Consider the following 144,179-nt stretch of genomic DNA (forward strand, 5'->3'; position numbering starts at 1 on the left):
GAGATGGGCTTTGTATCAGAAAACTGGTGACGGAGTTGGAAATTGCATGTAATGGTGCATTAATTTGTTACATATATATATATATATATATATATATATATATATATATATATATATATATATATATATATATATATATAAGAGAAATTGATTTGTTTCTTAATACAGGGACGGTAAAACATGACTGACGTGTATCTGAGTGTCGTATATCCGAGTGCTGACTAGTATATACACCTACCATTATCAAAATCTGCGGCATAAAAGAATCGTTAAAAGAATAGTCAACATTTTTTTTAGTTTAAGGATCTGTATTTATATACAACCTATACAATTATATAAATTATGCTCTTAGGGTGATAGATAGCAATCAGAATAACAATATCATTAAAATAGTCATGTATAAAAGAAGTTCTGAAGTTAATAGGCTATTAAAGTTAAAAGGGCAGAACAGAAGAGGGTTACATATTTCAAAATACAGGACAACCAGCACCTGCTTCATTTGGAATTAGTTTATAGTGTGAATTATTATGTTTAGCTGTTAAATGTCATGTTGTTTGGAGTCACACACCCCTAATCAAACAACATCAAATCATGTACTTTGGGCTAGTTCTCAAAACCTTATCATCTGAGGAGACCAGCAGTATTGAAAAAAAAAAAAAAGTATATATTTACAAACAAGACACATCAGAAGCCATTGCATGTTTGAACTTTCCTTGTAATTTCCCTTGTCTTTGTTCTTCTATGAGACAGCAGAAATGAATATACTGTGAACAGCTGCAGTCTGTCAAAAAGAGAATATGTATTAATTAAGCTGTTTGACTCAAAATTATAAGGTGATGTGGCAATGCGCCCCGCCCCTGTGTGCATTTGTGTGTTGTGTTGTATGTTGCGTGTGTTAATGTTGGTGTATAGATTGGTACACGGGATATAAACGGGTCTGTGTTTCACGTGTATTTAAAAAGTGTATATTTGTATTTAGGCACGGGATTGCACATCACGCACGTGCATTTAAAATGTAATATGTGAGCACGGGGTTGCACAGAATTAATTCACGTGCTGGGATTCAAGTGAATAATTAATTAGTAATTGAATCCCAGCACAACAGTATATATAGAGACACGTAGCACTCAGTCAGGGTTGGTGTTCGGTGAGTGGAGAACGGGAGAGAGAGAAGGAGAAAGTAAAAGAAAGCAAAAGCAAGCAAAAGCGTAAAGATAAGTGTTTTCACTCACCGTGTTTGTTCGTCCTTGTTTGTTAGTGTCTGTCCGTTTTGTTTGTCTTTTTATTTTGGCGTGTAGTGCCGTGTCCCGTGTTTTTGTGTTTCAAACCTTTTATTTTCTGTGCTGTTTTATTAAATGCTGAGCGAAACCATTCGCTCAGCTCCACCAAACTCCAAGTCTCTGTCTGTTTACTCCCTGCTTCTGGTCTGACGCCACCCACTCCGGCCGTCTTTGTGACACGTGGTGTCCTGCGTGGGATCGACAGCGCCTCCAGGACTCAGGCCAGAGCAGGAACCGCAGTTTGGATTTAAAAAAGAAAAAAAAAAAAAAAAAAAAAGGCAGAAGACGCCATCAAAGTGCGGGACTGGATGCTGGAAAATGCTGGGCTGGAGGCCCAGTCTATACCAGTAGTCGTCCAGTTCCTGCAGTTTATGGACAGGGAACGATGGGAGGCTTATGCGAGGGAACAGACCGTAAGCACCTGGGAGGAAGGTGTGGGGTTGGTCCTCAGCTACCTGGAAGCAGTTATAAGTGGAACAGCAGCCCAGGTAGCAGGTCCACCAGCAGAGGAAGAATGCCTGCTGTCCCCGTCTCCACCAGCAGAGGAAGAATGCCTGCTGGTTTTGCCTCCACAGCCCAAGCGGGAGGAGCCTGAGCGTCCACAGCCCAAGCGGGAGGAGCCCGAACGTCCTACGCCTGAGTGGGAGGAGCCCGAACGTCCTACGCCTGAGTGGGAGGAGCCCGAACGTCCTACGCCTGAGTGGGAGGAGCCCGAACGTCCTACGCCTGAGTGGGAGGAGCCCGAACGTCCTACGCCTGAGTGGGAGGAGCCCGAACGTCCTACGCCTGAGTGGGAGGAGCCCGAACGTCCTACGCCTGAGTGGGAGGAGCCCGAACGTCCTACGCCTGAGTGGGAGGAGCCCGAACGTCCTACGCCTGAGTGGGAGGAGCCCGAACGTCCTACGCCTGAGTGGGGGGAGCCCGAACGTCCTACGCCTGAGTGGGGGGAGCCCGAACGTCCACAGCCCAACAGGGAGGAGTCGGTGCGTCCACAGCCCAACAGGGAGGAGTCGGTGCGTCCACAGCCCAACAGGGAGGAGTCGGGGCGTCCACAGCCCAACAGGGAGGAGTCGGGGCGTCCACAGCCCAAAAGGGAGGAGTCGGTGCGTCCACAGCCCGAAGAGAGGGAAGTCGGGGCTTCCACAGCCCTAGGACCCAAGCTGCCAGCAGAGGGTGAATACCTGCTGGTCCCACCTCCACCAGCAGAGGGTGAATGCCTGCTGGTTCCACCTCCACCGCAGTGGGAGGACTGCTGGCCCCTCCCACCTCCACCAGCAGAGGGTGAATACCTGCTGGTTCCACCACCGCCAGGAGCAGAGGAGCTGGAGCTGCCTCTGCCTCCACCACCGCCAGGAGCAGAGGAGCTGGAGCTGCCTCTGTCTCCACCACCGCCAGGAGCAGAGGAGCTGGAGCTACCTCTGCCTCCACCACCGCCAGGAGCAGAGGAGCTGGAGCTGCCTCTGCCTCCGCCACCGCCCGGAGCAGAGGAGCAGGAGCTGCCTCTGCTGCCCGTACCTCTGCAGGGAGTACGGTGGCCGGAGCCCCAGAAAGGGGAGCTGCTGGCCACAAAGGGGGAGGAGGTCTGGAGACCACCAACCCCAGCAGCAGTTTCGCTGCCGGAGATCGTGGGGGAGGTCCGGAGACCTGCTCCCACTGCAGCTTCTTCGCTGCCGGCAGTACTGTGGTCGGAGCCCCACCAAAGGGAGCTACCGGCTACAAAGAAGGGGGACGAGGTCTGGAGACCACTTTCCCCAGCAGCAGTTTCGCTGCAGGAGTTCTTGTGGCCGGAGCCCCACAGGAGGGAGCTGCCGGCTACGAAGAAGGGGGAGGTCGGGGGACCACCTGCCCCCGCAGCTTTTTCGCTGCAGGACGGGACCAACAGGCTGTCAGCCGTGCCACTACCGGCAGGAGTGCTGACAGCATGGCCAGCCATGGGCCCACTGAAGCCTCCCTTCCCAGCCCGAGACTTTGTCCTGGACTGCTGGGTTTTTAAGGGGGGAGGTGGCCGTTGAGGCCATGTGTGCTGCGCACAAGGGGGGGTATATGTGGCAATGCGCCCCGCCCCTGTGTGCATTTGTGTGTTGTGTTGTATGTTGCGTGTGTTAATGTTGGTGTATAGATTGGTACACGGGATATAAACGGGTCTGTGTTTCACGTGTATTTAAAAAGTGTATATTTGTATTTAGGCACGGGATTGCACATCACGCACGTGCATTTAAAATGTAATATGTGAGCACGGGGTTGCACAGAATTAATTCACGTGCTGGGATTCAAGTGAATAATTAATTAGTAATTGAATCCCAGCACAACAGTATATATAGAGACACATAGCACTCAGTCAGGGTTGGTGTTCGGTGAGTGGAGAACGGGAGAGAGAGAAGGAGAAAGTAAAAGAAAGCAAAAGCAAGCAAAAGCGTAAAGATAAGTGTTTTCACTCACCGTGTTTGTTCGTCCTTGTTTGTTAGTGTCTGTCCGTTTTGTTTGTCTTTTTATTTTGGCGTGTAGTGCCGTGTCCCGTGTTTTTGTGTTTCAAACCTTTTATTTTCTGTGCTGTTTTATTAAATGCTGAGCGAAACCATTCGCTCAGCTCCACCAAACTCCAAGTCTCTGTCTGTTTACTCCCTGCTTCTGGTCTGACGCCACCCACTCCGGCCGTCTTTGTGACAGGTGATTTCAGAATTCAATGAAATATGCAGATGTGCGTGTGTGTGTGTGTTTTGTGTAGAATTATTATACTAAATAAAACCACCCTTGTTAAGAGAATTTACATAATGAAAAGCAGCAATCAAGAACACATGTAAAAAGGCACACTGTACAGAAATGTTTCATGATGCCTTTAGTTGTGTCTGTGAATCATGCCTGGAAAAGGGGTGGCCTCCTAATAAATGTATTGTAGCATTCAAGACCACTTTTTAGCTTTCAAGCTTCTGTTGCTGCGCTCCAAATGTTGTTATGTGGCATTATTTGCAATCTTTGCAAACTTACTCCGTGTCTCTACAGCTGCCTGAAATTGTCACTTTCCTTGGTTTCCAACAGGTGTTTGTGCCAACAGAGCCTCAGAGCTCCCAGCAATTCTCCTGTGTCTAGATATAAAAAGCAGTTACAAAAACATACTGTGATAATATAATGCAGTTTCTGTGTCTCTTTTTGAAAACAGCACTGAGGTTTTTATAGTAATTACTATTATAATGTTTTCCTATGGTGCACTGTTTACAAATCACCCTGTAGATGTAAAAGTCTTCTTTATCTCTACTTAATCAATTGCTGAGCGTCAGTAACCTTTCCACAGTCACCAACTCACTATTTCAAAATAAGGAAAAAACTGTCGGATTTGACATGAATCTGACAGGTTTGGTATGTTTCTTTGGTTGTTGTTGCGAAGAACAGATGTGTTTAAAGGGACTCTGCATTAAAACGGCATGGATACATATTCCTGCTAGAAATTCTAGCAACTGTGGCCGTGATTGGATTGGAACTAGATTTTACTGTCTTTTTATGGTTACATTCCTGTTAAAAAACCACTTGATTACTTTGACAGCACTGTCGGTAAGGTGTATTTGTGTAACACTACTCTGTTGCAAGAGAGGGTATCAAGCATGCACAGAATTTGTAATGGGATTATTTTGTCCTTGCAGGAAGCAATTTTTGGAACTTCGCAATTTAATAAAAGCTTGTTTGTGCATCACCGTTTTAAACACAGGGATGTATCAATTAGGACGTTCCACTGGCTCTAAAATTGTAACTGCAGCTGCCTGAAATACCCCTTCCTTGTTTTTCCACAAGGTGCAAAAAGAGCCTCAGTTCTCTGGCTTCCTTACAATTCTCCTGTGTCTAGATATAAAATGTATGATTAGAAAAACATGGCCAATTTAAAAGAAAGGCATCCCAAAAAGTTAGCGGCATACTGTGACAGTACAATGCGGCTCCCTGTCTCTCTTTGAGTAGAGCTTTTATCTAAATCCTGCTTAGTTGCTTGTCATGTCTTTATTTCTAACTCCCCTCAGTTGACGTCTCTTTTTTTTCGTAAAGGCAGCAGATTCTGAGTCATGCCTATATTTGAAGCATTTGCTGCCTAACTTGCAACTTTATTCCCTAAACCCCCAGCAGATGTGTCAGATGATCGATGCAATCTAATTATATATATACACTATATATATTAGTGTTATAAAATGGTGCGGCTTTAATTTGAAAGAAACTGCATTCTTTTTTAAATGTTTTATTTTTCTGGGGAAGCAACCACCAACTCTCTTAAGTACAGTTCTGTTTTCATGTCAACTTCATTTATTAAAGACTTAACATTCACTTTTTAATTCCCAGATATGAATATTTAGATTGTAAATGAGTGCAATGATATAGTAATTAACTGTTTATTTAACTGTTGTCTTAAGCTTTATAATAGTGGTACAATACACATAAATGTAAATACAATGTAGTTACCATTTTCCAACATTTACTACGTGCATTAGAAACATAATTATGTGATTGTGAGAACAGAACCCCATACATTAACAAGACGCATTTAAAGTTATTTTTCTGATCATATAATTTTGTTGTAAGCAAATGTATTAAATAATTTAACAAACATGAAAGTAGAATGTAGTTACAATGCAGCTAATTTACTGGTATATTGCTAAACATGCTTCATTAGAATATGCAGTGTTCACCCTCAATAATGTAATAGCCTTTGCTGGGTTCAGGTTGTTTGAAAATGTGTTAATATCTCTGTTATTTTATATATTTGTTTGTGAACAAACAAAGAATACGTTTTGATTTAAACGCACAAACAACATTATTTGATGCTATACATTTTACTTCAAATTCTTTTTTTAACATTCTCAAAGCCAAATCAATCAATTTGCAACACAAAACAAATACGGTCAGAGATGAATGAAAGCTATGTTGGCACAGCCAAAATATTCCTAAAAACTACCCTTGAGGCTAACTCAACAATCCTAATGTGCTGACATGGCCCGTTACTCAAATCATTTAGCTTGGAAGTTATTGTTAAGACAAAGAGACTTTTGAACAACTGGACCTTTTCCAGAACCCCATATTTTGCCATTGTTTATCAGCAATATGGATTGATAGAAATGTTACATGATGCAGAGTATAAGAAAGCACCAGAATATAAAGCAATGTCTTCAATGCATTATTTTAAACATAATTATTGTTATCCAGTCAGTTCAGGTATTTGAGTGTGCCATTGCCCATGCTCATATTACAAGTCCACAATGCCTATTATGTTAATTTTCTGTGAAACTGTGATACGGCATACAGGCAAATTCATTTGAGAGTTTATCCCCGAGCGACTTTAATCTATGCCCCTATATCTTCAAAACCTTTATCAATCCATCATCTTTATATCAGGCCTTAAGGTTTAGCAAACTGACAAGGAAATCAATGGGTTCTGCCTTACATAATGCAATGAACCCCAGAATTATGTTAATGTTAACTTTAGTGAAAGTTCGGGGGGGCGTGAGCCAGGGCTTTGCTCCTTCCTAATTTCACCTGCCTATCATCATTAACTCCCTATTTATACCTAGTCACAGCTCAACTCTTTCTCTTGCGTTTTGCTTTTTCCTCCTCCTTCCTCCTCCTCCTCAGTTCTTTCATATGCCGCTTGCGTCTGTGTCGGTCCCCTCTGGGGGGATAGTGAGTCTCACTTTCCTGACTTAGAGTTCCAATAAATCTGCAGTTTCTTCGTGTGGTCAGAGGGGACCGCCAGCCACACTATTCTTTCGCAGCTCATGTGCTATATCTTGCCTCAAGAAAGAACGCTCTGTCCTACTTCCTCTTTTATCCTCCTGGGACGTGGCCCTCATACTCTTAGTGCTCGAGTCCCATAACTAACAATTATGTGTGTTCTTTCAGATTCTCTTTTCTTCCTTATGTCAAGGCTTCATATGAGCCGTTCAGTCCTCTGAGGGTCGAACCGGGTCGGTAACTGGGACCCAATCGCGAGGCAACGCCTATAACGACTCTCCGAGAAGTCAAAGGACTGTGTTATCAGGGGCCCGGAGGCCAGTAGGGTTAGCCTCGACTCTAAAGGGAAGGCTCTCTCGGTTGGAGTCCGGCCCGTCCTTTTCTCTCTCCCTCGTCTAGAGGCTGAGCTTCCGATTCTAAGTTGCAAAAACACCCCCTTCCTCTCGCAGCCCTGGCTCCCGCCCCCTGAACTAGTGGTTGCCAGAAAACAATAGTTGGCAACTACACATACAACAAGTTTATTGAATGCATTAATCCTTTATAAAAAAAATGGTAATTTCAGTTGCTGACACTGTACAAAGCCAGCAATGCCTGAAGATAGAAACAGCGCCCAGAGAATTGTTTATATTGATATGCAGAACCGTGCAAGTGATGGCAAAGCATTGTAGAAGCTAGAGGGCACTGCTGTTGTTTTGTTCTTTATTTGTATGTTACCCACTGCCATAAATACTTCATTACTCTTTGAGGGTTTTTAAATCATCTTTTTATCACACACCCAAGTCAATTGTCATCCTCAGCACCTTGTGGCATGTTTCCAAACCACAGACAACAGCATCTGCCCTTCTGCCTTCCAGATTTCCAACCATACTGCTCCCTGTTGTAGCTGCTGTTTATCCAGGCTTTCAGATATCATCTTTTGGATGTATCTCCAAAACATAGATGGTTTTGAGAGAAACATACAGCATTATATATATATATATATATATATATATATATATATATATATATATATATATATATATATATATATACGCAACAAGGCCCGACAGGGCGTCCATATATGTCGAATATACGGACGCCTCATAATGTTATGAAGCATGTCTGCTTACTACTTTGGGATTTTTTGCAGGTAATTGGTCACTCAGTATCACAGTTACAGCTGTACATCTGTAACTGTAAAAGCAAGATGGCTACCATCCGATACTAAAATTCTGTGAGGCAGAGCAGTGATTTAGAATATGTGACAAGACTCCAACTGTCCGTATCCATCCAATATACAGACAGCTGGAACCTTGCTCGAATAATCACACTGCTTGTTTCATGTTCCATTACCAGCCCTGGATTTTATATATATATATATATATATATATATATATATATATATATATATATATATATATATCAAGGCTGTAGCCAGATATTAGGCACCCGAGGGATGGGCCTCGGTTAAGATCAGAATAATAATGATTTATTTAGGCTCTTTTACACATTTCCAAATGCATTTCCAAGTCCTGCTGATATCTATAGCCTCTGTGCTCTTCAAAATCTTTTCTGTCTATTTACTTATGACAAATGATTGATGTGAGTAGGCTACTGTCTTTATTTCAATTTAATATCACTATTTAAAATATATGTAGTTTCTGTTTTTTTCTGACGAATGTACCTGTCTTTAAATATGTTTTATGCCGACTCTGTTTTTATTAAAAAGTGAAACTAGCCAATTAACTAAGCCTTCTTTCTACCAGCAAATAATGTGCAGAATAAAGGCAGTGGAATAAAATGAATTGCTCTGCATTTTAAGTAGTGCTCTTATAATGCAAACACATAATTAATCATTGCAATTATTATTAATTTTATTTGACGAGTTTAGCAAGGGGGAAGTCTATGTTTTATGAAACAGTTAGTGTTGTAGCTACAATCTCCAAGCAGAGAGGATAAAGCGATCCTTATTGTGGTTTAAGGAATGCATAGGTAGAAAAATAGTTGAGCTAATTTTGTCATTATCATTTTTCCATGATTAAGAAACTGAGATGGTTTAATGACTAATTACAACATTAAAGACAGGCAGAGCGCTGAGAAATAAAACCAGAAAATATTTAGTATTTAGAAGCATTTTACTTTTGCATCTGAAGTGGGATACTTCAAGGCTTATTTCAGACAGTGTGTGATTGACACTGGTAGTTTAGTTGAGTTGAGGGTTGTGTCGAGTTCATAGGGCTGTGATTTGCAAGGAGCCTTGCAGCTGGCCAATCACATTAATAGAAGTAAAATGCATATTCATGAGTACAAATTAGGACACAGCCAAACAGCCAATCAGATCGACTGGTTAGCTGAAAAGCTCGAGCTGCAACCCTCCGAATTACACATTGGTTATGATGTTCTTACAACTCGCGCAGCTAAGCTCTCCGTCTTGTCAACCCACTTCAGCTCATTGTATTGCTGAATGTGATTTTATAATTAATATCACACACAACTTTATGTAAACCAGCACTCTTGTCTTCTCGGTATTTGGATAATGACATCACTGTTGAAATTCAAACTCAATAGATTAGGATTTAAAACTAAGGTCCGGACCAAATCAAAACTCTGACAACCCGCTAATCACACTTAACATAACTGTATTTAATAGCGTTTTCTTTTTTTTGGAAGTATCTTATTTCTTCTACTCATAAAACGAAAACGCTATTAAATACAGTTTTGTAATTGTGATTAGCGGGTTGTCAAAGTTTTGATTTGGCCCGGGCCTAAGTACAGTGTCTACAACAAATATTCTGGCATTGCTACATTTTTTTATTTTCTTTTATATTGAATTGGAATGTTGCAAAGAAAAAGCTACTTATTTGGTCTGTACAAAACCACACAGGTCCTGCAAATTAGAACCTCAGGTAGTCAAAATCCCATAATGGTATCTTATTCAGTTAACTAAACTTTTCTATTTAAATAAACAACATATAATAATGTCCGAATATCTTTTTTCTTCCATTATAAAAACTTTATATATACACACACACATATAGTAGCATAATTGGAATATAAATATATATATATTTATTTCCAGGACCTCCATGTCAGTGACAACAGCGGTTATTAAGGATAACACAGCAGGTCATTCATTAACGTAGTTTGTTTTTCTTTTTGACAGAATAGCTACTTTATCTTGTCTCACTATATTATTAAGGCAAGAAAAATAACTTTTTAGCCATTTAAGTGAGTTGCAATGAACATATTTAAAACAATAATTACCCAATTTAAATAATTTAGCTTTGGGGTAAAGTAAGCAATATTAATTTATTTAAAAGATTGGTGTTCCTTTAAATCTGCAATTTAGGACAGTTGTTATTATTTAACACAGCCCCTCCTAGAATAATTATTTCATGAAGGTTTGTCATGATAGAATAAGCATGGGGAAAACTACAAAAATGCCATGCAACTTTACTATGGCAAACTCTTGCAAGGTGCAGTGGAACCCCACTGTAAAGACATAGAACAGACCACTGCCCAGAGCCCAGACCTAAACCCACAGGTCAACGTGGCCAGGAATGTCATTTCAGTAGAATATGTCTTGTCATTCTGCAAAGTCTCACAATTTCTGTAACAAGTTTAAATGTGTAACCCGACACCTAGCCCATTACAGATTCTCAAAATTGTGAATTGGTAAGAAATCTTGGTAAATGCACTGTTTGCTTTTTGTCATTAGCACTGTTTGCTCCCATCCCTTTGCTATGAGTTTCCCTGAATCTGAAGCAAATCATTCAGCTATTCATATAATGCACTATTTGCCGTGAATCTCAATACAAAATTGTGTTCGGGCTTAGCTCTGTTTTCTATTGCTCTTTTGGTTTTTATAAAGTTGCTCCTTTTGTTCCACTCAGTTGCCATTGAATTTTGAATTTTGCAAAGATACACTTGATATACTACATGAGCATTTATTTTCTAAGGAGCTCATTTATTTTGGGGATAGAAACGGTTAAACCCAGGCAATGGCCTGTGCTCCTATTCAGCTCTACATTTCACTTGGTGGATGGAGCGCTGCTTGCATATATTTTTTTTCTTCTTTTTTTCCTGAGAAAGTGTAATAAGATGACATATTGCTATCAGCAATGTTCCCCCTGTGATCTGATCAGTTCTGACACAGCAGAGCTCAGCAGCTTTCTCTTTAGCTGTTCAAACCTGTTTTGACATCTGAAACTTGTCAGCGAGGCGGAGAAGAAAGTTTGGCATTCGGCATGCCTGTCTAAACTAGGACTGGGATTAGTTTTCATTACTTTAGTATTCGTGTTTGCTGAAAAACACATGAAAGCTTTAAGGGACATAGTCACAGAATAAAGTCACTTCTGCAGGTCGGAAAATATAAGGCTTTGAAGACTGCTACGACATGGGATTTTCCTGAAATTCCAGAAAATCCCAGAACAGTCCCATGTCGGCATGGAGTGGATGGATCAGAGCTCTGAGCATGTAACTCTGTGTTTCAAAAGCTGCAGATTCCCTGCAAGAAAACGGAAAGATGATCTTGTTATTGGGTTTGTGGCTGGTGAGGCGGGGGCAGGGGAGGGATGAAAGTATAGCTTGCCAAATTGTCCTTACTTCTTTGTATAACAAAGTAGCAGTGTGTGCACTCTGAGAGATTTGGTTTTGATTACCTTGTGTTTGTAGAAATTGTGTTGAGCCTCTGGATTTCGCCAAAAAAACACTGAGCTTTGTGAAAGAGCTTTAGTGTCTGAACCACCTGCCAACATCCAAATCAGAATCCCTCTCTCTCTCTCTCTCTCTCTCTCTCTCTCTCTCTCTCTCTCTCTCTCTCTCTCTCTCTCTTTTCTCCCTGCAAGCAATCACATGGACCTCCTGGCTCTAGAGCATTCATCCCTTACTTGGTGCTTTCGAAAAGTTTTTAACTATCGTCCTGGAGCACTGCTGCAACTCAGGAGCTGATGGGACTAGCAGCAGTACTGCTGCAGGGGGACTTTTCGAGCCCGCCCCACTGTTTCATTTGACTTTTGCCCAGCCTTTAACAGCCTCCTGAGTAACGGGATCCTAGTGATTATGTTCCCCACGGTGAATAGAGGGCATTGTTTGGCTTTTCTCAGTCTTTCCCTGTTTGGCTTGGTCGGGATGCAGTTGGATGTTACCCATGGGAGCCCGACGGAAAATGAGGATTACTATCTGCAGGAAATTATTAACCGGGAGCATTACTATTCCTTATCGGAGGCAGAAGAGCCTTATTCCGAGTCACCTGTAGCGGCACATCCTTTGGAAGAGGAACGCTCCAAACCCAGCAAGAAAGAGGTAAAAGCCAAAAAGGAGAAGGGAAAAGAGACAGATAAGGCAGTCACTAATGCAAAAACAGGTAACTTTTTAAAATTGCACCTTATTTCAATATACTTATGATGAGGCTGAATGTGAATGTTGTCGCTAGGTGACAGACTAGGATGTTTTATGTAGCTGTTTAATGGTTAAGGTTAGGAATAGGTTAATTCTAGGATTAGCCAGGTAATTCAAGGATCAAGTAGAATTAGATTCATATGTCTCTCATTAATCAATTTTGTGCTAGACAACCAATGTCAGACATTAACAGTAACACATATGTTAATATTGAGGGTTGTGATTGGTTATGCTGCTCTGAAGGTCATTGTTAAAGGCCATATTGGCATAAGGGAAAAAAAAATGTCCTCCATATTCCACTGACAATTTTTTACAGGCTTTACAAATTGAACCTCCTCTTTTTTATACAAAAATGTTTTGCTACTCAAAGGATTTTGCACTTCTGAAAGGTAAAGGTTATTCCCAGAGTAGTTCATCTCTATTTAATCATTTTTTGTTGTGTTAAGGGGTATGGATCAGCTGACTGGCTCATTTGTGTAGTGGTTACCATGCTTGCGTGGGCTTAGGTTTGTGTCTCCATCCTGTTACATTAAGGCTTATGGGGGGGGGGGGGGGGGGGGCAAAAAAGAAAACATGGAAGTAAATCCAAGATTACTTCAGCAGCCTAATCAGCCTAATCAATTTTTCCACACAGGTGGTCTTTTTTTGCAGGGAATTTCCATTACGCTTTATGTAAAGGATAAAGTGGTGACATTAGGCAGAGGAGTTCATATATAGGGTGGTCTTAAGAAAAGGATTTACTGCAGTTTAGAATTAGTGACCTTAGATTAGTTCCCAGAACTATACCTTTTTGTAAAATGCAGTCGCTATACTATGCACATTGTTTGCAACTTGCTATATGCGGTTTGCGGTAGATGCACAGGAGATGGACATATATTCAAAGCACAGGCTTCCTTAATAGTGGAGACTAATACCGCTCAGAGTATTAGAACTATGATATCCAGGATGGAGGCAGTTCCTGGAAAGATAATTGAAAACAGCTGAACCCACAGTAACAGGCTCGCTCAGACATCTGTACATACTTTATACATCTTAATGCATGCAGACAATACAGTGGAGAATAATGCCTCCGGAAGGGCTTCCATGCGACAGCTTTTGCTTTACTATGAAAGAAACACTAATCATACAGGTGAAGACTATTACTTAATGTATTCCTCTGTATTACAGCACCTGAATGTCACAAATAGTATTTTAAAATATAACTGCATTTTATAGTATGCCTAATGGTTCTGAGTTTTATAAAATGGCATCAAAGGGTGTATATAAAGTGACAAATTACTTAAAGAGTAGTGGGGTTCTGAAAAGTATAGTGTTATACGTCCCAAAGTGTTGCTACAACTGTTTAAATAAGGTACCTGTAATTTCTCTTTTCATTGTTAACATCCTGACAACTTTTTACACTTATAACTTTAAAGTCCGTTTCAAAGCTCTTATCAAAATGGCCGCTCTACTGCACTGGGATTTGAGATCTGTCCTCTAAATCACTGCAGGAAGAGCGATTAAAAAAAACAAAAAAACATAACAAGTGCTCTTGCTTTTCAGTTCAATACCACATCATGGATCGTTACTGATGTGTTACCTGTTTGACAACGTGGGCAATAATCCTTACACTATCAATGTACTAGAGCGGCCATTTTGAAAAGAGCTTTGAAACACACTTTAAGGTTATAAGTGTAAAAAGTTGTCAAGATGTTAAATGAAAAGAAAAATTACAGGTATGTTATTTAAACAGTTGTAACAACAGCTGGGGACTGTAACGCTATGTTTTTCGGAACCCTGTTACTTACTCTTTAATGAATTTCAAAGCTATTTATTAAGACTTCCATGTGTTTTGCATTGCATTGGATCAAGCTTACCTTTTCTGCTAATGAAAGTACCAGTAATGGTTTATTTTAAGTTGCATTATTAACAACTTAATATTAACTAGTTAGTAATTCATATTTAAACAATTTCCAGCATCATTATGGTAGCAGGTTTGTATAGTTCAATGGCTGCTCCATGTAAGTGTCTCTGGGAAATGGTTAGATAGATTGACTGGGCTGAAGGGTGATCTCAACTAGGTGTTCTGGGACCTCTACAGATACCTCTTACTCAGCTAAAGAAATCCTGTGGAGTTCTACATATGGGATGAAGACTGGATACTGGATTTTTTATATATATAAGAACAAGAGGAGGCTATTTGGCCTATCAATGTTTGTCTGGTTCTAGTAGCTGATTGATTTCAAAACTTTGCGAAGTTGGGTCTTAAAGGTTCCCAGTAATTCAGCATCCATATCATGACTATGTAACCCATTCCAAACCCTCACCACTCTCTGTGTAGAGATATGTCCCCAATCCTCCGTCTAAGGTCTAGTACAAGGTTAAATCTCAGGTCCATTTTGCCACCAGTAACAGGGTCTGTGTAATGACACTGAAGTACAATATTTTTGGAGAACACCAAAAAATATTTTTCCATGAGCCAATTTATATTTGTATGGCAGCAAGTACATTCAGCAATTCCACCACGCTCCACAAGTTAACGTTGCAATCCCCTTAATCTGACAATTGACAGCTGCTGCAATTATAGAACTGAAAAACAATATAAAAATAATGTATTTATTTTCAAAGAAAGACGATCTTATTATGAAGAAAGTGCAACGGAAAAGGCAAATTTGCTGAGAGGAATACAATTTATATATATATATATATATATATATATATATATATATATATATATATATATATATATATATATATATATATATATAAACCAAGCAGGGAACAGCTTGGATGCAGTAAGGGACAGATACATAAATAGTTTCTTGTTAGCTTTAGACACAATAATTGTATTAATCTCTGAAAATGTCCTTTTGCACTTGCTATAATAGTGCCTTGTACAAGACAGTATATATTATACAGCCTACCACAGTGGTTCTCAACCCTGATCCTGGGGACCCACTGTGTCTACTGGTTTTCATTCCAACTGAGCTCTCAATTACTTAACTAGACCCTTAATTGAACCGATCATTTGCTTAATTAGACCTTTTTAATTGTTTTTGGCTCTTCAACAGTTGCAGAGTTCAAGTTACTTATAAAATGTTATAGCTAAGTATTACCCCACTGGAAATGATAGTGGGCTACACAGTAACATATCTAAAATATCTGCATGAACTTATGAGGCAGTTTTTATTTAGTTTACTAGGTAAACGGTCAAAAACAGTGTTGCAAGATTATAAAATGAACAATAAAACAACCATGGTACTGTGATCAGCAATAATGCATTCTGCAAAGGCTTATAATTTCAGAACTATTTTTAAATCCTGTGCAGCAGTACAGCTGAAAGATTTGCAGAGCACGTAGGTCAATTAATTGTTTTACCCTTGGTTACACAGCTGTCTACAATGATTACATTTAGATTCATTTTGTTGTGGACTCGGAACGCTTGTGTGAAGGTCCTGTCAATTGGAGGGTCAATTAAGACACAATAAAATGTATCCAGGATTACACAGGTACACGCTACCTTTCCAGACTAAAGAGACAGAAAGGCCCAAGGCTTATTGCTGAAATTAATTCTAGCTAGTTTCGACTTGTGTGAAATCTGTGTGCTTACAAGTCTGCATGGAATAATTATGGTTCACATGTACATTTACTTCACAGAAGGCCAATTTTCTCTTTTGGTTGGCTTCTATCTCAATTAAAATAAATAAATGAATAAATAAATAAAACCTTTGTGCATGACATAAAGACATACAGGCACAGTAACTCTGTTTGTTTTAATTACAGTTAAAAGTGGAAACAAAAAAAATGAAAAGAACAAAAAGGGCAACTGGAAAAGCCCCAATGGCAGCCAGGAAGGAGAGGTCCACTATGAAGCTGTCAGAGAGGGTGAGTAAAGAGCGACTCTCTGTGTTTGTGAGTACTGTAATTTGGTTCATAATTTAAACATTGTGTGTTGGGTGTCTCCTATTGCTGAAACCTGCTTTGCTCATTACAGTACATGCCAACAGTTTTGTAGGTTCTTTCAGTTGAGATTATACTGCATGTGTCTCTGAGTGTTTAGAGCAATAGGATGACTTGATCTTAAAGCTTTTCTCCATGTTCTTTACTAAAGGCATAACCTTATTCTTCACGTTTGCAATAACACCAGATTCCTGAAGCCTCACCTTAAAATCATAATCATAATGATATCCCTACTCCTGACAGTCTCTAACCCTCAACCTATCCCTAATAAAAAAAATTAAAAAAACACCCTGCCACTAACTGTACTCCAAACCTAAATCTTAACATAACGTTTAGACAAACTTTAGCAACTTGTCTTCACATTCTCATTTGAGAAACCTAATGTTCACCTTAAGGACTACCTCCTTATGCATGAAGTTATTAAATATGATCTCAAATGTAGTGGCAATTGTTATGTCTGTAAAAAAATATATAGTATTATTTATTTTCAGGACTGGTTGTCAGCTTGTACTGTGATTCTTGAAATGTATTTTTTGGATAAGGGCGTCTGCTAAGAAATAAATAATAATAATAATAATAATAATAATAATAATAATAATAATAATAATAATAATAATAATACCGTGTCTTTGGTTTTGCATTTTTAGGCTTTTAGTTGCTAACCGAAGCTGTTGTCATGGAATTAATGACAAATGTTCAGACAGCAGATGTAGTTCTTCCACTCATCTGAGCTAGCTATTTTTGAAGCTCATAATTAATGACTATGTGATTAATGTTTGCAAGCCGAACAAACAAACAAAAAGAAAAAAGTAATAGGTTTTCAAGATGGAAAAGCAAATAGGTCCTCCACGTATATCATTATGTCCTTTCTGGAAGTTATCAGACAAATGGAAAGCAGGGTAATCAAGTGGAGAAAATGTGTACAGCTGCTTCTAATTTGATTAAAAACAATGAAAAGCATTTCCTTGTTTGGGGTTTGCAGTAAAACACTGAATTGAGCGCATTCTAAGACTTTTAAAGTTGCCAAGATGTTTCAAGCCTTACGTCTTCGTTTTAGACAATGGTTGTATCGAGAAGCTTACTCTTTTTGACAGCCGTATGTTCCCAGTGAAAGGTGTTTGCCGTACAAATGGCCCTGCACTGGCCTTGAAAGCATATATGATCCCTGTGAGAGTACAGACATTCGATTTCCAATGCTTTTATTCAATATATGTGTTGTTATTTATTTATTTATTTATTTATGTATTTATTAAAACACTGTGGTTGATCCCTGGAACCAGCATTGCAGCCATTGTGTGTGCCGATGCGCCAGGGAGGCAAAATAGGCTGATCCCTGGAGATAGCATTACACTACAGTCATCAACACCAGGCAGAAGGATAGCTACATCATCAGATGGAAGAAAATACAGATGTATCACATTAGTTTACAGTAAAAGAAGCTATGTCTTAGTTGGTGCTTATTTTGGCGAGAGCTGAGTCCAATATCAGCATGAAGTTTTAACACCTACTCTCATGTAATGGAAATCATGAAGATCTGGATACGTCCAGTGACTGCTGTGAATAGTGCAGCTGGCGACGAAGGAAAGACCTTGTGACAGCCTGGAGAGACAGCTGGCAGGAGGAAATAGACCCCATTGGGGCTGGCAGGGGTTAGTCACCCTAGCTGGCAGTATCCAGCTGTGTGTTCTCAAATGGAACAGGATGCTGGAGACACCCACCCAAGGCTTCTAAGAAACTAAAGAGAAAAATACACCTAGTCTGCGAGAGTGGGGGCGGAAGATGACTCAAGGTTTGACAACAGTTAATGACTTAGGAAAGGAAACGGATATGAGAACGGAGAGTACTTTGCAAAGGACTAGCTCAAGAGCTGCAGTTAGCAAAGACATGGAGCTCCAGGTTTGTGTCTGTGGCTGAAGTAAAGTGACAACGGTTAGGGGTTTGAAGATTCATCAAGGGAGAATGAAATGCTTGAGAGAGAAGTTACAAGGCCCTTGCATTGATCAGTACTTTTTACAAAGTCACTCAAGTTAGTCGAATGTAATCCAGAGACAGGAAGCAAACCACAGTTTGCAGGATATCAGCACTCCTGTCATAGATGAGAAGAGGACTTGCATAAATACAACTAGTGATGAACCTAATGATCCTTGTAAACCCGGTCAGATGAACCAGTGTAAGAGAGAAAAGAACCTCAATGGGCACAAGCCTGGAGTTAAATGGCCAAGAGCTTCTGAGAAAACAACATAGGACACAGTAAACATGGATCTCTGTTTTGCGTTGGAACGGTTAGGTGGAACAGTTGAAAAGAAGCTGGATAAATTTGGGGATACCATCTACGCATATGGAAGCGAGAGGTTTGGAGTTTGGAGTTTGCAGAAAGTACAAACTATTCCTGTAAAGTCTAGACGAGGAGATTGAGCTCTTAGTTAGAGAAAGGAGGCAGCTGAGGAAGCAATGGAGGAGAGCAGAACAAAGTCATAAGGAGGCACTCAATCTATTACAAAGGGTCATAAAAGATGAGCTTGCAACATTGCGCAGAGCTGAGCGCCTACAGAAAGGTCTAAAAAGAAGGAGTGTGCGAGAACTAACTTTTATAAAGACCCATTCAAATTTGCAAAGAAATTATTCACCAAGGAGAAAAATGGCACACTAAAAGCAACTAAGTATGAGCTGGAGAGATATCTCGAGGAAACACACACAGATTAAAAAATTCTGCCAGAATACCAAACGGAGGACTGCAGTACAGTAACTGGAATGATTGTATTGATTGCTTCCCTTGTGCTGAGATATCATGCTGGTGCAATAACAGTGATATTGATATTGATACTCTGTGTCATGTAGCAGTGCTGAATGACAGCCTTTACATAGCTCCTTGCTCTACAACCAGGGAGAATATAGAACAGGAATCTCCTTCATCTCCCAGTTAAATGACCACTGAAAGGACTGGTGTTCTGTTGCTCGTTTAGAGTGCTTCAGATTTCTCTCCGCCTCTGAGATTGTTAATCATAAATCGGTACTTTGCAGACAGATTGCGTAATTGCTGTTTCTGGTTTGGTTTGGTTTAACGTGGCTCGGTCGGGTTTGTTTAATATGAGAAGGATATTCATTGACATACACTAACTGCTCATAATTCATGAAAAACTTTTGTGACCTGATCTATAGCGTGCACTTTGTTCCACTTTCATATCAAGAGAGTTTCTGTGATCACGTTGTCAGTGATTTTTAAAAATCTGTACAGCACAACTGACATTTTTCCAATGCCTGCAATTAGAATCTTCCCCTGTTCTTAATCATGCTCCATTCCTTAAAAACATGTAACAGAGTGGTCATTGATTTTCTTGAGGCAGTCTGGAATACAGATGCTCAAACTTGCTGGGATTAATCTACGACTGGGATCTTTGAAGCTACATTCCAAACCTTGTCTTCTATTCATTTAAGGCCTCCCAACAAACAGCTGCAATATATGAACATCTTTAATCACAACTGTTGGTGACAATTGAAGTTTTTTGTTGTTTCTTTGTTTTGTTCAGGACCTTTGTTTCTTTCTTTTCTATAAATACTAATGATGTGATGTCTACAGTATTTTGGTAGGAGAGAACTTTCAGTGCTAATATTTTCATTGGCAGTGATGGGAAACAACAGACAACCTCCACGTGAGGTTGTGGGGAAAACATTCTGAAGTACCCAAATTAATGAGGCCTTTCTTGAGCATTTGCAATGAAGTCAAGTTTCTTTCTGTCTCAAAGACAAACCGGGGCTGTTCATTTGGAGGACTTTTTAATCAACAGCAAATTAAGAATATGTTTTCGTGGAATTTTGAGCAGCTATCTTTAGTTATTTTTGCACTGATACACGGTCGTTTTTCTAAATCTGAACCACTTTATAGTGCCACGCAAGAATTGTTTTTCTTCTTTGAGATCTGGGATTTTAATTAAAAATGATCTCTCTTACATGATTTATTTATCAAATGAACATACATATATTTAAAAAAAAAAATATATATATATATATATATATATATATATATATATATATAATAAAATATGATAACAATACCCATGTATCTGGTCCAATGATGTATTAAACCACTCCCATGAGTTACAGGATAATTAGCAAGTAATGAATAGGAAAGTATGAAAGTGCATTATTTCCATGATTTCATACAAGCATAGCTGGCAGTAGGTGTATTCAGTGTTAAGGGGAAAATAAGCATTAAAGTCAACTAGATAAAAAAAGAAAATAAAGTAATTCCTCATTGTTAAACTGCTGTCTGCTTACTTACCCAATGGAATGCATTCCACAATAAATGTACTTTGAAAAAAAATCTGTTCTGCTAGAGCACGCTGGAAATGTAGAAAGGGTGCTCAATGCTCAACAAATATGTTAGAGATTTTTTGTCGGATATATAAAATGATCCTGGAATGTTTTCGTTTTTACTCACAGAGATGCCCAGGGTATTGTAAAGGAACAGGTCTAACTCTGCAATCTAATTGGATAGTTTTTTTCTGCAGTTTACACTTCTGTGCCCCTTTATACACCACCACACCAAACCCCACCATACCACACCACACCACACCAAACCCCACCATACCACACCACACCACACCACACCACACCACACCATACCACACCCCACCATACCACACCACACCATACCCCACCACACCACACCACACCATACCATACCCCACCATACCACACCCCACCACACCACACCACATCACACCACACCCCACCATACCACACCACACTACACCACACCACACCCCACCAAACCCCACCACACCACACCACACCACACCCCACCATACCACACCACACCACACCCCACCACACCACACCACACCACACCCCACCACACCACACCACACCACACCATACCATACCCCACCATACCACACCACACCACACCACACCCCACCATACCACAACACACTACACCACACCACACCCCACCAAACCCCACCACACCACACCACACCCCACCACACCACACCACACCATACCACACCACACCACACCATACCACACCACACCACACCACACCACACCACACCACACCACACCACACCATACCACACCACACTACACCACACCACACCACACCCCACCAAACCCCACCACACCATCCTTGATGTACAAGCATCCCAAGGTGCTTTACAAAAATATAATAAACTAAACTGCTCACTAGTAAAAGGCCAAACAATTTGATATATGTTTTAAGCCTATGTTTAAAAATATTGCTCGACTCAGTTTTCTTAATAAAACCAGGAACGCAGAACAAATAAATAGCAAAATGGGATCCACTTGTTTTTCTTAATATTAAACAGATTGGGCAGGTATGCCAAGTCTCACTCATTTGTAATGAGCCTCACTCATTTTAGGAACTTTTCAGCCTCAATTTTAGCAGTCTCACTCATAAAAGAAATGGAAACGATAATGCATTTGAACTGAATATTCACAAATCCTACTCTAGGTTTATTCAAACCTCACTCATTTGAATGATCTGACCTTTGTATCTCATTTTTAACAAGATAAATGGCCTTAAAATTATAATTTATCATTTTTTTTAAACCTCAGAGGGCATCCTAAATAGATTTGTTATTGTTGTTTTTCATTGTAATGCTAATGTTTTGACAGTGTGCCCTCCTATGGGCCTGGAAGCCTTAGGGATTGATGACTTCCAGCTGCACGCCTCAACAGTCAAACGATACGGCTTGGGAGCCCAACGGGGGAGGCTTAATATTCAGGTAAAAAAAACAGAAAACACTTTACTTCCTGCAAAAAAGAAAACACGCTGTTATACACCTTTATTCCATGAGAGCTGAGGGACAAATGCATTCTTCAAACAAGCATACACTTTGTAACACATGTCCCAAATTGTGATGTATTTTACCTCTTATATATTCCTAATGCTGGCTTTTGTTGTCATACTAAATATATTGTAGACTATTATATCTTACTTTTAGTAACTTGTTATCATTTTTATAAAAAAAAAAGTATGATAAAATAAAAATGGCAGCTGAACAGGCCTCTACATCCTTGTTTTGCAGCATTCGGTACTTGAGTTTTTCTTACACCACAACTACAGGTAGAGCAATTATTTAGATATACTGTATAGGAACAGTGCGGGATTTAAGTTCTTAAATGGGCTCTATAACTACAATACCACCTGCTGCCAGTAGACAAAAATGGTATTTAGAACAATTGACAATTAATTAGTTACCTACTATTAAAGAGAAACTTCCAGAATGTAAACTATGCGAAGTTTCAGACAGGAAACCATCACAAAAAGTCAAGCAGACATTGGACCAAAGCAGACATTGGTAAGTCCTACCAACAGTGTTCAAGCCAGGTAAATGTAAACTTCCCTCTCTTTGCAGTCTGTGCCAGGCTATTGACCTACACATTTTGTCTTCACCAGGGGTGTTGGCAGTCAAACTGCCCTCCTGCCTATCTCTCAGTGCAGGTGGAGAGATGTCAATACAAATTTAGAGGCAGCACCGAGTCGACCATAAAAATAAGCAAGAATAAAAAATGATGTAATACATGCTTATGAAATGATGTTCTGACTGAATATACTGCAGTGAGAGTGAGATTGTTAGCACAGAATCTGGGCAACATATTTATTTTACAACAGGGTAATACATTGGTTGACTACATTTTATATTCTGCAGTAAATGCTGTATGTTGTCACCTCCACTTTTCAACCTACATTTCAACCCAACATTGTTTTGGCTAAGAATACATGCAGTTGGGATTTTTCAGTAGAATCTGTACATAAATAGCTGGACACATAAAGTTTTTTTTTCTTTTTTTCTAATTAAAAATACTACCCCTGAAATATGTTTTGTGAGATATGTTGTGGAGCAAAGCTGCACATAAGGAGACCTCTTCAGTGTAAGAGCCTGTTATTCACATGCAGGGTTCTCACCAGCGCTGTTGAGCGTAACGGGTCGTTATGTTGTTACCTGGAAAAATGACACTGTATTCAGGCCCTTACACTGTGTTTTCAGTTTGCGTAACGGCCACAAAATAGTAATAATCCTGTGAAACACGGTTGATTATTCCTTTATGTGAGAAATTGTTTTGCTTAAAATACTTGTTTCAGCTCTCAATACTCTTCGATGGGTTGGTTGTGACAGCATGTGCTTTAGTTTGGTGCGTGTAATGTATGCGACATGGAGACGAGATTGAACTTCACTGAACTTTATTACCACATTCCTGCCTGTTGACGGATGAGACTAGATCCTGGGTGCGCCCCTGATACACAGCTCTGTAACAACCAACACCATTGCAGATCTTTATAATTATACCATAACTACGTGCCCTCTAAGACTTTCATTCAGTTAGCCACTGTGGCTAAAGTAACATAACATTTTTTAGCCACACTGGAAAAACTTAAGCAGCTTTAGTTACACAAGATAGTACTAATGTGATTAATAACATTAGTAGAATTGTACAGCCACTACTGTGTTTAAAAAAACGTTTTTTCTTTTACCGTGTTCTTTCACCTGTGAATACTGACATTAATATTGCACCGATTCTGACATTAAAACTCAATAAATCATAGTGAGATGAATACTTCTTTTTAAATTAATAAATGTGTTTATTATTTTATTAAATTATTCCTCTTTCGAATCCACTCTGTTACTCTTTCCAAAATATATTTCAACACATTTTAAAGAAATAGCAAACAACGCAGAAAAAAATGCCATGTTTGGATGCCATGTGGTTTTTTTGTTTGTTGTTTTTTTCTGTTTTTGTTTTTTACAAGAAGCGCTGTCTGTTGACTGTTTTTAATTAGAGCCTCTGTCCTCCCGCCAACACAACGTTTAAGAACATAAGAACATAAGAAAGTTTACAAACGAGAGGAGGCCAACTTACAGATACAGAAAAGAGTGCTTCTCTGTGTTTAGTGTCTAGTTTGACTACAGTAATGGTTATTTCACCTTTAAAAACATCTTCCAAACAGTAATCTTCTTTTTTTACCCAGAGGTTTCTGTCAGTTTATGATTGCACAGATCTGTTCATTGGTCAATTTCAATGATCACTTCACTGTATTTTTACATAATGTTCATAATAAATCACCCAGGGGGAAAACTAGAGCTTCATTAATATACAAAAAATACAATAGTATTTAGATCCGGCACTGTTTAGATCATTAGAATAGACCCTAAGAAAGTTTACAGATGAGAGGCCATTCAGCCCATCTTGCTCGTTTGGTTGTTAGTAGCTTATTGATCTCAGAATCTCATCAACAGCTTCTTGAAGGATCCCAGGGTGTCAGCTTCAACAACATTACTGGAGAGTTGGTTCCAGACCCTCACAATTCTCTGTGTAAAACGTGCCTCCTATTTTCTGTTCTGAATGCCCCTTTATCTAATCTCCATTTGTGACCCCTGGTGCTTGTTTCTTTTTTCAGGTCGAAATAGTCCCCTGGGTCGACATTGTCAATACCTTTTAGAATTTTGAATGCTTGAATCAGATCACTGCATAGTCTTCTTTGTTCAAGACAGAATAGATTCAATTATTTTAGTCTGTCTGCATACGACATGCCTTTTAAACCCGGGATAATTCTAGTAGCTCTTCTTTGCACTCTTTGTAGAGCAGCAATATCCTTATTGTAACGAGATGACCAGAACTGAACACAGTATTCTAGATGAGGTCTTACTAATGCATTGTGGCATGCATATGTAACATGGTCAAGCTAAAGAGCTTTAATTTGGCAAAATGAAATCAAACTACACAAGTACATTTTTCAAAGCCTTCGCCACCATGTCAAACTTCTGGAAAAATAGTTGAGCCACAAGGGAAAACGTTTCGCTTGTGGCGACTGGATAGCGGGAACGTAGCAGAACAGGCTGGGTTAAAGAAATAAATCGTTCAGACGAAGAACAGTAATGTGTATTCCAAACATTTTTGAGATATTAAATCTTTTTTATTTGAAGGTCTTTAGAAAAAAATCCAAAGTTCCACAATTTTACAATAATCCTGTTGTATGACTTTGGTTTCCCATAGATAGATTTTCATATAGTATGTAAGTTTTAAAATGTAAAATGTGGGACACAATACATGTCCAGATTTACTTGCGAAACGTTTATGTTGTATATTCCTTAACTATGGAACAACAGTGACAAATGGGTTTTCCACTTATTCTTGCAAGCACACGTGTGATCAAGTGTAAGTTATGTCTTTATGGTGCAACAACCATACCAGAACAACGACAACAAAAGCAAAACTCCACAATCACATGATCACAGTAAAGTGTATTAGAATATTTAAAATGTGAGATGATGCACGTTATTAGTATAGCTTTTTTTTTAGTAATCAATAAGTAGTCTATATTATTTTAACTACAAATAGTACAATTCAACTCACATGCAGAAACTACTACTATGCAGTAGGCTACGATTGAAAAAAAAACCGACAGTCCTGAATTTAAAAAAAAAATGTTTAGAAAACCTAATATTGATGCTATTTTTGAAAGAATAAAAAGAGCACTAATTATATTAAACCTTACTGCCATGTGAAATAAACCTGGGCTTGAAATCAGAACATTATAGCCAAAATCACTTTCTCTAAAGATCATTTATACATTTTAATTGTATGTAGAGAATAGCACCATCATTTAAAGGAAATGGTATTAGCTCTCTTAAAGGAAATCTGAAATATGAAAAATCTGTTTCACGGGTTTCAACATTTTAAATTCATCATTAAAACTATAGCATTAATGCAGAGATGTAAAAACAAAACGGAAAAAAATCATTCTCCCTGCAAGGTAATAAAATTGGCCTCTGCAAAAAAGCTACCATTTCCTGTAAAACAGAGACAGTCGAATGAGGATATCAAATAAAATGTTTAGTCTGGAACATGTCTCGGTCACTGAGATAGCATGATCCTGGAACGGATTAAACTAATGATTCCCACATGAAGTGTAATAGATGCAGGCAAGGCAGGTACAGCAGTTAGTGTCTTTACATTGTTAACAAATAATGTGTGACTAATGTGCTTTTTTATTTTAATTAGCGTGTGATTAGCTGTTATAGGATGTGTTTTTTTCACATTTTTCTTGATAACAATTTATTTTAAGTGCCTAATATCATAAAACACAATAAATACAAAAACATTAAAAGTTTAAGAACAAGTCCACAGGATCACTGTAAAAAAGCTGCCGAGAACAAGTGTGTCTAAAGAGTGGATTTCAAATTCAACACTGATGTGGAGTCCTGAATGCAGCCGGGCAGGGAGTTCCAGAGAGAAGGGGCAACACAGCTAAAACTACACCCACCAAGAGAAACACATCTTGGAACCAAAGGCTTTAGAAGTCCAGAGTTTGACGATCTGAGCTGTCTTCCAGGGATGTGTGTTGAAAGACATGGAAACAAAACCTTTGCTAAGCGTGGATAATTGTACCATCTTCTTCAAACAAGAGAGATACATGTTTTCTATCAGAACATTTCATTACCGTGCAGGGAATATGTAGGCTTAGTTCTGTGAAAAAGGGTCTATTTTGAAAATACATTATGGAACAGTAAATTGCAGATTAGTATCTATTTTTCCCGATTTATATATTTACAGTGACAGTCGTTATTATAAAAAAAAAACAATTTAAGAAGGATTCCTTGGGGCCTGGAAGTAAGAATTTAATTTGTCAAGTGCAAATTGTATTTTTTATTACATGACAAGTCAGTGTGGAATATAATAGCTGTAGGTGTTATTTTACAGAGTATGAATTTAAATTTCACATGCCCCCACGTCTTATTCACTGTCACTGGCTGCTTACCTAACTGAAGGTCAGGCTTCAAAGACTGGAAGTTTCTTGCAACTTAACTGTTGCTTGTGGGGTCTTGACACCATCTTAAATCATGTAATTTGGTGCCAGTATTATCCCCCAAATTAAGTTAAGTTGAATTCTGCACTAACATTTTAATTAAAAACTACTTTCTACCACTTTTGGAACAGAGTTTACCCTACTGCTGACACAGAGGTCGTCGTCCAGGCCTTTGTGTGAATGTTTTGGATTATGTTCCTGCTGCTAGTATTTTGACTGGCGCCAGGTGGCTCTAACTCATAACTCCAGGTCTGACTCAGTGTGGCAATGTGGTTTTTGCAGTGTGCAGGTGTATTGGTGATGTGATTACGAAACAGAAGACAGACAACAAAGTTCACGGTCCAAACAATACGTTTATTTATAACCCCAGTCTGGCGACCGCAAAGAATAATCCCAGGCAATACACAGCAATGTGTATTGCACTGTTCTAAACGATGGGTTTCCAGTCCCAAATAATAAACACAGTTTGAAAGAATAAACACAACAGAACACACACACGTCCAGAGTAAGTGCTAAAGTGCTCGTGGTGAAATGCAATTTATTCGTGCACAGTTGTGAAGTGTTGTCGGAGTTTAGTGCTGGCCTGTAGCGACAACTCTGGATAGTGTTAGCCATCTAATAATAACAACCAATACAATTAGACTCAACAAACAAATCACAGTTTTCCTTTCTCAGTTTCAGCTTAACTATAACACAAGGAACAGATCATCTAGCCACGTCCCTTTTTGTACTGTCAGTCATGCCCCCTGGTTAGCGAGTGCAACCATTTCTACTCCAATCCGTGGTTGCCACATCACTTTCCCTCTGGAGCGATGACTTGGTGTACTGTAGCTCCCCCTCCTTTCTAGATGGCCGACATCCACTTAACCCTTGGAATGAATTGTCTGACCATCCAGTCCGGGGCACTCTGTTCCCTTTACACAGCGCCCTCACAGGTCAGGAGGGAGATTTATAACCAAGATTCATTCTTTCTGTCACACTTACATTGGCTGAGTCAGTTTTTTGTAATATGAACTAAGCCCCTCAGAATAAGATGTGTTCATTTTAGAAGTCTTTGTGTTTATATGACAGAAAGTCTCATAGTGCCCTAAATTAGACCTCAACTTGAGTGTCCCCAGAGAAGTAACCAGACTCAGACAGGGAAGCTGCAACAAACAGTTACCCTTAAAAGCAAAATCATGCCAGTTCTGCTTAAGGAGAAATGTCAAATACATTAGTTTTAGCTTTACCTGAAACGTGGTGGTGTGCTAATCTGGCCACTAGGGGGCTTATAGCCATCAAAAGCTATCAGTCCCCAAACCTCCCGATTGCTATGGCAGTCATGTTTAATTATCTCAGGTAAATAATGCACTACAGCTTCAGGGTTCCTCTCTGCTTTTGATGTCTATAACCACCAACTCTCTTTCAGGCTGGTATCTATGAGGATGACTTCTATGATGGGGCCTGGTGTGCAGGGAGGAATGACCCGCTGCAGTGGTTTGAGGTGGATGCCAGAAGACTAACCAAGTTCACTGGAGTCATCACACAAGGCAGGAATTCCCTGTGGTCGTGAGTACCTTAAAAAAAACCCAGAAAACAGCCAAAACAGTTGCAAGAGTTTAACTTATTACTTTTAGAAGTTAGGTAATCATGGTTGATTCCATGTATATATATTAGGGCTGCTCAGATTAACAGATTAATCGGACCAATTAATCAACTAAAGAGTTGATCGCGGCTAAAACAATTTTTACAATTTAATCGTGCAGATTATAAGTGAGCAGAGGCGGGACATAAACAGTTGAATGTCTTTAGTGGTTTAACCCATGGGAGAGTCAAAGATCTGCCCCTTGTTATGCAGGTGCCCAATCATTAGTGAGCAGAGGCGGGACATAAATATGCTAGCTAGGGTAAGGGTGTACGTATAGCTGAATATTGCGCCATATTGCTTATTCTAGAGACGTTATAGAGAATTCTATTGAATTTTGAAGTAATATTTTGAATGCTTTTTACAAATAATAAAAAAAGTCATAAGACAACAGTTATGAATCAATTTTCAAAAACTTTCTCAGAAGAAATGCAGGCACACACCACAAATACCCAAACTGACACAGGCAGAGAAGGGATATACTCGGGCACTTCCAAAATTCAATTCTAGCTGTCAATTAAAAAAAGTATACTGCTGGAACTGTATTTTGTTCAGTACAAAAAAGGAGATATGGAACAGCACTGACTACTGCAATCTAGGATGTATAATGAAGTCAGCACAAAGTCACTTGCGAGCCACTGTTACACTCAAAACTTTTGGACAAACCCAAATAGATGTGTCTATATATATATATCATCCACATACTTTGTGCTAGGGGTAACAATAGAGCCTTAATCCCATTCCCATTTGTATAACAAGAAGTCCCTTATATCTTTTCTTAGCATTTTCCACACTTTATTTTCACTTTTGGACAATTTATCCTGCCATTACATTATAAACTCACTTCCTGTGCATCAGGTATTAGGGTTATTTGGGGGTTCATTTTTTAAAGCTTGGTTATTTTAACTCATGTAATCAGATGATCAGACATTACATATGGAATCATTTACTTTCCCATTATCCATTTACAGAAGATATTGGTATGAGTCTTTGAGTGTCACATTGCAGCAGTCACTGCTGTTGTGTGAACAGAAAAAAAATAGCAGATATAGAACAATGTACACATACTGTAAGCGTGAAGAGAGCAGTGCAAGTCAAATACATTCAATGTGTCCCAGCTGATGAATGACCCAGCACCTGTCATGTGGATATAACTATCAAAGGGAGATGATTGTGTTAAAAAATAAATATCAATATTTGCAGAGAAAGCACAGCAACAGTAAGTGAGAATGTTCTGGGGCAGCACCTCACGCTGTCAACTGATAAAGATCCTCCACATATTCTGTATTCACAATTTCACAGCATGGTACACGTACAAAGCAATCTTTAAACACGAATGATTCGGCACCATGTTAGGTTTTTCAGGTATTCCTTTTAAACAAAATCTTTGGAAATTACAGAGAATTGCAGTCTGCTTTTCTACACATTCTCTACGGCATTTAGGTTATATATATTTTTTTAACTTTAATAGGAGTAAATTGGTCTTGGTAAATGCATGTCATAAGCTATGCTAATTTGGGGTCTTCCGCTTCATGCATTTAGCTGTAAAAATGTTCTTTAAAAGGAGCATCGTAATGCCTCATTGTGAGGGCAGGGCAATATGTGATAGTACCAGCTCTTCATTTTATATTAAAAGAAATATGCAATACTGCCTATTTATTCAGCTTAGCCTGATAAAAGTCACAGTGAGCAGCGTTAGATTATTGATCTACAGATAAGGTTAATTGATTTGGTTGAGCGCAAAACTCCCACAGACTCTCTTTGAGGCTTTGATATGCAAAGGTCATTACATTTCAGAAAGGGACTTGTCGTTCGTCTACCTTGTTAAATTTAGATGAAGATTTGCGTATGTGGCTACTTGAATAGCTTGAAATGAAGAGCACCAGAAGAGGGTACTGACTGATCTCCTGACTTAAAGCCTTGACTTTAATTTATTACCTATTTAAAAATATATTCTGTGCGTTCCTCTATAGCTATTTCTGCTCTTTTAATTAGTTTTTAAACCACCTATAAGCTGATTTTTCTAAGTTAGCAGGTTCATCAAATAATGCACCTGCCTACATTACAATGCCTACAATAATTTTAGGCAGCTTTGAATTAGTGGCACTTACTGGGTTGAATCTCCACCATAAAATATGAATGCCTTAGAAGATCTGATAAGAATGCACCCTGCAACTCAAAATGGCAGCAAGGTGACACCGCATTTACCTTGAATTATTTACGAGGATCTTTGTGTTTTTTGTATTATAAGGTACAGTCTTTGAAAAGGGACAAAGGAGAGCCTGGCCTGAGCCGGCTCAGCACACACTGTGAAATTTTATGGAGTCTTCTATGGGTCAGAGGAAACAGATACAATATCAGTAGCTTTAAAGGCATATTATAGTTTTATTTTAATTGTATGCTGAAGTTCATACATCTTAAATAACTGTTTTCAGTCAGTATAGCCAGGCTTTCTATATGCCATCTGTCTGGGATGTTCATACACCAATGGAGCTGCTATATTATTATGCCTTAAAATAACCTTGCTTACATCTGAATAGGTCTGAATTCACAGCTTCTCTATTCAATGGTAAAAATACCAATCTGGATGAAGCGATGTACTTCACGTTGAAACATGAGTGAAAGTGGCAGACACTAGGTAGCGCTGGCTCTTATGCCTACAAAGACACTTTAGCTGATGTAGTTATAGTTGCATACAGTATGTCTGTGGCAGGCAACTCCAACTGAAGAGAAACTCCAGAACTCAGATGAAAGCATCTTAATATAGACTTATAAAAAAAATAAAAAATACATATACATGTTTTAAAAATTTGACTCAGGAATCTGGTTTTGTTAAACAAACCTAGGTGTTTGTGGATGTACTGTAGGTCTGTATTATTCATGCCATAAGGGGTGCTATGTACTGTATGCTTCTAATGGAAACAAAAGGTGACACAATCATGCACTTTCAGTGCTGCACTGTAAAAAGCTTTGGTTGCATGCCTAATGTTTTTGGCGAGCACACTGTCTGTCTAAATGTACAGCTCTTTGTCTTTGATCATAAGTGTGGGGGTGGAAGTTTACTTCATAATGAGATTATTTTCTCAAACACTTTACTGCTTTCCAGAGGACCAGTTGAACCAAAGTGGGCTCAGATCTGTTGAAATCCTGAATTACACATCAATTACTTATCAATTCCAATGGGCTCCTATGCCACACTTGTCTTTGCCTGTATGAATGACCAAGGGAGAATTCAGTACTTTGTTATCGGGGGTCCCGGAGTGTTTCATCAGCTAAAAGCACAGCCTTGTGGTGTGCAGGGTGAGTCATACAGTAAAGGGGCCCATGGTGAGCTCATCAGACATCTGCAAATCTGACTTTTGTCCTCCAGAGGCCGATAGTTTGCTGACATCCGCTCTCAAGTTTTTTGGTATACAAAAGCAATTGACTTGGTCTTGAGACCACTGAACCTTCAGTTCTCTTGTAGGTGGAGGAAATAGCTGTGGTGAGGGAAGATCATTGTACAAATAATTGGACAAATAACAAAAAAAATAATAATAATAATAATTGACTTGTATCTATGATTTAATTGAAAAACTCCAGTGCAGTGTTAAGGTATAAATTAGAAATGGAAATCAGAAATCTGCAGGAAATGAGTTTATGATCACATGTATTTTCAGTTTCAGAAATAGCGCTGTCAAATACTGCTTATGTGTACTGTACATAACAACATATACCTGATTCACGTTATCCTGTTCATTTGTCTGTAAATAAACAAATGCTTTTTACATAAGACTTTTTAGTCTGCATGTCCATTCTTATAACCCTGGTTCTGGCTAGAATACAAAGATCTCGCCATCCAGAATCTTAACCAGTTGCCCAAACAACCTTCTTGGCTACTATAAATGCATTTAGCAATGCATGCTACTGGGAAATGAATAGTGTACTAATTAAAAAATCAGGCCATTCATTTCAGGCATTTAAACCCTTGATAATAATCCAAAAAATGATATACAAAACAATTACAGCTCTTGCTATTGCACAGCATATGTTTAATTACCCAAACTGAAATATAATCAGCAATATAATTATAATGTCAGCCAATTGAGTCCAGACAGTCAAACAACATTAGTTGCCAACCAACACCATTAAGACATGCTGGAAGTATTCCTGGGTGCTACAGCTATCCTGTCCACGCTAAAAGCCACGCTGAATATGAGAACAGATAGACCAGCTCATGGGCTCAACATCTCTCACACCACAGTGTGATCATCGCTTGAGTCTACAGCAGGTGGAGAAGGGAGAGCTCTGTTAGGCTGAAAGAATATATATTAGTCTTAGCTTTCATTTTCCCAGCCAGGTAGCATTCCTTCATTTAATTTCAGTTTTCTTTTAGAAATTATATTCCAGCAGCACTCTCCCTGAAAGAAGTCGCTAACACATAACCTGCGCGTGTCTATCGACAGTTAGTCATATATCATGCTGGCATTGCCAAGAACGCTAGATAGAAGCATTTAAAATGGTGACTAGCATGGAAATAACATTTTAACAGTGTTACGGTGCGTCATATTGTCAATTATTCAAAATCTCTTTTTTTTGCCCCATATTTTCAAATTGTAATGATTTTTGCTATGTTGGGCTATGTTTTTCAACACTTTCTCATTGTACACAATTATAAAAATAGCCAACCCACATGCTTATGGGACTGAAGTCAATTCTGCTGATTGAGGTAAGGCAGTCACTTTTCAGCCCCCTATTTTGATTATAATACCATTCTCTGGTACTGTGAAAACCTGTTAAAATTGTCATATTTGTGTACCTTTTTGATACAATAAAGCAATCGACTCAATAAAACAGAAGGTTTTGTATTGTTTGAACAGCAAGTGGAAAGCAAGTTTTGATTACAATATGCAGTTGATTCAATTAACCAGTCATTCCATTAAGCGGTCTACGCTGTACTGCTAAGATACATTACTGACAATGTATTGCTCAAGCTACTAAATTTAGCTAGATACAGCTAATGGTTTTAACATGCTAAAAACCCCTGCTAAATGTTATGAACCAGCACTTAAAATCAACTGGACAAATGTATTGGCATTTGTTGTCACTCTGTGACTTCCTTATATCAATCTTAACATAAAAAATATAAAACCGGCCCTTTTCCTATTAATTAATTAACCTTACCCTGACTTGTAGCATCATCCAAAACATACTGTAAATACAAAACATTATATACAGTGCCTTGCGAAAGTATTCGGCCCCCTTGAATTTTGCGACCTTTTGCCACATTTCAGGCTTCAAACATAAAGATATGAAACTGTAATTTTTTGTGAAGAATCAACAACAAGTGGGACACAATCATGAAGTGGAACGAAATTTATTGGATATTTCAAACTTTTTTAACAAATAAAAAACTGAAAAATTGGGCGTGCAAAATTATTCAGCCCCTTTACTTTCAGTGCAGCAAACTCTCTCCAGAAGTTCAGTGAGGATCTCTGAATGATCCAATGTTGACCTAAATGACTAATGATGATAAATAGAATCCACCTGTGTGTAATCAAGTCTCTGTATAAATGCACCTGCACTGTGATAGTCTCAGAGGTCCGTTTAAAGCGCAGAGAGCATCATGAAGAACAAGGAACACACCAGGCAGGCCCGAGATACTGTTGTGGAGAAGTTTAAAGCCGGATTTGGATACAAAAAGATTTCCCAAGCTTTAAACATCCCAAGGAGCACTGTGCAAGCGATAATATTGAAATGGAAGGAGTATCAGACCACTGCAAATCTACCAAGACCTGGCCGTCCCTCTAAACTTTCAGCTCATACAAGGAGAAGACTGATCAGAGATGCAGCCAAGAGGCCCATGATCACTCTGGATGAACTGCAGAGATCTACAGCTGAGGTGGGAGACTCTGTCCATAGGACAACAATCAGTCGTATACTGCACAAATCTGGCCTTTATGGAAGAGTGGCAAGAAGAAAGCCATTTCTTAAAGATATCCATAAAAAGTGTCGTTTACAGTTTGCCACAAGCCACCTGGGAGACACACCAAACATGTGGAAGAAGGTGCTCTGGTCAGATGAAACCAAAATCGAACTTTTTGGCAACAATGCAAAATGTTATGTTTGGCGTAAAAGCAACACAGCTCATCACCCTGAACACACCATCCCCACTGTCAAACATGGTGGTGGCAGCATCATGGTTTGGGCCTGCTTTTCTTCAGCAGGGACAGGGAAGATGGTTAAAATTGATGGGAAGATGGATGGAGCCAAATACAGGACCATTCTGGAAGAAAACCTGATGGAGTCTGCAAAAGACCTGAGACTGGGACGGAGATTTGTCTTCCAACAAGACAATGATCCAAAACATAAAGCAAAATCTACAATGGAATGGTTCACAAATAAACATATCCAGGTGTTAGAATGGCCAAGTCAAAGTCCAGACCTGAATCCAATCGAGAATCTGTGGAAAGAACTGAAAACTGCTGTTCACAAATGCTCTCCATCCAACCTCACTGAGCTCGAGCTATTTTGCAAGGAGGAATGGGCAAAAATTTCAGTCTCTCGATGTGCAAAACTGATAGAGACATACCCCAAGCGACTTACAGCTGTAATCGCAGCAAAAGGTGGCGCTACAAAGTATTAACTTAAGGGGGCTGAATAATTTTGCACGCCCAATTTTTCAGTTTTTTATTTGTTAAAAAAGTTTGAAATATCCAATAAATTTCGTTCCACTTCATGATTGTGTCCCACTTGTTGTTGATTCTTCACAAAAAATTACAGTTTCATATCGTTATGTTTGAAGCCTGAAATGTGGCAAAAGGTCGCAAAGTTCAAGGGGGCCGAATACTTTCGCAAGGCACTGTACATTGCTTTATGTATATGCAATATGCATCTGGAAAAATGAAAGCATCAACTTGGAAATACTGGCTAACAGCTATGTTATATTCTCTTAGTCAGGGAATCAGTACCTCTGCGTTTGATGTGTGTTGCTCTTGCGCAGTATTATTATTATTATTTGTTTATTTAGCAGACACCTTTATCCAAGGCAACTTACAGAGACTAGGGTGTGTGAACTATGCATCAGCTGCAGAGTCACTTACAATTACATCTCACCCGAAAGACAGAGCACAAGGAGGTTAAGTGACTTGCTCAGGGTCACACAATGAGTCAGTGGCTGAGGTGGGATTTGAACCGGGGACCTCCTGGTTACAAGCCTGTTTTTTAACCACTGGACCACACAGCCTCATATTTGCAATATTTTAGTCTGGGGAATGGCCTGAAATGTAATCACTACTTTTACCCCTTTTAAAAAATATATATATATATCTTTTAATGTAAGTCTCATTTATTAAAAGTATTTCTTAAGATCTCCTCACCCCATATAAAGTGTGAATATCAGCTGCTGTGCTCTGGTTTGTTTCAGGAGTGACTGGGTGAAGTCATACCGGGTGATGGTGAGCAATGACAGCCACACGTGGGTAACAATTACAGATGGATTGGAGGACATGGTGAGCAGTAAAGGTTAACTGAGACCCCTTTTCTTGGCACTTCTGTTTTAGAACATCTGACATCAATTAATAATCCCCTTCGCATTAAGGTACTACTGTGCGTCGGACATGCTCTGTGTGCATTTGTAAAGAACCACAGACAGTTAATTAGGTATATCTGATGGAAACTGAACTGTGAAAGGGCATTCATCTCAGCAAAGTAAGCAAGTGGCTGCTAGGTCTCCTTGATCGGTTTTCTGTAAAACCACGTTTGTTCTTGCTGCAGCTGCAGCACACAAACAACAACAACAAAAAAACACCACAACACAGATGGCAAATAAATACTAGAGGCTAGGCAGGAGAAGGAACATTAAGATAATACAGCCAAAACACCTGATATGTTAAACAGTAATTTTACATATGGTTTATAAGCAACATTTAAAAGTTTTGTTTGCAAGTGAACCAAAGCCAATTTGGCTGGAGCACTTATGTGTTGCCAGAAAGCTACAGTGTAGAGAGCTACTGTAAATATACATTAATTCTACCAACTGCATTAGAGACAGAACTGTTGCATTATAAGTAAACACTGACTAATGTATTGATTGGTAAGACATATGATGTACTCTGTATAGTATTTCAATGTAGTTATTTCCCCAGTGCATACGATTTCACATTGGTATTTTGGAATTGGTTTGGCTTTTTTTTTTTAATGTTTCACATATGCCTGCAAATGAACCGAATTATACTCCAATTTACAACAAATGTGGAAAGGAACTATATGAAACTGACAATGCAAACAACTGGAATGCTTGATAGAGACAACAAAGTACTGGGATGGTCCTCAATAGCAGTCACAATGCAGAATAACGATGCAAATCCAACTGAAAGTTATTTTGCTTTCGTCCTTCTAAGGGCACTGAACTCCACCAATCACTTTTCTAGTATCATCTTGTTAGCTTCACAGCAGAGCATCAGATCAAGTGCAAATCAGATGTGTTATTCAATAGCAGTGATCACTAGTAAATTGGCCTGCGGAATAATTGTATAATTCTTGATTACCTCAAGACAGTCAGATCACGTGGTACAACTGGGTGTATGTTAATTGCAGGGCCAACAGAATCTGTTTTGCAAGAGGTTTTTAACATACCCTTTATCTGCCTCAGTACCATTCGCTCCTCTATACAGTACCTTTCTCATGCAGCACATTTTGTCTTCACTTTTAAGGATGTACAACACAAATTAGGCACTGCATGTTTTCTTTGCTTGAGTCTCTTTCCAATAATAACTTCACTTAACACTTGCTGTGCCATCCTGCTTTACTGAAATGGTGGAACTGGTGAATGGTGCAATGTAAATATTTCCCCTTTGACATTCTGTCCAGCACAGAGAACATTGGGAATAGCGCGATATCTAGGCATGCTGAATTATGGAATCAAATTGTAGTAATTAACCTGTAAAGCACTAAAGGGAAAAAAATGTTGCCCAGAATTTGACTGTAACCTCTATGCAGATGCAATGAATCAATACTGTTTTAATGTATTTAATTACTTTTAAATATGGTTAAGCAGAACGAATAACAATATTAATAATAACAGTAATAAAGCCATTTAGGTCAAATAATAATAATACTGGCACATTATACCTTAGAGCATATTTTGGGATTAAGTTATGAACTATGGAGGATTCTATTTTTTTCCATCCAGGCTAAAGCAACACTGAGTTTATACTGCTGCAGAACTCAGAGTTCAGAGTTAAGTGATGTTACAGCATCACAGCTCAACAGCCATGGCATCAAGCGTAGACTCAGAAAGCAAGGCTGTGCAGTGATGTGCCAAGAGGAGCAGTGCTGGGTAGAGGGGCATAGGGCAACATAGTAATTTGGTCAGGCATCAAATGGACATGGCTGAGTCAAGTATTCAATTATATTCTGTCCTGCAATAACTACATTCTTAACACTGGAGGTTTAAGAACAAGGGCTTAAAGAAAAGGCAGGCCGCAACAACGCAGTGCTCAATGAAATGAGGTTTTATTACTTATTACTTCTTTATTTGGCTTTATTTTGCATTTAATTGCGTTTACGTTTGCCTCCTCTCTGGACATCTGTTACTTGGCTTGGCTTGATATTTCCGAACTTTTTCTGGACATCAGGTCCTGTCAAAAAACATTCTTTCCTCTTAAAGTTGTCAACTCACGTGGCCAAACTTACTAAACCTAGAACATGATATGAGTATGCGCTGTATTTAACAGTCTCTTCTTGTTTTTTTGTTTTTGTTTAGTTTTTTGTTTCAATTTCCGTTTCATTTATCACATCCTTGTGGAATCAATTGAGTAAGAGAAGAATGGCAAATAGAGCAAATGTACTGTATCTCTGACTTCCACCAGGGACAGTGGTTTGCAGGAATGTCAGGTTAATGGTTACCTGATATACTTAGAACTTAGACATGCTTCTGAGAGCTCTGACAAGGCAAATGGTAACCACAGTTTTAAAGTGATTACTGAAACAGAAAATGACACAACCTGTATATAAACAGCAAAAATACCTTATTTTATATAAACATAAACTTCACAATATATCACCAAGCCATAATGGTAAAGTTTGCATTGAACTGAATTATCCCCACCACTGCTACATCAAATAAGCCTTGAATCTTATTAATCACTGTTTAACTGTATCTCTCGATAGATTTTTCCTGGCAACACAGAGAAGGAAATTCCTGTACTGAATGAGTTCCCGGTTGCAATGGTTGGCCGCTACATTCGCATAAACCCTCAATCCTGGTATGAGGCTGGCAGCATCTGCATGAGAGTGGAGATCCTGGGCTGCCCCATGCCAGGTATTTGTCTTTAAATAAATACAGGGGGAGGCTGAATGCCAGGTAATGAAATCAGCTCACTATAGTGCCTGACTGCTTCAAAAACAATATTATATATCCTTACACTGGGAACGATAAATGGGTTCTACTGTTAATTCCAAGCTTTCCAATGCTCACAGCATTTGAAATGAAACAATTATCCTACTGTGTTTGAAAAATATAATTCCCCAAAGTAAACAAAAATAAATAAAATGGTTTGTTTTTTGACCTGCTTGCTATTAATTATTATACAGCTTTTTTTTTTTTATTTAATATAATTTTAATTTATTGTTATTTAATGCAGCTAAAGTTGCAAAAAGCACCAATGTTCCTCTAATGAAATCTAATTTAATCAAGGAAATCTTAGTGTAATTATTTCAACAGAAGAACTGATGGAAGAGTTTTCGAGACAGCACAACTGATAATACTGTAGCGTGCACGGGGGTAGGCAGCAGCAGGGCGGGTAGGTGACGTAATCACACACAGGGACATAAGCCCGATATACACTCCTTACAAAGGAGCCGGCTCTTTTGTACAGCGGTATTGGCGCTATGCTTCAGTGCGAGAGGTCCCGGGTTTGCGCCCGCCCTCCGACTGTGTGTGGATACCTCGCCCTGTGTGATGGGCCTGCCTGCGGGAACTGAGGTTCGCTACAATACATTCAGATGAAATGCTCTTTAGTAACTCACTTTTATACCCGAATGATTTGATAAGTCATGTTGGGTCAGCTTTAAAGGGATCTTTTATATCTTCTCTAATATTTAATGACCTGTTTAATATCCTGTTCTATGTTTTTTTGTATTGTTCACTGTTGTGGTTTCTGCTTAGATCATTAATTGCCAGCTTACTAATTACTGTATTAAGACTCCTCAATGCTGATTGTGTGGGAGTGAGGTGGAGGTACTCTGCATTGCACTCTACCTATAGGTGAAGCACTGTGCACTGGAGCCTGCGCAACACTCATATGTTTGCCTACTGTGCTTCCTAACAACCAGCTTTAAGGAGCCTTTTCAGAAGCTGGGTGGACACTAGTGTTAAGAAACACACAAAAACCTTGACATGGTTCCAACTGGGTTTAAAGTTTAGAATGCACAGCAAGTCACCCGTTACTTACTGTATAATACTGTGGAACTTTTATTATCAATGATGGAAACTGTGCCGTTCACTTGAATCACACAATACTGGTATTAACACTAGAACCACCAGAGTTATAGGCATACCTAGAACCACCATGAGCCTGACGGCCATATTAAAACAATATAATTACAATAATGAAAGGGCAAACAATCCGATTTAAGTCGGAGTTTTATCCACATAAAGCGTCTGCATAACCGACATAATGTTAGTGGGCATTTCAACAGAAATGAGTTAATATACACACATTTAAACATAAAGCGCAACTGCAAAAAATGATGAAAAACAACAGAAATGAGTGCTTACACAGGTACATTATTTATACACGACACTATACATCCGAAACTCTGTAAGTAACCAAGACAAAATTGAAAATAATTGGGTTTATATACTAAAACGTGCATATACCAGCCAAGTGAATAAAAATAAAAAATAAATAAATAAAACAAATTTTGAACAGAAATGTGTCTATATACAGGTATATTATTATACAAAACTGCACAAACAAAATAAGCAACATAAAATTGAAAATAAATGTGTTTATGGAGCCTATAGACATAAAAAAAATGGACAACTGCGTTCATACAGACATAGCTGAAACACGGTAACAAAAATAAATAAAGGAAATGTGGTTTACAATCACAACAGCACAACATGTTCTCAAAGAAGTCAAAGTGTTCTCCTAATCACTTTTTTCTCCACATGATTTGGGCACAGCTAATGTCTTGTTACTGTTGCATTTGTCAGCTGGCACAGAGGTCGATATCTTACAGTCCTAAAAAGTGCATACAGTATAGGATACAATAGACAGCCAGATGCATAGGGAAAAAAAAAGATCGATCGCACTTCGTTAATTATTTTTATCTCACGTTGTGGGAAAGCATGTTGCAGTGCGCAGGTGTAGAGGTGATGCAGTGCTCCAAACAAAGACAAACAACACAGTTCCGATGAATTTATTTATAATCCAAGGGTCAAAACTGACCAACAGAAATAATGATGAGATACAGGCAATACACGTCAATGTGTAATGTTCTGTATATTTAATTTACGGGGCAGTCCCAAACAATGTACACAGTATTCAAAAACACACACACAATACACATACACAGTCACCAGTCCTCAGTGAGTGCAGTAGTGCTCGTGTTGTAAATACAATTTATCATGCTCCAAGTGCAGTGATTTTCTGGCTGGCCTCTGGCGACAGATCCAGAATGTGTTAGTCGTCTAATAATAACAAGTGACAATTGGACAAAACAAACAAACACTCATGATACAGCACAATACGGATCCTTCCAGTTTCAAAGCTTTAACCACAACAAAGGAACAGACCACGTCGCTTCGTCCTCTATTTGTACCGTCACTCATGACCCCTTGGCAAACAATTGCAGCCGCTCCTCCAATCCGCAGCTGCCACATTGTTTCCCTTCCGGGTCAATGAGTTAGTGTACCGAAGCTCCGCCCCCTTTCTAGATGACCGACTTCCTTTTAACCCTGGGAATTACTTGTCAGGCCAACCAGCCCAGAGTACTCTGTTCACGTTAATTAGCACCCTCACAGGTCGGGAGGGAAATTTACCACCAAGAATCATTCTATTTCTGTCACACACGTCTATATTTCCTTCACACTTTTATGTACAAAATGATTCTTTGACTAGCTGCAATAGGCTATACAGTAGGCTATATACAGTATAGTTACTCCTAGTTATTGACTATGCATTTCTTGCAATTGGTGTCTGCGAGATACACATTGTAAAACACGTGAATGGTATTTCATTGTAAAGAATAAAAGCGTTGATGATGTAATGATTGTAAAACACATGAACTTATGTACCATCCACCTGCAAGACAAAGTATGGAATTTTAGACCAGGTGGCATGGGGTATTTCCATGCCACCTGGTCTAAATGCCAATCCATACTTCATTGTATTCACAGTTTCATTTGTGTAAGGGTTGCAGACTGATAAAATCAATTCAATACATCACCGGCACTGCCCTGACTGATGAATAAAACATTTTTAAAAAATAGAATACTATACTGTATAATCGAAATGCTATTGAGTTCTATATAACCGTCAATATGACAGCGTCAGGCAGTTCCAGGTAGAAGTATTTTTTTTTTTTTTTTTTTTTTGCGATCCTGCCTTTCAAACACCGTCAGGGTATTTAATACATATATTTAGTAAATGTCAAGAACAGACAACCACGCATCTTGCAGACACGCCGAGTAATTTAAATTTTAAAAGTGAAAACCGTCAAATTGACAGCCCTGGCAATTCTAGTGTTAAGAGCCATGTGGATTTAATTTTAACAAAATAGAGCCCATATGTTTTCTCTATTTAACTAGGAGGATTTATTGGAACAGCTAATACAGTCCTTTATCCAAATGCAAATATGCTGCTGTAGCAGCGTCTTAACCACATTTGCTTTGTTTCTGTTTAATTTAATCAGAATGTTTTTCAGTTGATTTAATCTGTTTGGCGCCTGAATGTCAGAATTTATTATTATTATTATTATTATTATTATTATTATTATTATTATTATTATTATTATTATTATTATGTTTTATTCATTGTGGAACTCCCTCAAACACTGCTGTTTGTTATTGTAGCTATAGTGTTCCACTGAAATCACTCTCTGTCAATAAATGCTTCTGGTTGCAAATTTCTTTATTTTCTGGGGCAATCTGGCCTGGTGTTTGGAGCAATGTATAAATAACCATGGGTTTTGTGAGGCTAGTGTTCTTGGGGACTCAGGTCACTCACATCTTGCTGTTGGTTGTTATATATACAGTATACAGCATACATTACAATCCCATGGCAATAGCTGTAGGGCAGACATGTCAGCACAAAGGCATCCTTGTAAATGAGTTGTAAAACCAGACAGACTTTTCATCTGAAACTGCAAGACACCTTTTGGTCAAAATAACAAATAGAGAGATGTGAGTGTGAGAAGAGCATTCAGCCCATCAATGCTTGTGCAATTCTGAGTAGCTGATTGATCCTCGAACTTTGTGTAGTCCTCTCTAAGGGAACCGCAACAAGATGCCATGGTAACCCATTCCATACATGCAACAAATATATAAAATGATTGTGGTTTTCCTTTGGCACCAATTGTAAAAGGCACTTGCAATGATACATACACATTTTACTGCATGTACAGTGTCGGGTGTAGCCAGTTTAAACAACAGAGAAAAGCCAAAGAAAACAGTCAAACTGTCTCGCAGCTTGTTTGTAAAGTATATTTTTAGTGCTGAGTGTTATAATCTACTGTGTAAAATGCTTTTCAATGGAGAGTGAGAAGCACATTGTGTAATATTTTATACCTTTCAACAGTGAAATAATGGGTTTTCTTTGGCAGGGCGTCGCAATCCAGTACACAGGCAATCTCTGCACTGTGCTTTCTAATTCCAGAGGAAGCTGCCATACTGTATGTCTGAAGGGAAAATTAATTACATTGTTTCAATTCGTGACACTATCACCTATGTGGCAGCGTAATCATGCTGGAACAGTTTAGCTCCTCTTAACCCTTTGACTTTACGCCTTGTCAGTGTTTTTTTTTTTTTTACATGAATTGGGAAGTAACCTATATCATCATTTATGACAACCTTCCATATGGACCCAATTATACAGTTATGACTTTCTGGCTCCTTCACGAAGCAGGGAGGCTTCTGTTGGCTCCTTGCTGTTGATAATACTAAAACAGGAAGCCTCACTGTACTGTCAGTTTCCAAAAGGCAATGGGATGAAATAACTAGTAAGTGTGTAAGACTCTGCAGCCATACAGCCCAGGAAAAAATATAGCAGACTTCTGAGAGCTCTGTTGTTGATTTCCATTACATGAGAGTAGGTTTTAAAACTTCATGCTGATATTGGACTCAGCTCTCGCCAAGATAAGCACCAACTAAGACATAGCTTATTTTATTGTAAACTAATGTGATCCATCTGCATTTCCTTCCATCTGATGATGTAGATATCCTTCTGCCTTGTGTTGATGACTGATAGGGATGATCCTATTTTGCCTCCCTGGCGCATCCGCACACACTGCAATGCAACCACAGTGCGGCCTCCCCAGCGCATCAGCATGACAACTGTCTGGACTGAGCTGAGCAGGGTACTTCTCTGGAGTCTTCAAGTGGGCACCTTCCATCCTTGGTGTTTCGTCGACTAGCCCACGACACCTTAAGCATCACCCCCCTCTGTCCCCCACTTAACTAAGCCCACTTTACTTACCTTCGTTTACATCGACATTGCTTTCTTTTTACTGTGCTTGAGGTCCCCAACCAGAATCTTTTCGTCTCAACCAGAGCCAGTTGCTGCTCCTCTCTGCTGCTTCAGATAAGTTCTTCACTATGCATCGCAACTCTTGACCACTGAATTCCATGTCTCTGAAAAACCAGGTTGCAGAGTGTGTCACAAATCCTCGACAACCCACCTCCACTGGGTAAACCTGGACCGTCCATCCTCGCTGTTCCACTTCAGCAGCTAGTTGACCGTACCGAAGTTTCTTCCTTTCATACGCCTCATCCACAGGCACTGGCACTGTTAACTCAACCAGGTGAACAAGGCGTGCTGATCCAGACCACAAGACAATATCAGTCGAAGGTTAGTGGTGGCAATCTCAGGTGGGAAAATAAGCCGTTGTTCTTCGTGTGTCATATATTGTTGGAATTGGTGGCAACCTGTTGGTCATGCTGTACTTGTCTTCCAATGCTAAGGCCAAACATCTCAGGATCTGGTCATGAAGCCAAGTAAACCATCTTTGGCTAAGACCCACCTTATATCCTGTCAAAATGTGTCTAAATGTAGCTGGCGATGAACATCCTACCCATAGATTAAGGTTTTGTGGTGATGGGAGAACATCATATGTTGACCTGATGAGGAAATTGATCCTGCTCTGTTCCATTGTCCATAGATCTCGCCAGCCAATCTTGCATTCTTCCACACTCTTCCATCTCGTCCATTCTCCCTGCTTGGCCTGGGAAACGGCCTTTACACACCTCATCCTCTCCTCCTGCTTTTGCACCTCCTTGACTGATTAACGCTTCCAGCTTCTCTACTGAGGTCAAGGAAACCTCATGCACAGTCAGTGGCCACAGAAGTCTTGGCAGTAGACCAAACTGAAAGCACCAGAGTTTAAGTTTGCCCGGTAAAGCACTGCTGTCTATGCTCTTCAACAACTGCTTGTTGTCTCACTTCTCCCACACAAACTGTCCTTTAGATCCCCATCATACCATCTTCCAAGACTTTTCAAAGGCTTCTCAGACACTGTTGGTATTGCCTTACCATTAATGTAGAACCTCTTATCCACTACTTTACCTTTAATTATAGAGATGCTCCTTGACTTAGTGGGCTTGAATTGCATTCATGCCTATTCAATGTTATTGATTAGTTTGCCCAATAACCAATTAGTGCAGGCTACTGTTGTAGTCATGATTGTCATGTTATCCATGTATGCTCTAATTGGTGGCAGTCGCATTTCAGAAGCCAAGCGTTCTCCTCCCACTACCGATTTTGATGCCCTAATAATTACTTCCATTGCCATGGTAAAAGCCAGTGGAGAAATGGTGCACCCTGCCATTATTCCAATTTCTAGACATTGCCATGTAGTGGTGAATACTGAAGTTGAAAAACAAAATTGTAAATCTCTGAAGTAGGCTTTCACTCAGTTTCTTATTGTCCTTGGTACAATAAAAAAATCAAATGCTGCCCAAAAAGCTCATGTGGTACTGAACCGTATGCATTAGCTAAATCCTAGAATGTCACATGGAGCTCCATCCTCTCCTTTTTAGCTGTTTGAATTTGCTGCCAGATCACACTGATGTGCTCTAAGCATCCTGGGAAACCTGGAATACCAGCTTTCTGTACTGAAGTGTACGTTTAACAGGGAAATAGGGTGAAACTGACCGATACTCATAGAATCTTTGTCTTTCGGTATAAAGACCCCACCTGCTTGGCGCCATGCTCTTGGTAAAACCTGTTTTTCCCATGCTAATTTCATCAATTTCCACAGGATTCATAGAACACCAGGGGCACTCTTATACACTCTGTACGGAACTCCATTAGGCCCAGGAGATGATGACGCCCTTGCCTTTTTCACAGCTTGCTCTACTTTCCACTTAGGTGCGCAGTCCTCCATTTGGTATTCTGGTGGATTGATAGGTGGGATGTCTGAAGGAATCGACATAGTCTCCTGCCTTTTTTAATCTGTGAGTGTTTCCTCGAGATATCTCTCCAGCTCAGACTTCATTGCTTTTAGTGTTCCATTTTTCTCCCTGGTGAATAACATCTTTGCAAATTTGAATGGGTCTTTATAAAAGTTAGTTCTCACACACTCCTTCTTTTTGCAGTGTTTCCGTAGGCGCTCAGCTCTGCGCAGTGTTGCAAACTTATCTTTTATGACCCTTTGTAATAGATTGAGTGCCTCCTTCTGACTTTGTTCTGCTCTCCTCCATTGCTTCCTCAGCTGCCTTCTTTCTCAAACAGCTCAATCTCTTGCTGCCGTCTAGACTTTGCAGGAATAGTTTGTACTTTCTCCTTTCTTTTTTCAACTCCAAACCTCTCGCTTCCATATGCGTAGATGGTATCCCCAAATTTACCCAGCTTCTTTTCGACTGTTCCACCTAACCGTTCCAACGCAAAACAGAGATCTGTGTTTACTGTGTCCCACGCTGTTTTCTCAGAAGCTCTTGGCCATCCAAGCTTGTGCCCATTGAGGTTATTTTTCTATCTTACACTGGTTCATCTGACCGGGTTCACAAGGATTATTAGGTTCATCACTAGCTGTGTTTATGCAAGTCCTCCTCTCATCAATGACAGGGGTGCTGGTATCCTGCGAATTGTGGTTTGGTTCAGTACATAGTGCTGTTGCTGGGGTTAAAAAAAAATGAACATGTTACAAACCATGTCATTTGTTTACTTTGTTCTGTTTTGTTTTTGACAGTTTTTTTAATAATAGTCTTGTTTCTGCAATGTTTTGATGAAGAAAATGAAAAATATGCATGTGAGTTTTAAATGCTAGTATCAGAATAGAGGCCCATTCTCTTGCTTAGCTATGTTGTCTTGGGATGTTGTTAGTCCTTCAATGTCTTCTGTTAATAGCATTCAGATAAAAACAATGTGCTTCAGAATGGAATAGCCGATAAGGATGCCGTTGCATAGCAGTCAGTGCAAATTCAGTACAGTATGAACCAGTTGGGAGATTTACATGCAGCTTAATAAAAAGAAGAAGATGCAAGGACATTTTGTGCTCAAGCAATTTTTTGCAAGAGCAGCCCTGCCAGTGACTGCACACACCACATGTTTCTTCTGCTGGTCTGCCAACAAGTACTGAACCAGTGACCTGTTTTAATTTCTCCCTACTATATTCAAAATATGTATTCTTGTTTTTTTTTTCATTGAAGCGACTTAACCACTAACCTCATCTCGTTTCACCGACAGGGGACAGACTTCTTAACAGCAGTGCATCACACAACAATGCAGTGGTTCTAAACTGATGGGCAATGGTAGCACGGTGCCACTGTGTCATATTTTCATTCTTTGACATACAGCTGGTATCACTATGGTATCGACCAGCCTTTTTACTATGAAGAGCTACTTTCTGATTTGTAAAAACATTAGCGAGCCACTCCTCAAAGAACTCCAAGCTAAAAATAAAGAAAAATGTTATTCTTACCTAGATTTCAATGTGAGACTTTACACTGCATGCTGTCTACCAGCCCAGCAAAATGTGGCTTGTAATTAGAAAGCGCAACCCTGATGGAGTCATTCAGATGCTTGTCACCCAAGCGGGTTTGAAATTTTGATTTGATAAAGTTCATGTCTGAAAAGGCAGATTCACATAGATAAGTGGAACCAAATAAGGATGCCACTTTCATTGCTGCTGTGCAGAGATTTCTCTACTTGTCCTTCTTCACTAAAGTCCAGAAATCAGACATTGGGTATCTTGCTTTCAACTGAATATCGTTTTGAAGATTAAGCATCTCCATTTCCAGTTCAACATAATCCAGATTAAAGAATTAATCCACTTGTTCAGAAATGTCACTTATATCCACATCCATAAAGGATTCCAAGCAAACATTACACAAGGTTACAGCTACTGAAAATCATGGAATTTGTCATTAAATTCTTGCCTAAGTCTGGCCAAGAGATCACAATATTTACTGGTGTCCAAAAGTTCTGCAGCAGCTTCATTTCCCTCCAACGTTTCTTACACAAATCGGAAAATGCAGGATGTTTTTCTTCTGCAGCTGTTGCACCCAATAATCCAACCTTGATTTGAAAGCCTTCGCAGCACTAATCATCATGTCTGCAATTTTTTTTTTTCATTGCAATTCACTATTTAGGCTGTTTCATTTGTCTGTGACATCAGTTAAAAATGCCAAGTCAAGCAGCCAACACACTGACAGTCAACTGTGCACAATTTTTGTTTCTTGACACAAGAGAAAGAAATCAGCTCAGTACTCTCCTTCTGCTAAGCCACCTTATTTCAGAGTGAAGCAAAAAATCGCCATACTCAGCGGAAACTTCATCCAATAGTGTTTGAAACTGACTCAGCGGAAACTTCATCGAGTAGTGTTTGAAATGGGCGGTGTTGTAGGGCTCCAGTCTTTGGGGGGCTCCATCCTTTGTTATTGACACAAGCTTTTCGAGCGGTATGTTCGTTCTAGCAAAATAATTTTTAACCTCATTATAGATATCTACCCCTAGCTTTTAATTGCAATAATGTCAAAAACTATTCTTTCACGCTAAAGTCCTCAAACACCATTCAAACAAATACAGCCAGCTGAGCAGTGTCGCTCGAGTAAACAGATTCATCACACTGTATTGAAAACCACTGACAGCAACATAAATCCCGGTCTAACTGTTCACAGACATCTTCGGATAATGCAGATGCTCTCCTTGCTACAGTGTTAGCTCCCAGCTGCACGACATTATTTCTGACTTGTTTTTTCAATCTTTGAATAACGATTCAGACCAATATACGGATAATATATTCCCCTTTTGTAAGGGAAAGGCTTGGTTACCAAATGGAAACAAACAGCAGGGCTTTATTTCAAAGCTGCAGTATGAGTCAAAAACAAAAATACAGCCACAGTATGAAAAACAATAAGAGCTATTAAACAAGTTCTGCTTTTAATTAAACTTATTTTCTTAGTTCTTCAAACATCTGAAAGCAAAGGCTGAACACGCTACCCCCTTTGACCTTGTTTCCACAGACCCTAATAATTATTACCACAGAAGGAATGAGATCACAACCACAGACAAGTTGGACTTCAAACACCACAGCTACAAAGAAATGAGACAGGTAAGTGCACAGCCCCCAGAGCACATTTGCAGAGGGGAAAGTGAGGAGACCAAACAAGCGGTCACTCTATCACACACTAACGATGTATGAACTCAAACACGCAGGAAGATATAATGTACGTTTGTGCTAGGATATCATGTTCTCAGCATGTTAATAAATACATTGGGGGAGATATGAGCATGTTTTTTTTAGCTTGGTTGCGGAGAGGGTTAAATTGAATACCCTTTTTGTCACAAACATGTTTTTTAACAGTTTCGAAGAAGTGGGCCCTGTATGGTACCAGCACTTGTTAAGGTTTAAGGCTTGATCATGTGTTGCCAGTGGGAAAACCAATACACCTGTACAGCTGTTGAAAAAAACATTGATATTAAGCATACAGTTCTATGTAGATGGACTATCCCTGAAATGATTATTTTTTTGTGCAAATGGAACCCTTTATATGCTTTCTTTCATAAATGTGTCTTCGATCCGTTTCAGCTACAACACGCAAGGCAGCAGATCTGAACGACTTTGGTAGAGCAGGTAGTAAATGCTCAGTTGGCAAGTGCCAGCAAAAGTGCCACGAGCCACTCGAGAGATCAGCAGATTTCTACCCCATCTAACACCTTGTAGATCAGCGCCGCCCTGGCTGCCAGTGGTGGCACTGCTCCCTATTGATAGTGTTATGGCAGATACAACCCATGCATGTATGGGCCATTTTAGTGAGGAACTATTTTTAAATATGTATGTATTATGAAACAAATGAAATATACACAGTAGTGTATGTCACATTTACAAACATGACTAGCTTATGTCAGTTCCGTAAGGGTGAACACAGACGCTGCCGTTACTTGTGAGCTGACGAGTGGCTCTTGCTGTTGCAGCTTGTTCATTTGCTGCTTTCATCTGTTTCTGTGCAACTGCATTTGTACTGTGGATTTACACAGAGATGCAAGTCTGCAAATAATTAGCCCTGCACATTAAATAACAATACGATTTGAAATCCTACAGTGTGCAAAATGCAGCTTCGGCTCATACCCCAAACAGATCAGTTTAGCTATGTTTTCCTTCCTGATTAATTATCCACTTCAGCTGCTGTTGAGATTGTCTTTGTATTAAATGGAAGCAAACGCAGTCACCATCCATGAGTGGCTATCAACTCTGAAATCAGTAATAAATTAGTAAAAAGAAGGAGGAGATTCACAAGCAGACTGCAATGCTTTTTTAATGATCTGCCATCTGTGGAAACCCAGAATTTTGGCATCCCCGAAAAGGATTTGGCTCACATATATTAAATATATATATATATATATATATATATATATATATATATATATATATATATATATATATATATACACACACACACACACATACATAACCATGTGCACATGGCAAAAAAAAAAAATCTCTGCCAAGCTGAAATATTTTGTGATACTTATTACTGCTTTTGAAAATTGATGGATCGCTGGTACTGGCAACTGAGGCTCTCTTTCTTTCTGAAATGTGAAATGTAACCAAAAAATGTCCAACGTGCTTGTGTGCATATGAAAAAGCGTCTCAACATTAATAGCGCCTCACCGAGGAATCCCAGCCGTATGCTGGAGGGACAAGTCGGAAGGTATAATTGAGCTTCTCTTTCATCCCTCTCTTGTTATATTCTGTCTTCTTGAAACTTTTTTCTGCACTGAAAATGCACCTTCACTCCCCACCCCAGCACCCATCCAAACATCAATGCCAGTTGCAATGAAGACCACTGTGTAGTCAGAGGCATGAAAAAACACAAGACTTTCATCACGTCAACAGAAAGCAGACGATATACACATGCCAGCTGACAGTTCATTATACCTAGACACAGCCATACAAAGATCAGGGACTTATCAAAGGGTGATGTGGAGCCTTAATTCCTTAACCTCTGACCGCTGCTAACACAGATGGATGTCCACAACTAAGTAACAACAATTACATACCATCAATTTGCATAACCTTCCTGCGTTACCACATCACGTTTTGTAAAGATTCATGGTGCTACATATTAGTTACAGCGTGTTTTCGCCGAAAGCCAGGGATGTACAATGGATCTATAGAAAAATGATTATTTTGAGTTACAGTGAAATGTTTTGGGGGTTTTTTTTGTAATTTTTTCGTGAAACTCGCTTCTCTGTCGACAGTTACTTTTTCACCGACTCAAAGGCAATTCTGTGTATAAGTGCTGTTTGGTGTTTCCCACAGTTGATGAAGGTCGTAAATGAAATGTGCCCGAACGTCACAAGGATTTACAACATTGGCAAAAGCCACAACGGACAGAAACTGTACACTATTGAGATCTCAGACAACCCTGGAGAGCACGAACTGGGTAAGAGGTATTGTGCTGCCATGAATGCTGATTTAGATGGCTGTGTCTACAGGGCAAACTTAGATGGAGAATAGAGTAATAGTGTAGACAGATTACAGTTTAACCTCACTTATACAGCATGTCAGGGGCACTGGCACTAAGGGATAAGCTCCACAAACTTTCCCTGGGTTTTAGCAATATGCAACAATATGCAATGTCTTCTACATCATTTTGAAGTGTTTCTAAATAATTGCCATTCCTACTCTACGATGCAAAGCTCAGCAACCCTGTCACCAACACACAACAAGGGGGCGTTTAGACACAGCATGGCCAAATATCTTGGTCTGTAATTGTAAAAACACTACAGTGTCATGTTAAAATCATATTACACCTTTTTTGTTTTTCATGAATTATTAATATGGTCAAATGTGATTTACCATCTAATTCTATTCTCTGCTTGATATATGGCACACAGCCAAACCATGTGTGGGATTTCTGTGTCTCTAATTACTGTATATTTACATAGTAGTCACTTAGTAAATACATATGTACTTACACATAATTCTAATGTTAAGCATAGTTACAATGCACTTAATGTGATAATTGTTTTGCATGATATAACCCTAACCCTATCCTTAACCCTCAACCTAACCCTCAACCTAACTCTAAACCTAACACAAACCCGTTGCTAATACAATTGTGTACTTACGTATATTATGCAAAAAGATGCACACGTTAAGTGCATTGTAGCTATGCATCATAACATTGTAATTATGTGTAAGTACACATGTATTTCCTATGTAACTACTATGTAAATACACAGCAATTAGAAACACACTGTAAAGTGTTACCACATGTTTTTCAAAACATCACAGCATGTTTTAACATGAGTGACCATGAAACAGTCATGTTGAACAATGGCATGTTGTAGCCATGTTCACTGAATGACTGGTGCTCTCTTTGTTCATTTTGCAGGTGAGCCTGAGTTCCGCTATTCTGCAGGTGCTCACGGCAATGAGGTCCTGGGTCGGGAGCTGCTGCTGTTGCTGATGCAGTTCATGTGTCAGGAGTACCTGGCTGGAAACCTGCGGATCAAACACCTGGTGGAGGAGACCAGGATCCACCTCCTGCCTTCCATGAACCCAGACGGATATGACAAGGCCTTTGAAGTAGTAGGTCTTCTCTGGGGTGATGTGAAATGTGGCCCAATTTACTAATTTGGTGATATGATTATTGAACTAGAAACTAGAAATAATGTAAGTAACAAAGCTCGTGCCCTTGATTTCTCATCAATGTACTTGTTTGAAAATGTTTAGTACAGTGTTTAGTACATATCAGAACAGTACTCCTGTTATTGCTTTCCCCATGAACTTGAATCAAGTGCAGAAACTGGAAAACATGCAATTATATTTCTCATTGTATAATACTTTGCACATGTTTTTCATCCTTGGAAAATCTCTCATTTACCCAAGTGCTGGTTTCATACCAAGAAAGACAACAACACAAAGACAACAACATGTCGATGACACAAGGTTAATTCAAGAGCCCCTACATATATGAGTACATCTTTGTTGTTTCTTGCTGGTGAATGTGGCTCGTATTGTGTTGCTCTAAAACAAGTAGGGATCAACTTTATTTGCTCTTACTGCACCTTTACATGGGAAACAAATGCTCATCGATGATGTGATCTAATGTGTTTTTTCTTCGTGGCTAGGAGGCAAAACGTTATTGAGATGAGAATAATTTCCATATATGTCTTCTCTCCCCTTTTATTCGAAAATTGTTTTTCATTAATTTATTTTTTCCACTGTCAGGTGGTCACAGCAGGTCTGCTGTATGCACAGATGGCAGCAGAGTGGCTATTGGTGGTAACTGGAAACGTTGACCAGTAATGCAATTCCTCATATTTTAAGGCATTTCATTTCCTGTCTTAATGGTTTAGAACGCACAGCTCAAAACCCATTTCAATGCGGTTTCAGATGGCCATATTGGGTCATTACACCTAGCGGTCCAGTTACACAGGGCACATTTTTCAAGTAATAATAAAAACCTTGATAGCATTGATGACCAAAGACACTGCGAGTTAGCCTATTGGGTCTGTGACACTTGGCAGGGCTCAGAACTAGCAGGATGGTCACTGGGACGCTGGACTCAAGATGGCATCGATATCAACCACAATTTCCCAGACCTCAACTCCATCCTTTGGGAAGCAGAAGCCAAGAAGTTGGTTCCAAGAAAGGTCCCTAATCATCAGATCCCCATTCCGGAATGGTATATGTACGACAACACCACCGTAAGTAAAAACAAGTATGATGCTGCTGGAGCCCAGGGACTTCTATTGTACTAATTCATATTCTGGGTACATCACAAATACATTTTTTTGCCATAAAATTGTATTAGGTTTTTTTGATTAATATATCTGTAAATAAAGAAATAGAGGAAGCAAAAAACAAATTTATTGTAGAGCGAATTCCAGTTCTGTGAACAGGACCACATTGCAAACTACAATAACATAATTACACCATGTCAGTGGCATACAGAGTTGCTGGGCAGGTCTGGTTATACCAGCCTGTATCTATATATATACACTGTGTGTGTGTATATATATATATATATATATATATATATATATATATATATATATATATATATATATATATATATTGTGATGATGTGACCCCAAGGTGTAGTAAACCACAGGTAGAAGACTCGAGTTGCCGTTCAACAACACTCTTGGTGTTCTTTATTTATTTAATTTAATTCACTATAACAAAACAAACAAAACAAAAGCCTAACTCCGGCAAGGAGTGCTAACTTAACTTTTATAATGAAGCCCTGTCTAACCACGGGACAGCTATCTGTTTACCCGTAACAAAAAAAACAAATATTAAACTTAATTTCTTTAACAACGCGTTTTGTTACCTTTTGTTTTTCTTCTCTCCACATCCACACACATGTGCCCTTCTTCCATACACCTCCCCCAGACAGGTTGAACCTCTCCCTTTTTAAAGGGCTTCTCATTAAGTCCAGCTGCCAACAATAAATCAATTAACTGGGCCATCAAGCCAAACCCTGTGGCCTTCTGGGCAATGTAGTTTCTTGTAGTGAGGCCAAGACCTCTAGTGGTTGTACAGTGCATTCACAGGGCATAAAGCTCTTTCCATCCTCAAGCTTATATAGTGCCCTTGAATGATTTTATTACAATTGGCTCTTTGAGCTAATATATATATATATATATATATATATATATATATATATATATATATATATATATATATATATATATATATATATATATATATATATATATGTATGTATATACGTCAGTGATTTTGTTGTTCTCAATTTGTAAAAGGAACATCTATAAATACAATCAATCCCCAGTAAACTATTTTTACACTGAGCTATACTGAAAGCAAGAAGTGACTCATAAAGCCTATTAAAATAGTAATGCAGCTGCAGGTTCTCAGTCCATTTGATTATAATGGGGCGGCATGTTTGAATGGTGTTATAGAACGATTTCTTTATTTTTCTTAAAACATGAATAGATCATTTCACATCTTTCATCATCATCTTTCACATTGGCCAACAAAAAAGAAAGCCACAATGCATAGGCGTGTGCTTACATTGTAATAAATGGCTAACTGCATATGGTTCTTGCTCTTATATAGTAACTATTGTGTAATTACATGGACATTTCCTTGTGAACAACATATTGATACTTGATGTAATCACATGCTACCACCATTGTACAGAATATGTCCATGTTCTTTCATACTTGTTCCACCAGCAGTTACCATTTAAAAGCAGGACACATTGGTTATTACCGTAATATGACATTGTTGTTTATGCTACCAATCTTTTCAATAAAGTACATTAAGAATAGACACTTGATAATGAATGTGGGGGGAAAATATTGATACAAAAAAGAAAAGAAAAAAAGCTCTGAATTAGCTTACAGCCCTTGCTGTGGACACTTCTATTTTAATAGGCAAACCTCAGGTCAAGCCAGAGTCTATAAAACCATATCAAATAGACTGAAATATTAACATGCCCTCTAAGTGTTTAAAAATCCATTAGGCAAAACATAAAAAACGGAAATCAGAAAAGATCAGTAGCAATGCGTGCAAATAACATACTTTTAAGTGATTGCTAAGGGCGCACGTCAAGTACAAGTGAAAAGCAACAATACAGTAATTGACAGTGTGTGGCTGGGTGCCATGTTCGATGCTACTATCCGTAAGTAATATATTTCAAGGATCAATGTCATTCTAATTAACTCCCTAATCAGCATTAAATCATCCAAATAGCAAACAGTTTTGTGCAACCTTTCACATATTTGTCCCTAATTTAATTATGATATATATATATTCTTGCAACCCAATTCAACCCAAATTACAAAGTAATGTGTCCCTTTTATAAATAGATTTAAAAGTATATTTAAATAACAACCCCATCACTCTTTTTCTTCTTGCAGGTGGCAGTGGAGACCCGGGCAGTGATTGCATGGATGGAGAAGATTCCTTTCGTGCTGGGCGGTAATCTGCAGGGGGGGGAGCTGGTGGTGACGTACCCCTATGACATGACCCGCTCCCTGTCAAAGACACAAGAGCAGACTCCCACCCCCGACGACCACGTCTTCAGCTGGCTTGCCTTCTCCTACGCTTCCACACACCGACTCATGACCGATGCCAGCCGGCGGGTCTGCCATACTGAAGACTTCGCCAAGGAGGATGGCACCATCAATGGGGCCTCCTGGCACACAGCAGCTGGAAGTAATACATATAGATTATTGTAATATATTTTTTTGTATTATTTATCAATTCTTATGTTAAGAAGTTCTAGCCGGTTTGATTACAATATATAAACTAAAGATAAATTATTGCACTATAACACTACAGACACGGCTATAGCGCTTATTTTAATGTCGTTCAGTAATATGTCATAAGGACTAGAGCAGTGTTTTTAGTTTAATTCACATTTTGGCAACAATGTAACTTTAATCCACATTCAAATGCTATTATTCTATATTTATATTATACAAAAATATGTGAGAAAAGATCTATCCCTACTGTGTTAGGGCTACTGAATATAGCAAGCTGTACCTTTGTGGCAAATGGACTAGTTAGGTCTCTTATTGTATGAATGCTCGCTCTGTGGGCACAAAGTGACTAAACTAAACTCTTAAAAGTTTAAGCATGTCCCCAATGGATATAATGTTCTGAGCATAGCAGTTATATTTGAGAAGTAGGTCTAGGGTCATTATCCTTCTGCTGTATAATGAGGCATCCAGTGCTGTTAGAAAGGTATACAGTATGCCTCTCATCTTTGATGTCTATATTTTGGTTATAGTAGCCACTAGATAAACCCTTCTCTTTCGACAGGTATGAATGATTTCAGCTACTTGCACACCAACTGCTTTGAACTGTCCATGCATGTGGGCTGTGATAAATTCCCCCATGAGAGCGAGCTTCCGGAAGAGTGGGAGAACAACCGCGAGTCTCTGCTGGTGTTTATGGAGCAGGTACAGAACAGAGCAGCTCAATACCCACGAGGAAGCTCAAAGGAGCAAAAACACACTGAAGCACACAAAGGCTTAGAAACCTTGGAGATCTGTTAAATGTGAGATAAGCTATGACAAAAAAACAAAAAACAAAAAACAAAAAAACATGGCCTTGAATTTAGTATGCATTCAAAGTGGTTCTGAAAGATCACCTGTATGAAGGACCACCTGTTTATCGTGAACACAGCCATATATATATATATATATATATATATATATATATATATATATATATATATATATATATATATATACACACACACACACACACACACACACACACACACACACTATCATGAGTGCTTTAGAACTTGTGGCCTATATTACATTCAGGACTGGCATCCTCTGTAGTCTGAACATTATATAAAATGATACTACGGTAAGTTTAAATACATGTATTCAGCCATTACTGAGTGGTGTGGGGTTGGATTGGAAAAGACTACATAGTAGTACACTGGGCTTCTATTAGGGCTCTTTTGTTGGTAGCCTGAGCTATTAAGAACTTAACGGTATTCATTCTATAAATGGGACACTGGAAAGAGCAGTGATGTTCTAGCTGGACAAGGAACAACACCGTTTGAAAAATCTACCAGAGAGATCATTAAAAATGTTTCCTCCAAATGTAATGTAACTAAGGATAACTGGTTTTACCTTTTTTGAACAGATATGCAAAAAATGTACTTCTACCTCTAAGGCATTACATATTGAATCTGAGGATAAAGAAAAAAAAACAAAAACGAATGACACCATTTAAACAAAATAATGCCAGGCTTGCCCAAAGGAGCCAAATACATTATCTGAACATCATGATAATTCTAGATACAATACAGATATGAGAAACAGAGCAAGATTTGTCTGGTATTTTGCATGTATAATAGTTACTGTATATATCTATAGTTGTAAGCCAAATTTAGGTAACCATGCTACAGACCCAGTTTGAACCAATCAGACCCAGTTTGAACCAATTACAAAAAATAAATAAAAATAAAACTATTGTAGCATATGTAAAACCAGACAGGAAGTTCAACATATCTTGTGAGTACTGTTTTTTTTAGTTTGGTACCATATATATATATACACACACAAATAATTACAAAACAGGAAACCGCTCTAATATCCAATAAGAATCAGGATCCAACAAGATACTCATCAATCACTAGAGATACTTCATGAAGAAGAAAAGTAACTGACTGACTGAACACCCAGTATTTTAATATTTCGCTATCATTGAACCCCCAATCTGTATCATTCAGTGTATTTATAAAATCCACTGCCCTCACATTGTTTATTGCTTTGTATTAAAAATGAATTGAACAACATTTAACTACAGGTGGCCATGGGCTGCACATCCATTGAAGTAGCTTTTCCCTGAATCATTCATTGAGATCTAAAAACTACAGAGGCGACGTGTGAGCAAATAGTGAGCAATTCTAGTTTATTATTGTATTGCTCTGTTGCTAAAATAAAATCAGACATTGCTCTAGGCTAGACAAGTGTATATGCATTCAGTTGATGCAACTACATTCTACTAAACTAATATTTCTGACCAGAAATCTGCAGACTCTGATTGTTTAAAAAAAAGAAAGAAAACATCTCTATATATGAAAAGCACAGTTTGGATTGATAGTTTTATTGCAGTTTGTTGAAATAAAATTCAAGCTGTCATTAAAGATTGCCTAGGAAGATAGAACAGCAATGTGATAAATCGCTACGACAATATTCCCTGCTAGTTGTGCTACAACTGGGGAGAGCACAATTTTGTGGTGTTATAATTGCAATCTTACTTGGCGGATTCAATCAAAGCAATGCAAAACTCACAATATTTCCCTTTGAAGGGTGCTATTCATTTAAACTTAATACAGTCATATCATCTAATAAATATTCAGTCTCCGTTTTGGTATATTTGTAGACTACATGCATTTGGTTATTAGTAGTAGAAGTTGTAATATTCAATTGAAATGAAGGTGTGAATACCTTGAGGTGTATATACTGCATTGCTTTGTGAGCTATATCAGACCAGTATGACTACACAAGAATAGAATTAGGTTATTCTCTAATATGCACTTCCCTAAAATGACATGCAACCAAAAGTCATTCCAGGGGTTAGGTATAATCAGCTTTGGTTTTCTATTGGTGAACAAGTCTCTTTACTTTACAGGTCCATAGGGGTATCAAAGGTATCATCAGAGACCCGCAAGGAAGAGGGATCGCTAACGCCATTGTATCAGTGGAAGGAATCAACCATGATATCCAAACTGGTGAGGGGTTATTTACTGTATCAGTACTGGCCATTGCTGGGACTTCTGACAGAGCTGTATCACTGTGTTCTTTTAGGCTGCTCAAAGAGTGTTTTGACAACAAGTGGAATTGAATGCATGTATTTACTGTAATGGACGTGTTTAGAACATCAGCAATGGGATTGATAACTATGAAATTGACATCAGCGTTTTCATTTCAGTGTGGAAGGGATTAAGTGTTAATCACGTCAGCCCACTTCTACTGCATGTAATGTAGAATAATAAGACAAGCTGCTGTATAATGAGCCTCTGTACAGGCATTCAGAACACACTATGGCAAACTCTACCCACTTGAGCCAAAAAGCTTAATACACACAGCTCGTTGCATATGCAAATACTGGCCAACTGATCCACGCTTTGCCATTGCAAATGTATTGTTCTCAATGATTTAATTGTACTAAATACACCGATCTGCATGTGTGAAGTTTTTTTTTTTTTTTTTTTTTTTTTTTTTATTAAATAGAGTCCTTGGGTTAAAAATCAAATCAAATAAAGAAAGGACATTTTAATTAACAAGACCTTTGCAATGCAGTATATGTAAATGCCAAAAGGAAGAATAGGCCAATCATGCAAATGGGATAATTACTGGTAAATTGTCAGAGACATCATCTTTATTAATAGCCCTGTAATAATAGCTCTTCCTTTTTCATTGGTGTGACAGAAGCATGAAACAGTAGTGCTGCCATTTAACTTTTTCGCTGCCACACTAGCTCTCTTGGAAATGTATTTTTTTTCAATTCAAGTTATTGTTTAATCTTTCTACAGTCACAATCACAAAACATTAAATTGCTGCTATAATCTACGATGAAGATAAATAAACCAGAATCTTAATATTCTGAAATATTTGAAAAGTAATCCTGAGATAATTTATTATTATTGTTTATTTAGCAGATGCCTTTATCCAAGGCGACAGAAATTAGGGTGTTTGAACTATGCATCAGCTGCAGAGTCACTTACAACGATGTCTCACCCGAGCACAAGGAGGTGAAGTGACTTGCTTAGGGTCACACAATGAGTTAGTAACCAGAGACCGTCTGGTTACAAACCCTTTTCTTTAACCACTGGACCACACAACCTAATTTATCTTATGATCTCGAAATAAAAAAAATAAAAAAACCTTAAAGGAGTACTTACCAATGCTTTAGAATCAATTGTATTACCTCTTATTAGCTTTATTAATATTGTAACTAGTCCCAACAGAAGAAGAGTGGGACCAGTGGCAGTATTGCTATTGCTAATAAGAGACAAGAAAATAGTATTCAAAACCTTGGTGAACGCTAGTAGACTTGTGTTGGATTTGTTTTAATCGGCTGGGTAGCCTGTATGAATTGGTAAGAAGCATTGTTCATTTCTATGGTAGCCTCCTGCACACCAGTTCTCCCTGGGGTTTGTAGCTGGGTATTGTCTGTTGCTGACAGATTTACTGCTGGCAGTGAAATTTAAGATTCTGAAGCTCTGGCAACGTTCCCAATCTTCTTACACACAATTATCATGCATGATCACAATGTTCAGGATGTCGCCCAAAGGTTGTCTTGAAAGCTGCCCACGCAATCGTTTATTTGCAGTCCAGCAAGCAGGAAGATATCGTCATAACTCTGTTTCATGCTGTTGTTGAAAATTTAAAAAATGGTCTAAAAACACAGAGAGCTCAATGATGATTCAAGTTTCTTAGAAAGATTGCTTATATCTCCTCTACCCCCAGGCCAGATCACCACATATTCAGTTATATTTGTGATGGTGCGGTGTTTTTATTTTTTTGTTGTTTGTTTGTGTTGTTTTTTCAAGACTTTTTGTGTGTTTTTTTTATATCCCTTTTTTTATGTCCCTTTTTCAGGCTAAAATTGAAAAAAACATTGACATTGAAATAAAAAGCAAAGTAAAACTACAACAACACATGCACCCATGACAACATTAATATGTGTAACCTTAATATAATTTTACATTTCAAAGCAAGCATTTAATATTAGTGCCAGCAATGTTGTTCTTTTTTTAATTGTTTAATTAATAGTGAATAAAAAGGCTTACAAACAATTTTAGATTTATATAATTCAAGCCACACCTGATGTGAAGTTTAACATTGGCTTTGGATTTATAGATTTATAATAGGGGATCTATATCTCCAATTATTTGTGCATATAACGTCCCCCTTAAATATGTGTGGACCATAAAAAAGCCCCCCAAAAAAAAGTTTTCGTGTGATTTATTTTATTTTAATTTAATTTTTTGGTGATAAAAAAGCATCTTTCAAGCAAACACAAAAAGGTTACCCAATTGCACTGTAACACTATGACCTCCCCATTTTGTGTTTCAACAGCTGCCGATGGTGACTACTGGCGTCTCCTAAACCCAGGCGAGTACAAGGTGACTGCCAGGGCAGAGGGCTACTCCTCTTCCACCAAGGTCTGCGAGGTGGGTTACGACATGGGCGCCACGCAGTGTGACTTTGTCATGAGCAGAACCAACCTATCACGCATCAAAGAGATCATGGAGAAGTTCGGAAAGCAGCCCATTAACCTCCCCGTCAGGCACCCCAGGCGGAGAGCACAGCAAAGGCGTCGACAGACATAGGCAAGCCTTTCCCTGGAGACAGACTTCAAGTGCACCATTGCGGCAAAAGGCTAATTTTGTGTAGGAATCAAAAAAGAAACAAAATGGGCAGAACTGAACGGTAATCTAATCATATACAGTACAGGTTATCGTAATCAGATTTGCTATGGCCCCAAATCCATAAGAATTATAATTCTGAATGTATAACTAGAAAATTGACAAGACAATAACTAGAACATATAAGCTATTCATATTTTATTCCACTGCCAGGGATGGTTTTTTGTTGTTATTGGGAGTCTTAAGAATTTGTCGCCATTGTCGTTTGTGGAACCCATTCGTGTGGAATTTCATGCTTATTTTGATCTTTCTTAAACAGCGCTGCAATTTGTTGCATGATGTTTCTGCTTTGCTTCGTTCTTCAACAGAAATAACTGCTTCTTCCTAAATTCAATTCTATAACACTGGTGGTTTTGAAAGCTGGGTTTAAAGATGTGCCCTTTCAAAAGTAGTTTCTTGACAAACTAATTGCAGCACGTCAAGGTGAATGTCTTTTTTAAAAACAAATAAAATCCTTGTGTTCTTTTAAATAATCTTGGCAGCATTTAATATTAGCGATGTGAGTTTTGGGAGGCTTGGAAACCCTTAACATTGTGGCTTGAAACTACAACAAGTGAGTGATGTACTGTACAAACCATGGTTGAAAATGATTTCTAATACATGTGTGACTAGTGTGTACCTTGTACTCTATATTTTCTATAAGTTCCAAGAACAAAAACTCAATGATTTAATACTTGGAGAAGTTACATTAAGTCACAGGTGGTGCAGCACTACCAGATAATGTCTACAATGGGGCTTGATTGAAATTGTCAACAGCACTTTTATAGCTGAGAGAGGGTCTAAATTGACAGAGCAGAATTAGTAGCTAAGTAACCATAATGCCAAGTAAAACAGTGCAACATTATTTTCCGTAATGGGCACATACAGTAAATCCCATCTGAGATAAAGCTATGTGTTATTTCTTCTTCTTTGAATGAGAAACTGCATTGCAACCAGCTGGGTTCTGGAGATCTGTTCATTAGAAAGTGAACTGCAATATAATTAAATAGGAAGGAAATCAACAGAGGGCAGCTTAAACATCAATGAGACTTAATATAAAACACACTTACCCATCTAACTGTCCTAATTACTAAAGGGTTTTCACGCAGTTCATTTCAAATAATTACAATGTAATTGAATGGCTGTTGTTAGTTTCAATGAATGCTTCTTGTATCAGTTCTGGAGTGTTTGCTATATATTGCAAAAGTAACTGTATTTACTTTCAAGTCCACATATGGCTGTCAAGCTGTTAGTGACACTTTATGTACATGCATGGGTATACTATTTATACAGTTTTTAGAGAGGAATATTTTGATCTAAACTGCTTTTTATATTTCTGTTCCAAGCCCTGCCTTTTTTATTTAGTAATTTTATTCTTCACTGTGTTCTTGCACTTTAATAAAAGCAATAGAACACTACTGTGTGTAGCTGTGTCCATCTGCATTATGAAATACATTATTCTAAGAGCCTTAAGTTCATTGTATTTCTGAAACATGGAATACACTAGTTCAGGGCTTCTCAATCTCGGTCCTGGGGACCCCCTGTGTCTGCTGGCTTTCATTCAAACTGAGCTCTCAATCACTTACCTATGCCCTTAATTGAACCGATCATTTGCTTAATTAGACCTTTTTACCTGTGTTCAGCTCTTCAGTTGCAAATTTCAAGTTAGCTATAACATTTTATAAGTAACTTGAACTCTGCAACTGTTTAAGAGCTGAAAACAAATAAAAAGGTCTAATTAAGCAAATTATTAAGTGATTGAGAGCTCATTTAATAGGGGGAGACAAAACGGTTTGTAGTCCCATAAAACAAACATTTCCATGAAAATGAAATTTTGAATGAAAAATATGTTTTTATGACTTGTTATTGTTAATTTTACTGTGAACAGTATTACACAAATTCCAGTGCTGACACAAATAAACCCTTAGCCAACTTAGGGGATTTGTGGGGAAATTAAAATAATCTAACAAGATAATTGGCTGGTATATTCTTGAAATGTATTTTTGTTTACGACTGTAAGTCGCCCTGGATAAGGGCGTCTGCTTAGAAATAAATAATAATAATAATAATAATAATAATAATAATAATAATAATAATAATACTGTACAGAGCCACTATATTCCACCTTATTTTAATTCTTTCTTTTTACAGTATTGGTTCCAACCACAAGCCCCTAATTACTCTGCATCCCACTCACTCCTGTTACTCCCACCCACCATCCCCCAGTACAGCAGCTACAGGAAACTACAGCTGAGGAACCTACAATTATACAGCAGCACCTTATCAGACAAGCAGTTAGTGTAACCTTTCTAGGGGCTGGAAATCGTGTCACACTTGCTTCTGACAAACAGTGGGCGTAAAGTAATATAAAGAGCTCTTAAACTAATATTGATCTGTCCTGGAGTTTGGTTTTATTACACTTCAGTTGACTGCTAATTTAATCAATATTACATCAGCTGCTTTGGAGATCTACCCAGTATTGCAAGTGACTTGGAATCAAATATTATTATTCAGTATACATTTATATATTGCTTTTGTTATGAAGAATAAAGATTATGATTTGAATTAGCCAGTCAATAATAATAATAATAATAATAATAATAATAATAATAATAATAATTATTATTATTATTATTATTATTATTATTATTATTATTATTATTATTATAAGGACAAGAGAAATGTTCACTTATTTTTAAACAAACAGTATGCTATTAATATATTCCTTGAGCGTTTTATATTTGTGTTCATGCGTATTTACTTTCACATGTAAATGATTATTCTCAATAAAGGTAAAGCCAAACTCACGTCAATATTTGGATGACCTTTGGGTCCTTTTGGTGCGTCGGAGTGTACCTGATTCATAATAACATTGAACAATAACCTGTGGGCTTACATTCAACCTTTAATGCCACAGTAATTGAAGCTTAATAAAGGACCTGAAACCATGAATAATAACCACAAATTAATCCCATCTGGTGAGCTGCATACACTGCTCACTGCACTGCTATTTTACAACACTGGACATCCGTTATCAACAGTGCTGGTGGGTTGACTTGCGGCTCAGACTGGCACAGTTTTCAAAGACTTAAAGAGAAAAGTTAAACTAGCTCTGTCTGTCAACACTGTGAGGAACTGGCTGAAGAGTTCTGCTATCGAAGTTGTGTAGAGGGACCATCTGCTTTTCAGGTGTTAAAGAACATTAGATTACTTACCGTAACCCTGGTTCCCTGAAAGAGAAGACGTCCACCAACAACATTACGTATGGGATATGCCTGTCTATTGGTAGGTATTTTCTGACCTCTCTATACCAGAGCTGCCGATAGGCCCCTTCCTGGGATGACGCCTTGGTCCCGCCTACTGAGGGATTAAAACCGTCATACTGAGGAGGCCATTTCTCTTTTTACATCGAACCCAGTAAACAGGTTGCTAAAAATTGCTCAACCGGAGATACCAAATCTACTGGGGCATGGCACGCAGAGATATGCTGCTAAATACAACTTCAATGTGGAAGGTGACCTACCAACATCAAGCAGTTCTTAATCGGCATGGGGCAAGAAACTGGGTCATGACATCAATTCTGGAAATACTTCCACTTATAGGCGTACAGCGACCTAGTGGAGTCTGCCCTAGTGCTCTACAGAGTACCCACAACCGCGTCTGATAGCCCTAGGGCTGTCCAGCGGTCCCTTTCAGGGGCCAGACCCATAATTGGAACCTGCCTGGTTCCAGATGCCAGAGAATGCCTCTCGCCTGACTGAGGAGATCCAGGCAAAGCGGGATCTCCCAGGGCTGGCCTTGTATTAGCTGGCATAGGGTTGAGAACCAGATTCTACTGGACCACCGAGGGTCCACTAGGAAAACTGTCACTTTCTTTAACTGATCCTTCTCCAGGAAGGCCGGAAGCAAGGGTACTGGCGGGAACGCGTAAAGGAGCGTCCTGGGCCACTCGTGGGCTAGGACGTCAACACCGAGTGGACCGCTGGAGGAAATACCACAGGGGGCAATGTGTCATCTCCGCCAAGGTGAAGAGATCGATTTGTCATCTCCGCCAAGGTGAAGAGATCGATTTGCACCTTCCCAAACCGTTTGCGCTCCACCACCTGCGGGTGGAGTCGCCACTCAGATGGATGCGCACCCTCCCTCAACAGGAGGTCTGCTGCCCAGTTCGCCACTCCGGGAAGATGCGTCGCCCATAGGGACAGCAGGTTCTCTTGGGCCCAAGTCAGGAACCGGAAGACGATGCGATGCAACCCCGGGGACCAGAGGCCGCCCTGGTGGTTGACAAACGCCACCACTGATGTGTTGTCCGTTCGGCCAGCAGATGTTTTCCGTTTAACACTGGAAGAAAGTGCTAGCAACCAGGAAAACATCCTGCAGCTCCAGCATATTTATGTGCAGGGCTATCCAACGACCCGATCAGGTGCTGCGGACTCCCCTGCTTCCCAGACCGCCCCCCAACCCAAGTTGGAGCCGTCCGTCATCACCACTTGGCGAGTTAATACCACTCCCATCCGCACGCCCTCGCGCAGGTGAGAGGGCCTCCTCCACCATCGCAGGGCCGCGGAGCACATGTGAGAAACTTCTAAAAGCAGTAGTAGACAGCTAGAGCCATTTTAGACCAGATATTTGCCACAACCATTCCCCTAACTGAACCAATTGCACCCCTATTACACCAATTACACCTCTATTCAGATATTATTTAATTGCTAAATTCTAAAACCTGATGTGGACTATTCCCCATGCAGCTCTGCTCTATGACAATCTTTCATCTAGAAGTATTTCTCAATATCTTCAAGAAACGTGTACGATATAAATATGTTAGAATTTTTGCATGAGATGGAAAAATACATCTTCGATGTGATAAGGGTTAGGATTAGGATTATGGTTGGATGTGATAAGGGTTAGGGTAAGGGTAAGGGTTGGATGTGATAAGGTGACACATATAGGAAATTCCATCTGGGTTTCGCTTACGCTTTGCATACTACAGTAAGTGAAGAAAATGTGTGTGATATTGGCAGGTGCCAGGCAGTGACTGATGTATTTAGAGATTTAAAAAAAAAACAACTGCATGGCTACATAATAGGGTGATTGATATCAATTCCATATGGCAGAGTTTTCCCCTAGCAATGCGTCATTAAAATGGTATTGTTATTCTCTGTTAATATTGTTGAAACCTTTAGTAACTTATCTACATGTACAGTAACATGGTTATATATATATATATATATATATATATATATATATATATATATATAGTGGTAACGTGACTGGCGGTCAAGGCTGGCCAGTGGCAGAAATAGCAACCCAGACACATAAACTGTAGTTCAGCGCTTTCTGCGCACTTTTAATAACCACAAAACAAACAAAACACAGGAACAAAATAACAGTTTGAACACAAACACTCCTAAACACACACAGCACAAGTACAACACCAAAGCACAGCTATCACGGTGTTCACAGCACGCTCCTAACTCTCCTACACAACCCACACCAAACATTCATTCATTTGTTATTTTATAGAGCGTGACAATGGGTAATTGTCAACCAATCAATCCATTACCACGTGGCCACATTCCATACTTTTCCAAAAACACCTCGATCACTCAATAAAACACAATTTCCATCACCAGATACCCACTCACATGTGCACACAGCAGAGGCTTTGCATACATCCTCCCCATACTCTGTCAATATATATATATATATATATATATATATATATATATATATGTATATATATATATATATATATAGACTGTAGTTTAAGGATCCTTAAACATAGGTGTGAATAATGTTTTACAGCACACAGCTTCATTAGCAAATCAGTATTCTGACACCCTCATTTCCCATCTGGAACCAATCAAATTATCTAAAAACACATGAGCGGGCTGCCAGCTCTTCTCCCTGTAATACCATGCAGATGTGTGGTAGGACTGGGTTACCATATGATCTTAATTGTGTTTCAAAGGCCATTCCTTCCTCTGAAGCTGTTCCAACCTTTGATGTAAGGGATGTAAGTGTCTCCATGAATATTCTGCAGATGGGCATGCTTTACCTTTGATAAATGGTTCATCACTCATGGACTTAATAGGCTTCCATATTCATCACTGTGGTATAATTTATATGATCTGAGTTTTTGTGCCAATGAATTTTTGAGGTTTTGAGGTGGGTGGCTGCCATTGTTTCTCTTACTGTGTATCATACAGTGCTTATGCCCAACCTTGACTGAGCACAATAGGAGCAGTCATTCTCTCTTGAATGATTCGGCCGTGCAAAGATAATTCGTTTCTGCAGAATCTCATCTGAAGCCTGTTGTGTTCACTGCAACCAGGGACTGTCTTGAAAAGCAGCAATTTCCAGCCTGCTTATACTCCACTGTTGCAGCTCCACGTCTTTTACCAGGAGCAGTGTGATGCAGATGGGTTCCTATTCCTAGCATGCATATTTCAAAGGTTGTGGAACAAAAGCATTATGAATATTGTATGCTAATGGTACAATTTGCTTCAAGTTCATAGTACTTTTTAGGTATACTTAGTTTTGTCAGTAGTGTCAGCGGAAAGGATCAGGTTAAAAATGTGATATTCATCAATGGTTCAACTCCGCAATTTTTATATCTCATCTATGATTCTCTGTCCATCCACAGATACAACACAGTAACCCACGCCTCTCTGAACATTTGGATCTTTCTTATTGTGATAACCAATATTCTAAAATCCCTCTGCAAACTTGTTAGTGTATGAAGCACCACCCTTACATATTATAACTGACAGTGGGGTTACAAGCCCTGTAACTGCTTGTGAAAATGAGTCTGGCTCTTTTGTACAGTGGTTTAACCACTCCACTCGTGCCAAGTTGCATTATTACATTGGCTTTAGCAGCAGTATTACTGGTCCCTCTCCTGTTGTGCCATATTATTTAATTTTTTTGTTTGCTTTTTTCAGGCTATATAGATTTTTCAAATACTATTAAATTATGTAGCTCCAAATTATTTAATGTGCAGAAGGTTACATGGTTTTATGTAGGAACAAAATATCTAACTAAAATAAATTAAATAAGCAACAAACTAATCGGTCTACAGAAGAAGAAACAGCTTGCAAATGCTAGTAAGAGAATGCAGCCTTGGTTGCAACTCCTTTCATATAGTTTTCTCTCCAATAATTTAATTAAATGCAAATATGTTGCTATTTACTTAGCACTTCCTGGCAACCGAATATAGTATTAGTGCAAATATAATAATATCTTAGTAGCAATTGCATTTTTTGCTTAACCCTATTTCTACAAGTGTAAAAAAAATAAATAAACAAACATCACCACCACCAAAAGCCATGTCTCTTTCATGAAACATTAAATCCTTTATTTTAATAAAATCACAATAAATATTTTTTGGAAAAAATTAACCATTGACTGTATCATAACAAAAATATATAACAACATCTGATATGGCTTCACACACAGAAAAAAACACTGTAAATAGAATAAGAAAAGATTATTCAGATAATGCTGAAGCACTACTTTCCAATCTAGAAAAGCTTTTTTTGGCCAGAGCCTCTGATGTCAGAGTGTTGTTCAACTTGGATAATTGGGTTTAAGACATATAGGGAATGACACGCTTATCTTAGAGGCAGTTCTATTGAAGACACGTAGCAGCGAGGTGGTGTTAACGGACTAGGCTATTGGAAAAGTAGAATGATGATGCCATTGTCACACAAACCATTAGCAAGCAATCTTGTATTTTGTTGCTTCATGCTAGTCAAATGCAAACTCTGGGCACCTTTACTTGGCCATTCAGATGCGTGTCTTTGTTCAATATTATCAGTGGCTTTCTTTAAAAAGACCTAGCACCCTGGGCTCCAGTCATTTCACTAGTAAAATCAAGCTGGCCCCTGTAAAATCAAAAGGAACCCCTACAGTCAGCATTTTCTTGGGTCTGGTATGGATATCATGGGTAAAGACATAGAGCTAGAATTTTACTTATATTCCTGTACTGTCCCTTTTTGGGTATACATGTTTGTGATAATTTTTGGTAACATTATTCAGCATATTTTTTCACAATACAGTAAAACCACACACTGTGTTTGATTTGTTATGTCAGGAGATCAGACAAACTGTAAACCACATATTTTTTAAGCCTCCCAAAAAGGTACTCAGTTTAAATTAAATTTTAATTACACGCATATGTTTAAAGAAACATCATTATCAACTCTTACATTCCTGTAACAATAAAAATATATTTCAAGAAAAGGATTTGCTGGACTTATAATTTACATTTAAAACACCACAGAAGTCTATGTTACCACCTATTTTACAATACATTTCAATGCTTGCACCGATTCAATGTGACTAGTATATAACACAAAACAAACAAACAAAAAAAACCAGGAACAAGATTATTGTTCTTAAATACCACCCAAAATCCCATTTGAAAACATTTAACTCCCATAATATTTTACATTATAAAGAAGGAAGCAAGTACCCTAGGTCCAAGCGTGTTCATTATATACATATATATATATATATATATATATATATATATATATATATATATATATCATCTCAAAGAGCCAGCTGCCCAACGTTTCGATATGTTGTACATATCTTTCTCAATATATATTATAAAATGCAATCTATATTTCATTAACTAAACAGATCAAAATACAGAGTCATTTAAACTTTCAAACATGTTACTGATGGTGGTGTTAATAAGAGGGACAATCAGATTTATTTTATAGAGTTCAAAAGCAACTGTATTTAGTGCCTCGACTGTTTAGACCCATGTCTTTTTTTAGTCTGTTTTTGGTCAGAAAGAGAAAGATCATATCTGAGCTCCTTGTACAAGCCTTCACCCAATAGTTTTAACTTTCAGACCATAGACAATTGAATTCCCTTCTCTTTTCACTCACTGAACTTAAGCAAGCTAATGAACCAAAGAGGTGAGGGCCCAACCTGGCCTATGTCCATATATATATATATATATATATATATATATATATATATATATATATATATATATATATATATATATATATATATATTCATGCTATAAACTATTATTTTACTGTCAAAAGAACAGATTGGAAGAGAGTAAAATGCACACACATCTATCTGTCACTCAAATCGGCTGGTGAAAATTGTTTTTGCCCGGGAGAGCTGTGTGTTGTATTTTTTTCAATAGCCTAAAAAAGTGAAAGCATTGCACTGTGCAAGTGACATGATGTTTTGCCTGGCAGAATGCCACTGCTGATGTACCTGATGGCACCAGTACTGCCAACTCAGTTTTACAATTTCACTAGAATATCCTCTCTGAAATCTCAAAAGACAGGCCAATGTGTGCCTGAAGGACCTTGTTCTTATCCTTTAACTGTTCAGAAAGTATTTGTCAATCGGTTCCCCTTGTAGAACGCATGGTCTTGAGATTTGAGCAGACAGCAGTGCCCGGGGGGGGGGGTCTAAAGCACCTGCAGCCCATAGGCAGGGGAAGAAGTGAACTGAAAACTGAATAATGTGAAATTTAAATAAAGAGAAGGTCGTGCTGTTGGCATATTGGCATTACACTGCATATGTATTTAAACCTAAACATATATATATATATATATATATATATATATATATATATATATATATATATATATATATATATATATATATCTATTCCACTCTCCTCCTAAATGAATAGGGATGTATGGGCCACCCCAGTAGCCTCATGCTGATGCTTTTACTATTACTTTTACTATTCAGTTTCAACAAGCCTGCACAGTAGGGAAGCTTTAATGGAAAAACACTTGGGATATGGTATTAACTTTTGCCAGATGAAAATTGCACTGGTGTGGAAAAAAAGAAGAAAAAAAAGAAATTAAACTTTGTCATTTAAAACACAGTTAAAATGAGAATCGCTGTTGTAAATTCAGCACCGTACCAAGCACCGTCTGCTCTTCCTTTTTCTAACTGCATCACGGTGTACGTGACCTGTCCAGCTGTGTGTGCATAAGAGGAATACAATATACAAGGCAATCAAAATCAGAAGCTTCTGATACTGAGGGCTTCCCATTGGAATACCAATGCAGGGTAACCTCGACACTCGCTTGTGCAAAAAAACGTTTTCCTTAAATCTATTCCTAAATAAACATTATTACACTAGTAGCTGATTTGTCGAACTATAGTGTTCGTTTTTTTTAGTAGCACATTTTTTATTTTATTTTTTTAAAGGGAGGTTCTATAATAGCAGCTTTCAACAGCAGATTAATTTTTTTAGATATTTTTTCTTCTTTTTTTTTTTGAAAAATAAAATCATTACATTACAGCTATCCAGATATGCAGTCGCTTATATCTTAGACTCCTTCAATCAAGATGGAATTTCCATAGAATACTGTAATAATGTCAAAGCATCTGACTACTGTGTCTTACTCGGCTGTAATTTGATTGCAGTCTGCTTTCCTGACCTAATGAGGTCAGGACACACATCCCGAGTTGAATTCAATCCCAACTGCTTGGGAAAGGTAATATTTAAAAATAATAAAATCCTCACAGAGTGAATCAATCCTGTCAGTGTGGTGGGTTGCCGAGGCTTGCTTTCAACCCAGGCATGTCTTATGAGGAAGGCACTCAAAGTACAGGCTTAGTCATTCTAAAGTTACAGACAAGCCAAGACAAACCCTGTCAATTAAACTCAACTTGATCAAACAACCGCAGTTGCTATGGAGTTGCTTTTTTTTTTTCTCGGATGCACTGCACTGGCAGGCTTGCCCATTCATTTGTTTCACAAAGTGGTCTCCAATTGGGACACGATTTCGCAGTTTGTTATTAAGCATTACCTACCACTGTGGAAGGTGGTCAGTGAAAGGCCATCAGCCAGCCAGCCAAATGAAGAATGCAGTTGTTTGGTTCCAATGTTATTATTCCATCACAAGGAGTTAAATAAGGACGGGTGTGAACATAAATAAATGAACAGAAAAGAAACAGGGCATGAGACATACATAGTATAATGTATTCAAATTAGTGCCAAAGCATTTCCTAAAAGAAAGAAAAAGATACACAAAACTTGCAAACAAGGAATATTTGGACTTCATCTCACATATATCAATTTATATCTGCCTTTTAAAACTACCTTGTTGAGGAAATACATGCTTATCAATTGTTAGGATCTGATATCACATAAAACTATGACCTCTGTTAATCTGTAGAGCAATTCAAATATACTGTAAGTAGGACTGGGGTTCAACTCCAGTACAGACCATGATTCCAAGAGAGATCTATATGACCTGCCTATTGCACTAAACTTATTGGGGTAAATACTGTAGATCTCAAGTTGTATAGAATCAAGCATGGGACCAACAAACACTTTTTAGCTCTGCAACTCAACTTGACATTAAAACTTCAGCCTCTTGTGGTGAGTCACAAGGATTTTGCACACTGTAACACCTGATCGCCCAAAATAATGTTTAATTGGCACCTTCCACAGTTTAGTCAACTGAACAACAATTTAATTGACTAAGGGAAATCAGTGGTGTTCAAAATAACTGGTCACCCTTTTCCAATCAGCTTGTGTTGCCCATAGTTACATAATGAGAATTATGAACTGGGATCTTTTTGGTATTCTTGTACCACACATAATTAACAGCTTCTTCAAGCCTTCGTTGAGAGGTTTTCATGCCGCGGTTTGGATGATGGTGCTTCTTCCATTCTCACCCCTTATTCTAGACGAGTTTAGTGAGCTCCTTTTCAGGACTCTGTTAATAATATCAGCGCATGTCTTCCTGTACTGATTCCGGAGAAGTGAGTACACAAAGGGATCTGAAGCCGCTTTGCTGTAAGCCAAGCACTTGGAAACAACTCCCCAGTGAGGGCTGATAGGCACTGCTGAAGACAGCTCCACAAGCCTGTCAAAAAATAAAGAATTAAACACAATACATAAGAAATATCTGACAACATTTACCCTTGGACAATGACTAAAAAGTCATCATAACAAACCAAACCATCTTTTAAAAATCTCCTTCTAATATGAAACCTTGGCAAAGCGCTTTCTTTCACAGACCTGTGTTACTATTCGTCCTAAAAGATGACTCACTTGTTAAGGGTTTACTTCAGAGATTTTGAGTTTGGAATACTTATCCTTGTTTAGCTAGCAGGGTAATCCCTGTAAATCAGGGTTTTACTGTGACTGCAAACTTGTAAGCAGTGCCTTTTTAACATTTTAATTCTCTAATTTACAGTTTTAATACATTTTTCGATTTCCTTCTGTTTCACTTTTTTTACTGTGTGGTCGTGTCCTGCAATGCAGCATCCTGATAAGTTCTGAGTTTTATTTCACTTGTGGAATTCATCACATATCAAGTCTCTGTGGATGGAAAAAAAACAATCACAGGTATTCAGCCTGATGACCCAGGCCATGCTGTTTCAGTCAGTAGGTTATAATCTAAAATACAGCCTAAATACTGTATTACTTTGAATTACCGCCACCCTTGAACCCTCAGATATCAGATTTGTAATAGACGCCACCTTCGAATAAATGCAGCTCTCAATAATGAAGTATGTACGTTAGCTCCTCTTCAATTTCGGGATGAGCAGGGCGATGCCCGCCACCACATTGCCGTTTCTTTTTACCTTGTGAAGATGTCAGCTCTTCTTGTAGCTGAGGTATTTGCTCTCCATTCCCTAATGCAACGCTCATTAACTCCAAGTTCTTGAGCAGCAGGTCCATTGCTTTTCTGATCTGACAGCTCAACAGCTTTCAGTTTAAAAGCTAAGTTGTAGGACTTCTTCGCCATCCTGATCAAGAAATAAACTTCAATGTACGCCTCCCTCAAATAACGTTAAAACCTCAATAAAAAATGTCACTGTTTGATAACCGCAATACTTCTCATTACCGCCGCCCTTGAATAAGCACTGCAGCTGTTTTTTTTGTTTTTTTTAGCAATTTAAAATAAACGCTGCAGCGTTAATTCAGAGTAATACAGTACATGTGCATCTATTCCACTCCCCGCCTCGGTTTATTCTGTACTCTTTAGTGCTGTGCTTGCCGTCGAAGTTTTTACAGTGGCATCACAAACTGATATTGTTGTGCTGATAATCTAGGCCATGCTGCAGCCTGGGGCAATACCACCTTGGAGTCTGATCTTGTCAACACTGTGCTTGGTTAGGACATGGATGGGAAAACCAAGTGAAAGGGATGGCTTAGTGGGAAGCACTCTTCCCTCAGGGCAGAGCTCAACTAATGCACATACATGGTCTGGGGATATCTCTGCTGTTTGGATGTGATATTAAGATGAGGTCCTGTCCAATAGATCCTAAAAGCTACTTCATTGTTAATGCAATATAATGCCACTATTAAAGGAGATGCTAGGTATATAAATCCATTACATGTAGCCTTACATTTTGTGTTCTTCTTCATTGTCTAGTGCAATATTTCAAGTTCTATGAAGAAGGAAAAAATGCGAGAAACCTATATTTCAATCAAGATAATTCTGAAACATGCAGTGGCAAACTAATCTGGAGAATAATAAAGTACTTCCAAAAGGTAAGACCCCAATCTCAGCTGTCCAAAAAGTAAGATCCCTATCTTAGCTGTTTGTTTGGTTTTTTTTCGCAATTGTTGGTTCTGAGAAACGCAAAAGACTACTTTTGAAACGTTTTTCTACAATAATTTTGTGATAGACATTTTGATGGAGTTTTTTGGTTTTCTTTGGATTTCTCATTTAGCATTTTAATACCATGGTTTACGTTTGTCAAGCCATTGTGTTTCTTGCACCTTTCATGAACTCAAACACAAATCTGAATTTGTAACTCCTGCTCCAAATTATCAAACAAATCTCAGTCCCACTGCCCTTTGTTAAAGAGAGTTGATGTTGGTGTAATAAAGTTGTGCCAATCTAATTCAATATCTTTAAACAAAGCCTTTATTTAAAATTATTTAGATGCAAGCTATCTCTTACAAGCATCCCTGAGGATAGGAATAACAGACACAAGCATACCTGTGATAGATTTTCCTGTCTGACAATGACATCCATTTCAGTTTCATAAGCATTCCGTATGGAAATGAGGTACTCTAAATTCAGATGCAGGAGCTAACCTGCAGTCACATTTAAACACAACATCTCATTTCTCCAGATGGGGCTGTGGCTGAACAGTAGACAACATCACCATAATCTCAACAGTGGTGTTTTCCGGATATAAGGGAAACACCATCATATTCTCCTATGAAAGAACACAGCTAAAAATAAACCCAGCTACTGCCATTGTTGTGAGCCTGTGTTTGTTGAAATTGTCCATTTCATTTTACGCTAGAGAACTCCAGAGATTGTATGTGTAGACCCAAACCTATGAGTTTTGTTCAGTAACTCAAGACACAGCTTACTTAGTTTTAATAGGCAACCCTTGGAGAATTTGTATTTCTTTTATTTTTATTTTTGAAGATGTCTATTACACTTGACTCGGGGTTAGCAGCGAGAGGCAGGCTGGTTTGACTGAAGTCACTCACATCTGCCTAGCCAGCTATAAATGTCTCTCTATTGCTAAAGTCCTCAAGTCTGCAAGATCAAAGGATAAGTGCTGTTAGAGATGCACGTCTCTGTGGAACTCCAGCACTGTTAAGTCTGACCACCACTGACACTGCAGGTTAAGTTATTTGAAAAAGGTATTGAATGTAAGTGCCTAAGGCAATCCTCTCATTTCCCTGTGCTCTGTATGTTGCAGCAAACATTGCAGTTTATAACAATGAATTCACTTACTTTACCCAATTCACTATATAGTGTTATCTATCTGTTACCACAAGTGCATTCATTCTATGTCACACATACACTGTCCATACATTGCAGGCATGTGGTTTTGTTAACATAATTGCTATCACTATGTGAAAGAGAGCAAATAGCCAACTATTACATTATGTGTACATTACCATGTTCATAATATATTGCATGTATTCGAACTACAAGGTAAAATAATAGGAAACTAAGACAAGGACACATGAAGGCATTAGGAACATTTGTCTTGACTTCATTTCTTCTTGTTTTACTCTAGAATGTATGATTTTATTTTTGTTTGTTTGTTGGTGTACGACACTGAAACCTTTTGATCTTGTTATCATGACAATGCACTCCTGCCCCAATTTATATATAGTAGCACTAATTATGTCGGTTGCATTTTCTGCTGTAACAAAGTGTTATGCACTTCAAAGAGAGAATTTATTTTTGCACTTAGCTGCTGGCACTGTCCCCATATCCATCATATGTATTTTTTATAATGCTGTTTATGTTTTAAAGAAGCTGGGTACAGAAATTCCATGTCTAGTCCACTTAACTGTCTAAACATTACATAATGTGGATTTTAACAGGCTTGAATTGTATTTGAAGCACTTAGCAGGGTTTCTGTAATCTGAAATAATGCTATTCTGCACTGAAATGAGAGATCTGCCAGCTTTTTACTGTTCTGTTTAACACGACTTCTAAACTGTTCAGGAATGAGGGAGGGGTGCAAGAAGTAAGTAAGTGTATTGTGTAACCCTTTATATTTTGGCATACAGGAGCTCACGCAAATGTTGTAGCTGTGTTTAACTTGTCTTTAAGCAGACAACTCCATATTGTTACAAAACTACTACCAAACCCCCTAGGAGTGAATAGGGGACACTAACTTACAGTACATTGCTCGGTTATTTGGTGAGAATTTTATAAAATGAACAGATGTTATTAAAAACAGGAGTTAATAAACACTGGTGTTAATGCTTGAAAATATGTCCCAGTGTGTGGTTAAGAGTTAGGTGACCCCTATTATGAGAGGTCATATATTCCTTTATACTGTGTAGGTAGCTTTCAGTTAAATGTATTTTGATTACATCAGTCCAGAATGTCATGAAAGACCTTTTAATTCAACCATAGCTGGTAGATTCAAACCATTTGAACATTTTTGCAAAATGCTTAAAGAACGACATGTGGCGTGTGATACTGCTGCTCAGTCATATCTACAGGGTTAAAAGAAAGATCTCTGTCTGCAACAGATAATCTCTCCTTTTAAATTAAGAGAATCCTTTTCTCTTTCTATCAACCTTTACTTCAGAAAAGTTGGAAGTGTTCCCTGTGAAGCATATCTGGACTGGTCTTCATTAGGGTATCCTAGAAGTGAGACATACCATTTATGATTGACCACTGTGCTTTTGAAATATCACTGCAAGCAGCTTTTCAAATGATATAGCATCCCTTATAGTAAATCAGAAGGAATATAAGCGGGTTGGAATATAAAACAATATTAGTACATTACTGCCTTGCAGCAAGCCTGCAAGTTCTTTGGTGACTCACCTTGTTATTACATACGGTGCAAAGCAAAGAACAAACGTGCCGATAAAGGTGCTAATTTTCTTTGTAGCTCGTTGTCTCCGTCTCTTCTGCTCCTCAAGGCAACGCTGTCGAACACTGCAATGGTAAAGCGTGATGCTGTTAATAATGCTTGGCCCTGAGATTTCTATAAAAAAGCACTGCTTAAAAAAAACTAAACATTTTTACAGCAGTGTGGAGTAGTGGTTAGGGCTGGTTAGTGGTTGGACTCTTGACCGGAGGGTTGTGGGTTCAATCCCCGGTGGGGGACACTGCTGCTGTACCCTTGAGCAAGGTACTTTACCAAGATTGCTCCAGAAAAAACCCAACTGTATAAATGGGTAATTGTATGTAAAAATAATGTGATATCTTGTAACAATTGTAAGTCGCCCTGGATAAGGGCGTCTGCTAAGAAATAAATAATAATAATAATAATAATACATAAACAATAATGCAATTTTTTGTAAAAGTACGCAAATGGGTGAACACTTACTATTCCACTGTGCTTTCTCTGTTTACACTCTAACTAAACAACACAAGGTTTTATATTTGGTTCAATATAAAACCCAATTCCATTCAGGGTTATATAGTGGAATGCTTCACATTTAGAATTCCATACCTGAAATCTTTCATTCTAGAACTAAATGTATTTAACTGTATGTTCAAAAATGATTCTTTCCAAATATGAAGTATAGTAGAATATGGTTACCCTAATGATTATAATTAACCCATTCGCTAAGAATCCTTTTCTTTTCTGTATAAAATAATGGTTCTTTAAAGGTCAATCAGAGGGCCGAGGGCCTGTTTTTGTTGAAATGTGCCTGGTCTGGGTTAAAGCTCCATGGTCTTATCACATCAGTAGACAACTGTGGGCTCCAGTGAGGATGATTTCCAGTGGCTAAAATTAGAATCTGGCTTAATCAGATCCTCTTTAAAGTGTTATCATCATAATTTCTGGATAGTGGACGTGCCACTAATCTAAACCGGGGAATGTGGGAATGATTGCTTTTTAAACCATATAAAACATGTATGTAAAATCTGGTATAGATTTTTTGGAAAATATCATATATTATTTACAAAGATCACTATGTGCTTTGTATTTAATAACAATGTACTACCATTTTAAAAAGCGGTCAAACACTGAAAGTAAAAGCAACAGGGTGTTTTTTTTTTAAAAAAGCATTTCCGTTTAACAAACCAATACATCCACACCCCAATGACCATAAGAGAAATTAGAACACAGAAGGGACAAATCTTTAATGTTGCTTTCAGCATTAGATGTTTGAGGCCAGTCTTTATTTGTCTGATATCACAAAAACATTGAATACTGTATGTGTGTGTGCGTGCGTGCGTGCGTGCGTGCATGTGTGTGTGTGTGTGTGTGTGTGTGTGTGATTGTGTGTGTGTGTGTAGGTATTACTATCAATGTGTGGAAAAAATTTGAGAAAATGTCCCCACAAAGATAGTAACTCCTGAAAAAACGACGTTGTTGGGGACATCGTCACTTAACACGTTTTTAAGAACTAAATATGCCTACAAAAATAAAGTGTTGAGTGTCGACTTTCACCATGTATGGAGTTTTGTCTGACTGGAGTTAGAAATAGTAAATAAAAATATAGTGAGAGTCAGTGTGAAGTCCCCACAAATGTAGGAATGCAAACGTGTGTGTGTGTGTGTGTGTGTGTGTGTGTGTGTGTGTGTGTGACTGTAATCTACATATTTACAACAGAATGGACCATCTGGACCCTCACACACTGTTAGCAGTGTTAATGATAGGCAGGTTGATCAAAAGAAAAACATACCTGTACATCAATATGCTCTGTCGGTACTGAAGCTCTTTTTAATTAGGTATATATAAACTACTGAAGAGAGCTATATTTTCAAGTACTGGTATAATCCTGAAAAGATTATATTTTAAATGAAATGTTTTGAACAAAGTATTTCTGGTAAGAATGTGTGGGTCATCTTTACAAACACTTGTTCTGAGGCTGCAACATTTGTTCTGTAAAAGAGAAATGGCAATGTACAGAACTAGCCAGAAACAACTGAAACAATGCAAGCCCTTCAACAAAATGGAGGTAGTGCAAATGCTTTATAATGGGGAATAGGGAATAATAATAATAATAATAATAATAATAATAATAATAATAATAATAATAATAATAATAATAATAATAATTATTATTATTATTATTATTATTATGGTTTGGTAATTGCCTCACGCTTTACACACAACGTCGATTCCTCCTCTTAATTGCCATTTGACTAGCAGTCATGCATGTACCTGCATACATACAGATGTGGTATAGTTTTTGTACCTGCATACATACAGATGTGGTATAGTTTTTGTACCTGCATACATACAGATGTGGTATAGTTTTTGTACCTGCATACATACAGATGTGGTATAGTTTTTGTACCTGCATACATACAGATGTGGTATAGTTTTTGTACCTGCATACATACAGATGTGGTATAGTTTTTGTACCTGCATACATACAGATGTGGTATAGTTTTTGCACCTGGAAATGATCAAGATTGTACAAATTGAGCAAACTTAAAAAAACAAGAAAGAAATAACAAGATACACACAAAACTCCAATCTACGTGTGGAATAAGTTCAATAGTAATCAAAAGTTAGAGCTGCTTAAAACTCAAGGTCAGTACCACTTACAAAACAATATATCATCCCCGACAGCTAATCAAATTGGTTTCACAAACTAATACAGAGCGTATTAAATATCACAAATACCTAATTGGCTACATTAAAAAAAATGCAAAGTTTCCCCCAACAGACTAGTGCCCACCTTCGCAGACTAACCCAATATGTGAATTGGCAAATTTCTAAAATGAACCGTGACTTGCAACAAAAATCAGTACCAAGCCCGGGAGTATTGCATATAGTAAGTACTGAAAGATGACAGTTTCAATTTACTTGAAATGATACTGGTTAACAAATAGCAGTCCAGGCAAATACTCGAATGGGGCCTTATCAAGTATATACATGTGTATCGACCTTTCGAGTGGGCTAAGGATCAGTGTAAATTAGTGAACGCTAATTAACGGATAAGCTACTATTTAAAAAGAGTAAATTATTAAAAAATATAAACCCAGTCATATAATAATACAGCACAGAATTTGCATATATAGTGGCATCATGTATTCCTCCCGAATGAGCAATGTTCTTGATATTGTACTTGGGGCCGGATTGATACAGCCATTCTTAAACAATTACAGCATTACAAATAAATCAAACATTATTTTTACATTAAAATAAATACCAGAAAAAAAATAACTTTTGCAGAAAAAAAAACTAAGGCGATGCGTCTTACCTTGGATGAATGTCCACTAGTAGCACCAAAGTCTGCATTGTGATAATGTCTATTCTCTTACAGTGAAAGCGCGCCACTTTGAGCACTTTCAGGTAAGTAAAACACAAGACTATCAAGGAAAGGAGAAAGGTAAGGGCATGGAACACCACTGTAAAAACAACAAACTGGGTCCTGTTGTTGTACGCTCTCCCATTGCACAGAGTACATGAGGCGTAGAGTTGATGGTATCCCACCCACGAAAGGCAAACTGACACGGTGGAGAAGGACACGGAATGCACCCACGTGTAACCGAGCATTATGGCTGCATCTTTGTGGCGCATTTTTGAATGGTAACTCAAAGGGAAAACAACCGCTATCCACCTGTCGATGCTGAGAGCTGCCATGCTCAGCATGGCATTAGTGGTCAGAAAGGTCTCTAAAAAACCCACAATTTGGCAGAATCCTCCCCCTCCTGGATGCTCCTTGTTGATAATTCCCACCAAAGTCAACGGCATGTTCAACACAGTCATCAACAAGTTGCAAAAGGTCAGGTTAAGGATAAACAAACCGGGAACTTGCTTCCGAATCTCCGCGCTGTACAAAAAACAAATCAGCACCACCACGTTGGACAGCAACGACACAATGATGATCACTACTACCAGGAAAGATACAATTACCTCCGCTGCGTCCATGGTGTAACCCCACTCAGATATCCACATTTTCGGCAATTGTATCCAGCCAGCAGCAGCACCGGGATAACATGATGTTAGGTGTAGGGTAAATCCACGATCGTGCCAAGATAGCCCAGGTTATTTCCCGAGGAAAGCTGCAGATATGCTTCTTTCCACGTCAGTGCCTTCAGCTTTGTGCACAAAGCACCAGGGATGTCCACCAAGCTGCGAGGGTCTAAAATAATCACTAGGACTGAACCACTGTCTCAAGAGACCCGCGATTATTAGTCAGAAGCTCCCCACTGATGCAAAAGGTGCATTTATTAAGTTTCTTCAAGTATCTCCACTATGCCTTGCTGAATGTTTTTCATAGAGCTCTTTTGTGCATTTAGGGTTCTACATAGCAGGCTATCAAAAACGCAGCTCCTTTATTACTAAATCAGTACTTGAATAATGCTGTTTATCATTAGGCAGGCTGATAGAAAAGTCAAATATATAGAAAGCTGTAGATCGCCTCCCCCTCAATCAGCGAGCTGCTTTGATTTCTCGGGGCATTCTAGGGTGCCTGTAATATTGCAAACTGCTAATATATGACCGTTCTTGAACGAGTTTGCAGGACCCAATTCTCTGCAAAATACAGTTCGAATGTTATATAAAATATAAGCGCATTTTAAAATATTAATAATGAAACGAAAAGTATTATTCTATATTTACCAGAGCTAGTTATATTCCTTACATGCGATTGAAGCAAACATAGATCTCTTAAGAAGCCCATTTTACCATCTGCTGAGACGAGCCACTGTTTTTTTTTTTTTTTTTTTTTTTTTTTCTGGCTGCGTGATATTAGCCTACTAAATAATACTATATGTTGCATCATATATATATATATATATATATATATATATATATATATATATTTCCAAATACCCAACACAGCATAAACGAAGCAATAGAAATGCACTCAAACCTATCTGTAACATGCATTTTACAGTGAATTATGTCCATGCATTAACTAATGCATAAAACTATCCTTGGACAATGTATTCTGTACACAGTGAATTATATACATCGGTGACACCCTGTGTGTAAAGGCACAGGAGCCTAACTGTCTTGGACAGATCTTGCTGCAGTTCAGTCAAAGTTGAATACAAACTATGTGTTCTGTTATGGTTCTGAGTATATGTGGACATGTTTTTTTATATTATTATTATTATTTATGTTAAAACATGGTGAAAAAAGCACTGTTTTATTTTAACGCCCAGAAACCTATTCAGAAAGGATTCTTGCAAAGACCAGTTGGAACAATCAATGACCTGCTCTACAGTAACCACGGGACAAAGCATTAAAATCATTCATTGCATGAATATGAAAAATAGATCCTACATGAAACATGCATTTAAATTTAGTCCCATGCCCATGCTCAATATACAGTACCTCCACTAGAGGTATTTCTCAATTGACCTGCTCTGGCTCACAACTAAAGTTTACAAATAAGTTTCTGTTCTGGATTAGTGTAGCCTATATAGAATTCAAGTGTCTTAAGAAGAAGAAGAAGAAGAAGAAGAAGAAGAAGAAGAAGAAGAAGAAGAAGAAGAAGAAGAAGAAGACAGCCAAATTCAAAAGAATGCAGTCATTGTGACATGACTAAGTAAAACACTTGGTGTCAATCACAGGCCAGGTGACTATATGAGTGATGGCCAGGCACGTTGGCCACTCTGTCCATTTCAGTTGCATGGGAAGTTGGTGCTACCACTGTTTATGTGAGCATAGGAATCCAACCCAAGCTTGTCCTGATTTGAACTCCATTTTTCATGTGCTGTACTTCCTGATTATCAGAAATACTGTACAGTACTTTTTCCCACCACAGCGGGTACAGTGCAGTGGGATTCTCATTAGAACACTGCAGTAGGCTAATTGGACTGTGCCATCGTGAGATGCTGAGAGGCGTCTGGTACCAACCTAGCCAGTGATGACCTGACCACAACCTAAATTTTGAACGGCTTCCTCAGTACATGCTTTTGGCTTCAGCTTGCTATTCTTTCTAATGCAAGGCTTTTCAATTATTGATGCGCAGGTTGTCACTGCCTATTAGTTTGCTTCATCAAGTTGAAGCAGTAGCAATAACTCTTGAGACACACAGTTAATGCTTCCGGCAATCTTTTTTGCTGTGAAGATTTGTACGAGGATGGCTGTATTAGTCTGCATGTCCTATAAAGCATGTGAATTGATCCAAGACACGTGAGGTTTTGACATGGGAGCATTTAAGTAGGGGTTTATGTGGGTGGAAGGAGCTGTCGTTGCTGATCCTTTATTTCTTTGCATGTTTCTTTACTTAATTTGAAACGCATATTTTATACATTACATAAAAAAAAGTTGGTATCTAATTACATCTTGTTCTTCTGGTCCAACACCATTGCTGTCAAATTTAAATAGGTAATCTCGAAAATAGTTAGGTGCAAGGAAACACCAGCAATTCTGTAGTTGTAAGTAATGTTTAGACTCATTTTATATACACATCCTGAATTAAAGCATAAATAACAAGCACAAAACCAAAATGGCTTCAACACAAGAAAAAGGGGATCAGTTGCCAGTGTTAATAAAATCTTGATTAAAATCACTCCTTTAACACTTAATAGCAAACTCTTTCATGGAAAATAATCTTTACACTGGCTAGTAAATGTAGTTTGTACTGCTGCTGCATCACTTCCAATCCAGAGCATACTTGTGCCCAGTGACTACCCAATAGTTTCTAAAGAAATATAGGTACTTAAGATATTGGAAGATCAAATACAGTTTCTAGCCTCTTGTTTGAAGTGCATGCGGTGGTACAAAGTATAGCAGCTCTAGTTTTTCATTATTTTTGGTGTTGGAATAAGGGTTATTGAGCTCTACACTTAGTACTTATGTCTGTGAGCTTGAGCCCACAGAATAATTTGAGAACTTGCACAACAATACACTTGTGAACCAGAACAAATTACTAAACATTGATTGAACGTAATACAAATAAGAGAAAATAATAATCAGAAATCAGAGTATTTCCATCATGTTGAAGCTATCGTGGTCCTTAGCTTGTTATTTGTGCCTTGATTCAGCTATTTTTCAAATAAATATCTGGTATCTATCTAGGTGTAATCAGATTTTCATACCCTTGACTTCACACACGCTGTTTCCCTCCAGACCCCTGTGATTTTGCTTAAATTTACCCATACTGCTCCATGAGTTTTGGTAACATTGTCATGGCCAAATCCCAGCCTTATGAATGATATCCATGACCCTGACTCCATTTCTACATTTAAATATAATTTACAACGATTTTATATACCAGGGTTAACCATTAATTACTAGCGTATTAAAGCACCTTGAGGTACTTGTCAAGAAAGGTAATATCGAAAATGTAAATGTATCAAAAACACAAATAAAATGTCATGCCCTATAACACCAAAGACTCCAGCACTTTCATTTTGATTGAATGTAAGCCCTAGAACTCTCTTTCCTATTAGCCAGGTCCCTTTTTCAGTTTCAGAGGACTATGACAGATGGCTATGACAGAAGCTGTCAAGATTTCCTCCTGAAGGTTGGTCCCCAGAATTTCTATTTAACACACACACACACACACACACACACACACACACACACACACACACACACACACACACACACACACACACATATATAATTTAGTGTGCCAAATTATACCCCAGTTTAAATGTCCTGTTTAGAATGTCCAATTCTGTTCCCTCACAGCAGCAATCCCCACAAGAGCCCAGCAGAAAGGAAGGTCAGTGGACAATCTCCAATCCCACGTTTGAGTGCCAGAGGCAGCAACTTTGAATAGCCATGAACACAAACCTGCCCTCCCTGTACAGTATGATTCACCCTCCACTCCTTGTAGTTGTGCCTTTACCAGACAAGCCACTCAGGGGACCTCAGGCAGTTCAACCGCACAGATTTTCAAACAGCAGTTATAATGCAGCTCCACTTCAATTCACATGCATTTTAAATGTGGCTGCACTGTTCATTTTTGGTGTGTCTTCCGTTGCATGCTTGATGGTAGTCAGTGTTGTTGGAACAGAAGCTGAAAATGTACCGGCTTCTAAATGTGGTGGGATAATTCAGAAGATAATTGGCAGCACTGGTGCTTTAAAAAAAGATCAGATTGTTGTTGCTATACCCTAGAGGAGATCCATTAAACCCTGCTCACCATGGTATGGAATCCATTTCCCTACCTCATGTTGCTATCAACAGTATTACTATACCTCTATCCCCAACATCTATCTGCAAAAAGATAAGACTCTTTAGGTAGGGTTTTACTATACTTTTATTCATTTATTTCCTTAAAATGTTTCAATTAAACATGAGGTTGATTTTACAGCTCTTGCATCCATCATAGTTGTTTCTTGTTTGTTTTGTAACATCGGCCAGTTTTTGTTTTTAAAAGAAAATGGTGCAGACTTAGAACAGAGGTTTGTGGTTATGCATAGCTTTAGGTTTGGAAAGCTGAATCCAACATTACATTGATACAAAATCTCAAGCTTTCAATTTTATTTGTAGTTATGCTTGCCTGTACCAGGAGAAGAACATAGGCTCTTATTAAAGGGCAGAAAGTCATTAAGGCCATTTCATCAATTGGCCAGTTTCTCTTTAAAACACCTTCAGTGCAGAATCTTTCAGATTCGATTTGTGCCAGTGATGCCCTTTCTTGCATGTCAATTTCCTGAAGCAGCTACTGGTGAATCATCCGTAAGCTTGCACAGTCATCTAAATTACTTATCAGGGAGACTGCTCTGATATTCAGCAGACAGCATGTACAGTACACCCTGCAGGACGGTAAGGTAGTCAAAGTCAGTTTCATGGTGGGTTTAGTGCAGGACTGCTTTTATCTGGAAAAGGACATCTCGACATGATTGTTCAATACAAAGTATGTCAAATTGTAAGAACCCTTTAAATGTTGAAATTCTCCAAAAAGCTTAGATAACCTTCCTTCCGAATAACTTTCCTGTTGATCTCCATGTTTCATATAATGTGCTGTTGCAAAGTATGGTTTTATAGTTTATGTTTAACCAATGTTTCAGAATTGTTAAGTATATATTATTATTTTGAACACTGAGCAGAAACAGGGGCTAGGTTAACTTGTGAAAGTGCAGTTCTTGAAGGGTGTAAAATGTTTTGTGTTAAGCAAAAAAGCAAAAACAATTGCTTTACCTAGTGAGTTAAGCAACCTGTAACAACTTGATGATGCAGTTGACCTCAGGAACTACAAGCAGGTTCCCAAGAAAAGAAAAAAAAGAAAGAAAAGAAAAATGTCTCATATGTATGTTACATTATTATATTATGTTATGTTTGCAGGGGATGATAATATGACAGATCCCTAGTTCACTAAAGCATTGTTGCAGATCATGTCCATCCAAAATTGCTGCACTTGTACCATGATGGTCTATTTTAAAGGTGGCAATGCACCCTTCCACCGTGCCAATTATGTGCAAACGGTTGGAGGAGCATGACGGAGACTTTGGGCACCTTCCATGGCTGCCACAGTGGCGTGATCTCGATTCAATTGAGCATGTTTGGGATGAACTTGAAAAGCTAAATTATCATCATAATACTCTACTTACCTCTTTTCACACCAAAAAGTATTTTTGTTTTAACATGTATTCATCAGTGTGAAAAGTCTGTTTTTTTTTGTTTGTACATGAGATTTATACATTGCAAATGTTCCAGTTATGGAATGGCAGAGTGTATTCTGAATGTTCTGCAAATCATTTACTCACAGCCAGTTACTCACAGCTTTGCCCTTTCTCTTGTAGAGGTAAATACAAAAATATTTACAAATGACAATCACCTCTGAAATTGTTTGTATTCCAGAGGCATGGGTAGCTTTTAGTTTTCATTACCTTGTCATATTACTCAGTTTGAAAACTCAAAATTGCTTTGTACACTTTCAGTGATTGGTTTGTGAGTCATTATCAGAGCAAAATGTTTTTTGTGGCTTGCAGTCTGTGTATCCGTAGTCAGCTGTTTCCAGTAGGAGCAAAATAAAGTAGAATGCAAAGGGGGTTGCCATTGCGTTACAGATCAGGGAGGTCCACCTCAATCCTTTAATGCATGGTTAATAATTTCTACCCTCTACTAATAAATGTATAACTCTCTTAGAAATTTGCTTAGAAGCTTGTAGTTGCAGATTTGAACAACAGGTGGTTATTAAATATTAAGTAGTGGAAACCCTTTTAAATGTAATGTCCTCAAATATTTAAACGATGTTACAATTTTAGATGTTATTAATGTATTCATTCTCAAGGTCTTTTGTTGGGGTGGTGGGGGTGGGGTGTTGGTCAGCCCTCAAGTGTATTTTATGTCAGTGATGGTTTGTGGAAGATGTTTTTTTTCTGTAAATAATGAATTTGTTCTCATATACTGAACAAAAGTATTTATTTTCCTGTTTTTTTAATTAATGTCATTTAAATGTCTCTTTCTTTCTTTCTTTCTTTCTTTCTTTCTTTCTTTCCAATGGAATACATCCCTGAAGACACTGGGTTCTTATTTGGAGAAGTGATTGGGCAGGAACAGAAAAGTCATCTTTCTAAAACCCTTGGCAGACTAAAGATACTGCTGCTGCCAGTCTTGCACTGCAGCAGTGGGTGGGTGGTGTGGACTTCAGAGAATGATACTCCGTTTAATGACTTGTCATTTCTGTTCTGCACATATCAATGCTGAGTTGTGTGGGAGAGCTTCTTTTTTGTGTACTTCTTTAATTTACTCAGAATTATTTATTGTAGCTATAGTAACGGGCACATTTAGATTAATAAATGTTTATGTGTTTTGTTGAAAGAAAAAAAAAACTCAAAAGAGTGCTTCTCTGTGTTTAGTGTCTAGTTTGACTACAGTAATGGTTATTTTGCCTTTAAAAACATCTTCCAAACAGTAATCTTCTTTTTTTACCCAGAGGTTTCTGTCAGTTTATGATTGCACAGATCTGTTCATTGGTCAATTTCAATGATCACTTCACTGTATTTTTACATAATGTTCATAATAAATCACCCAGGGGGAAAACCAGAGCTTCATTAATATACAAAAAATACAATAGTATTTAGATCCGGCACTGTTTAGATCATTAAAATAGACCCCTTGTGTTTGTTACAACATAAGAACATAAGAAAGTTTACAGATGAGAGGCCATTCAGCCCATCTTGCTCGTTTGGTTGTTAGTAGCTTATTGATCCCATAATCTCATCAAGCAGCTTCTTGAAGGATCCCAGGGTGTCAGCTTCAACAACATTACTGGGGAGTTGGTTCCAGACCCTCACAATTGTCCATTAGTGTCTTGCTTTCTAGCAAGCCTTTTAGAAGTATGTTTAAACATATTATATACAATAGAGGGTTATGCCACTTGCTTGCAAGTCAAGATAAATCAAGATTTGATGTACTTCTTGTTTGCACTAGTTTTAAAGCAATGCTGTTTGATGGTAAGGTATAGGGAGTTCCATTCTCTATACACAGTCTTAACTCATGTGTTATTTTCAAGAATGTTTTTTAAAGTTTGTTTCTATGTTTAAAATCAAGTTTGGTATTCCTGAAACTGTTCTGGACTACTGATGGCTTCATTAACAACAGCATAGAACAGTTTCATAAACATCTTAAAACTGCTTTTTAAATAGAGACCCATGTCTCCAGTTTGTGCAATTGCCTTTGCACCTTGTAACATGATTTTCCTTTGCAAACATTACATTTCTTTTACCTAATCAGTTCTGATGCTTAAAACTTAGGTGGTTTTGTTGGAAGCTGTATGTAATTTATTCAAACCTGGGTCTACTCATGTACTATAGCTTGGGCACAAGAACCCTGACAAGAGAAGACCAAGCCTGCCCAATATATTTCCAATCTTCTGTGAAACAATCTTGTAAGAGCTATTAAAAGGCCCTTTTCACCTATCGTGTCTCATGATTATGGGGTATCACATGATTCAAATCCATTGAGCCATGCGGTCAGATGCAGTTCATTTGTGCCGCATGATGTATAAATACAGTTTGAAATGGAGGGGTTTCTCCAGTCTGTGTGCACAGAGTTGAAAAAATCTGTGTTCAACATAAAAAAAGAAATGAGTCAATACATGGTTTTCTATCTCTTTTTGACATTTGAAAGTCTTTTTTTAAACTCAATACTAAAATCAAAGAGCCCATCTTATTTGAAATCAGTTTTGTAATAACTGTCTGGTTAGCAGGCGACCCAGTTAAAGAGGTGATGGCATTAATAGCTGTCTCAATGCAAAACAGATCCTGGATAATTACTTGGGATGAAAGAAAGGGGAAAGCATCCTTTCAGCTCTGCTTTCTTCTTTTCAAGCCTCTAATGCTCTTTTTCTATTGCAGCCCTTTTGATTTGGGGATTGCCACGCGTTTCAGACACACATACCTGGTTATATTAGCAGGGGCTAGGTGTCCTTAACTGCTTTGTATGTTGTACTTTTTCATATGCAAGTTTTTGTTTTGTTTTTCAGTCACCAGGAGGTGATCAGTGAGATAAATGTGATATTTCTGAACGTGTACCAAGCTGCTCTTTAAATTTGACAAAGCAAACGAAATAGAGACCAGTGCCGTAGGGTCAGGAGATATTCATTGTGACTTTCAGTATCGACCTACCAAATCTCTATCTCATTAACCAAAAATCCAGATGTCTGTCTGCCGATAGAGAGCCCACCTAAACCTTCTGTCAGAGCAAAGGGGTGAATTCCTGTTCCCGTCTGGTGATTCCTGACAGAAATTGCATTAAAAAGCAAAGGCTTTTCTTCCTCTGACTATTACTGTGCTAACAGCAATGAGATTATGTTGCAAGATATGGAAGTGAAAGGCTTTTGGTCTACCTCAGGTATTGTAGCTTTCTTTTTGGTGAATCTGAAATGTAAGTGATAAGAACTGAATAGGTGAAAAATGCCTCATGGGGAGGGACTGGTGAAATATAAAGAAATAAAGAAATAAAGTGTCAACAACAAAGTGCCCAAGCTTTGTATCTCAGAAACCATTAGAAGTAGTGACTTCACATTTGCAGGACTATATAAACTCTTCATGATAAATGTGCTGATGACCATGACACTGACCTCTGACTTAATATGCTGATACATAACTAGCAAGGAACAACTAAGGTGCTCTTAAAAAGTCCTGCTCTATTTGAAGAAACAAAAAATCCTCTGATCACCAGCTGAATCATAAAGCACATATATTTTAAAAGCAATATCTCCTATGAAATACTATAAAGTCTTATATTCAAAGCTTACAAAAGAATCTGAAAAGTATCAGTGTTGTTTTGCCTAGACAAAGAGGCAACTGCCTCCTACAATCCTCATGCAGTTTTATAATTATTCTTTTTGTAAAAAGTGAAGCAATAAATATAATCCAGTAGAAAAAGCCTGCAACATTAGATTACAGAAACCACCCATAAAAAGCATTTTTCAATCCAAACCCAGTTACAAAGACTGGCATTTACTGTCTGGAATCTAATTTCCAGTTCAGCAGTCTAATGTTATTTAAAAATCCCTTTTTAAACTTGTTTTCCAGAGGATGTAAAGAGTCCTCCTGATTTAAGACACTACAGTCAAAGGCTCCATAAAATAGGACCACAAATTGAAAAAGCATTTTAGATAATTTCATTTCACCTGCAGTAATACATAAATCAGCTTCTGTGTAACCATCTGGTTGCAAGTGCTATATATACTGTAGCTGCCTTTGATCAAATGATTCAGCAGGGTAGGAGGAGCAAGGGGGATTAATGGGGGATAAAGTTTAGCACTCATAGGCAAGTCAGTGAGCATGGAAGAAGAGAATGTCAAAGAACAATAAGTGCCATGGCCTATGGAAAGGTAAATCAGAGCTTCAGACTTGTACTTGCCCTACATCTAGTACTGGGTTTCATACACTCAAAAGATTGTATGTTATATTCAAATAAGATTTTTAATTACGTTACTGTAATTCATTTATAGGCCAGTACAAACCTTATTGCATGAAATAAGTGTATTTATCTGTGGATTTCAGCCTTTAGTGTTCCCTTTTTTACTGGTCAGGTGACACTCAAAGGCTCTTGTGGAAAGGATAGCATCACAGTCCAGGTGGTGAATGTCAGGAAGTACAGCCAGAGACAGAAGCTGCAGTTTAAGCGCTAGTGTGTACGTTTAATACAAAGACAGTACTAACAAAAACACATTCAACAAAACAAACGGCACAAGGGCCAAAACAAAAGGTCTACAAAAACTCACAGACATAAACACAGCACAGCAACACAAAACATGGACCTCCACCTCAATCGCCAACATTAAGTCTAACATTAACACCAATGATCACTCTTTTTATACCCTGTGACTGTAGCCTAATTAATCACCCATTATTCAATTTATGACTCCAGCCACATCCCCACATGTATCTGCAAGGAGGAATTTAACCCCCTCCCTGCCAACCTAATTTCAAAACAGACACCCACACCTGTGCACTAGCAGGGCTTTCACCCTGCCACACTCCACTTCAAGTTCAGCAACACAAGTTGACAAAAATTGACAGGAATAGAGTAGTTTTCTATTTTCAGCATGTTGTCACTTCTTGTTCAATAATGCAGAGGCTCCCAGCAGGATTGCAATTAGGCTGCTTTAAATAAGCTGTGAATTAGAAATACTGATTGGCAATTCCACCTTCAGTTTTCCTACGCAAAATTGGCTTATGTCACTGATTTACATTTTGAGGATAATATTTACCCAGCAGTTGCATTGTGTATTAGTTTCCTATCAGTGCAGCAATTAAAAAAAGAAAGAAAGAAATTAGCGTTGTATTTGTAACCATTTACTTTAAAATAATGACAGCAGATTGTTATGAATTTCAATGGGATTGTATTAGGTCAACATCCAAATAACTCCAATGATCCACAGGAACAGCAGCTTCCCATTGATATTGCATACAATATATAGTTATTATTAATGCATTTGATGCCAGTTTTTAAGCTCTGTAAAACTATTATTATTATTATTATTTGTTTATTTAGCAGATATCTTTATCCAAGGCGACTTACAGAGACTAGGGTGTGTGAACTATGCATCAGCTGCAGAGTCACTTACAATTACGTCTCACCTGAAAGACAGAGCACAAGGAGGTTAAGTGACTTGCTTAGGGTCATACAATGAGTCAGTGGCTGAGGTGGGATTTGAACTGGGGACCTCCTGGTTATAAGCCATTTTCTTTAACCACTGGACCACAACCTCCTCCTATAAGAAATAACCAGCCATTTCCAAACAGTATAACAAATGAAAGTGATGCTAACAGCAATTTCTGTTAAAAAAAAAATGATGACACTTTTTGCTCTTCCACCTACAATATTGCAAACAATACGTCAGAGTTTGCCTATTGCAATAGCCCTGTGCCAGTCTTTTTCATTCCATATGTTGTGTTCCAAGTTTTGACAATTTTGTTCCAAGTCCCATAGAGGCGGGGGTTATAGAAGGCTGAAAATATTACTACTGGACTGGCTCACCTGGAGACTTATTAAAAGTTATTTTCAAAGGAGATATTGCCAAACATTGCCAAGCCTCTCGCCCCAGGCCTTTCTTCCTTATCTCTACACCCCTCGGCACTTCTCATAAAGCTGTTAATACCTCAATTTTCTCACGGATCCTGGGGTTAGCGTCTCCGAATCAAGAAGCATAATTAATATCGATAGACAGAGCACAGCCCTGTCAATAACTCCAGTGAAACTGTCAATTATTCCCCATGTGGAGTGGAGGTTTGCTGTCAAACAATAAATCGGAATCAACCAAGGATTCCTTTTCAAAACTCCTCTTTTCTTTTCCGTTTTCCTTGAGTATCATTAATTGAAAAAAAAAATCCAACTTGATTTTTAACACTGATGTTTAAACGCTGAACAAAAAGTAAAGCCATTTATAAAAGGGTTACATCTAGTCTGTTCTTTCTGCTGTGACATGAGGTCATGGCCATCTCAATTTCACAACAAGAAATGGTATCTTTGTGAAATATGTGAAAGTCAGCAGGGAATGTTTTTTTTTTTTTTTTAATATAGATTTTCTATTTAATAAATAGTTTCACAACATCAGTAATTTACCCCAAGGGAAAAAATATATATATTGAATATGAAAAGAAACCTGATATAAAGGCATAGAAAAAAAAACATTACCTGAGCCCATTTTAATATTCTTGCATAGCTTTCTGTCAACATTGTTACTCTGATTTCCTCCTTTTTAACATTCTAGTTTATAATCTATGGTTGTATCCCTAACTGAGTTTTGGCTTGAGATATTGGTGATTGTCGTGTCAGAGTGGCTCACTGTGCAGTGTGAGTCACACAGTCAAGGGGAGCGCAGGTTCACCTCTTGGATGTGACAAGTTGTATATCGTCTCTGGGGATTCCATTGGCTTTCTGGTGTTCCCACTGGTGAAGGAGGCAAAGTCATCAGGGACTGTTTCTCCTCATCAGGCTACAGCAGACCCTACAGGCCAGGGGCCTGGACCTCAAGCGGACACCTGCAGGGCTGTAATTTGTTCTCCAGGGGCCGGCAGATTGCTGACATCCACTCTCAAGCTTCTGGGTGTAAAAACGCAATTAGCATCATCGTGGGATTGGAAGATCCCAGAAAATGAATCTGCAGAATTTTTAAATGAAAAAATATATTTTAAAATTACATTCAAAAGTGTTTTTTGTTTTTTTGTTTTTTTTTCTGAATTCATCATCCATTTATTTAGCAGTTTATGGAATGATATATTATATAGCATATTATGTATTTATGTATTTATGTATTTATTTATTTTTAGAGACCACAGAATCTCAGCAGGGTTGGTCATGTAATACTAGAAATGTAGACATCCAGGAAACACATGCTTCATCCTTTTATGTTTTAAACAAACAGATACAGTAATCTGCTGTGGGAAGGTTTATTAGCAGGTCCCTAGATTAAGAGGGTTCAGAGTATTATCCATCAATTGGTACAAATCTCCATTAGGAGATTAGCCTGTGGGTGAGGTCGAAGCCGGATCCTGACATTAAACAAGGCTTGAACTCCCATGCAGTTTAAAATTGTACTGTGTCTGTGTTTGTTAGATTCACAGTCCGGCTTTCAGCATGTTCTACCACTGTTAAAACCCTCCTGACCTGGGGTAGCTGCCTGCTATTAATGCAACAGCTGTGCTATTCAGGGTGGTTTTTAACAGGATTCAACATAGTTGGTAGTTTATGTAAGAGACTGGATTACATGAAAAAAACTCTAAATGAGTGGGGTGTGTGTGTGTGTGTGTGTAAATGTATGTCTTACACACAATTTCACTTAATGCAGTAGTGAAAAGACCTGCTGGACTGCTTAATCCTTTGCAGTGCAATGACAAAAAATAAACAGGGAAAGTATGGGTAAGGGCTCATTTGGAAAAGCCTAAGAATGTAGAACTGTGAATACCTTCTGTACTGCACTTGCATTGTGGATTAGCGTTCCAGAGAGGTTACACCTTGCTGAAGCTGGAATCACTCCTCAGCAATGCTAGATCAAGGAGCACAGCATGTCTACGTAATTAGCCTTTTTGGGGGGCTTTTACTGCCGACAGGTCCTGAGATTTAGCACTGAACTCTGCTAATCAGCCACCACGTGGTATTTAAATTAGCAACAGTGAGTCTACAGCAGGTACCAGAACTGTGTTGTTTACCACTGGCAGTCTACCATGTCTCATGCCACGTTGCACTTAACCCTTGTCTCTGCGATTGTATTGAGCAGCTCTGTACTTTGTTCTTTTTAATTATAATTAAACATGTATTGTTTTTATTGAACAGTGCAAACCCCATGCCGTGACTGCACATTCTAGACTCGTGTGCAGCACCCTCTTACTCGCCCACCAGGGGATTGTGAGAAGCGTTGATTCATGCATGAATGAATGCTATATGCATGTGAGCAGCATCATTTGTTACAAAGTAAAATTGAATGAATACAGGTAAATGGACTCCACAGAAATGAACAGGCTGAATTCAAAACTAATGATTTCAGAACTCAGAGGAAGTGCATATCATAGTCAGGTGTTATTCAATCAAAATGTATTATGAATTTGCAGCCATTATTTTAAAGTGGTACCAAATAATAAAAAATTAAAAAATGATTGCCAATCAGTGTTTATTTATTATCATTATCTATAACTGTGAATAACACAATTAATACCATGTTTATAGATTGTAACGGATACCTAAACTAAGATGTAACCAGAAAGTCTTACTTGCAGTGGTAAGTGGAGGTGGACCAGTTGCTGTAAAGATTTTTTTTAAACTTTAAAACTTCCTGTGAATTGCTATGTTTAAATAACGGTGCTGGTTCACGTTCAGGCTGTGCAAAGAAGCCGAACTTTGCTTGGGACTCCGAAGGGGGCGTCACATTGGCTCCGACACTCCCGGGGTGGGGAATGGGAAAGCGCCAGGGTCTTATTATTATTATTATTTGTTTATTTAGCAGACGCCTTTATCCAAGGCGACTTACAGAGACTAGGGTGTGTGAACTATGCATCAGCTGTAGAGTCACTTACAATTACGTCTCACCCGAAAGACGAAGCACAAGGAGGTTAAGTGACTTGCACAAGGAGGTTAAGTGACTTGCACAAGGAGGTTAAGTGACTTGCTTATTCTCCTCGTCGTGCAACAGTGAAGCCTACTGGCCAGACACTGAGCATATTCAGAATGGATAAGAAGCAGGGCTGATCTCTGTCTTCCGGGATCGTAGCCTGCCCACTTCTGCTCTGGATTGCTTGGTGTAAAAGCGATTTTGGCTTTAGGCTTGTGAGATCGGAGGACGCGCATTTGCCCTCAGAACGTCCATGCTGGGTGAGGAGAAAAAACATAATCGGCCATTTCAAATTGGGGGAAAATAAATAAAAATAATAATTGTTCACTCAATAAAAAAAAAAGAAAAAAATAACCCCCCTTTATGTGAACTATCAAAGAATGGATTATTGCGCTCAGTTCCCTAAATAAATATTCACTTTATCTTAATAACCATTTTAGAATATTATTTTTTTAATGAACATGATAAATAAAAAATAAATAAATAAATAAAGTGGCTGAATCTACATGTATTTTTCAACCCAAATGCATCAGGTCAGTGCACTCCTGTCCCTCTAAATCCTTGCACAAAAGGGTCACCTTGATTTCCTCTGCTCAGAATGCACTCTGATAGAGCCGAGCTCAGATGACTCATGCTTTAGCAGACAGGCTGAATGCCTGACTGAGCACCACAGTTACAACCAGCTAATGCACAAACTGAGACCCTGTCCATTTACATCAACTCACATCTGTGTCAGGGAATCCTTCCACCTGGGACAGAGTTCAACCTTTTAAGTGTTTTCCTCTACATCTATATTTCTGTCATGCTGGTTATTTTCCATGGTCTGGGGTCTGCTGCATGCAAAATACAGAAGCTGGTCGTACACAGTAGTAAGCTTAGCATTTGTTCGGACGCCTAATTACACATCCTCTCAAATGTGCAAGTACTATGTGTATACATATATTCCATTTCATTTCCATGGAAAATGCGAGACTTGTAGTTATGGTGAGCAAAATATCTGTCTATACTATGTACTGCTGTATGCTTCTGAGATAATTTGGCTGGTATTCCTCACCATCTTTCTTGCAGACATGCTGTATAAATTGGCCAGAATTGGGTCGCGCTCCACCAGGGAAATTTGATGACTTTGCTGGGTCTCACTGATGGTTGTTAGAAAATGTCTTAAGATCTTTTGTGTAGTGTTTGCATTTTCTCTGTCCTCAGTTGACCATGTGTAACAGGGGCGAGCTCTTACTGTGTGGGTATCCGATGAGAGAACAAGAGACACAGAGGGTTTGAGTTTGAAACACCACTCAGGCATCCAGGTTTGATTTAATCACAAGCATGCAGTTGCAGTTGGCTGCCACTAGGGTACCAGCAATGGTAGCCCTAGTGTGGGAGGCAATATATCCACTTGCAGTACATGAAGAACAAAAATACAAAAACAAAACACTGTACAAAAACAACTAGGAAATAAAAGGTGGCTAAAGGTGGCTAAGAGCTACTCCCACTAAAAGGGAAGTCCCACTTCAGGAACTTTCTTCCTACATAAACTTGGGTAGGATTAATAAATCCCCTAAAAGTATCCCTACCTCTGTTCCCAAGTATCCCGGTTAAACCTGCAGTGCTCCTTAGCTCACCCTGGTTCCACATGCAGTTGTGAGGGTTCTCCTCCACCTCCAGACTTGCAAAGTACAGACCAAAGACCAAACAAACAAAACAAAAGAAGAACCAAGAAGCTGGTATAGCACCCGGGAGGGGCACTGGTTCTTTCTGATCGGGGTGGGATCGGTCGGGCAGAATACCAAAAGGGAAATAAAGTAAGACCACAACAATTTGCAGGGCAATGAACATCGTTTTATTAAACACAGGTGGTTAACTATATTTAACAAATAGGACGAGTCTAGAATGCGCAGTCACGGCATGGGGTTTGCACTGTTCAATAAAAACAATACATGTTTAATTATAATTAAAAAGAACAAAGTACAGAGCTGCTAAATACAATCGAAGAGACAGGCCTTACTAAAATAAAAAATAAAACCAATACTTTAAAACTCCCCTTCTCCAACAATTCTCTAAAACCCCAATGCCTTTAAAATACTAATTTCTAAAATGGTTAAAAACACACACACACACACACACACGCACACACGCACACAGGCACACACACACACACACACACACACAAACGGAGGGAGACAGGAAGCACAGCAGGAGCCTCACTCTAAATGTCGGCGGCTGTTTCTTTCATTTTTCTCTGCAACCCACCACTGAACACAAACAAGTCAAATTCTTTCAAATCAGCTTCTTCAAATCATTCAATTAGCACCTATGGGGGCTGGGAACAGGAGAACATCAACGTGGCAGTGATATCTGTGCAAATCTGCAACAAAGTAACATGCCAAAATAAACATGCTTTATAAACGTGTTAACATAAAACTAACATTAAATCAAATGTGACAAATCAAAACGTGAATATAATACAACAACAAAATCAAACGTGCCTAAATAAAGTGACGTGGGTCACCCCATTACACTTGCTTTTCAGCCTCTTTTCAAAGGTAGGTGACCAGGGTTAATTGATTGTCAATTGTTCAATTCACCCCTGGCTACCTACATTAATTTTAATTAGGCAACCAAGGAGGTCTAACCTCCCAGCCCTGCCATCCAATTAAACAAATTAAACACATTCTTATTTACAAGCATTACACATTTTTATTTACAAACCCAACCATTATCTTATTTACATGGGCAGGCCTCCACCCTGCCACATCATAAATATTTTAGGTTTGTTTTCATTTTGTTTCCAGTTTATTTTAACAATTAGGGGCAACCTGTAGCTCAAACATGGTTATTCTTAAAGTGACATCACTTCAATCTGATACACTCTCCTATACAAAAACGAAGATGGATGATACGTTTTTAAATGCATTAAAAAATAACTAATAAGTAATAATAATAAGTATTATGAATGAAAATATGCTACCCCTCGTGATCTGTATCTTTCAATTACATTTATATACAGAAAAAAAAACCTTGGCATCTCAAGACAGCTGGTCACGTTGATCCCAACTTGTGTTCTTTCCTTTTATTATCTGAAGCCTGACCGTGTTTTGTACAGTACACAGCTGCTCAGAACACACACACCTAAAACTGACTAATTCGAGCCTTGCCTGTGCTAATCTAATTGTAACAGCTAATTACTCTAAAACAGCTTCCCTGCAGGGTTACTGATTTAAATATAGACTCCTATATAATCCTATATATAAATATATCTCCATTTTACCCACTGCAGAAATACATATTAACTCAACAGTACCATATATATTTAAATTCATGAAAGCATAAGATTAGTCTCAATGTTGCAAAAATAAACAAGATAGTTGGTCATTCAAGTTTCCAGATTACAAGGTCACTGTGGACAATTCCGAGGTCTGTATTTGTTTTTAAAATAGCAAGTAATGTGTATTTCATTACAAACATCAGCAAGACTCAAAGCGATGTGCCAAGATATTTCAGTCTTTCCAAACAGAAACATGCTGAACACCCCATGTCTGTTATCTTACAGAGAATCTCCAATTATAATGGAGCTAGAACACATTTGGAAGCTTGTGAGCGAACCGTCATGAGCGTTTTACACCAGTCTGAGTCATTTTGCACTGTCTTCCAGTCAAACTATTTTTAAAATCATGCAGCAGACATAAAAAGTCTCAATCAGTTTGGGATGCAATTAATTAACATGCACTGTATTCAAGTAAGCATTTTATATTCAGGCCCTCATCAATGCAGCTATTTCCAGCTTGCATAATCAATGCTAGGCTCTTTGGAGCTGTGTATTTCTAAAAGGCATTGATCAAAGTTGTTTGAAGCCCAGAGGTTACAAGATTATAAAGTACACAGTTCTTATAATTTAATGGAAACATGACATTTATCATATCCTATCCATTATGCAGTTTTAGGGCACACTAACATTTCTTTTGATTTCATTAATTTTGATGCATTTGCACGCTGCATACTGTATCACTAAAGAGCCAAGCCTTGCAACTGCTTCATAAATGTCTGCACCTATTATAAATTAAATTAAATTCTTTTAAACTGTAAATTGAAACGTATGTTAAATGTACATTGTAAGAATGAACACATGGGCGTCAGTGGTTGCACTGCACAGCCTGCAAACGTCACTCTGCTTTTGCCCTCAGTCTTTCCGACATCATCTAGAATCCAATGACACAGAGAATGTCTGTGGTCTCAATGCTTAATGCCAGGGTTAGGGTTAGGGTTAGCGAATTAGTGAAATAAGACAGAATAACTATATATTTTGATTCACATAACTACATTTTTAATTCACTATTAAACCAAATGACGCCTCAGCTATAGAAATCCACTGTTACAGTGTTACGCAAAGATTCCTTTGAACCTATTGTAGGTCTAAATGAAAAACTGATTTGAATATCGCACCTGTATTATTTAAACTTGCACTCACTGCTTTGTTGGTTGGTTTTCATAAAATAAAGGTTTGGCTTTTTTAATATATTATTAATGTGCCGCCACTTGGATAATTAAAATGGGGAGGCATTTAGGGCATATTACCAGTTATACAGCGCATTCCTCTTAAAATTATTAATTTATTTCAAATCGGCACCAGCAGGTATGCCCACGCTGCAGCAAGATTGTGCTTCCCAGGGCCCTAAGGTTGGATCAAGTGGCAAGTAGTTCCATAATGAATTACGGTAATTAATGAATCCTTGGCAGAGGTAATAGAGATGCTGTCTCTTGGTGATTATGTGCTCAATTAATTGATGCAGTATTGATATCTGCTTGGATTTGAAATGAAACACAGCCCTGTATTTAGAAATGCATCAGTCTGATACTATACTGTTTCCAGTGTATGAATCTGAATAGGTGCAGAATGTGTCACTAATATTTGTTTTCTTAACCCTTTGTTTCATAGTGCCCTGAAGAACCAATTAATGAGATGGTAGCTCCGAATGTCATTCTATGTTTTTGTTCCACCATTCCCTCGTCTTTTTATGATGCTTAAAGACAGGTAGATGGACACGTGTTAGTTAATTGCATCATAATTGCTTCTTATAAAGTGTTGCCTTGTCACCTGATTGTCTCAAAACACCTTGCAACAGGATGGCTTGGTGTGGTGAGGTGTGGTGACGTCACGGACCAGAAAGTACAGAAACCAAAACAATGGATGGGTGGGTGAGTATTTATTAATAAATCAAATAAACAAAACAAAAGATTTAACCAAAACAACAAAACAAAGGGCACGAGAGCCAAACGAATAAACAGACAAACAAGTAAGTGTCGTGCTGGCTAATCCAGCACGTTTTAGCAATTGATAATTCTGTATTATTCTCCTCGCGCTCTCTCTCTCCACTCTCCCGTACTCTCCTCTCTACACTCAACCTCCAGCACGGACAGCGGCAGGTTCTTATACTCTGGTCGAGGGGTTAACTAGCTGTTAATTATCTTATTACCCCTCGGCCACAGTCTGCACGCATTTGGTAAGGATGCATGACTGTCAGCTAGTTAAATAATCAGTAGCTGATCAGTCATGCATCCTCACGAGGTTTCTAAATATAAATAATAAAAAACAATAACAAAAGACGCGGCGCTTTTATCCGCGCCGCAAACAAATACAAATAATAATAAATAAATACATAGGGGCGGGACACTCCGCCACACACCTCCATTTCCTTCAAGAGTTAACAGCGAGGTGGTATCTAAGTTACCCACCACCACAAGCTTACAGAATCATGTGTTTCCCATGCCCATATTAAAGCAGCTGCTGTCATTGCCATTCTGCGTGTGCCTGATTCAACATGACCCTTTCACGGAACCCAGCCATCTGATATTAGCGCAGATATTTTCAGTGCTCGGGTTTGTTAAGGTCACTGACTTTTTGTTGGCTGCCTGAGGGCTTCCCGTGATCTGTGGGAGGGATTCACTTTATTCTTTATATAAAGATCCCTTGGCCTTTTCTAACATAAATCTGGTAACAGAAATACCTCTGCACTGGCATGTCTGTGGCTAAATCAAAGTACATGCCCATCTAAGCTTGCTAATAAAAGTACTGTAGCGTGCACTGACATACCGTGCCGAGGGCTATACTCACATGTCTAAAAATAGCAGGAAGTGGTGTCTTCATTGTCGAGTTGCATTGCTAAAATCTGATCGTTATCCCTAAAAACAGAGCCATGGGTTGTTACCAGTTGTTTCTGCAAGAGATTTGGTGCATGTGTGGTTTTCTCTATTGCTCGGCTTTAATTTTAAGTTCAGTATAATTTAATCTAGATAAAATGCCTTGACATGAGTGAAGGATCACTTCTTAAATTACTTTCTAGAACTCCAAAAGGCCTAAGGAGATGCAACTAGTTAACAGAAACAGATTCTGCACTGCGAGTTAATGTTGACAGTAATGTAAATTTAGTAGCTGTTTGGTTTTACACTTACATCAAATAGCTAAAAAAAACAGGACACTTGATTCAAGCAGAATGGATACTACTAACTATGTGAAGTTTTTTTCTTTGTTAATACTGGGGGTGTTCTATGGTTGAAGGTATCTCCATTTTACTTTTATTGTTAAATATGAGTCTTGAACAGCCGTCTCCTTTGCAGCTGTGTCTGCTTGATAATATCTGATTTGTCATCGCATCACATGAAAATTAGACCCTGGGCCACATTTACTAACATTTCTATCACCTTAATAGAATCTATTATCAACCTATGAAATACTGTTTTATTTCTGCTTCAATCAGAGCATTGTGCACGATCTTACCCAGCAATAATAAACAGTTTATACAGCACTATGTTCACACAACTGTTTTATTGGTTTTACCATGTGTTGCTTTATATCAACTGTAATAGCTGAATGAAGGACTTCTTTCCATACTTCAGAAAGTTGGTCACTTCGAGATCAGTGTACTTTCACAGAGCTAGTGCTTGACTTCATTGTCTCACCTCCTTGACGTGATTGTGAATGCTCTGTGCTTTAGATCAGTCACGTGTCATCTTTTAAGAAGCCTATAATAACTTATAGTAATTCTGAGCTTGCTGCTTTACTGATCCATGCTGTGTATGACACGAGAAAAAGTTTCAAATAACTCTAAAGCAGCAGACGTTCAGTGCATCACTAACACGGTTATATGCTGTAGATCTGTCAGACTCAGGACCTCCTTTAATGCTATTATATCCAGGGTGCCGGGTCAGTTATTGCACTGACAAGTGCGGAAAGAAATACAAAATGATAGTGTGCCAGCAGCATTGGGCAGTCTGAGCTGGAACTATGGTAGTAAAGTAACTAGTAGCAGAGAAAATGACATGTATTTACACACACACACACACGCACACACATATATATATGTGCGTGTGTGTGTATACTGAGTAGGTGGAGCTAATAGAGTGTTAAAAGTTACATTATCATATTATTTGTTGGAATGGGTAAGGTTTTTCAGTCCAGGGTTCTCCAGACAAGTTCAAAGCCAGGTAAAGGCAGATTTAGAGACAGATTCAGTAATAACTATATGGGAGCAACAGAACCCGAAACAATTTAGAAGAATTGCAAAAACCATAACATAGTCAGGGAAATTACATTTAAAGCTATCACTCCATTTTGATGTGGTTCTGGAATAATAATCAGTAATGTAAAATATGTAACTTGTGTACTTTATTTGTGCTTTGTTTGCTTTACGCTTCACAGGGACGGCTGTTTAAAAATGTAACACAAGTTACTCAGTTCTACTTAGCATATTGTCCCTTTTAACTATTATAAGACTGTACATGGTTCCTCTTGTTTACAAGATTCCTTCTGTGACTGCAACAAAAAAAGTATTGGGTAAACAAGTCTCAAAGTCTAAAAATATACCAATATACCCTTAAGATAATTTGCACATGTTTAATGTCTGCCTACAAGCACTAATAATGGGGTTTATAAATTTGTTGACATGGGGAAATCAAAGCACAGGTCAATGGAATGACTCATCACTGATCTGCATAACTTCACTAAGGTAAACAAACAAGGAATCTGGCATTTGAAAGCCAATATTGTAATGCAGCGAAAAGTCAGAATTCTTAATTGGGAGTGAGGGCATATAATGAAAATATAATAAGGCTGTCGTCGCATTTGGAAAATTCCACGGTGCATATAATTAATTATCTGGAAACCTTTTCATTTTTCCCCCCAGATACTGGTATGAATTTTAATTACCTAAATCAAGGTGGATTAGCAATGACAGTTATAACTGAAGTGTTTCGTTTTTGAAAGGCATCTTTTGAAAGTTGATTAATTACCAAAAAAAAAAAAAGTGTGAAGCTGTCTGTTAGGGGCAGCAGTGTGGAGTAGTGGGGTAGGAGTGTTGTAGCGGTGTGGAGCAGTGGTGAGGGCTCTGGGCTCTTGACCGGAGGGTCGTGGGTTCAATCCCAGGTGGGGGACACTGCTGCTGTACCCTTGAGCAAGGTACTTTACCTAGATTGCTCCAACTGTATAAATGGGTAATTGTATGTAAAAATAATGCGTAAAAAATAATGTAATTGTATGTAAAAATAATGTGATATCTTGTAACAATTGTAAGTCGCCCTGGATAAGGTTGTCTGCTAAGAAATAAATAATAATAGTTTGATGATCAATCATTTCTTTGACATAAAGTACGGACTTACAAGAATACAGTTGTGCTGAAGGGGGGTGAGGGTAGTGTTGATAATGTGTGGCTTCTATTCCATTAAGTTTATATAAATGGCAATTATGCAATGTCCTTATGTTTTGTAGCCGCCATCCTATTCTTTCATTAATCACTGATTTGTCATTCGAGAGAGCATTTCCTAAATAATTTCCAAATGACAATAGCACTTTTAGAGAGTATTATGATTGATCGATATAAGCAAGATTTGAATCTTATCTATCTGGTTTGACTGGCTATTGCTTCTACCTAACAAATAACAATTTAAACATGTTTAATTACTGGTAATACCTTATGCCTTGCTTTCTCCATGCTTCTGTATGCTCGACCACACTTCTTGTCCTATTACATTAAGTTTTACAATGCAATCATTATCCAGGCTGCTCTTCAGCATTTCCTTAATCACAACTAAAGGATATGCTGTCTGTCTCGGTGTCATCTTATCATTCATTGCCTGACCATGTCTGACTACAGATTAGTGCTGTCGTGAAGTCATTGCATCCGCTGGTGATTGTTCTTGCAGTTCTCTTTGTCAGATTTAAAGAGCTAAAGGTGCAGCAAATCTATTAGCAATCATCCAAAGCTCTATTCCAACTGTTACGTGCTGTCATGTCAGGTTAACTACATCTCGCCATAAAGACAATGAAAAAAACCATCTGGTTTGATAAAGATCTCACTCCATGCTTTCCCCTGTGGCCCAGCAATCAATGCCCCACAAGGACTGCCTTTCAGTCACAGCAGCAATGAATCCTGAGATCGAGAGCATCAGAGACAAGTTTAGAAACGGGACTGCGTCAGCCAGGGACATAAGAAAGTTTACAAACGAGAGGAGGCCACTTAGCCCATCTTGCTCGTTTGGTTGTTAGTAGCTTATTGGTCCCAGAATCTCATCAAGCAGGCATACAAGGAGGTTGTCATCAGCCTAATAAGGTAAATCTTATCTATTCTTTATCTTTTCAAAATACTGACACTTTCATAAAGTTGGGCTGCATGTCCCAGGATAGTCAGAAGTAAACTTTTATTATGTAGGGATGCAAAAGCATAACATGATGCATTCGTGCTCAAGCTGGTGCTGCAGAAAGTGTCAACTTTCTGTTGAGGCTGCCAGTTGCAGAGGAATCCCCTTACACAGCACCACCCTTCAGCTTTCATTGCAGAATTACACAGCTCCCTTCCCCAAACCTGCAATTTAGCAGTAAGGAAAAACTGTATTTAGAACATTAGTGGAGTGGGGCATTTATAAAACGTTCTTCTGGAAACGGTCCAATAAACAGACTTGTATGTATTTTCTAAGTACACCTGTTTTGGCAAATTCTAGTGAACAATGTCTTGCTGGTTTGTATGTACCGTATAAACCAACATTTGCGTTAATGGTGTATGAAATATCAGACTATGTTCTAATTGTATCGTTTATGGTTTTGAAAAGGAGAAAACTAAGATCTTTTGTGAGAGATAAAGTAAATAGTGTTATGCAAAGAGTACATTACTTAACTGGCAGTGGAATTGCTAGAAGAAAATATTAGCTGAATTTTAAAGAGGCGTGATTACAGCTGTCCGACCAGGCAGGGCATCTGTATTTCAGACTGCAATTGCAACCGAAAAATCAAGGACCTCTGTGCCTCTTTAAGGAACCAACTATTGACTGAAGGGGGAAAATGACAGTTGCAGAGGACTATGGTGTTAACACTAAAAACACTCACAGTAAGTTTGATAAATATGTTCCTCTGTGGGAGCACTTGCAGAGACTCCAATTTGTTATTTTACACTTTTTTTCCATTAAACACTATATTTCACATTCCAGTGCACCCTTGTATCAGTTCCAAACGAATCAGTTTCCCTTTGAGGCTAATTTATTTCAATATAAGTTCATAAAACAATCTGAAACGTGGACACAATGACAGCACTTCCATTGTGCTTCAGTGCTTTGGGTCAATCAGACAGCTTTTGAAGGTGCTCCTAAGTGTCTCATTTTTGATTTTATGGGTGGAATAGCTCCATCTAGAGCCCAGCTACATGTACTGCTCATATAAATCCCTTTATCAAGTGCGTAGAGTCAATCTAAACGGTACCTACTGTATTAAATTATTGGATATATTGGATTTGGCAATGAGAACAGAAACTATATATATATGGGCGTGTTAAGGTGATCTAAGTAGTGCTGAATCTTAAAACCTTCCAACCCAGAAAGTGTTGAAAAGTGGTTTTGGGAACTTCAGCTGAGGTAGTTTTGCTAGCTAACATCCTGCTGAAGTTCTAACATGCTTTCTAACATGAAGCTAGCTCCTGGAGGACATGAATCCTATGCATTTTATACAGTGCTTTTGCTCAACATTCTTAGGCTGGAAATAGTCTATTTCCTGTAAGTGTGTGAGTGCCCCCCGCTTTATCTATTTAACACACTGACTGTTAGTTATACCGCATGGCAGCCCAGAGGACGGATGTGTGAGAGACTCCATCTGCTTTTTCAGATGTGAAATACTCTGGGACATTGCACAAAGAAGGGGGAAAACAAGAAGACACATGCCTTTTGAGGGCGCTCAGTTTACCAATCACAGCACTAGCTTGGATATGAACATAGATAGTTATTATTGTTGCTGCTGTACACAAAGTCCTTTCAACAGGTGCAAGTACATGCGCCTGAAAGTATAGAATATATTCTGTAACTACATTGTTACTACAGGGTTTTTATTTTATTTTAATTTTGCTGTTTAGGGTAATATTTGAATACATATAATCTGTCTGATATCACTGAAAGGCAAAATAAAAATGGGTTATTCTCTTTGAATTGACCAACAACCAAGTCTGCTGATAATTTGAACTAGCTTGTGTGTCTGTTACCGAAAAAAAAAAAAAAGTGATTGGAGGGATTTGAAGGAATCACGAACTACATTATAAATTGCACCCGTAAGAGTACATATTTTATACAAACAATTCACCAATGGCCGTGATGTGTGTTTATTTATTTATTTATTGTTATCATTATTTGCACTTCTTTTCCTTCCTCGTATCCTGTGCTCTCTTGCTTTATGATCTGACTCTTTCACTGTTGTCAGCACACTCCCGATAGGGGGCAGGGGGAGGGATGAACAGACTGACGAGGAAAAGAAATATCCCCGGAGCAGTGCCATTCATCACTGTCACTTAGCAACCACCGGGTCTCCGTGGAGGCAGGGCTGGGACATACTGAGGACTGAAGAAGATACAAGCATATTTCTACACACTGTCTAATGCTCCTCCTGAAATCATTAAAAAGTTACTGTGATTCATTCTGTGAATTTGGAAACCCTTTTTACAACAATTTAGTCATTGGTTCATATGAGGATTGAAATAAGGCTCATTTATATACCATCAAACTTATTGATCCAGATTCATTATTCGCCTTGTGAACTGCATATTTTGAGATCCATTATCACAGACGGGCCCATTTTAAATTCTCACTACACAGCAACCGTGCTGCAATAGCTGAAAAGTGACCTTAACATTTTTATAGATATACTTACTAACAGCTGTCTTCGTCTTTCTTAATCCTTCTCAATATATAATGATGACTCAGGCAACATAATGTACCTTGCTTCCTCCCAGTTATTGACACTGTATTTGCTGTGTGATTATTGATCGGAAGACTTTTGTTTATAACTGCTACATACAAACACAAAGCTGAGGTGTAAGTGGAATTATCCCATGGAACAATATCTGTCTTTATTATTATAATAAACACTTAATATAAAGTGCATCTGGGTGACCAGATTTTCAAAGCTCAAAACCGGGACACTAAATATTTGATAAGACTAATTAAACCATTTAAATATAGGCTATTTTAATGGTTATTTAAATAGCCATCCTCTCACTCTTACATTTGTTTCAAGCAGATAGCTAATTTCAGTACACTCCTGGGTGTGTAATTTGTGGCTAATTAGTTTAAGTAGTTATATTGTGCTATGCGTATTGCATACTTTTATATTGAGTTCAATAATAATAATAATAATAATAATAATAATAATAATAATAATAATAATAATAATAATAATAATAATAATACATATATATCTAAACCAGGATATCTAGTCACCCTAAGTGCATCATATGTATTTAATGTAGTTAATATTTCCATTATAAAGTATAATTTATAAAAATGGCTGAAAATAAAGATATAAAGAAGTTATCCCCTTTTGATTTGTTTTTCTAGGATGGATACAGATATTTAATTTACCTAACAGCAAGGCATTTTTCAGTATAGATCAGTAAATATAAATGTTATTGTAATTAAATGTGTTATATGCATTACAACAGGGCTTCTCAAACTTAGTCCTGGGGACCCTCTGTGTCTGCTGGTTTTCATTCCAACCCAGCCCTCAATTACTTCACTAGACCCTTAATTGAACTGATAATTGCTTAATTAGACCTTTTTACTTGTTTTCAGGTCTTGAACAGTTGCATATTTCAAGTTAGCTGTAACATTTGATAAGTAACTTGAACTGAAACTGTTTAAGAGCTTAAAACAAGTAAAAAGGTCTAATTAAGCAAATTATCAGTTGGAATGAAAACCAGCAGACACAGGGGGAGTTTGAGAACACCTGCATTACAAGAACATGCCAATATAACATCTAAATACCTGTACAGTATATATATATATATATATATATATATATATATATATATATATATATATATATATATATAAAGTAAAAGCTAATATATCCCTTATTGAACTTGAACTTGGTGCATCTTGACATCATCTATCTGCTGCTAATATGGTCATAGCACCACCTGCTGGAAGAACTGGTCTTTGTTTTTAAACAGACACACGAGTTTACATTCTCCAGCACACTATTCATGCACAATAATTCAGATACCTTTCACACTTTGATTCGGTGTGTACTGCTTAAAATGAACAATGAAAAATGAGTAGACCTCCTCTGATCCGTGCAGGCTGGTGATGAGGTATATTTGCATTCTAATTTAACAGCCTGAATAATATGTATCATATTACAGACTGATGGTGACACCAACAACAGGTAGAATATTTGGTAACACTTTAGTTTAGCTATCCATTATAAGTGATTACAAACAATAGCAAAAAGAAAACAGTGGTAAAGTGTATAATAGCTATATTGCAAAAGCAAAGCCACCCCATACAATTGGCAAGAAAGACATATACAGAGAGACAGACACGCATAGAAACACAAACAGACCTGAAAAGACAGGCATATCCATTATGACTGATTATAAACAATAGCAGCACAAAAATAAACAAAAGCGTATAAACAAAAAGCATATTATTATTTCTAATAATATTCTCTAATTGTTAATAGCATAATTAATAACATGTTTATAGATTGTTTATAATCACTTATAACATATACCTAAGCTAGAGAGTTACCGAATATTTACAATCGGAATAATAAGAGCTTTTTGAAAATCAGCAGTTGAGAATAGGATTATAATGCCACAGCTTTTCATTAAACTCTCTCATACAACATGTTATTAGTGTTATTTAATGGGTTAAGTTTAGGTTTTTATTGTTAAAGGATCGTCAAAATAGGGGATTTAAATAATTCTTAGTATGGCATTATATTGATCGTGAATGCCACATAGCATTTGAGGAGAACTTGACTATTCTTCTTCATTGAAAACAAAGTAATTTGTTGCCTGAGGCCATATGCCACCATTATACACTGAGAAAGACTAAAGCAGCTGTTAGTAACTATCTATAAATATTTTAAGAGTTTTTTACAATGTGTGAAAAATGTAATAGTTAAATAAGTTAATATTGAAAAAGCAATACAGTTTCCTGTATCGTACAGTACTATTATAAAAACACTGCACAGTGTAGTAAAACCAGGACCAGAGGACACAGTTGGACCTAACTGGAAACAGATTCAAGACAGAGGACAGTACTTCTTTACACAGAGTGGTGAGGGTGTGGAGTGGGTTATCTAGCCAAGTTCGAAAATAAAAGCTAAACAACAAAAGATCAAGAAATATTTATCTTTAGTACAGTATACATTTACCTAAATACAAATCTGAATAAATGCCAAGGTATTCAATAAATGATCTGTATGAGGCTGTATTTTGAACGAAGCTGTTACTGGTCTTAAAAGCAATATTTTACATACTGTAGGTGCAAAGTAAACAAGAATCATAGGCTTAGGGAGACTAAAAATGAATGGAAACAGTGATTTATGATGCAAACCTCAGAAATGATAAAAGAAAGGTGCTTTATAGTCCATATATTAAATGATTCACAATTAAAAAGTGTTTGGGAGTTAGAGCAGTACACCACTGTCCAGTACAATAACAGAAAACCATTTTTCCATACACAAGTGTCCAATTTTGGAGTATAGTGGAGGAAAGTATTGTTCGAATCGATTAATTTGGGGCCTGAAATAGAGAGAGAAACCTGTACAGTGGTGACTAAAATCAATAACATGAGAGGAGAACTGACCTGGACATAATTAGGATTGCCCCTTTTGCATAATACATAATACCTGAAAAAAAGGCTTTATCTATCAGACAGAATGAGGCAAAAACAGAATTAGGGGCTTGTTTAAATGGGTCAAGGGTCAACCTGAAGGGCCTAAGATAGACCCCCCATTTAAACTCTACAGTTTTTTGAAAGCAGCAGCCGTACAATTTCACCGGGATTCAGCCACTTCTCCCTGTTCAAATTAATAGCAATGCATAACCGGGCCATTATCAGAGAGCCAGCAGCAGCACTTGAGCACTATTACAGCCCTCTCAAGTGCTAGAGCAGGAATAGGCTTTTTATAACAGTGCCACTTTTTTAAATTAATCGTATTTAGCGAACATATGAAAAAGCATCTTTTTAATTATAAAACGACTGCACCTGAACCACCGAGGACTAAAAGGCTGTTCTTCCCTGTGGCCTGAAGGCCACACTGTGCATGTTTAAATTAAGCACAGATTGTTAACTCTAAATTGCAGGTCCAAGTCTTTTTTCTAGTTTAATACAAAGTTGTATTATTAATTTTTTTATGAATGTGTGGCATCTTCACATATCAACGTTCAGGTGGACTAGGGCTGAGGACTACACACAGTCTTACTATGGACTATGGACAATGCTAGTGGAATTGTTTTTTATTGAGGGTAATTTGTATATCTGAGCTACAGTACTTATCAGAATCCAGCTCTATAGTAACACATTTCTGGCATGTTGTTGGTGCTACTTTGTACAAAAAGAATAGCAGTGAAGGCCACCAGGAGGCGCTATTTGTAAGGAGTTGGGAGACATTTCCAAAGTAGGTGTTGCGTTCTGATGAAAAGGGAATTAATACCACACACCTATTCTTGAAACATGTCTAATGCTGGTCATTGAAGACCCTTGCTGGGAAGGGGGTGGGGAGGGGCTAGCTTTCAGAGTTCTCAGCATTTCATTGATTTTAATTAGTGTGCTAGTCTCAGATGTGTACACCTTCTTTGGGTAAACAAACCTTCATTTGTGCATACATAGAGAGTAGAATCTTCACAATGTGTTCATAAATATCAAACAGTATCTAAAAAAAGTCTTGAAATAGATCAACATACATTGATTAATTCTAACCAGACAAAAAGTTCCTAATAGAAAGCCGGGGTAGCCATACTCTACCTTGTATTATTATTATTATTATTAGTAGTAGTAGTAGTAGTAGTAGTAGTATTAAGAGATTGTTACTTTGGATATTAAAATATAATTGAAATACCTACAGCACTGATGTCATCTTTTTGCACGGAACACGTATATAGCTTATTTCTGAATATTTCCCTTTGTGGATATAACAACACGAATTTTGGGTATAACAACAAGACTATCCCGAGCTAACAGCAAATGGGAAAGTATAAACCTATTATCTGTCACTCTGTATTAGGGCTAGTTCATATTCTCTAATCGTAGTGAATTTCTCTGTATAATTGTACCTGTATGTTAATAATAAAACCTGATATCTGTGATTTGAAATTGCTTGTTGTGCCTGATGCTTCCAATCTTTGGGTCTCAATAGATAATAAGGAAACAGTAGGCCCTGTTTTCTTACAGTACCCCTAGAGGGCACCATTTACTTCTTAAAGAACCAAGTGCCACTATACCACAGCTCTTAATCCCCTGCCTTTCAGCACTTGGCTTTTATGGAGTTTCTGATGAATGCTTCGTCAATGCCCTACTATTAACGCATGAATTAGCAATTGTATGCCCAGCACAAGTACATGTCTTACAAGTAAATGTCCCTTAGCAATGCACTCCTGTTTTTTGTTTGCTGGTAGACAAAAGATATGAAAAAAATCCAGTAAAGGTTATGATTAGGTCATTGGATTTTTGGCAGGTTAGTAATATAAAGTAATTTAATAGGAGAAAAAAATACCATTTCATATTTTTTTTTTGTCATGAACATCAAAGATGGTAATATCTCTGGCACAAAACAACTTAAGCTTTTTCTTAAAAATAAGTAAATGATTAAGTCAATTTTAAATATATTAGGTTTGATTTCCCGAGAGGAGCAGATACCTTAGAAAGATCTAAAAACGTTACACAATAGATTGTGAAGGGCTCCTGACAATAATTAACTTGAAAAGGATTTGTACCTTAATTGTTTTTTTGCTGCCAATCAGTGCGGTTGTCATTTCCATTCACTTAGTATTGTGCGTCCTGCCATAGGCCGATATGAGTGCGTGGAACATACTGCATTGCCAATGCACGAGGAGCCACTCTCAACTCAGAGTAGGCAGAGTAGGAAGGATAAGCAAAGTTAAAATGTCATACTGTCACATGGTTTGAATGGAACGAGGAATGGTTCAGTCTCAGCAGTTGGAATTCTCCAGACAAGCTCAACTGGCAGATCAAAGTCAGATTTAGAGAAAAATTATAAAAACTCAGAACTCAGAATCACTACCAGTGATTAAAATGACATTTCTGAAGCTACATGTTCTTCAAGGTCAAAGCTTTTGGTGGGTTGGAGCTATATTATTTATTTCTTAGCAGACGCCCTTATCCAGGGCGACTTACAATTGTTATAAGATATCACATTATTTTTACATACAATTACCCATTTATACAGTTGGGTTTTTTACTGGAGCAATCTTGGTAAAGTACCTTGCTCAAGGGTACAGCAGCAGTGTCCCCACTGGGGATTGAACCCATGACAGTCAAGAGTCCAGAGCCCTAACCACTCCTCCACACTGCTGACTAAATGAGTGATGGCCAGGCACGTTGGCCACTCTGTCCATTTCAGTTGCATGGGAAGTTGGTGCTACCACTGTTTATGTGAGCATAGGAATCCAACCCAAGCTGGTCCTGATTTGAACTCCATTTTTCATGTGCTGTACTTCCTGATTATCAGAAATACTGTATAGTACTTTTTCCCACCACAGCGGGTACAGTGCAGTAACAAGTGGGATTCTCATTAGAACACTGCAGTAGGCTAATTGGACTGTGCCATCGTGAGATGCTGAGAGGCGTCTGGTACCAACCTAGCCAGTGATGACCAGACCACAACCTAAATTTTGAACCACTACTCCACACTGCTGCCCTACATATACAGAAAGCTGTGACAGGGCTACACGAGGGAGGTAATAATATGGATGCCCCATGCTGTGTTAGAATTGGTGCACACATCAAAATGATCTTCAGTGGTAATGCAATGGTACACAGGGGGAACAGCAATAGTTTGGATTTTTAGCAGAAAGGCTCCACAGTGGTACGATCACTGTGTATGGTAACATCACTGTATATCATAATGTTATATGAACATAAGAACATAAGAAAGGTTACAAATGAGAAGAGGCCATGCAGCCCATCTTGATCATTTGGTTGTTAGTAGCTTATTGATCCCAGAATCTCATCAAGCAGCTACTTGAAGGATCCCTAGGTGTCAGCTTCAACAACATACTGGGGAGTTGGTTCCAGACTCCCGCAATTCTTTGTGTAAAAAAGTGCCTTCTATTTTCTGTTCTGAATGCCCCTTTATCTAATCTCCATTTGTGACCCCTGGTCCTTGTTTCTTTTTTCAGGTCGAAAAAGTCCCTTGGGTCAACATTGTCAATACCTTTTAGAATTTTGAATACTTGACTCAGATCGCCACGTAGTCTTCTTTGTTCAAGACTGAATAGATTCCATTTTTTTAGGCTGTCTGCATACGACATGCCTTTTAAACTGGTCGCTTTTCTTTGCACTCTTTCTACAGCAGCAATATCCTTTTTGTAGCAAGGTGACCAGAACTGAATACAATATTCTAGATGAAGTCTATAATAGAAATCAGGCTTATTGGTCTGTAGTTACAGTGCCTATAGTAAGTATTCACCCCCCTTGGACGTTTTCACAGTTTGTTGTGTTACAACCTGAAATCTTGATGCATTTAAATAGGATTTATTTACACAACCTACTCAACACTTTGATAGGAACAGGTCGACATGTGGGGCATGTTGTCCATATCCTCCTTTCATTTAATATATATGCTATTGTTTTCTCTTCATCTATGATTTTGCCATTTGTATCTCTTAGACATTTCACTTCCTCCTTGAATGCTCTTTTTTTCTGTTATAATATTAGAAAAACTTTTTGGAATTGGTTTTAGACCCCTTGGCAATCTCTTTCTTAGCCTTTCTAACTTCCTTTTTGACTTACGTTTGCAGGTCCAAGTACTCTTTCTGTGTACTTTGTTCTTGATCCCTTTTAAATGCTCTTTAAGCCTTTTTTCTCTGAATATTTTTTTTAATCAATCTATTAAACTATTTTGGCCATTTTGTTTTAGATTTAGATTTGTCTACTTTTGGGATGTAATTGTTTTGTGCCTCTAGTACTACTTTTTTAAAAAACAGCCACCCTTTTTCTGTGGATGTTTTCACTATTTTACTCCAATCTACTTCTGTTAGTCCCTGTTTCATTACTTCATAGTTTGACTTTTTAAAATTGTAAACATCAGCTTTAGTTGTTACTTTTGGGGTTTTAATTAGCACTTCAAATGAGACCATGTTGTGATCTGAGTTTGCCAATGTTTCTCCAAACCTCTATTTTATTTATTCTGTCTTCATTATTTGAAAAGACTAAATCAATGCATGCCTCCCCTCTACTTGGTGCATTGACAAATTGTGTTAGGAAGCATTTGTCATTTCCACCATTTCAATTTCCTCTTTCCTGCTCCCCACCAGGTTTTCTCATTTTATATGGGGGAAGTTGAAATCCCCCATTAGTATGGCTTCTCCTTTGCTTGACGCATTTCTAATGTCATTGTATAACAGATTATTTTGCTCGGTGTCTGAATTTGGTGGTCTATAGCATGTCCCTATTATTATGCCCTTTGAATTTGAGTCCATTATTGTGACTCATATTGATTCTGCATTGTTTGTTTCTTCCAGATTTAACACCTGGGCTTCAAGACTATTTTTGATGTATAGCGCTACCCCTCCGCCTCTTCTGTCCTGCCTGTCTTTCCTATACAGTGTATACCCACTAATATTATATTTGTCTCCATCACTCCTGCATAACCAAGTTTCTGTAACACCTATCACATCGTAGTTGCTTGTTGGTGCAGTAGCTTCAAGTTCTAACATTTTGTTTTTGAGACTTCTAGCATTTAGATAAATACATTTAATGTCTGTCTAGCCTGAGTTATTGCCCTTGTTTTGATGTAGCCTCCCTTCTGTTTTTTTGTTGATTTCTCACCCCTTCCTTTCTAGGCTTCTGAACCGCTTTGAGTACCAATAGGCTTACACACTGTCAATCCAATGCAGTGCTAATGGTGCCTTATGTTTTAATGGGCACACACAGTGGATTTGGAGGCTATTTTATTTAACTTAGCGACTGAAATGACTATTTATTTTTAAATTAAAAAAATAGCAATATGTATTAATAAAACGTTTTTGTTGTGGGAGTTCAGCCAAGTAGGATAGTCTGAAATGACATGATGAGCTTGTCATTTTTTGTACCTATCCTTGAATACGTGAATACGTAGCCTTTTTATTCTAGAGTAAGAGTGGCCTAGTGTGAAGATGTCATCACACTAAATTATAGGCTAGTCAGTTATGAGCTGAACCCAGATAACCTGATTGAGATGAATAGGAGCAGGTGTCCACTTGTGTATATATTTCATACGCACATTACAGACAGAATCTTCATTGCATCCCTCTTTTCTTGAAAAGTTTATAAAAACCCAGCATTTGCTTTGAATGCTGTTGTATTAAAACAGAGGACAGTGTGTGTTCGTCTTCGCCCTCCCGAGTCAGCGCAGGGGTGGTAGCGGTGAGCTGTGCTTAAAAAATAATTGGCCATTTACAACGTAAAATAGAGGTTGAGTCACAAAAAAGTTTGTATATTTATTTTCTGAACAATTGTTTCCACCAAGACTACTTTGAGGAAAAGAGCATTCATTTCTCATTTTAGTTATGCTTCAAAAATATTTTTAATTTGCATCCTTCAAAAATGGCAAACTTGATACTGGATTAAGCAATTCCAGCTGACTCAAAACATATTAAAGGAAAGTGCTGAACTCTTTGCAAGTAATGGAAAGATTACAAGCTGCTAGAAATGAAACCAATATATTAGTAGCTATATCTTAGCTTTATGAATCTGTGTACAACTAAATTACCGGTAAACATAATACCAAGATTTTCAAGGCACAGCTTGTATATAGATATCCAATGCAACATGTTTTTTTAACCACATCGTTTGTCAGAATCATCTGGTATTGGTCTTTTTTATTATGAATTCTTCACATTTCAGACAGCCATGCATTGTCGACACCTACAAATAATAACAAAAAGAGCAGCACAGGGCGAGTGAGGTGTGACCTCCTAGGGTTAAATTAGCAATATGCTAGTTTGGTTTCCCTAAATAACTGCCGCTGAGGTGAAAAAGATAGCTGTAGCTAATACCCGGTGATGGAACATATTACCAAGTAATATCCCGAAAGAGGATTAAAAGTAAAAAAAAACATATGGTTGGAGGGCAAAAGCATAGCATAGAGAAGCTGACAACCGATCCAACATTTCTTTCTATTACAATGTTCCCAACAATAAACCGCAAATAGGCAGGTGAGCAAAATAAGAAGCAACTAACGCCACCTGATGCTGTCATTGCCCGGGGGCCGTGATGGGGGGTTGCCTGTCACATGGGGAGTTAGCGAGTCCGATGGACGTGGCCAGAGAGCTAACTGTGTCTGCCCCTCCCAAGGAGATCGCACAAGGCAACACAAAGCACGCCGGGCAGGCGGGAACCTACAGGGAAGTGACCCAAGAGATTTCTCATTGACAGCCAGGCAGAGGGAGGGGGCTCAGGAGAGGCCTCTAAAAGCTGCTCTGAAGCAAGCCAAGCAGGAACGTGGCCCGCAGGTGGGATTGTTCTCCAGGTTAAGGTTACAGGAAGCTCCACTTTACTTGCGTTCTGCATGAAGCAGGGTTGAGACAGGAGAATGTGTCTGCACTTGTGCCACTTGTCAGTTCATGCCAGACTGGCAGTGTTATGCATTCAATGATATCTGTTCTGTATATCAAACACAAATGACGGTTGTGTTCTAACAAAGCTGCACAATGCTTTACGGTCTGTGAGCAAAACCCAGGTGGACCCTAAAAACATGCTGTATGGGTTTTTATCTGCTGCACAACTCAGTCATAACACAGCACCTCAGTAAACAAAAGCGGAGCATCCTAACAAGATCTTAGTTGTTTTTATCTATCACTGTGTTAATATATACTGCTATTTGCAATTACAATTACATTCTGCATTTAAGAAACGTTTGTTAAAGTTATAAAAAATACACTATTTCTCAACATCTAGTCTACCAATAAAGGTGTAGCTTGATGTATAAATCGATATATTTGTTGTTTGACATTGATAGTGGCCCATGCAAAAAAAAAAAACATTCAACGAAAAGCAGCCCCCTCCTTGTAATAATAGGGTAGACCTGTACAATATAAATTACATACCTAAGATGTACATGCTCTCTATTAAAATGTACAGTAACATAATAAAGTAATAATATTCTTCATTTTCCAGTCAGATAAACTAGCACCATCAAGGCAAACTTGGAATGTGATCTTGCCAGATCTTAGAAGCTCACAAGGTTGGCCTTGGTTGGTGCTTGGATAGAAGATCTCATGTGTTGAACAAAGGTACCTATTAAGACCACATTACAGTGAAACCAAACCAAATACTAAACAAAATCCTGTTTTCATTCATTCTCCAATGCCTGCCCAGGCTTGTTTTCAACCCCCAGTCACTGGCATTAAATTTCTCATCAAAGACCTGTGTGGGATTCCACCTGCATGTAGATGGTAGGTGAGGGAATATGTCAAAATTCGGAATTGCTCATACTTATAAACATTCCATTAAACTGCTCCCTTCCAACTGCCGATTACATGAAAGCACACTGTCACATCAATGGCCTGGGGTGAAAGCTGTATATTCCAGATACACTCTTCAGTGCTCCTCATGGCAGCTGAACCATGGGCAGGATTATCTGTTTTAGGGAGATCATCTAAAATACAAGATGACATTCCGTTTGAACGGGTCACTGCTTAGTCATCTGAGCCTCGGCGCGGCAGAAACGAGTCAAGTGGAGGGCAAACACCTGGGCAGCCTTGACTAGCTTGATTTAGAATTTCACTGTGATGATAGTCAGCCCATGAATTTGCTGAAACCATAGCCCCCGCAGAACTTCATTTAAAATGCAGCTGTCGTTGGCCTTGTGAGGAAGCAGGTGACGTGCTGGTCTGTGTGCTGTATTTCCTTCAGTCCAATTGTAAAGGGGACATAGTCTTTAGGGGTTAAACTTCAATACTTGATTACTTGCCTTTTTTAATTACCTGAGCGAACACAATTCAACAGAATAGCTAGGCGTGTAAGTTATTAGGACCAAAGTCCTTACGCCAACTCAGTTTCCTAAATAATCCAATCAACCCCTTGGGACTTTACAGGTCAGCCTGTTTTCATCAGTGAACTGCAATGAAATATCGCTTTTCTTGTGATGTATGGTGCAGTTTTATGTGCTGATGTGCGCTGACGAATGGCTAACGGCTCAATCGGTTGCATAGCCTGAGTAGAGTCTGTAGGCAGCCAGATCTGTGCCATGCAAGAGCTCATTAAAGCTCTGCCTGACCCTAAACGAAGCTAAATCAGCTGTATTTTGAGCTGTTAAACAACTCAGTAGATCTCCTGCTGTGTCTGTTACATGCATCAAAATTTGCATTCTTTAAAACTGCATCATATTTTTGGGGGGCAAATGTGCTGAGATGCTGTGTTACATGTAATGAGGGTATTGGTATCAAACAATACTCTGAATCCTCGATGAACCAAAGGCCAGCAATGCATGATTCTACCAGGCCTCTTTAGTTAACCAAGAGTACAGGAAGCTATTATTTGCACGGGTATAGTAGCAGTCCCATACATCAGGATTCCACTGAGTTCCAGCGTTCTCAAGGAGATATACAGTACGAGATCATTCAGTGTTGTCCAGTGATGGAAGGGTATGGTTATGCATGGAGAAAGGCATTGATCCAACTCATCACAGAGAGGCTGTTGTTTTTTAATGAGTCTGCTTTGCATATGATTATGTTGGTTTCATTCCGACGTCACTGTGTATTTAGGGTGGAATTGTGTGTTTGATATGTTTCTCGTCTGATAATCTCCCTGGAGGGTTTTATACAGTACATACTGTAAAATAAACAACACAGTAGTTTAAGTTGTTTAATGAGCTAATTAAATCAATGTAATTATACCCCTGTATTAAACCTGTAAATGGACTGGCTTGAACCATTTGCTTATTCATAACATACAAAGATACTGACAAATGTTCTGGAGACTCCAGAGTGTCCTAAATTGCTTTCCAAGGAGGTTCCTGTTATTTATTTTCTTTTCAACAAGATGCAGTGAGTTAGACACATTTGTATGCCTCAGACATAGACAGTCTAAAAAGTGAACAGCTGCATATTGTGCAATAGAATGTAGGCTACTATCACAGAGCAGAGTAAGTACTGTGTTAGCAAAGATATCTGCCTGGATCTTGTTATGCACAATTGTTTATCCAGTTCTTTGAAACTGGTAGATTATACAGTACAAGTAACCATGTATGAACTTTGCTACTTCAGCCAGTTTCTCATTGCCGTGTGCCGAAAGACCCTTAGCTCTGTATGGATCCTGCTGTCCATAGTTCGTAGTGTAAATCTTTATCCAGCTTTAAACTGGACTAAACATTTAGTTCACCATCAGATTTGTACCAGATTTCCTGCTGCCTCAATGAGGGAGAGAATAAGCAGGAGACATTAAAAAGAACAACGGGAAGAGAAAAATGAGCAACAGGTAACCAGCAGAAAGAAACAGAAGCCAAAGAAAGAGTTGAGTAGCAAACAGCTGTGTTAATGGAGTAAGAGCTATAACCGTTGTTGTTAATGGAGATACTGTATTAGCTTTCATTGACATTTAACTGTATGATTTAAGTGTCTTAAATTATACAGCAGAGAACTCTAATAAACTTCTGAAAGCACACGCGTGGCAGACTTACAAAAAGGAACCTTTAAAAAACACAGGATGCTTATTTAGCTCCTGAAGAGGGATAAAACAGAAAACAGAAAGGACTATTGTGAAGCGGCAAATTTGACGTTTGCTGTATGGCCAATTGACTTCTCTTCCCATTAATCAGGTGCACTGTTTACCTAATCTTTCATACCATTTCTAAACCATTAAAACTAAGAAGATTAGTATCGCGTTGCTGGCAAAGAGTACTTTTTATTTCAGTAAAGGCTACTTTCACTCTCTGAGGGGATTAAAAACCCAGCAAAATTGATTCTTTAAAGCTCTACCACAGCTCATTGAAGAACAATTTTATCTTCCTTTTTTTTTTTTTTTTTTTTAAATAAATACAGTATTATTGTCCGGTTAAAGAGGATTAAGAATAAATCTGAAATTGAGTTGAATGCTATGCTTATCTGAATTCTTGACTGTGTTAATAGTGAACACTTTTGTATCATTAAGCAGGAAGCGGTGGGGGTTGCTTTCCAGCAGTTAGGGGATACCTTACTGTAGGACTAAAAGAGGAAACTGTGTGTTGAATTGCACTTAAAACCTCTCTTTGTAAAACAAGATAGATTGCAAACTGAATTCACTTGCCAGAACAGTGAGCAAGGCTCTGCGAGTGAGGTATCAGGTGCGTTCCACTGTAACTTGTAGGGTCCTGATTGCGGTCTTTCTTGCAAGTTCTCCCCTCAATATACAGTAGCACAGCTGCAGCTGATGCTGTTTCAAGTTAAAGTTCTAATATCTACTTTTATGAATTTTCTGCGTTAATCACTGCACTCCTTTATCACTCAGTTCTGGTAATAAATCAGTGAATACCATTGGTGTCTCAAACTGACAATACTTTAGCAGTAGAAATTAGGAAGTGGCTGCATTGGTTGCAGGCCGTCCCTGCTGCAAGCTCTAAAATGGATTAGGTGTTTCAACATTTTTTGTACTATACACAATACTTTCCATTTTTAATCTAACTCCAATTTCCTACTTCATAGCCTCAAGCCGTCTGGTTGCCATGGCTACGCAAAGCAGCATACCAAGGAGTCTCTCGCTGAGTTCTTAGGCCTATAAGCCTAGGCCTCAGGCCAGCAATTCATATCTGTGGAAAACAGGCAAAATATACTGTTGATTGAGCGGGTGTTGAAGTATTGCAAGATAATCAACATATTTATTTGGGGTATCAGGATGTCATTGCTTAACTTTATTCATCTCTTCAGGGAAAAGGAAATTAATGTCACAAACTTCTTTAACAGGCACTTGAAATCCACCCACTTCCTAGGCCTGACTTCTTACTTCAAAACCAGATACATCTTGGAACAGAAGCGCCTGTTCACTTTCAGTGTATTTTTTTCAATAGCTAGCCACAGTAGCCAGTTATAGTTTTATTTTGTAGTGTTGGTACAGTGTTTTGCACTAGCTGCCACTGGGGCTTACATCTATAAAACCACGTTGGCTGATATAGCTTATGAAACATATGTCAATGGCAGACAACAGGAACTGAAAAGCAGCTCATGAACTCATCATCAAAGCATCTAAACACAGACAAATGTGTAATTACAAAAATAACCACTAAGAATGATTGTAAACAAAAAATAAATAAGACGTATTGTAAAGTAACTGTTGTCTACAACAGTTTTATGAATATCTTATTACTATTTTTTTCTTCATTAAAATACACTTTAGTTAAAGCTTTGTGAATATAGGGACCAAATGCATCAAAAATCTTTCTTATCCTAACCATCAGTTAAAAATTGTATTTTGACTTCATACTAATTTCATCTTTTTCTTTTGCAAAGAATGCAGGGAGGTTTTCAGAGCAGTTGCAAGCAGAGTTTCGTTTTGTTCTTCCCCTGTCATTATCAGAGCACCCTGGCTCAATCCCGACGGCAGACCTGACTGTACATTTACATGAAAGGCTCCTGATTTCATTCAAAATGATAAGTTGCTGATAGAAAAGATCCATCGCTCCACAGAACCTGTCTGTCTGTCTGCCAGTTCTGCAACAATATCCACAGGGAGATTGGCAGATAGAAGCTGCTGTCGTCACCTCTTTTCCTTTTGGTTCCTGCTCTTTTTTTTTTCCTTGTTCTGCAAACTGGAGAAGTAGAACATGGGACAAGCTCAGGTATAGCTTGTTAAACATAACTTGAAGCAAGAGATGTACAAAACCTTCAGACGTATTAGCATACAATGCGTGGAGTTGGACTGTGACAGTCTTGTCTTAAAAAAATAAAACATTACACACCATCTCACTTGCCCCCCATGTTTTGAAGTGGGCACTCCAAGCTCCAGCTTACTGCACACCTTCACGTGTGGGTCACGTTATGTTTAACAGCCTACTGATGAGTAAACATGGGTGAGTATTATAGGTACAGAGACTGTATTGCAATCAAGGAGAAGAAGCTTTTTCAACCTGAAGCCTTGGCCCTCACTACCTCTGTGGCTCCTATTCTGTGGTCTGCACTAGTCTACTTAACTGCTGGAGCTACTTTTGTCTTCTAGGATGTCCTGTCGCTCAAACTTAACCTGGCTCAAAAGCTATGGCAATATTACTAGATTTTGTTACCTTATTAACAGCAGTTTGGCTTAAAAAACAAAAATAAAACAACAAAATAAAAAGTCTTTATTATGCCATTCAAAACAAACACAACAGCATTTCTGGGTTCATCAAAATAAGTGGTCTATCTGGAGTAGATTGAAAAACTGCATGTTGAATAACCCCAAATTCAGGTGAGATGGAAATCATCTCAATGGTTCTTGGATGAAAAGGAAGTAAGGTAGTTGTACAAATAGAAAAATCTTCATACTGTACTTTTTTCATGGAATGGGTGTGCACCACTTACCACTGTGTCGCCACAGTGACACAACAAACTGCACAGTGTTTTGTTAAGCTTTGTTTTTGTTGTTTGTTTTTTCTGTTCAAGGTAATGTAGCAATCATTATAACAACCGCTGGTTGATAGATATATTAAAGTGTAACTGCTTAAATGGTTTTGAGAACAAATAATTAAAAAAGAACCACAGAGAATTTATAAAGGTAGCCAAGACATGTTGCATGTCGGCAGGCTAGCACACCACAGTGTGTACAGCATGGGACGCATTATAGTTACTATATTCGCACCTCACCATTATTATTCTTGACTTTTTTTTTATTGATTTTAGTATCAAGAACATTAATCTTTGACACAGATATTTGCTTGTAGTTTCTAATATGCATCTGCAATTCACCACAGGGATTTTCGGTCAGTGTATTATATACTTATCTTGAATATGCTTATTTCAAAACTATAATGCTTAAAATACATAGGGTCTGACTCTAAAAGTTGTTTTTTAGACACCAGGACATCAAACTAGACAATGTACTATATAGAGAGAGCAAAACAGTTTAACAGTTGACTAAGTTAAACTTTAAGGCAGCACACAGTAGTCAATTTTTCAATAAAATCGGTTTGAGGACCTACGATACCACAAGAATGAAACGCTTGCACTTGGCTTTTGGGGCACCTTGGGTGTTTGTGGGGTATGCTTATTAAGTGCATGGTACTGTATATATCTCCTTTATCTGGCATCCTCAAATCTTTACTATAATAAACAGGAAAATAGCAGTGGCTTTAGTGTCAAATATATTCCGGTCATCAGAGCAGTACAATTTGATATGAACATCAAAGCCCTCTAAATATTTTTCATTCCTGCTCTTGTAATAAGCAGGGGCATCTGACAGATGCACAAAAGCTCCACAGTTTGCTGCTGGATCCGACAGTGGCGTCGACGTGACCATGAATTAGGAGAGCACCCTCCTCTGCTTCAAGGTGCAGACAAGAGGCAGACATGTTCAATGCCTATTAGAGAGCCGCAATTACCATTCTTTTACACCAAAAGGGCTTTAACATCAGGTGAAACCTTCAATGCTGTTATTCAGTTTCATTTTTTTTCCCCTTTTTTTAACCAGTCTGCTGAGATGCAGTATCCCAGTGCAGCACTTGCTTCAGTTTTATATTAAGAAATGTGAGACTTTGAGGAACAAGGGCCACACTTTTTAATGTTGAGCAAAGCACAAGCCTCAGCAAGGTTAAAATTAATAATAATAATAAAATAAATAAATAAATAAATAAATAAATAAATAAATAAATAAATAAAAAGATTTCTTCAGATATTTGAGTTTTTACGTAATATTGCATTTTATTTAAATCGGGCTATTTATTTAAACGAAGTAGCATTTTCTACACAGTTTAGAGAATGGGAGAAATCCTGCCCTTTATAATCTTTAGTAGTGTACAGTAAATATCATATCTAGCATACAGAAAGAATAACGAGGGAACTCCCTCAACAATATATGTTTGTTTCGTCGAACTAATTAATTAATTGTAATAGGTGAACTATAATAAACATGTACGTTACAAATGTATAAATAGATTAAAAGAAAACCTGTGCTTTTCTGCTCTCTTAAATATTCGTGTGATCATGGCTGTAATCAGAATCTTCCTTAGAGTGGCCATGTTACTGCCCATAGATGTTATTCATTGGCACTATTGACTTGTTATGTCTGTATCATCGATAACATTTTTTATTTAATTCAGGCATTTGACAAGGTCATATAGCACTGAAGGTCAGTTGGTTGTATTGCCTGTGCTCTTAACACCAGACCCCACCTGCCTTCCTCCGTTTTACCCCTCCAAAATAAATCTGCCGATTGATGAAAATCTAAATAAAGTTCATGACTCAAGTTCCAGCTGGCCCCATTTGCTCTGATTTGTGCCGAACCATCTTTGTGATGGGCGCTACATGGGCTGTCCGCAGCCTGAAACAGGAGAAGCTCAAGTTCAAGGGAGTCACTTGCAATCAGAAAGCCACCATTTAATTACAACACACAGGAAATTACACAGTGAATGGCCGGGGCGGTGATAAGGAGCTGACACTGAGGGATGACAGCTCCTGAAACCCAAGCACTTCATCACAAAGCTACTTATCACAAGAGGCTGTCTGGAAGGCTGACAATCTGATTGTACTGTCAACCCAATTCATAATTAATATATTTATCAAATTAATTACTGAAAAAACCTTGCTGCCGCCGCTCGCCACCAAACAGTAGCTAAATTCATCGGCCGCTGGCTCCGCTTCCTGCTAATCACCTGCTGTCAGTTTAATGAGGGCTGAGAGTGGGCCTCTGCTTTGCCCCATGACAGACAAATTGCTCCCCTATACAGAATGATACCGAGAATTTAAAGGAAGAAAAGAAATATGTCATTGTTTGGTGACAACCACAATCGCGGCCTTGTCTTGGAAACTTAGCATCAATTCGAACGTACATGAAAGAGCGGAACGGTAAGGGGCGGGGGGGCGGGCGGGGGGGGGGGGGGGGGGGTGTGGTGACGGTCAGGTTGTTCAGGTGGTGGATTCTTGTGGCACTCATTCAAAATACTTTGGTGATTTCTATCTTAAGCCCTTCGTCAGAAGCATTTACTGAATAGGATATGTTTTCAATATCCACCTTTATTTTTTTGATGTGTATGACAGCAAGAGAAATACAGATAACATGTTTAATACATTATTGACTTTTGAGCTTCACTGAAAGGGATTTGAATTATCTTAACACAGTTTAATGTAGTTCAGGACAGTACATTGCTGCTACTAGCAGTTTACACTCAAGCATAACTCCATACTGCTTTAGTACCTTGAAAGCAGTAAACATAAAGAACCGCAGACAGGAACATCAAAATACTGGAGCATTTTTTGGAAAGCTGTGGGAGCTGAACTGTAGCCAAGACAGATTATATTGTTCATTAAGTTTAAAATGAATAATATATAACATGCACATGTGTATAAGCCATACGTATATGATTTGATTTGGTCACACATTTAGCCCCTTTGGTATGAGAAGAAATATACAGATGTGGGGTCGATGCTACAGTTTTTGAAGTTATTTGTAACGTTGAACATTTCATTCAAGTATCGCCACAGCTGACGTACTGTGGTGTACAACAGACATCTTACAGATTCACAAATGAGCGCATTTCAGCTGCTAATCAGATGCGTTTTATATATGCTTAAATAAAAGGCATGGGAGGCCTGGGGGGGGTGTGAGGGAGGGGTGCACTTTTAGAAAAGGGACCTTTTGTTTCCGTTATTTCAAATTCTGTTTCTTTAAACAACTCACCTTATTAAATTACAATTAGAAGACTCTTTCTGAGCCCAAGCCACTGACACCATTAAGACCGCTGTAGTGCTTTACATTGGAGACAATGGCTTCTCTTTTTAACCCTTTCTTGAGGCAACAAAAAAAATGATGGGTGCCTGTTGCTCATTAACTGAACACCATAGAAAAAAAAAGTGTTTCATCAGTTGCCTAGAAACCTACACACTCTACAGTGCGACCCTTTGGCATTGTCTATTATGGCAAGGCAAAATGCATTGACACTTGTTTGCAATGTCTGATGCACGTGGCAAAATAGAAGATTTATTTTAATTAGCAAGTGTTTTTCATTTGTATTTTTTATTTGTATTTTATAAAACCTTTTGTATATGTCCAATATAAAACAACCAGGTTACATGGTGGTCTTTCAAAACATATTGTACCAATTATTTCCAAACCATGCCAGTGAAAAAACTAAATATAAATACTGGTATAATGTTGTTGTTTTTTAAAAAAATACTGTTTATACTACTGAAAACAGGGCTAGATATTTTGAGTTCACTATTTTACAGCCTGGACTTATTTCACTAACTCTCTGTTGTACTTACATCCAACTGCATGGTTTTTAGAACTCTCAAACTGCTCCGAAGATTAATCTCAAGATTAATCTGTCGGTTATTGTACTATTTTTAGGACAATGGACTTCAGAATCCCCAGTGTTAATATTATCAAAGCACAGTAAATCCCTTTAGATATGTACTGCTATGACTATTAAAAAAAAAAGAAAAAGGTAGTTTGACATTTCTGTTACTTTCTTTATTGTGAAAAAAATATACAATTTCCTACTGAACTTACTGTGGAACAATAGCTATACCAGATTCTCAGAATAGTGCAATATAATCAGCACTTTAAGCTCAGTAGGGGGTGTTATCCTAAATTTCTTGTCCATTTGTTCCTAATAGTATTAGCTATACTGACTCAATCTTATAAATTTGGTATTTTACTTCATTGCTGTTTTTACACAGCAATGAAGGGATTACAACATGTTTCATTTCCACCTGCCTATTTCAATGACAGTACAGAATGCTTATTTCTACACATCTTATAAGTGTCAGTAATTCAACACAGAAAGACAGGTGTATCAAGTCCTTTACTCCTAAGTGCAATTTGTCTTGTTACATTAACAGTGTTCCATAGCCTCCTGTAGAATTAACAGTCATGGATTGACATATTCTCTAGAGCCTTTAGATGGCAGTGTTTTTCCACAATATACTGTAGTTGCCAACGTGGCTTTGAGATAAAGCTGTAAAATGGATCTAAATGTGTTTTGCACTTGCATACCGGTTCCTTGTTCAAAACCTTTCGTTATGATTCCTTTGCACAATAATTTTTAGTTCACCCCTTTTTTTCCATGCGTTATGTCCTGTCTTTACTCTGCTGAATGCCTGAAACAGTAACTGGTTAACAGAGCAAACAACAGTGAGACGATAAGTAACAATTATTGTTAGAATGATAAAGTGTGCAAACTTCTGCCAAACTTCCAAGAAAGCGCTGTAAATAGGTACTTACAGCATCATATGGTGATCTGCAGTTCTTATACCTTGCTGTTTCTTGTGCCCAGTTGCTGCAGTGTTAAACTACAGTCTGACCTCACCTCTGCACCAATCCCCCACAATTAAGCAGCAATGTCCTGATAGCTTCTTTTGTCTTAGGTACTTTGTCAGCTCTGTAGATAGAAGATAAATACCACGGAGTCTTGACCAAAAGGTCACAAGTTCACATCCTGTCTAGAAGTCACCTGTAAAATCCCTCGGAGGGGCTATACGTAGGACGAGGTGGGAAACAAAGGCCTTGTCTGTTTCACTGACTTGAAATACTGTTGAAATGGGCTAAAGGAGAGGCTCCTGCTTTTACCCAGCTGTACATGTAGGGTTGCAAGGAGTACTGAAGGAAGTGAGCCTAATCACTTTAGTTTATAAATTTAAGTTATAAGCCACTTTTCCGTGTCATCAAAGAAAATCCGCATTTTTCCTTGTTTTTAAATCCGCAACAACCGGATTCCCATGACCCCTGCTATTGAACTACATAATCAAATTAGGTAAAAAAAAAAAAGTGATACGAAAAGGCGGCCCTAAGTCTGCTTTGCGTTCATATATATGTAAAGGCCAGCTCTGGCCCTGGATTGCAGGCCCTGGGCCACATCGAAACAGTGGCCTAAATCTAGGCCTTTTCTTTTTTGGAGCGTTCACATATGAGAAATCCCTGAGCCGCCTTAAATCGCAAGTGTGTACAGGGTCTTATTTGTCTTCCCAAAACATACTTTGAACTGGTGTAGTATATATATATATATATATATATATATATATATATATATATATATATATATATATATATATATAAACATTGTGTCTAAATGATACAGCATTGAGAGAGTTAGTCTATAGGTATTAGTTTAGTTCCCTAATGTTCTCTGTTGGATACAGTGTCTCTTTCAGAATAAAACATATAGATATTTCAGCATTATTCACCTGTCAAGTTTCTGGAATGCAGTGTGAATAGCAGTATGTGTTAATTGGAGTTAATGTGGTGCGGGTTGATATTGTGGAAAGTTCAGTTCTAATATGTTGTACATTCAGAGAGTTTTCAAAATCAAATGTTTAAATATTTAACTTAAATAGTGAGGAGGAGAGAGAGACAGCAGTGAGATGGATACAGTCGTACTGTATGTATTAGGGGTAGAACAACTACTAATAGAGGAGGTAAAAATAGTTGAACAGGTTGACTAGGCGCCACTTTAAATAAAGAAATATTAATAATATAATATGATCATGTCTGGAGCTCTATTTGTGAACGTACTGTTCTGTAATTGTATGTATTAACATTCCAAAATGTTATTTATATGATAACGGATTGCTACCTGAAGCTGCGCGCTTCACAATGACTTCCCATTTCTAAGATTGACACTCACTTTTCTGTTCGACTTGTTCACTATTTGTTGCCACCTCTAGAATGCACAAGTTCATCCCTGCTGTTGGTCAGCTCTTACCCTTACTGGAGGTATTAGATCCCAAAGTGCATATTAACCCTTTAATCCCCACTGCTCAGAATATAATGACATTAGGTTCTTCTGCAGCTGCAGAGGATGGCTGGGCTTCTAATGGGTTAACTGAGAGCTGGGGACTGACCTCTGAACCCTGGTGCATTGACCACATTTCCTACAGCCGTTTTACTTTTCCACCTCGGTAATTAGTTTCCTTTATAGCTGATTTCAGCCTCGACCTTTGACAAGCCTCATTGTTCTACAGCATGGTTGTTACTAGATTGGTATCTGTCCCCAAATCCAGGTCAGTACACAAATACTTTATTTAAATAATCAGCACTTTGAGTTTGTTGTGCTCAATGCACTTACAGTATTTAATGATAGTCTTTATAACTGACTACTGTCCTGTAGTGTGTGTGTGTGTGTGTGTGTGTGGTTGTGTCTGTCTGTGTCATGGCATAGTCAAATCACTAGCCATAAGGAGGGGCAGACCTATCAAGTCCTTTAAAGTTCTGTCAATTTAGCATATATTTATTACATCTTAAATTCTCTGTTTTAATGATCTTATTTTAAGGATCTTGTCTAGATAGTTAATCATAACAAACAGCACTCTAATCAGCCAATGCTTTCCCACTACTTCACTACACATCAAACGTCTCTAGGCATACCCAACACAATACAGGGCGATAGTATAGACCTTCTTCCATTCATTAATTTTGCTTTGACAGTAATCAACTACGACCAAAAAGCCACGAGAGATGGATATCAAAATAATTTCACTTGCTAGTCTTGCATGTCTGCTATCAGTACCATTCTTTATTAGACAAACATGCCAATCAACAGCTGTCTGCGTTCAGTTTCACACACACACACACACACACATGAATGAAATCAAAGAATTTTTTTTTTACATGTCGAGCCGCCCATCCTGCAACATGCTGCTCAGTGAGGAACTTGCCAAATAACGGTTTACAGTATGTGTGGCCAATTAAAACCATGTGTAACAGTGCGATATTTAATTAAAACCAGGTGTAACAGTGCGATATTTAATTAAAACCAGGTGTAACAGTGCAATATTTAATTAAAACCAGGTGCAACAGCGCGATATTTAATTAGAACCAGGTGTAACAGCACGATATTTAATTAAAACCAGGTGTAACAGTGCGATATTTAATTAAAACCAGGTGTAACAGTGCGATATTTAATTAAAACCAGGTGTAACGGTGCGATATTTAATTAAAACCAGGTGTAACAGTGCGATATTTAATTAAAACCAGGTGTAACGGTGCGATTTTTAATTAAAACCAGGTGTAACAGTGTGATATTTAATTAAAACCAGGTGCAACAGCGCGATATTTAATTAGAACCAGGTGTAACAGCACGATATTTAATTAAAACCAGGTGTAACAGTGCGATATTTAATTAGAACCAGGTGTAACAGTGCGATATTTAATTAAAACCAGGTGTAACAGCACGATATTTAATTAAAACCAGGTGTAACGGTGCGATATTTAATTAAAACCAGGTGCAATGGCGCGATATTTAATTAAAACCAGGTGCAACGGCGCGATATTTAATTAAAACCAGGTGCAACGGCGCGATATTTAATTAAAACCAGGTGCAACGGCGCGATTTTTAATTAAAACAAGGTGCAACGGCGCGATATTTAATTAAAACCATGTGTAACAGCGCGATATTTATTATTATTATTTATTTCTTAGCAGATGCCCTTATCCAGGGCAACTTACAATTGTTACAAGATATCACATTATTTTTACATACAATTACATTATTTTTTTACATACAATTACCCATTTATACAGTTGGGTTTTTACAGGAGCAATCTAGGTAAAGTACCTTGCTCAAGGGTACAACAGCAGTGTCCCCCACTGGGGATTGAACCCACAACCCTCCAGTCAAGAGTCCAGAGCCCTAACCACTACTCCACACTACTGCCCTATTTAATTAGAACCAGGTGTAACAGTGCGATATTTAATTAAAACCAGGTGTAACAGTGCGATATTTAATTAAAACTAGGTGTAACAGTGCGATATTTAAGACAGAACCATATCGAGCTTTGGCCATTACCTCATCGCCGGAGTGAAATCAAATGCTCCTTTTTAGGATTGTCACAGTAAAACATCATGGGGGGGGGGGGGGGGGGGGGTGCGTTATCTGACATTCCATTCGAAAAACAAGAAGAAGATGGAGATTGTGAAGGTAACACAATAGGACTCTGTCACAGTCACAGGAGTATCAGTTACTATAAGCTGTGCTGAGTAGAGGGGAGATTAAGATGTGGATTACTGAACACTTACTACATGTCATGCACAGGAGAGTAGTCCTCACTGCAAGCCTTCTTTAACCTAGTACAAGTGGGCATTTCTTACAAAGACCGATGTATACATTTTCAGACATATTTAAATAGCCTGTCACAATAATGATTGACTGTGGCAAAGCATATAGTGACAGCTTTTTCAACAGTTTTTATGAGAGGGCTTTGCAAACAAATTATCCATTGTTACTCGGCAATTGTAATCCTAGCATCTGAAGCAGAATATAGAATGGTGGCAGGTGTATTAAAGCAGGCAAGTGTGCTCCGTGTGAAAGACAATCATTTCAAGATTTATTTATTTATATATATTTTTTAAATCTTACATTTTATTTCACTTCTGTTACTCGCCCCCATCGTTCGGATTGTGTGCACTTTTCATTCTTTTCAATAAACTTGAAGGCTGTCACCTTATGTTACCCAGGTTCGAGATGACCTTTAACACTTACACTTAAGAACATAAGAACATAAGTTTACAAACGAGAGGAGGCCATTCAGCCCATCTTGCTCGTTTGGTTGTTAGTAGCTTATTGATCCCAGAATCTCATCAAGCAGCTTCTTGAAGGATCCCAGGGTTTCAGCTTCAACAACATTACTGGGGAGTTGGTTCCAGACCCTCACAATTCTCTGTGTAAAAAAGTGCCTCCTATTTTCTGTTCTGAATGCCCCTTTATCTAATCTCCATTTGTGACCCCTGGTCCTTGTTTCTTTTTTCAGGTCAAAGAAGTCCCCTGGGTCGACATTATCTATACCTTTTAGGATTTTGAATGTTTGAATCAGATCGCCGCATAGTTTTCTTTGTTCAAGACTGAATAGATTCAATTCTTTTAGCCTTTCTGCATACGACATGCCTTTTAAAGCAGGGATAAATCTGGTTGCTCTTCTTTGCACTCTTTCTAGACCAGCAATATCCTTTTTGTAACGAGGTGACCAGAACTGAACACAATATTCTAGGTGAGGTCTTGCTAATGCATTGTAAAGTTTTAACATTACTTCCCTTGATTTAAATTCAACACTTCTCACAATATATCCGAGCATCTTGTTGGCCTTTTTTATAGCTTCCCCACATTGTCTAGATGAAGACATTTCTGAGTCAGCATAAACTCCTAGGTCTTTTGTAATAGTTCCCTTCTTCAATTTCAGTATTTATATATATTTATAATGCACATTTTTATTGCCTGCATGCAATACTTTACACTTTTCTCTATTAAATTTCATTTGCCATGTGTCTGCCCAGTTCTGAATGCTGTCTAGATCATTTTGAATGACCTTTGCTGCTGCAACAGTGTTTGCCACTCCTCCTATTTTTGTGTCGTCTGCAAATTTAACGAGTTTGCTTACTATACCAGAATCTAAATCATTAATGTAGATTAGCAATAGCAGAGGATCTAATACTGATCCCTGTGGTACACCACTGGTTACCTCGCTCCATTTTGAGGTCTCTCCTCTAATCAGTACTTTCTTTTTTCTACATGTTAACCACTCCCTAATCCATGTGCATGCATTTCCTTGAATCCCTACTGCGTTCAGTTTGAGAATTAATCTTTTATGCGGGACTTTGTCAAAAGGCACACTTGAACTCTCACCCCACTGAACAACCCATTGGCATTAAACCTTGCTGGAGCTCTAACCTGGTTTCTGCTTGACCGGCCCAACGGTGAATAGAAGTACAAGTTGTGCTGAAAGAGATATACTGTATATGGTAGTCTGGTTTTAATGCAAACTGTAGCCTTCTAATATGGTGGATAAAGAGAATAATTAGACAGGTTCATTTAACCATCGTGCTCATTTAAAGAATTTATTTCATATACTGCACTTTTATATAATGCACATTTTTTGTAATTAAACTCCCAATTTCTTGCCTAATTTGTATCTTCTCTGTCACTCTAGTGTTGTTTCTGCATGGATTATTATTTACCCATTTAGTGACTAACCTCCTTTTTTTAACACTAATGTGTGCTTCTGAACTAAAGTGAGGGACTTTGAAAAATGATTAATTACACACAGTTGCCAGTAAAGCCAGAGATTATAGTTACAAACGCTTAGTCCTAATTTCCAGGGGTGGCAGAAGCTTTTTACAATTCGGGGGGGCGAAGCTTCCTCAGTGCAGTTTGTAGTTTCAAACGAAACACAATTTATGAGTTAATATTGAAAATAGTTAGGGCCCTGCATAAATTGCGGCGAGATCTTCAGAAAATGCAGCTCAATTGCGACTGAAGCATAAAAAACCGCAGCCATTTTGTTGTAGCACCTTAATTATGGTAATTGAAAAAGCTTTACAGTGTTTAATTTTCTTATTTCATAAAAACACCAATCTGAAATTGCACAAATGTGAAGCAATATAGCATTCTTTTTTAATTTCAATTTTATATACATGCATACGTAGAAATATTTCACAATAAATCTCTTACAAAAAAATCCAGTCCAGCAGACTTTGTAGAGTGGCCGGTGCATTTACAGTGTTTCACAGTAAATAAAGTTGCAACACAAAAGCGAGGCCAGACATACCTGCATATTTACAGTTTACAGGCATTCAATTTCAAACAAAAACGCGCTTGCTAAATTGTTTGGATACTGCCAAGTATGGTCTATAGCACTGATAAACATACCTTTTTTTTAAACGGCTGCATCCTTTTTTTTGTTTGAACTGCTCATTTAAGTTCAGGTAGGGGAGACCAGGGTTGGTTGTCACACTTTTTACTCTATTATTTTCCTCAATCTGGTGACATCCTGCGAGGTTCTGTTCCTCGTTATATTGAAGAATAACTCCACATACAAATTGATGTTTTTTATTTCAACTTTATTCCATATCGTGTGACAACCAACCCCAGTATGGGGCAGGGTGTTACACAATATGGGGCAGGGTGTTACACAATATGGGGCAGGGTGTCACACGATATGGGGCAGGGTGTCACACGATATGGGGCAGGGTGTCACACGATATGGGGTAGGGTGTCACACGATATGGGGCAGGGTATCACACGATATGGGGTTGGGTGTCACACGATATGGGGCAGGGTGTCACATGATATGGGGTAGGGTGTCACACGATATGGGGCAGGGTATCACACGATATGGGGCAGGGAATCACATGATATGGGGCAGGGTGTCACATGATATGGGGCAGGGTGTCACATGATATGGGGCAGGGTGTCACATGATATGGGGTTGGGTGTCACATGATATGGGGTTGGGTGTCACAAAGTATGTTCTTGCTTTCATAGTAGACAATAATGCAACTTTTTTTTTTTTTTTTTTAAATAACATAAAGTTTCTACTGTGTACAATGACAGAAAAAGTTGTATTTTTACTTTTCATGTGAACATAAAAAAATATAGACCTATATATATATTTGAAATGTTGACCCATGCTACAAAATAATACCACAGCCTCCACAGAACCTGAGGACAAACAGTAAATAACTTAAATAAGTAGAAAAAGTGTAAAAAAAGTAGAAAGAAAAAATATCAGACTTCTTCCTATAGGATGTACATGTGACAACCAACCCCAAAAACGATGTGACAACCTGCCCCAACCCGGCTTTACATAATAACTTAATTCTCTCAGTATTAGTGGGAGAACCTACTGGTTTTGTTTTTACACCAAAAGATAGCCAGTATCTGGTTCTATTTAACATGGCCATGTTACACCAATACTAGTAAAAGTTATTACATAAATAACAAGATATACGTTTTTTACTTTGGGTATGAAAAAAATGAAATATGTGCTAACATTTATGTTAGATGGAATTGACCTCAAATTACAAGATGGTTGAGTTCCATACAATAGAACACACATTTCAGTGTCAGTATCACCTGCCTGCGCCAGCTAGTGTCATAGTTATGAGCACTGTGACAACCAACCCCGGTCTCCCCTACCGCCTACATAAAAGTGAATATGGTTTTTATCTACCTCTTTAAAAAAAACTGTAAAATAATAAAAGTAGCGGTAACTTTTTATTTTTTAATTTAGGAGATGAGTGAACGTTCATAAAGGTGCTATAATGTATTAGCAAAAGTTTTAAATAAATGTTTTAGTAATTTAAAATATCTAGGCTGTTTGTTCAGTAACTTGTTCACAGTGTGTTTATAAAGTGTATTCAAAGTAATCAGTCTGCATCCAGTTGCTTGATTTCTACAAAGTGTCACTGAAACCATTGAAACTAGCAATTCCTGTTGGGGTTACTGTATTAACATTGACAGACAACATTCACGGGGGTGTGCACATGAATGGAGATGTTCTTTCATGAAGCAGAAAAGGTCAAATGCATAAAAGAATACTGTATGTATGTATGTATTTTTCAGGTCAAAGGAAACCTCTGATCCCTTTTTAAATATACAGATTTACCTCTTACATGCCACCAGTGCTCATTTCTAAAACCAAACATCATTTGAGAAAAGTCAGCTTTTAGGTGACTTTTCTGAAACAGACCTTGTGTTTGAAAAATTATGTTTTGTGGGCAAGCCTGGTAAAAAAAAAAAAAAAAAAAAAAAGCAGCAGTGTAGAATCAAATAACGCACACATAATAGGATATTAAAAGGGAATAAATTAATTATTCCTTCAGCTTCACGTACAGTGAGGGCAGCACAGTCCCAGACCTGTGAACACCCAGTTTTTACTGTGAAGGAGCTAGAATATTACAGAATCACCAATGCTGATTTATCAAGTCAGCTATGGTAAACTACATCAACAGTAAGAGCAGCTATTTCCTGGCAGGCAAGACTTAGTTTAAGTGACATTGCACTATGCAGCATGCCATTAGACCTCCAACACAAACTGCTAAATCACCTAATCAAGTTGTATGACTTGCATTAAAAAAAAAAAAAAAGTTGGATGGGAAGTTATATTGTGAGTAGCCAAGGATATTGTTAGGAATGCATCATGCATTTGGGTTTCACCACGTGCAGCTTTTTTAAGGTAAAAAGTAAAACAGCATCAGATTGGTCAAAATTGATCCAGCAAAAAAGTCCAGCAGTGATCTTGCATCCGTTACTGGTCTAAGCTAGTGATCAAAGGCTTGCCAATAGAGAGTGAAGTCCTTGTGCATTGAAGTAACTGAAGCTGTTCCTTATCTGCACTTTCATTTGGTGTTGTTTCCCATTTTTGAGTTTGGACAGCCAAAGGTTTTATGGAAGGAAAGCGAGAAAGAAAAGAAATTAAGAAAGCTGTAAAGCGCTATGTTCTATAATTACTGATAACAGAATCCATCTGGATCAAGACTTTTGCTGATGAGTTCACTAGGTTTAATCCACATTAGAGAAATGTACTTTAATGGTATATAACAATAATGTCTCCTTGAATGGCCTATAACATGTCAAATGTTTTGTTGCAATCTTTTTTGAAAGGGCCTGTGTCAGCTGTCAATTAACATCACCCTTCTGCTCCCCCTCATCTGTGACCTTTTTCATGTCGAGATAAAAGGTGTGCATTCAAAGGTAACCCAAATACCTCCTGCCATTCTCTATAATATCTCCAGTTATATATAGATTTGCAAGGAGCTGCATTTCCCTTGGTTAAAAACGCCTTTGTAAGCAACCTTATGAAACGCAGCCCCTGAAAATGTAAAGGCCTTGTCCTTCCCCAACAGAGGAGGACAAGCAAACCAACAAGCTCTCATTCAGGCCCATTGAATAAGGCAGACCTGCTGCGTCTCGCTGACTGATCTCCAACAAGCCTTTCATTCATTTGTGTTTCACGCAGCTGAGCTGTTTCTATCCGGGCCAGAATTACAGACCTTTAATCAAACAGAATGTACAAGGCAGCTGAACTACTTAACCGCTGTGCTTGTTCGGGGGGCTAAGATAACCAAGTGTAACAAAAAGCCCGAACTTTATCCTTCCCAAGATGAGTACATTTCCTTTCTGTTGTTCCCAACAAAGGGCAGCGGGTACAAATGGTCCCCTATCTGTGTCACTGGGAAGTGGAGAGCAATTTGTTTCTATTAAACAGGACAGTTCCATTTTTTTTTATTTTGTTGGCTTTTCTCCCCAAGTAACTTGTGCCAATCACTGCCTTTAATCTGAACTGCCCTTGACCGGGGCCTGCCATGCTCAAAGAAGAATCTCCCTTTTCTTGCTCAGGTAATTGTGAGAACGCTGGGGAAAGCCCTGGGGGATTGGATTCAAACAAACAATTCTGCCATTCTTAGAATTGTACAAAGAGTAAACTTGAATGCGACATTGAGTTCTGTCAGACTGCACCTGCTGGTGATTCCTCTATCCCCCTCCTCCCTTTGGTTCATCGTGGGGTCACTGTATGTTTTGCTATACTGTGCTGGTGGGGAGAGCTAATCTGTTTCCAGTTCACAGTGAGATTAGATCTGCAAGTGTTTGACCTCTCTGATTTATATTGGGCATGATAAAGCAGTAAATAAAATACACTATGTTTCATGTAAGAAGAATAAGGGTTGGTTCGAGTTCCAAGAGATCACTTTCAACTGTGTTTTTTCTTCTTATTTTTTTGTAGGCTTTTCTTTAACCCTTTGACTCTCGTTTAGGACTTTTCATGCTGGGTGACTTCATTTCACATGTCTAATAAGGACAACCCAAATTTTTTCTCTCTCTCATCATCAACCTCACATGTCAGCTAAACAAGAGCTTTGGCAGGCTAGAAAATAAATACTAATGCAATGTCTGATCTTGCTATGTCGGAAGTGCTTTCTTTCTTGTTTTTGGCCCATCACTAATCATTTATGGCTTTTGAATATTTGTACAGAAGTACTAAAAACAAATTAGATCAACCTCTACCTATGCTGGGATAAGCCACCTGTGGAGTTTATTGGAGGACTTTTGGAGCAATGGGAAATCCCCCAGGACTGATTCAAATAAAGGACCCTCCCTGGAGATATACAATGCATATCCCAGTGCTCAAATCAATGATTGAATTCAACCCCTTTGTAAAACAGTTCTGCTTCCATCATATGTTTCCTCAACATACATACAAAATAAATTCAGAAAATATTGCAGAACCCATTCCAAGAATATTTAGTGTGGTTTGCTTTCCATAATTGATAATGGACAGAAACACAATAAATAATGAAAACAAAATGGCCCTTTATACAACACTATCTGTTTTGCATGGCAGCGATTGTATCTCAGATAAAAAATCTACTCTTGGAGAAATATCCAAATGATGCAAGGGTGGTACCACTTTCAGGAAAATGGAAACTTTTCATTGTATTTATTTATTTAAACTTGAGGGATACATGGACAGTTTAAACTCCATTTGCTTACTCCAATTTTACATCTTTCAATATTGCACTGTGGGGGCCAGCAGTGGATCGCCTACATGTCTAAATAAAACAAGCTTTTGTGCACCTGATAACAAAGGTGCACAAGGGTTTAGAGGCATTAGCAAAGAGTTTCCAGAACAGGTTATTAACCTGAAAAATGCATTCATCATTTAAATGGTCACTTACTGCTTATTGAAGTACTGAATGTATGAGGAAATGGGTGACATTAATGAACTATGGGTCAAGTAAGAGATGTTTTTATGGTTAAAACTGCAGTTGTTTACTTTTTTGTCCAGGATGCTTACTATAATTTGCTCTTTTTTAAGTGTAGCTTGGAGTTCACACACAACTTTTGTAAAAATAATGTGTAAAAAAATAATGTAATTGTATGTAAAAATAATGTGATATCTTGTAACAATTGTAAGTCGCCCTGGATAAGGGTGTCTGCTAAGAAATAAACAATAATAATAATAATAATAATAATAATAATAATAATAATAATAATAATAATAATAATAATAATAATAATAATAATAACTTTTCGTGCATTTGCTCCAGTGAGCTGTTTATTTTTTTAAAAAAAGGTACTATTACTGCTACAAAACTAGCTGGCCTGTACATTTCTCTGCCTTTATATACATTGCTAGGTTTTGTACATAAGAACATAAGAAATACTGGGAATGACAAAGGCCTATTGCTTTTTAGCACTGACCCCAAGGGAAGTCATGATAAGAATTAGAGAGGTCCCTTATAGGGGTTAGAAATACTGCATGTAGTGATATATTACAACATTGTGGCCAGCGGGAGCCGGCCTTTTCAGATAGTGAAACAACCTCACTTCTAAAATCACGGCAAGCCTCCCATACAGAAAATACAGTGAAATGTGGTTCATGAAAATACAATATGAGTGCCAATATATTCATAATATATTCTTGTCTGTTTAAATGTGTGCTCTAATGTTCAATGTTTGCGACATCACATAAAAAAGAAGGGATACAAAAATAAGACAGCTTGCAACACAGTAAAAACAGCTTGAACTGTCTACAGTATATTTTTCCTAACTGTACCATCTAGAACAAAGTGCCTGTTACCAGTAAACACAAGGTTATAAAAGGGGAAAGGCTTGTGAAACTGTAAATGATGAGCCTCAACTAGTGTAAATAATCTGCGCTGTTGCTGTATTCAAATGTCATTTACTTAGCCATCAATACAAATTTGCTGCTTTCTTTGTAATCAGTGCGATCAGCAAGCATGTATTTCCAGGTGTCATGCACACAACGGGAAAATTAAAATTAAAAAATGGAATATAAATACATTTTAATTTCTTAGAATTTGCCTACAGCGATCAAATTAACCCAACTCTCTCTATTCAAAGTATAAAAATAATTTTAAACTCAAGAATGCAAGATTGGAAAAAAATGTACGTGATATTAGAAAGTTAGGGCCCAAAGCAAAAGGTACATTTCCAAGAGCAATAAAGCAATTGTAACACAATAAAACAACCTACAGTGTAAGCATTTGAAATATGGCACCTCTGTGCTTATAGCTTTTAAAAAGTGCTGATACCAAATAACAAAAACCTTGAGAAATGTGCAACCATTTGCATACATTGCATAGTACATCAGTCATCTTTATCACAGATGTTTTTATTTGTTGTTATTTGGTAAGAAAAGGAAAGAAGCAGTTTTTTTGTTGTTCTGTGTAATTTTTACATTTAGAATGATTGTATTCCTCTCTTCATGTTTCTCTTTGTCTTTGCACTTGCTTCTAGATGGGCCCTATGTCCTTGCCTATGGCTCATGTTTTCAAAGACCAACCTGTACACAATATAATCATCTTTCTTTTACCAAATCAAAAAAGAATCATATAAAAAGTGTGTACTGGTATGATCAGATGTCTGTAGCTCTATTTGTATTGGTGGTGGAAGGAGTCAAACTAGTGCCTTTGGAAGGAATTAATGTACACATTCATGGGTTTTTCTGTCACGTATAAAAAACAGATTTACTTCACTACTTCCTAAGACAAATATTTTTCACATACATTATGTTTGTCAGCTCAACGATAGGCGAATTACCAATTTAAAATGAAAACCCAATAAATGTATGTATTTACACAACTGCTTCTTTCCGTGTTTGCTACAATGTAATTCATTTCTTTTTGGTAGAGCCATGCAGTGATGAAAGACATTATTTTGTTTCATTGTTCAACTTGTTCATTCCAGCAATGTGTGACATGTATACTCTTCATGGTTGGTATGTCATACATGTCAGAATACTGTAAAACTGAATACAAAGTCACTGTTTTCCTATGTACCACGGCACTTTAGGTGTGTATTATTTTTTTCATATTCATTGCACCTTTGACCTCCAGGGCCGGTATTTACTTTGCTCTATTGGAGTGGGGAAGTGGGGGTAATCTTGTGTTCTCTGCATGTTTGTACACAAAATAAAATAGTCCAAGTTTATCTTCCTGACTACTGCAGTAGCTAGGCCTCACAAAATCATATTTTAATGTGACTCTTTCATAAAATCCTTTTTTTTTTTTAAGCCAGTTGATGCTAAACCATCTTGAACAAACAGCCACTCAGACTGAGCGCCACTTGGTGTTTGGTTAAAATTCAAAGCTTATATTTAAAAAAATTAAATAAATAAATAAATTCAAAGCATGTAATAAAATCACACAACGCCCTCATTGAAAAAGGATGTGCAGCATTCAACAGTTTAGATATTATTAATTTCAAGCAGGAAGGCAATATTTATATACCAAATACTAAACTGGTTTATTAGGTAGACAATTGGTGGGGGAAAAACATTATTTACTTGTAAGTGCATTAACAATGCCACCCAAAGCCAGCCATCATTCAGATACTGTAATGCTTTATACAGCAAACATATTCCTACGCCTAAGCAGTTAACCTCTGCACGCTGGGCTACAGAAGTGACACTGAGTGTATTCAAGACCTTCAATGTCCTTCCTCATGCAAGATACTAATTAAGTACTGGACACATATGGTACAATTAATTTAACTAATGACCACCTTTTAAGGTTTGAAAAAAAAATCCTATTGTTACCCTTCCTTAGAACCCCATCTGGGTCTTTCAGAGGCGTGAAATGCACAG

At 38.1% G+C, this 144,179-nt stretch overlaps 2 protein-coding genes across 2 annotated transcripts; one reads left to right on the forward strand and one right to left on the reverse strand.

The window, feature by feature from the left end:
* The first annotated feature begins 11,531 nt into the window (after positions 1-11,531).
* On the forward strand, positions 11,532-63,748 carry LOC117414913 (inactive carboxypeptidase-like protein X2). The gene is made up of 14 exons (XM_034024765.3): positions 11,532-12,327; positions 16,125-16,226; positions 21,939-22,048; positions 28,541-28,680; positions 36,162-36,246; positions 38,909-39,059; positions 49,425-49,513; positions 51,725-51,848; positions 52,803-52,999; positions 53,941-54,120; positions 56,305-56,602; positions 57,212-57,351; positions 59,549-59,648; positions 62,002-63,748. Exons 1-14 carry the CDS (start codon positions 12,024-12,026, stop codon positions 62,253-62,255), a joined length of 2,274 nt encoding a protein of 757 aa, XP_033880656.3. The 5' UTR covers positions 11,532-12,023; the 3' UTR covers positions 62,256-63,748.
* An 8,808-nt stretch (positions 63,749-72,556) lies between these two features.
* On the reverse strand, positions 72,557-83,248 carry LOC117414643 (G-protein coupled receptor 26-like). The gene is made up of 3 exons (XM_034024400.3): positions 81,961-83,248; positions 78,614-78,727; positions 72,557-74,206 (listed from the first exon to the last, which is right to left on the reverse strand). The coding sequence occupies exons 1-3, from the start codon at positions 82,656-82,658 to the stop codon at positions 73,975-73,977; spliced, it is 1,044 nt and encodes a 347-aa protein (XP_033880291.2). The 5' UTR covers positions 82,659-83,248; the 3' UTR covers positions 72,557-73,974.
* Positions 83,249-144,179: the final 60,931 nt, after the last annotated feature.

The sequence above is a fragment of the Acipenser ruthenus genome, chromosome 7 (genome assembly GCF_902713425.1).
Source record: "Acipenser ruthenus chromosome 7, fAciRut3.2 maternal haplotype, whole genome shotgun sequence".
NCBI classification, from domain to species: domain Eukaryota; kingdom Metazoa; phylum Chordata; class Actinopteri; order Acipenseriformes; family Acipenseridae; genus Acipenser; species Acipenser ruthenus.

Coding starts and splice junctions, on each gene's coding strand:
- LOC117414913 (XM_034024765.3), top strand. CDS start 12,024: ATGTTCCCCACGGTGAATAGAGGGCATTGTTTGGCTTTTCTCAGTCTT. Junction 12,328..16,124: donor AGTCACTAATGCAAAAACAG/GTAACTTTTTAA, acceptor TTTTAATTACAG/TTAAAAGTGGAAACAAAAAA. Junction 57,352..59,548: donor TGCTGGTGTTTATGGAGCAG/GTACAGAACAGA, acceptor TTTACTTTACAG/GTCCATAGGGGTATCAAAGG.
- LOC117414643 (XM_034024400.3), bottom strand. CDS start 82,658: ATGTGGATATCTGAGTGGGGTTACACCATGGACGCAGCGGAGGTAATT. Junction 78,728..81,960: donor CTAGTGGACATTCATCCAAG/GTAAGACGCATC, acceptor TTACCATTGCAG/TGTTCGACAGCGTTGCCTTG. Junction 74,207..78,613: donor GCACCGTATGTAATAACAAG/GTGAGTCACCAA, acceptor ATTTTTTGACAG/GCTTGTGGAGCTGTCTTCAG.